This window comes from Lontra canadensis, unplaced genomic scaffold (genome assembly GCF_010015895.1).
Source record: "Lontra canadensis isolate GAN:19392208 unplaced genomic scaffold, GSC_riverotter_1.0 scaffold2, whole genome shotgun sequence".
Classification (NCBI taxonomy): domain Eukaryota; kingdom Metazoa; phylum Chordata; class Mammalia; order Carnivora; family Mustelidae; genus Lontra; species Lontra canadensis.
The window spans coordinates 7,581,433-7,712,513 of NW_022630996.1; the positions used below are offsets into that span (position 1 = coordinate 7,581,433).

General features: G+C 39.2%; 3 protein-coding genes, 2 non-coding genes and 1 pseudogene across 9 annotated transcripts; 1 reads left to right on the forward strand and 5 right to left on the reverse strand.

Moving 5' to 3' along the window:
- Positions 1-5,055: 5,055 nt before the first annotated feature.
- Positions 5,056-9,494, reverse strand: FMC1 (formation of mitochondrial complex V assembly factor 1 homolog). The gene is made up of 2 exons (XM_032868118.1): positions 9,294-9,494; positions 5,056-5,554 (listed from the first exon to the last, which is right to left on the reverse strand). Exons 1-2 carry the CDS (start codon positions 9,429-9,431, stop codon positions 5,351-5,353), a joined length of 342 nt encoding a protein of 113 aa, XP_032724009.1. The 5' UTR covers positions 9,432-9,494; the 3' UTR covers positions 5,056-5,350.
- A 555-nt stretch (positions 9,495-10,049) lies between these two features.
- TRNAR-CCU lies at positions 10,050-10,122 on the reverse strand. The gene has a single exon. It is a non-coding gene; the product is annotated as a tRNA-Arg (tRNA).
- A 6,703-nt stretch (positions 10,123-16,825) lies between these two features.
- Positions 16,826-111,835, reverse strand: UBN2 (ubinuclein 2). 5 transcript variants are annotated; one of them, XM_032868140.1, is made up of 17 exons: positions 111,044-111,834; positions 105,506-105,595; positions 78,591-78,692; positions 74,447-74,584; positions 73,494-73,597; positions 70,764-71,253; positions 65,388-65,458; positions 60,260-60,389; positions 57,015-57,133; positions 56,178-56,291; positions 55,420-55,563; positions 54,616-54,666; positions 52,403-52,445; positions 47,284-48,834; positions 40,842-41,073; positions 40,322-40,411; positions 35,663-37,742 (listed from the first exon to the last, which is right to left on the reverse strand). In XM_032868140.1, the coding sequence occupies exons 1-17, from the start codon at positions 111,512-111,514 to the stop codon at positions 37,693-37,695; spliced, it is 3,990 nt and encodes a 1,329-aa protein (XP_032724031.1). In that variant the 5' UTR covers positions 111,515-111,834; the 3' UTR covers positions 35,663-37,692. The 5 variants fall into 5 exon arrangements, with proteins under 5 accessions (XP_032724049.1, XP_032724031.1, XP_032724022.1 ...); XM_032868131.1 differs by having other exon boundaries at positions 105,506-105,598; XM_032868150.1 differs by lacking the exon at positions 55,420-55,563 and having other exon boundaries at positions 105,506-105,598.
- Positions 69,083-69,199, reverse strand: LOC116879011 (annotated as a pseudogene).
- LOC116873923 (NADH dehydrogenase [ubiquinone] 1 beta subcomplex subunit 3-like) lies at positions 72,865-73,200 on the forward strand. The gene is given in 2 exon segments (XM_032868182.1): positions 72,865-72,976; positions 72,979-73,200. Coding segments are annotated over 2 exon segments (285 nt in total). The 3' UTR covers positions 73,152-73,200.
- On the reverse strand, positions 89,258-89,312 carry LOC116878884. The gene has a single exon (XR_004384906.1). It is a non-coding gene; the product is annotated as a U7 small nuclear RNA (small nuclear RNA).
- Positions 111,836-131,081: the final 19,246 nt, after the last annotated feature.

Below are 131,081 nucleotides of genomic sequence, written 5' to 3' on the forward strand. Positions count from 1 at the left end.
TTTTTATTTTTCTGATAGGTAACTGTAGACCTTACTAGTCAAGGACCACTCTAATACAGGTTCAAGGCCTCAATTCCTCTTGACCGCCAAAATGACAAAAAAATCGGCCAAGAATCTGGCAAGGACTTTTTTACTGACAGTTCATCTTTGAGGGTGAACGTCAGGGTTCTAGATTCAAGTGGATGTGGATTTTTTAGAGTGCCTACCTTGGTGGGCCCTAGACTTTGTGTTAACCCTAAAAACCCACCAAAAGTGTAGCTCAGTTTCAATACAAAGCTATTACCTACACAACTGGCAAGTGCCCTGAAGCCAAATTTGTGCCTTTATGTGCTACATTTACAAGGGACAAGCAAGTGGTTCAGGGAAGAGGAACAAGAGATAAGAGGTCTGGACTAGAGTATTAGAGAGATTCAGGGGATTCTTAGGAAGTAGAATCTAATTAATTCAGTGATTATTTAACTGAGGGTATGAAGAAGTAAGCAGTCAAGAATGACCCTGTTTTCTGCTTTGAACGACTGAGTACAGGTGTCAGTACCAGAGGAGATTTATAGGGGAAGATGATGAGGTTCCATTTTGGATGCTTTGAATTTGAGATGCCTTTGAATCATCTAAGTGGTGTTGTCTTTGAAGCAGCTGGACATAGAGGGCTAGAGGAGGGCTTGGACTGGAGTTAGCCTGTTCATGATAATTGAAGCCTGGGAAGTAGAGGTGATTTCACCCAGGGAAAGCATATCAAGTGTGAGGTAACAACCTAGACTTGAACCTGAAGAATGCAAATATATTAGGGACATGCAGGAGAGTAAACTGAAGACAGATGGCTAGAGCAAGAGAAGAAAACAAGAATGTGATGTCATCAAAGCCAAGAAAAAAGAATGGTCAGTAGTGTCAAATGCTTCCTAGAGGGGCACCCAATTGGCTCAGTAAATGAAGCATTGAACACTTGAGCTCGATATCATGAGTTCAAGACCCACATAGGGGTAGAGTTTAGTAAAAAACAAAAACAAAAAATCCTTCCTAGAGATCAAGCAAGGTAAGGAATGATCCACTGAGTTTAGTGACCTGAAGGTCATTTGTAACCTTGCAAAGCAGTTCAGGTAGAGTGGAGGGGCAGAAACCAGACTACAGTGGACTGAGGATGATTGGGCAGTGAAAAATGCAGAAAATGATGCAACACGGATTATTAATCTCAAAATTAGTAGGTTGAGCAAAAGAAGCCTACTCCAGAGTACATACTATGGAGTGCATTTGGATGAAATTCCTAAGCAGGCCAAACTAATTTATGCTGACAGCAACAGGTCAGTGGTTACCTGAGACCAGGGGTGGAGAAGGGGAATTGACTACAGAGGGGCACAGGGCAACTTTTGGGTCTGATGGAAATGTTCTATAGTTTTAATGGGGTTATTACACAGACGTATGCACTTGTCATTATTCACTGACCTGCACATTTAAAATGGGTATATTTATTATATAAATTAAACATCACTACAGACTATATTTCATGTTTTAAAATGTAGAAAATGAGGGGTGCCTCGCTGGCTCAGTCAGAGAAACATGTGACTCTTGATCTTGGGGTTGTGAGTTCAAGCCCCATGTTGAGTGAAGAGATTACTTAAATAAAAAACTTTAAAAAAACATGAAAATGTAGAAAATGAGTATAATTCATTAAATGACTCAATTTGTGAAGAGGTAGTAGCTGTAAAGGCATTTGTGTAAAAAGTTTTAGTGTTTTTATTTATTTTTAAGATTATTTATTTTGGGAGAGAGTGGGGGAGAGGCAGAGGGACAGAATCCTTAAACAAACTCCCTGCTGAGCATGGAACCCAGTGTGGGGGCTCCATCTCATGATTCATGAGATTGTGACCTGAGCTGAGTCAGACACTTAACCAATTGAGCCACACAAGCGTCTTTATCTTTTTATATAAAAGATTTATTCCAGAGGGGCACCTGGGTGGCCTGGTGGATTAAGCATCTGCCTTCAGCTCAGGTCATGATCCTGGAGCCCCAGGACTGAGCCCAAAGTTGGGTGCTGTGCTCAGCAGGGAGTCTGCTGCTTCCTCTCCCTCTCTCAAATAAATAAATAAAATATTTTTAAAAGGGGGCGGGCACCTGGGTGGCTCAGTGGGTTAAACCTCTGCCTTCAGCTCAGGTCATGATTTCAGGATCCTGGGATTGAGCCCCACATCGGGCTCTCTGCTCAGCAGGGAGCCTACTTCCCCCTCTCTCTCTGCCTGCCTCTCTGCCTACTTGTGATCTCTCTCTCTGTTAAATAAATAAAATATTTTTTTAAAAAGGAGGCGGGGATTTATTCCAGAGAGAGAGAACACGGTGGGGAGAGGCAGAGGTGAAGGAGAGAGAAACTCAGACTCTGCTCTGAGCATGAGGGACTGAGGAGCCCCATAATTGATTGTTTTTATATGGAAAAGCCTTGAGCCAGTTATTTTTTTTTTTAAAGATTTTATTTACTTATTTGACAGAGATCACAAGTAGGCAGAGAGGCAGGCAGAGAGAGAGGGGGAGGCAGGCTCCCTGCTGAGCGGAGAGCCCGACGTGGGGCTCGAGATCATGACCGAAGTCGAAGGCAGAGACTTAACCCACTGAGCCACCCACATGCCCTGCCTTGAGCCTGTTTAAATGCTACTATAATTAAGCAAGAGGAAGTAGCTGAAATCAAAGGAAAGAGGGTAAAAGAGACAGCAAATGAAGGAATATGATAAAGCATGTACCACATCAAAAACTATAGCAGGGGCGCCTGGGTAGCTCAGTTGATTGGGCATCCGACTTTTGGTTTCAGCTCAGGTTATGGTCTCAGGTGCCTGTCAGGCTCCGCTGGGTGTGAAGCCTGTTTGAGAGTCTCTCTCTCCCTCCTCCCCTCTCCCCTCTCGTTCACATGTGTTCTCTAAAATTGATTAAAAAAAAAAAAAAAAAAAACTATAGTAGGTTAATACAGTGCCAAAACCTCAGTTCTCAGAACTTCCCAGTATAGAAAGTTTATCTTTAATAGTTTATGTTCCAAAATCATTTCCTTCTATTTCTTTTTTTTTTTAATTAATTTATTTATTTGACAGAGACTGCAAGAGAAGGAATACAAGCAGGGGGAGTAGGAGAAGGAGAAGCAGGCTTCCTGCTGAGCAGGGAGCCTGATGTGGGGTTTGATCCCAGGGCCCAGGGATCATGACCTGAGCCAAAGGCAGATGCTTAATGACTGAGCCACCCAGGTGCCCCCATCATTTCCTTGTATTTCTAAAACTGAGTTCAGCTAATTCTTTTTGGTAAGTTCATAAGAGGCACAGGTTTGAATATATATGAATAAAAATGGTTTGAGCAAATTATTTAAACTATAAAAACAAAACAAAAAAACCCATCTATAATCCAGAAGGCAGATGGCAATAGGATTTAAGAGTTCATGATAAAAGAATGAGTAAGATAAATAACTGAGGTAAAATGATTAAAATAGTAAGATTTTCTTATTTATGTATTTATTACAACCACCTTGTTGGCATTCCCATTTTATAGAAGCTCATGTCAACTAACCTGCCCAAGATAATATAGCTGGGAAATTATAAAAGTGGATTAAAACCTAGGTCTCTTGTTACTTCAGACCCATGATATCTTATGCCAGTTAGGCTATTTTGCCTCAAATCTTTATTGTATCTACAATATTGTAACAATAAAGGAAATCTGGGGCACCTGGGTGGCTCAGTGGGTTAAAGCCTCTGCCTTCAGCTCAGGTCATGATCTCAGGGTCCTGGGGTTGAGCCCTGCATCGGGCTTTCTGCTTGGCAGGGAGCCTGCTTCCCTTCCTCTCTCTCTGCCTGCCTCTCTGCCTACCTGTGATCTCTGTCTGTCAAATAAATAAATAAAATCTTTAAAAAAATAAAAATAAATAAAGGAAATCAAAGCATCAACCTACTCTAATCCTCTTGCTTTCTTCATTTTACCAAAGTAAAACATCTTCAGATAATATTATACTCATGCCCATGAAATAAAGCAAGGGAAAAAATGTTAAGTATTTCTATCTTTTTGATCCATTAATTGAATAAATGCTTGTTTGACCTCTTAATACTGCTGTTTTCGTGTTAATCTCGTATGGTGTTTTGAACTGCTTTATGAATAGATCCATTCAGATTGGATGCCTCCGTGTGAGTAGTACTCACTGAGCCGTGTATTCAAAATACTGAATAATGCTATGTGTACAGTCACTGTGGAAGGTGCTTTGGAGACCACAGTGATGAATGAGACATGATCCTTACTCTTTAGCAGCCTGCAGTCCAGGGAAAAAGAAGTCATAAGACATGCCTATGAGAAACTGACATGGACCACGAAGCGGGCACAAAGACTGCTGCTGATTCACAGAAAGAGTAATTTCTGTTTGAGGATGTTAGAAGCCAAGAGAAAATTGAGGAGAACAGTTTAATAGTTCAGCCAAAAGATTATCAGTGCTTGAACTAGGAGAGAGGCAATGAGGACTGGTTGGGGAAAGGATAGTAGAACACTGCAGAAGCAGAAATTGCTGATTAGATATGGAGAGGAAGGAGACAGGAATACAGAATGAAGTCAGCATCTACTTGGTCAGTCAAGGGCATGGTGGAGCCTTTCACACTGACAGACAATTCAAGAGGAAGAGCAGTTTCACAGATTAGAAGGCAGAAGTCAGTACGCTCATTCCATCTCCCTCTCTGTAGATTTCCTCCCTGCGGCCTGAGTGGTGGCCATCTTCCTATACTGACAAGGGTCGATTCTGTCACCCTGTGAAGGTAATAGTCCCCAAATGTGCTAGCCGCTGGAGGCTTCACAACTTGTTGACTGTAATTCAGCCCACATTTTTCTATACCCCTTCATTAACTCCCTGCAGTAACCCAATCTGTTACTCCTTTCTGTCAGGACCTTAAACATATATTTGTGTATTTTTAGATAAAATGTATATATGTATGTATGCATGTACGTATGTATATAATTGTATGCTCGTATATAGGAAATATCTGGAAAGATACACACCAAACTGTTAGCAACAGTTTCTACCTGGTAATGGGGATGCAACAGGGTAGGGACAAGGGATAAGAAAAAAGACACCTTTTATTTTATATTCTGTACCATTTGAGTTACTTAAAACAGTAAGTTTGTATACTTTGAAAATAAAAATAATAGTTTTAAAAGTAGATCAGAAGCATCAATCAGCCTAATACAAGAAGTTCAGTAAATTCGCTGAAAGGATGAAACCTCCCTAAGAAACACTCGGTCAACAAAATTACAGAGAAAAACCCTAAACTTAAACAAAAATTTAATGATAAATACATATTGAAAGATGATTAAATTCTTGAATGATGGCAGCATCCAAGGACTCTCTCCATTCTCATGGCTCCCAGCCCTTCCCTCCAGGCTGCTGGGGTAACTTGAGACCCACTAAGCCAGCGGACTCCTCCACTGAGCGCTCACCCTTGCCATGAAACTCCTGATGAAGGGCCACGTGTTCTCGAATGCTGCGTAGGAGGCAGAGATAGGTGGCGGCTTGGAAATGAAGCTCATGTTGGGCTCTGCACAGCTTCTCGCTGGTAACCTAGAAAGTAGCAAGGTCACAGACTTTATTAGCAGCCCAGCCAAGATACATGGCCACAAAGATTTCATAAGCATTCTCTAGAGTGAAAGTAAATGCAGAGAGGAAATATAAACATGTGTATGTGTATACTAATTACATATGTAGAGACACCCTGTAGTTGATTGAGAAAGCTGACCTCCAATTAATTGAAGAGGAATTTTACAAGGAATATCACTGAAGAGTTTGAGCGTCCTCAGATTTTAATACCCAAAAAAAGTTATTTCAACTCCCTTGTCTTGCAAATGTTTTACAAATAAGGAAACTAAAGCCCACAGAGACTTCAATGGTTGGCTACTGGCAGAGATGGGGAACTATAATCATTAATGTCACCTAAGGAATAAAATATAGAACTTCCTCCCCTTCAAATGAAAGTCTGCTTTTTATATTTCTGACTTTGGTTAATGTGGTATAGGTCTTTCATTTCACTGAAAAGTAAAACCATTTTGTATGGAAATAATAGCTTTGTCCTCAACAGTAACAAAACGAAGGTTTTATATATAAAAGTAATATGCATATATTTGTATTACTTATTTTTTTTTAAGATTTTATTTATTTGATAGAGATCACAAGTAGGGAGAGAGACAGAGAGAGAGAGAGAGGAGGAAGCAGGCTCCCCACCGAGCAGAGAGCCCAACGTGGGGCTCGATCCCAGGACCCTGGAATCATGACCCAAGCTGAAGGCAGAGGCTTTAACCCACTAACCCACCCAGGCGCCACTTAATTATACTTTCTATATACTTATCCATCTGCCAAATCCAGATTCTGATGACCGTAAGTAGCTGGAAACTATATCCTTTCAGAAGTCCCCAATGACTCCAAACCTTGTTTTCTCTTCTTCCTAATTAATCTCGATTTAGTACACTGGCCTTTACTTGACTAGTTTTGTGTTCTGAGGTTGTGAGCAGAGGGCAGAAAAGGTGAAACAGATGTGTGCATGGCTTCAAGTGACTTGAGGCCTGTGTATATCGAACTGCAGATTAATCTCTGGGCACCAGTACCTATGCAAACCCCTTTCTTTCACGTTTCTTTATTTGAATATGTAGGGTTAGAATCTGAAAATTAGAAAGTGTGGTTTAAGATCTGAAGAGCCCACACAAAAATGTGCAGATCACATATGTGAAAATGGCACTCAAACTGCTCGAAAAAAGAATTCATCTTTAATCATTCAACTTTTTATAATTAAAAATTTATGAGCAACCAACACCAGTGTCAAACATTAACAAATGGTAATATCCATGTCTATTATATAAGCCCAACTGACAGGATTTGAAACAGCAATTCTGCACTAGTGTAGGAGAATACGGATCTTGACTCAGCTGAACTTGAATCATGAGTGAGGAGAGAAGGGTCAACAATATAAACAGAAAGTGGGATGACTAGGGGGCTTAGTGGGTTGAGTGTCTGCCTTCAGCTCAGGTCATGATCCCAGGGTCCTTGGATTGAGTCCTGCATCGGACTCCCTGCTCTGAGGGGAGTCTTCTTCTCTCTCTCAAAAATTTTTAAAAATCTTAAAAAAAAAAAAAAAAAAAAAAGTATACACAGTAAGTGACTAAAAAGGACCAAAAAAGACCAAATGAAAAAGAAAACTCAGGGCGCCTACGTGGCTCAGTCCGGTAAGCATCCGACTCTTGGTTTCAGCTCAGGTCATGATCTCAGAGTCCTGGAAGAGAGTGCTGCTCTGTGCGGAGGCCGCTTGAGATCTCTCTCCCTCTCCTGCTTGTCCCATCTCGCTCTCTCTCCAATAAATAAATCTTTAAAAAAAAAAGTAAAAGAAAACTGTATTTTCTCTAAGGAGAAAGCAGAGGTTCTTCCCTAAATGAACCCCTTCAGTTTAAGAAAGGATAAAGAAAATGGGCATAGATGGTTATTGAGTTAGCTCTGAGCGGGCAGAAACAGAAAGCATTCCCCATAGCCTCATATGCATTGCACAGAATGGTGTTTCTGGAATTTGTAGCATGAATTTCAAATGTATTTCCAAGGAATTTGAGAGCCATTACCAAGTCTCTCTCAAGGGCACTAATGTTGCCTCCAGAAAGTACAACTATAATCATGTCACCTTAAAAATCTTAGAATGATGGTGCCTGGGTGGCTCAGTCAGTTAAACATCCACTTCAGCTCAGGTCATGATCCCAGGGTCCTGGGATCAAGTCCTGAATCCGGATCCCTGCTCAGTGAGGAGTCTGCTTCTCTCTCTCATCTCTCTCTCCTTCTGCCCCGCAACCCCACCCTTAACTTTCCTCCTGAAATCCCACTTCTTCTTTATAGGAGGACCTCCTATTGTTTATTAAGTGCTTTGCTGTAAGGCTCCTCAGTTGGACTGCAAGCTTTGTCTTAAAAGACAGGATTCATGTGCATCTTATTCATAATTTTAGGCAAGTTCCTAAAGTCCCTACCATTTGGGCCTTTTAAAAATTTCTGAATTTTAGAGGTGACTGGGTGGCTCAGTGAGCTAGGCATTAGACTCGGTTTTTCAGCTCAGGTCATGGCATCGGGGTCCTGGGATCAAGCCCCGTGGCAGCTCCACACTTAGCGTGGAGTCTGCTTGAGACTCTTGCTCTCTCCCTCTTCCTCTGCCACTTGCCCACTCTCTCTCTCTAATAAATCTTAAGAAAAAGGAAATTTTTGAATTTTAGCCCCATGTGGGCATAGAGTTTACCCAAATAAATATATGCATATTTTTAATTTAAAAATTAAAAAAAAATTGAATTTTAGTTCTAAAACATTGCACTCTAACTTCCATGGCTCAAAGATTGAGCGAGATGCTGGTTCTCCTTTTTCCCCACATTGTTCAAATGACAGTAAGCTACCTACCCTACAGCCCAAAGTGATTCTCTAACCTATTATTTCAGAGATTCCTTTCAACTTCCTTCGAAGCCTGATCTGAAAATCCACAGGCAACAATTAAACGTAAGAACCCTATCTGTGAACGGAGGTTCTAGCTGTTCCTATGCATGTACCCTCACTGGTCAGTGTCCCTGACCCTCAGTTGTCCCACCTGAAAAATAAAACCGCTTCCACCTGCTCTTGCCTAAGGGGAATATGGAGTGTGGGATTCACAAAGGAATTTCCCAAGGATGGCTTCCCATATGTTCAAATTTATCTGCTATGTAAGGAAAAAATGTATCCGGTCAGATAATCACGTTAATGTTGGGACAGCACAATCTCATGACAGGTTTCTAGTTCAGCTCTACAAGGCACCATTTCCTTAAATGGGGTATGGGATACAACACAGTGTCTGCCAAGTTAATATTTCTCATCTTATTACACTTCTCTTTTCTGCATCAAAAACTGGTTTTCAGAGTAACTACTAGAGGATGGGCGAGGAGAATGGTGGGTAAACGCTGTAGCTAGTAACCCTACACTCTCCAAGTACATCTCTTCTTTTCCCCCATCTCTTCGACTTCACTGATCTTTCTCCTCCGCACCTGCAGAAGACCAGCCAATAAAATCCTCGGGATGTCTCCATCCCCCAGCGACTTTCCTGTCCGGCTGGTCCTTGGTTAGTTCCTGGGAGACCGGGGCCTAGGGCCTGGATTTATTTGGCCAGAACGCGGGCTGGGTGGGAGGGTCCCCAGTGCTCCCAACCCCTGCCCATATTCCCCACCCACTCCCACCCCCAACCTCACTCCCACCCCCAACCTCACTCCCACCCCCAGTGGAAGGGACGCTGGACTCAGGAACCCGACTCAGGCTTCCGTACCCGATGTGCACGGAAAGCTTTCACGAGGTACCGATAGGCCGCGGTGTCGCGATAGGGTCGGCCCGTGGCCTCGTTCATGTAGCGCAATTCCCGTAGAAGACCTCGTAAAGTGCGCGCCGGGGACCCCAAGGCCGCCATTTTCCCGTCCTCGGAGCGCGGTGCCCAATGGCGCCCTACGCCCCCTCTAACTTCCTTCCCCCCAGCTCAGCCGCTAAATGGTACAATCGGACGCAGACTACTGGGTCCCCCCATCGAACGCAGAGTAGTGGAATATCTCACTTCCCTTCTCTGCGGGGCCTTACTAATCAAACACCGAGCGGAACCCTAAGGAGTTAAGGGAGAAGCAAACGAAAGCCGAGTTTAACTGACTCACCGGGTCCGTAAGAAAAAGTGAGAAAGGCTGGGCTAGGGGAAAGGTTCTTCGCTGACTACGTCATTTAAAACGTCATTAGCTGACCGCTGAGTCTCGAGAATAAGTGCGCCTGGTGGGAGTGGGTGTTGATTTGAAACAGAACACGAAAGATACGTTTTGGTACCTAGAGGGGATAGCAGAATTCAAAGTACTGACTTCCCAGAAATCTTACGGCACTATACGACTCAGAAGAAGGAAATGGGAGTATTCTTATTCTCTCAAACTGTAGCCCATCACCTAGGAAAACTACACATATCCTTCCCATTTTTAAGAAAATTAAGTTAGCATATTTCGGTGTAGTTCTCTAAAAACGGCAAAAGTCATGCTGAGGACGAAAAGCTAACCACCCCAGATGGGACTCGAACCCACAATCCCTGGCTTAGGAGGCCAATGCCTTATCCATTAGGCCACTGGGGCTTCTGTAAATGAGTCGCTCCAGCAACGTATTCAATTCTTTTTTCCTCTTTGGTACGTCATCGTCATCTAGGTCGCCTTTTAACCTATCCTAAGACACCACACCTAGTACCAACATGAGGGGTGAGGCATGCTGGGAGTTGTAGTTCAGCGAACAAATGCCCGCGTTCCAGCTCCAAAGGTTTTACCCTCAAAACAGCACCGCTGCGCCGGACGGAGAACGGGCGCGCGCACGGTTTTGCGTCCGCGTTTGCCTGCCCTGTATCCCTGCGCCTGCGCAAAAGTGGGCAAGCGATGTCGCGGAGCAGAGCGCGCTGGGTACACTGGTCGAACCTCGGAGACTCGCCCTCTGAGCTTCTCCCGCGTCGGATTTTTACCGGAAACAGGCGGCCCCTTCCGGTGTTTCGGCCTTCCGGATTTAGCTTGCCCCCAACCCGCCGTTAGGTGGCGTCCGCATCGGTCACTTTCTGTTTCCGGTTGAAGCGCTGAGGCCATTTCCGCAAAGCCATTGGCGAGTAGGGGACGAGTGTGTTACGTTTTGAGTTGCCGGGTGGAAGATAAACGTGGGACAGCGGGGATTTATTAATTCACTGGAAATTGGTTAATCAAATAATTAGAACCTCTTTTTCTGGCTCTGGTCCTAATTGTGCAGCTTGGACAAGTCACCTCTCATTGTCAACAACCTTAACTCTCGCAGTGGCTCCCTCTTGCCCCTGAAACTTTTGGACCTTTGCCTGTGTCGTAACCGTCATCTCTCCTCGTTTCCTCACACCCCTTGCGCCTGGTGTCCCAGCTTCTCTCGCCTTCTGCATTCCTGTTACTCCCTCCGCCTGAGGTTTAACCATTTTGTGTTAACATTCCTATTTATCTTCTGGGTTTCCAGTTTTCCTCGACAAGTCTAGGTCAGGAACTGCTCTAGGCCTTTGTGGGTAATACGGTAAAGTTAAAACCTCCTCTGAGCTCCTGGAGGTTCTCTAGATTACGAGTTAATCGTACCTTTTACAAATAGGATACCTGTGTCTCCGCTCCGTCGTCTTCCGCGTGAGCCAGGAAGCAACTGCTCAGATTCCTGAAGTCCCACTTTTTTTTTCCTTCCTTTTCCAAGATTTTATTCATTCATTTGAGAGAGAGAGAGCGGAGGGATCGGGCAGAGGAAGAGGGAGAAGCAGGCTCCCCGCTGAGCAGGAAGCCTGATTGCAGGGGTTGATTCCAGGCCCCTGAGATAATGACGAGCCAAAAGCAGACGCTCAACCCACTAAGCCACCCAGGCGACCATGAATTCCCACTTTTAACAGCTCCCTCCTCTTGGGTCCCTGTCAGGGTTCACCAGACTTAGCTGTGGCCAATTTCGAGGCAACAGTTCATAATCCGGCTAGAATCCTGACACAGTATGAACATTAGAGGAGACCAGACTAGAATGACTTAATATGAATGAACTAGGGTTTGGGGAGAATGTTATCAGTTATTCTTTTCTTAATATTGTTAACTAGAAAACCACAGGCTGAAAATGGCCTCACTTAGATTAAGGCCCCAAGTCAGTACACCAAGAATTAACACCTAACCTGACTGCAGTTAGAAACCCTCAAGAAATTGAACCTATGGGGCATCTGGGTGGCTCAATGGGTTAAGCCTCTGCCTTTGGCTCAGGTCATGATCTCAGGGTCTTTGGATGGAGCCCCACATCAGGCTCCCTGCTCAGCGGGAATCCTGCTTCCCCTCTCTCTCTCTGCCTAGCTCTCTGCCTACTTGTGATCTCTATTAAATAAATTAAAAAAAAAAAAAAAAAAGAAAGAAAAGGAATTGAACCTATAACCAGTCAGTATGGAAATTTACTGGTCAGCACTAGGAAATCGATAGACTCCTTCCGTTACCCTCAGGAAGGCAGCATTGCTTAAAACAATGGATTCTTAGCTAATAATTCCCTTTTTGTAACTATTTCTATCTTTAAAAAGCCTTTTGTTTTCTGTAGCCCTTTGGAGCGCCCCTTTATTTGCTGGATGGGATGCTACCTGTTTTATGACTTGACTAATAAAGCCAATTAGATCTTTCAAATTTAGTCAGCTGAATATTTGTTATTTAACTATAAATTTGTTTAACCAGCTTTCTAAGATATAGCAAATTTAAGCCAGCTCTGAGGAAGTGGGAGAATTTATTGGAAATAGGCCTTCTATAACTTTATATGTTGTGGTACAGAGTAATTACTAATTCTGAATTCCTTTTTACTAAATGGCCAAAAGACTTTTTTCTTCTGCTCTAAGCCATTCTTACACAAAGAGTAAATAATCATGAAATGTTAGCTATATGTAGCCACTAGCCTCCAGAGATGGGCTTCCAAGAGTCTTCTCTTTTTATACATAACTTGCTCCTGACATCAGTAGGTGAAGCTTGGGATGCCTGGGTGGCTCAGTGGGTTAAGTGTCTGCCTTCTGCTCAGGTCATGATCTTCTGGGACTGAGTCCTGCATTGGGCTCCCTGCTCTGCATTAGGCTCCCTGCAAGTCTTCTCCTTCTGGCTGCTGCTCACCCTACTTGTGTGCTCACATTCTCTCTCTGACAAATAAACAGATAAAATCTAAAAAAAAAAAAAATTTTTTTCACCAGTTTAAAAAAAGGTAAAGCTTATTTCCCATCCCACCCGCCCCTCCCCCTCTTGAATCTGAGCTGGCCTTCTGATTAGCTTTGACCAACAGAATACAGCAGAAGTGATATTCCAGGCCATCTATCCAAGACCAGGCCTTAAAACTAGCAACTTTCACTTCTGCGTCTTAGCTAGCTACCAGGCTGTGAGATCCCCAAGGCCTGTGGAGGAGTACTGAGATAGCACCAAGTGAGTTCTCCGCTGAGTTTTTTTGTTTTTGTTTTAGATTTTATTTATTTGAGAGAGAGAGAGAGAGAGAGCATGAGAAGGGGGAGGGTCAGAGAGAGAAGCATACTTCCTGCCGAGCAAGGAGCCTGATGTGGGACTGAATCCCGGGACTCCAGGATCATGACCTGAGCCAAAAGCAGTTGCTTAACTAACTGAGCCACCCAGACACCCCAAGAAAGGCATGTGTAAACCATCTTGAATGTCCTAATCCAGCGGCACTTGCAGAAGACCACAGTCTCTGCCAGATAGAGCAGAGAATTGCCCGGCTAAGCCCAGTTAACTCCAAGAATCATTAAAGGTGATAAGATGGCTGTTGTTTGGGAATGATTCCAATAAGTTTTGAAATTACTCTGCAACAACAAAACAGCAAATCAGTCTGATAAAGTTTGTGGGAACAATTTAGCCAAATTTCTCAGTTTTGCAGCTTTGGAAAGTTTTTAGGTTCCTAGTTGCAAGACTACAAACTCAAAACCCTACAGCAGAGACCAGGCGGGTAATACAAAAGTAAAACTGGCCAGGTGGGTTCCTACATCCTGCAAAGGAGCTAACTGCTTTTCAGCTCAATCTCTGTTGCAAAGTAGGAAAGTGTTGCCAGTGTTCCAGAGCCATTGACTTTTCAATAATTGTAAATCCAGCATTTTTATGAAATGCCCTAACTTTTAAATGTTACTGATCATGTTAAAAAAGTTTATCAAATAAAACCCTTCTGTTGGCCTTATATAACCTAGGATTGCAAGTGTGTGAGTGATGACGTCCCAGAGCACTTTACAGGTAATGTCTCACTTGACCTTCACCACAATCCTATGAAGTAGTATCTCATTTTACCCACTTACAAATGTGGGAACAATCTCAGAATAGTTTCATGGTTTAGTCAGCATGATCAACCGTCTGTGGAAAGCTGGAGTTTGGCTCCAGACAATCTAACACCAAAGCGTATTTTAAAAAATACATTTTTTAAGTTATAGCAGAAAATGGATTTTTATTAAAAAGATACAGGGTAGGGGCGCCTGGGTGGCTCAGTGGGTTAAGCCTCTGCTTTCAGCTCAGGTAATGATCTCAGGGTCCTGGGATCAAGCCCCGCATTGGGCTCTCTGGTCGGCGGGGAGCCTGCTTCCCTTCCTCTCTCTCTCTGCCTGTGTCTCTGCCTACTTGTGATCTCTGTCTGTCAAATAAATAAATAAAATCTTAAAAAAAAAAAAAAGATACAGGGTAATTTTCAGAATTTCCTGAAAAGGCCAGAGACCAGACTTAGAAGCCACACAGACAAAGATCTCACCCAGAATCCTGCTTCTGATCTGATCCAGTGAAAACAACTGCTAATAGCTTGCAAGTCAGACACAATGACAGTGGACAGGAGCTGGGTGCCAGGACACCAGAGCTGCTGCTCCGGGACAGTAGCTATAGCCTGTGGTTTCTGTGCTTTTACTTGGGCTACAAAAGATAACATCTTTACCTAATCACCACATTCTGGGTGAGGACTTCTCATTAGCATGGCCTGGATCCTATTCCTAGGTTTTGGTCAAGGGTGGTTGGGAAAGCAACTATTTGATCTCATGGTGAATTTTTATTAAGCATCTGCTATGAGTCAAGCACTCTTCTAGATGCTAGGGAAGCAAAAGCAAACAAAAGTGAAACTTCTATACTCGTGAAGTTTCCATTCAGAAAGACAGACAGTAATCAGATCAACATCAAATTTATCAACCGGTGGTGAGTGCTATGGAGAAAAGGAAAGCTCGGGGCAGCAGATAGCAACCTGCTGCTTCATATACGTTCAGGGATGTCCTTGCTGATTTGGTGACATTTGGGCAGAGACCCAGCTGATGGAAGGATCCAGTGTCTTGAGCTTGTGTGTGTGCAAATGTCAGGGTGGGAAAGTACCTGTACATTTAAGTAGAGAGACCCAGTCTCCATTCTCCCAACAATCACAAGATCACCATTCTGTCCTTCAAACTCCGTAAGGGAAGAGGAGGTGCTCTGGGACAAGTGTTCTATGCCCAGTGAAACTGTGGGAACAGACCCAGAGGATTCAGTCTTAACTCTGCAACTACAGCAGTTACTTGGCGACCTGGCCAGTCACATGGGAATCTGGGGGAGTTTTTGATGGGAAAGCGCCAGGACTAATGAAAGAGGGCATATCTAAGAGAATATACACGTGAAGGCACTGGTTCCATCCCTTGTGATACTCTAGATGTGTGTCTGAAAGCGGTGATTTCTCATTTTTTAATGAGGATAATTTTATTATTTACTCATTTAAACTCTACACCCAACATGGGGCTTGAGCTCACTGACTGAGCCAGCCAGATGCCCCCCTAAACTTTTTTGATTATGTGGCCAGTGGTAAAAATCTTGCATCTCCCCCATAAGTGTTTGTGTTTATTTTTAAACTATATACATGCACTACTGAGACATATAGTACATACATTAAAAATACACACAAAATAGAATTAAAAGGCTGTTTTTAAAAATGAAATACACAACATTTGGAAAATATTTTTATTTTATTTAGTAATGGTAAAAAAAATCCTACGTTCTCTCAGCAAAGAAAGAGTAGTGTTTATTTTATTGAAAACAATGTAATTCAGTACTTTTCAGTATTTTGAAAATGTTGGTTTAACACATCATTTTGGGCAACAGAATCACATAGTGATAAGTATTTCTAAAGACCAATTTTCAAATTTCTCTCTTCATCACATAAGTTTCTTAAAAAAAAAAAAAAAAGCAGTTAATGCCTCCTTTGTAACTTTAAAAAATGACTTCTAACTTAAGGGACCCATTCAGCATGTTCATTTCCTTCACAATACCAGCTACTAGACGCTGTGACCATCAGGGGTCCACCAGCAAGCGAGAGCCCGCTGCAGACCTTCCAAGCAAACAGGGCATTAAGAAGCTTAGGGCACGTTTAGAAGGACTGGACGAGTTTGGGGAAGTTGCCGCCAAGGTTCAGCAGGTCTAAGCAGTTACTAGGAGGTTGGGGCGGTCACCCAGGTCAGAAAAATGCAAGGTACCCCCACTGCTGATCAGATCTGCACCCAGTTACCAACATGAGGGCTCACAGATCACCTAGACCCTAGGGGAGAACTTGAAGTCTACCGTGACCTACCCATTTTGCTAGGTGCTCCCACCTACAAAAATCTCACCTGCATACACCGGCAGAAAGAAAATACATCCAGAACTTGAAGGCAAAGGAGTCTGGGAGGCGTCATTTCCATAATTCCGGTCCCTGGACCACGGAGAGTGAGAGCAGCACACACGGCTGCGGGGATGAATGCTGGCTGACAAAAGACTGTGGACCCCGCAGGAGCATCCCCCTGATCATCTCTCATCCTCATGGAAAAGGAAGGCAATTAAGAAACACTTGCCTCTCTTGTAAAAGAAAAATAGCAATTAAGTTTTCAGTTGTAAAACTCCTGGGAATACTTCCCAACAAGATAATCACTCAGTCTCTTGGCAGTTTATAGGATTTTCACGACTGCTTGGCATTACACAGTAATTTCTTCTGTTGAAAGATATTACTTTTCATCACGTTAACCTAATTAATCACCTCCTGTAGCCTATAAATTGCAGTACGTTGTAATAGAAGTAAATGGGACTATGAACAAGCAAGCCGACGTGCTAGATGCAGGTAGAAAGCAGCGATCTATTCCTCTCCCCACCGTGGCTGGCAAACCTCCTAGCTGAATTCCTCCTCGCCAGCATGAAATTGTGATGGTTCACGCAGCTATTCCAAGAGCTAACAGGACGATTAGCTGTTTTTCTTTGGTTTTAAGAAAATCCAGGCCGTATGACATTAAAATTCCAAACTTCACCCAGTAGAACTTCTCCCTGTTGTCGGCTGAGGCTGCCATGGGCCAAGAAGGGTGGAGGACACGGCCAGCTTCTCTGTCTCCCTGACCTGTTCTTTGCTCCTCAGACACGGCCTGTTTGTGGAACAAGCTAGACTTGTCAGGGGTCAAGAGAAAGCCACTTTATGCTCTCACGAGCTCCCCTACAAACCTGCTGTGATGCTTTGTTTTTTCCTTCTGCCTGGATGACATCTCCGGCTTTTCCAGTCTCTGCAAAGTAACAAACAGGTTGAAGAATTTCCAGCCTCCCCTCGTCATTTCAGAAATAGCCTCTCTTCCTGGGTACTGGCAAGTCTCACCCAGTCATCTATTAAAACTTCAAATGTCAGTTAATTTCCAACTTCTCCCCTTCCCCAGCATGGCCCATCTGAGGGAGGATGGGGGTCACGGTCAATGCCATTCTGATTTGTCACACACACTTCCTCTTTCCAGCGGCGGCTGTTCTGGGCCTGTTCTCCCTACTCAAGTGGCAGACCTGCCATCTGGTGCTAGTGTCCTCTGGGAGGAGATTTCCTCACACGTGCTTCCTCCTGAGTTCTCCAGACTCTGTCCATCCCCACGATCTCTCATCTGAAGTTCCTCTGTAGGCCACGCCTTCTCTAGTTACTCAGATTCCTACCCCAGGCTCCCCGCCACTGATGTCATCTCAAGCCTCCAGAGGTTCCCTTCAGCTGGATTCCTTCTTAAAATGAGCAAACCTCACTCCTTTCTTGAGAACTACATCAGGCCCACAGGAACTCAGGAGCTTTGGACGTGCAAGCCATTCCATTCTGAACCCAGGCTTGTCTTCTCAAGGAGCTGGCCACCCGACGGGTTGTCTTTAGGCTTTTAGGAGGGAGTCAGACACCAGTCCCTGTGTCCCTCAGACTCCACAGGATGTGTCAAGCTCTTCAAACGGTCCTCTTGAAGTGCCCCCTCATTTGGCATGAGGCAAAGAGGAAGCAGCCCCACTCTCTCCTGGTTGGGGAGACTTTAGGAAACATCCAGCATACTGACAAGGACGTCCACAGAAATCTTCTCACGTTCTCTTACATCTCCTGGGGTGGATTCCGAGCTAATCCTTCCCAGTAGTGAGCTAGTGCTTCCCAGGATCCATTCCACAGTCTCTTAGCACGGGCGGCATAGGTGACCTAGCTCCTCGTCTCTTTAGAATGTGGACAGACTTGGCGCCTACTGTTTTGTTCTCAGCCTTTGGGGTTTCTGGTGAAACTGACATAGAAAGAGTCCTATTTTAGTAAGTGAAGTTGCTATGGTCAACCCCTCCTCCTCATGGAACTCCTGTCCTTTCCTCAGGACCTGATGCACTGGGGGTGACAGACAACAGTCTGACTTATGAACTGGGCTGTGAATGCACAGTTAATAGAGAATTAAATACTAAAGAGCTATATAATTTTATATTAAATATTAATATGTACATTTGACATATTTACATATAAACTATTTTATACAAAATATTTATAGGATTTTGGTTTTGATATTATGAAAGATGAGATGTACAGAGAATTCTCTCAATATAAAACACCATAAGCGCTGGGTGAGATTTTAACAAATACACACACAAAAAAACCACTTTTTCAAAGCGTGACAGAGCTGACAGTAAAGGAGCCAGAATAGCCAGAGATGGCAAAGGAAGAGGAATAGGAGAGTGAGTATGAAGCAGCATTTGCCCTGAAGAGATCTATTGATTCCCTGGAGGCCTAGAGTCTGGATTTCAATTTGCCATAGGCCATCAGAAGCAAAGAAGGCCTCAGACTAGCATGGGAAAGGTCAGATCAAAAAGTCTTAAAAAGGGGCGCCTAGGTGGCTAAGTGGGTTAAAGCCTCTGCCTTCGGCTCAGGTCATGATCTCAGGGTCCTGGGATCAAGCCCCACATCGGGCTCTCTGCTCTGCGGGGAGTCTGCTTCCCTCTCTCTCTGCCAGCCTCTCTGACTACTTGTGATCTCTCTCTGTCAAATAAATAAATAAAATCTTAAAAAAAAAAAAGTCTTAAAAATTGGGGTACCTGGGTGGCTTAGCTGGTTAAGCGTTTGGCTCAGGTCATGATCCCAGGGTCCCGGGATGGAGTCCTGTGTGAGGCTCCCTGCTCAGTGGGGAGCCTGCCCCTCCCCATATCCCTCCCCCAACCCTTTCCCCTGACTCCTCCCTCTGCTTCTGCTCTCTCTCTCTAATAAATAAATAAAATATTTTTTAAAAAGAATTATTAAAAAACTCTTACAAAATGATGGAACCCCCCAAATTGACCTCATTGGTGGGAATGAAAAAAATATCCCTGATCTCACTAAGAAGAGACTTTTCTGTTTTGGGTTTTTTTTGTTTTTTTTTTTTAAGATTTTATTTTTTAAGTAATCTCTACACTCACCCAACATGGGGCTCAAACTCACAACCCTGAGACTGAGAGTCACATGCTCTACCGACTGAGTCAGGCAGGCACTCCGAGACCTTTCTGTCTTAATCTCAGCTCAGGGTGGGCTAGCAGGGTGGAGAACCTTCTGTAAGAGCTCCTAACCAAAAGCAATAACCGGCACATGCTTTAGTGGCTGAAATTCATCCTGTCTCTGAGGCCCTGAAATCCTTAAGCTAACGCTTAGTTTGGCGTGTTCCTCGGTTGGTAATGTTCCTAGGAGCCAGGAAAAAGCAAACTCAAATATTCTTTAGAGGGACATACTTTAAATCTAGGCCTCAAAGAATGCCCATAGCTGAAGTTAAAAAGTGCAGAGATATATAATAAAAGATCGCCGAACACAAAGATAAGCCACTGTGAACAGGTTAGCGGAAAACAATAACCACAAGACTGGACCCAAGTTTGGGTCAAGATCTGACTCTGGTGCTTGGGACTTGGTCCTGAGAAATGCCCTCTGAGGCTCCCAGCCTGGTTCTTAAAAGCACATGCTAGAGCCCCACCTTGGCCTCTGCCCTTAGTATACATTCCCAGCTAAGAAAGGTGTTTATAAATCCTGGAAAAAACCACCTCACAAGTGAAAATAATCAGATATTTGAGGAGTAGAGTCACACCAAAAGAGACAATAACTGGAACAAACTGTACTAGACAAACCAGAATGGAACAAATCAAGAATTTAAGATAAGCATAGTAAAGATCCTTCCTGAGATAGGAGGACAATAATGACAAATAAGCAGCTCTCGAGAACCAAATGGAAATACTGGGTATGATATAGTGAATAAACCTGATAGATTGGATAGAAACAAGAATGGCTGCATAGCTGAAAAATGAATAATGATTCAGATCAGCTCAAGGAATTTTCCCAGAAGGTACTGGAAAGAGATGGGGAATATAAAAGAATGTTGAAGAGACAATGATGTAAATATCTGTATGATATGTGTTCCAGAAAGAGAGAAAATAGATTTAGGAAAGAAAATATTTACAGAAATCATAAGAGCTTTCAAAAATTAAAGATAAAAAAAAGATTCTAATACATAGGTCTCATGGAGCACCAAACAGAATAAATATGGCAAAAATAAATTTTGACACATTATGGTGAAATTAAAGAACACCAAAGACAAAAACAAAATTCTAAAAGAAGGAGCAGATAGTCCACCAAAGAGTAAGAATTTGATTGACATTAGTTTTTCTAACAAACACTGGAGACAAAAAAGCAATCAAGTCATATTTTCTAAGTGTTGAAGGAAAATAACTTAGAATATTATATCCAGCTAAACTAGTCTATAAATGTAAGGAGGTAAAAATGGTAAGTTCAAACATGCAAGGCCTTAGAAAGGTTACAGCACAAAGACACAAAGTTTGGAAACTCTCCTTGAAGAAGTACTTTTATACTTAATATACTTAGCTATCTACTATAATTATACCAATATACTAAGTACTTAATAAGCACATGAAAATATACTCAACACCATGAGTCATTAGGGAAATGCATATCAAAAGGATGAGTATCACTTTATACCTACTACAATAGCTCTCATCAAAAAAATGGAAAATAACAAGTGTTGACAAGGACACAGAGAAATTTAAGCTCTTCTATATTGCTAGTAGAAATGCAAAATGTTTCAGCTACTGTGGGAAACAGTTTTGTGGTTCCTCAAAAAGTTAAACAGAGAGTTTCCATATGGCCCAGCAGTTCTACACCTAATCAGATATTATTAGTACATACATCTAAGAGAAGTGAAAACATACATCCGCACAAAAACTTGTACAGTAGTCCCCTTGACCCACAATTTCAGTTACCCATGGTCAGCCATGGTCTGGAAGCAGATGATCTCCCTTCCGACAGCGTCAGAAGGTGGGTGGTAGCCTAATGCTACATCATAATGCCTACGTCATTCACCTCCTTTCATCTCATCATGAGGCATTTTGTAGGCAAGGGTGAGTACAATACAAGAAGATATTTTGAGAGGAAGAGACCACATTCATGTAACTTCTATCACAGTATATTGTTATAATTGTTTTATTTTATTCATTATTATTGATAATCTCTTATTGTGCATAATTTATAAATTAACCTTTATCTTCGGTATGTATGTATAAGAACATAGTATATGTAGGGCTCAGTACTAAAAGTGGTTTCAGGAATCCACTGGGGGTCTTGGAACATATACCACTTGGATAAGGGGGAACTACGGTACAAAAATGTTTATAGCAGCATTATTCATCCTATCCAAAATGTGCAAATGGCCTAGGTGTCTATCAACTGATAAATGGATAAATAGAAATGTGATATATTCATACAATGGAATATTATTCAGAATATAGATACCTGGGATATAAAACAACAATAGGGCAAACACATCATAAAGAAAAATGAGAGACATTATATATTGGTGGAAAAAACAGTAGATCAAAAAGATATAACCATAATGAACATGGATGTACCCAATAAAATTAATGGTTTCCTGAAAAATTAGTAAGACTGAAGAAGACTGACTAAGACTGGCAAGACTGAAGAAGAAAAAGGGAGGGATGCTTATAAACAAAACCAAGAATGAAAGAGGAAAACAAGGATACATTAAAGATTATGAGAATAAAAAAATTATGAATACATTTCTAAGAAATTTTCTGGAGGTGTAGATAATGTTATTGGTCTCATAGGGAAAGCACCTGATATAATCCAACTCATACCTATGACCAACATTCCCAGAAAATTAGGAATAGGAATTTTTTAAGGACTCTTTAGGAATTTTTTTAGGGATTTTTAGGAATTTTTTAAAAAATATTTTATCTATTTATTTATTTATCAGAGAGGGAGAAAGAGAGAGAGCACAAGCAGGGGGAGGTGGCAGGCAGAGGGAGAAGCAGACTCCCCGCCAAGCAAGGAGCCCCATTTGGGACTTGATCCCAGGACCCTGGGATCATGACCTGGGCTGAAGGCAGACATTTAACCAGTTAAGCCACCCAGGCATCCCAGAATAGAACTTTAACTTCATAAAAACTATATACAAAAAAACTAGAATAAACACCACACTTAATGGAGAAAATAGAGATAAGGAACAAAGATGTCACTTTTTTTTTTTTTTAGATGTCGCTTTTACCACTACTCTTTAACACGGTATTAAAGGGCCAGTGTAATGATCTAAGATAAGACAAAAGTGAAAGAAGTGGGAGAGGAAATTATACTGTCCCCTCCCCCTAGCTTATCTATCTATGTATCTATGTATTTAAGCAATCTCTACACCCAATATGGGGCTTGAACTCACAACCCAGAAATCAAGAATTGTATGCTCTACTGACTGAGCCAGCCAAACACCCCCCTGTCATTTTTTGTAGATTATATGATCATCTCCATTGAAAAGCTAATAAAATAATCACGAGTTATTTGAATTAGAGAGTTTAGCAAAGTTGTTGAACACAAACTCAGCTTTCAGAAATCAGTAGCATTCCCTGATACTAGTGAACACTACTAGAGTGTATAATGGAGAATAGCGTGCCATTCATAAAAGCAATTGTAGAGTACCCGGAAATCAATGCATGAACAATACCTCTATAGATCAAACTTAAAACTATAAAGTTAATAGAAGAAAGTGTAAGAGGAGAACTTTGTGACCCAAGGGTAGGGAAGTATCTCCTAACAAACCCCTCGACACATTTATCTGTAGAAAAATGGATCAATTTGACCATTAAAAATAAAGATTTTCTGTTCAACATAGGATGTCATGGACAAAGTTAAAAGAGAGGTTATAGGTGAAAATATCAAACACATCTCAACCTGGTAAGAGATTAACATCTGCAACAAAAAGATAAAATGCAATTGAATGATAAGCAGAGATGAACAGGCACCTCGCAGAAGACTATCCGTAGCCAATAAGAAACTGGTGGCAATCTAGGTATCTACCACCGGAGAAACATTTCTGTAAACTGTGGTGGATATATAGTATGGAAAACCATGCACAGATAAGCAACACACAGGATGCCCACATAGCAACACGGACAAATCTAAGAAAAGTGAGAAAAGGAGGAAACAGCAAGATTTATAGCCCCAGACCATTTGTATGAATTAAAGGTGTACACACACAAAATAACACTATTTTAGAAGTATACATGGATGGCAAGGGGCATGTATCAAGTGGGCACCTATGAAATACGGGGGACTGGGGACTAAGGAAGGAAGGAGAAACTGAATCTTATATAATAAAGAGAGGGAATGAGTTTTTGTACTGACTGGTGATGACCATGTGCTATGACTTGAGGCCCCTGATTAATGCATTGCTTTGCATTTGAGGTACAATAAAGCAAAAATAAACTACATATAGCACATACATGTCATTTAGAGTGGGAGTGGCCATCTGGCTGCAAAGGGAGAGCCTGAAGTCGGACGGCTGTGTGTGGAATCTGACCCTTTGATTGTCCATGCGGAGACAGTGTTGATGACACGAACCACTGGGTAAAGCTTTCACCTACACCACGCTCACCTCTAGACTACTTAGTTACATGAACCAAAAGATGCCCTTTACTGTTTTATTTAACAGACTAGTTTTTAGAGAAGGTTCTCTTTGACACCTGTGATCAAAGAATTCTGATGTTTATCCACTTCTGTACTTTAAGTATTAAAAAAAGGAAATTTTTTTTTTTTAAACACTACGGCTTCACCTCTGTAGTTTTGGAAGTTAGGAGAACAAGAGGAAGCATGAGTTTAAAGAAATGAATTTAAGAAAAAAGGCAGGAGAGAGAGAGAATAACGTAGCCACCGTTAATTAGCTCGTATGTGCTAGGCACTATGCTAGGTGCTTTCCATATCTAGTCTCTAACTCAGGCACGCCCCCACCATTGGCTATCATCACTGTACATATAAGGAAACAGGCTAAAAGGAGCTAAGCATCTTGTCTAAATTAGGGCCACAACTTTATAGTAGGGACTTGGGAACCCATCTGTCTAATGTCAGCGTGTTCTCCTTCATGCTATGCCACCTATTAGAAAAAAGAGTGGGGGAAATGGTAGAGGGACAGACACAGGGACACAGAAGAGGTAATTATACAGACAGAAAAAACAAGCCACGTCAAGGCACACACCGATGGGTGAGAGCATCATTTTCGAGGTAAGGATCCTCATGACATACCGGGGCATACTGGCATCAGAGGGGCCCGTCCTTCGAAAAATCACATGATCTCACTTGCCATGTAATTCAACCCTCGGTGCACCCAGAACCAGCTTTTCTGCTTCGATTTTCAGTTTTCAAAACCCTTAAAAAAAAATGGTTTATCAAGTACTTCTCAAAGCTTTACTTGGATAAGAAGCAACGTCAAAGATCCCAGACACTGACTTTCACCTCTAGTACGTCAGGTCTTTATTACCTATACCAGGATGAACTTCTATATGCCTCCACAGATATCACAGTCAGCCTTGTGACGGTCATCTAAATGCTCATCAGTTAAAAACAGATACAATAAATAGTGATGACACCACAAGTTGGAATACTGTGAGCTGTCAAAAAGAATGACCCAGACCCCCATGTACTGATGTGGAATAACCTCCAAGATAACGGAAAAAAAAAAAAGTACATTTGCTAAATTTATGCTTAAGAGTCAGGTACGTATTTATACTTATAACTGCAAAAATTGGTAGCACTGGCTCCTCTGAGAAAAGGATATAGAACCATGACTAGGAAAGACATACTTTGTACTCACTATATGCCCATGTACTTGTTACTTTTTCTTTTCCTATCCCAAGTGCAAGGATAATCTTTTCCCACCCCCCAAAAATCTTTATTTTATTTTTTAAATTAAGTAGGCTCCATGTCCAATGTGGGGCTTGAACTCATGACCCTGAGATCAATGACCCAGAATTGCGTGCTCTACCGAGCCAGCCAGGTGCCCCCAAAACTCTTTATCTTAAATCAAGCAGTTCATTTTGTCTTCTCTCTAAAACAGATCCAATTTTGGGACCTAATAGGATCTGAGTAGAAGAAATACAGTCTTTTCTTTTCCCTTCTCCCAGTGATGACACAAGGAAGAGCCTCTTTCCCATCTCTCTCCCTTTCTTCAACCAAGGCTACCTGTTTGTTTCTTTAAAACAAACAAACAGAAAAAAAAAAAAAAACAACCTTTCTCATGCCATCCATGTTTGTTGAAAATACTTTGAGGTAAAAGGATGGAGAAAAAGCACTCATACCACCACTCTTTAAATTTTGGGAGTGTTAAGTTTTTCTATTTATTTTTCCTTGCCTATGTGCATTTACACATATAATGGCTCTTTCTTAATGCCTGGACATCTTTGCCATTTCTTATTTTTAAAATATTTTAATATATTTTTAATTTACTTAACCAATCCTAACATGGCCTTAGACTGTTTCAAACTTTTACATCATTGCACAGAATCTTTGTACAATCCATTTCTCCCTTAGAATCAACTTATAAAAGGAAAGGAACTCCACCGCCCGTTAATTTGGCCTTAGAGCTCCATCTGTAGTGGCTCTTGTGTGTGCATGTCCTAGACAACCACTCTCCCGTCCTAAAGCTCAGGTCTGACACCATTTCCTGCCCACGTGGACAGTGTCAAACATAGCTCCTGCTCCGTATATCTTTCTATACTCCCTTGAAAAACCCCACCTTCCAGACACTTGACCTTCATTCAACTCTAGAAGACTGGTTGCATTTTTCTACCTGATGACTTGCTGGCTCTCTAAAGGTTATTCTGAAATCCTTAACTCCTGGAGCTAGGTTATCTTCTTAGAAACTTTTCAAACCACAGAATATAATACATAATAAGGTAGAACTAGTTTGAATGGTAAGAGCTAAGGCTTCCTGGTGCGGATTCCTAGGTCACTATGCTAGGTGCTTTACAGGCCTTACATAATTTGTTAATTGGAGTTACATGAAAAAAATTCCGTGGTCAAATAAGCTTGGGGAAATTATAGATTTAAAAATATCTTGCTTATAGGGGCATCTGGGTGGCTTGGTTGTTTGACCTCAGCTCAGGTCTTGATCTCAGGGTCATGAGTTTAAGCCCTGTATCGGGCTCCATACTGGGCATGGAGCCTACATTAAAAAAAAAAAAAAAATCTTGCTTATAATAACACCTTTAATGTGTTAATACACATTTACAAGATGGTGATAACATAGTTGAGTGTAGTTAAATAACAATAATTATCTTTAGGGTTATTACTTCCCAAGAACTGGCTTTGGCAAGTCTGTCCTTAACATGTTTTTTAGTAAAAACAACTGCAGCTTATTCTCCTCCATGCACAAGGACCAACCCTTTTAAAAGTTCATGTTAAGGATAAAGCACCAAAAATACATGTAAGTAAAAGGAAAAAGAAAAAAAGCACTTATACAACCACTCTTTATGTATTTTGGAGTATATGTCCTTTTTCGGATTTTCTACGCGTATATACATACACAAATGACAAACTGTCCAATTTCTCCAACAAGTTCCTTTCTATCTCTTCATCCTTTCCCCACCCCTTCCCCAGAGTTCTAAGGTTGACTTCTTTTTCCACCCTTTATCTTACTTGTACTTTTTCTAGAAGTCTTCTACAAGTAAGGATTTAAATGATCGCTTCCTTTTCTTTGGTCTTTATTTTTTTAAAACTTCTAAAGTAATCTCTATACCTGTTGTGGGACTTGAACCCACTCCTCCAAGATTAAGAGTCACATGCTGTACCGACTGAGCCAGACAGCCAACCAACCCCATGGAAGATCACTTCTGCAGATAATTCTCACGTCTACATTTCAAACCTTGAGCCTGGTAGCATACACACACGCGCACACAAACACACACACGCACGCACATGCACATGCACGTACACACACGCCCTATAGCCTGAAGGAAGACCCTAGTGGGCCTGTGTTCTAGGACTTCCAGCCTGGCTTCTACTAATCCCAGTGCACACCTCATACCAGACCAGTCTCTTTCCTGCTTCTTCCTGACTCTGCACAGGACATTCCTTTTTCCTTCTTCATAGCCAAATCCCAGTATCCTGAGACCCGGCTCAAGTGCCATCCAACTGACAAAGTCTTCCCAGCTCTCTCCAGTCCTGTTTCTCCCCTGCTCTGAACTCGTATGTCAGGCAGCAATGGACCACACCTTTGTGACAAATTTTGAACTGTAATCTTTTAACTCGTCATGAGATAGCAAAGTGTTTGTTAATACACTGACGTGGGGACCCTGCCCTTTACTTCTGTTTCTGATAGTGCCCGGCACAGTACAATACAGACAACCGATCCTCAAACACTACTGATAGAATGAGGTATTAAAACCCAAGTTAGCCAAATAATACAACGGACACGAGAATAATATGTACATTCCTCTTTATTTAATACAACACATAACACATACAAAAAGAAAAAAAACACTCATGTAAAAGGTCCTGTCACAGAAGGATAGACAGGAAACATCTACACTGAATCAAATAAGGCTCCTGCTTTAAAACAGGGGTTTGCTAGCTATACCTGGAATATGAGCAAGGCTGTTGCAAAAAAACAAAAAGAAAAGAAAAAAAAAGAAAAAAAATTCCCTGCACTGAAGGGGTATATCCATAGGGCTAATTTACTAAATTCACAGATCCATATTTAGGAATGTTTAAGCCCTCTCACATATCCAAAATTCATCAGGGTTTTATGAAATGTGTGGTTATTTTTTTGGTTAAAAAAATTTACCTGTCCTTCTTTCTGCTTAGAAAACAGTGACAAGAGCTCTCTAAAAACTAGAGACCACCAAACCACCCAGAGTTTGGAAAGCTTTACCATTCAAGTTCAAAGGGTGTGCAGAACAGAGAATGCAAAGGCAAGATGGCAGTGGGAAGAATTTAACTTCTCAGTCATGTCCTGGCAGCCCGTATTCAATCCACCGTGGGAAAAGACAAAATGGAAATACCTAGGCTCAGTGCAGGGGTCAGTAGCAGCAGTTTGTCCATATTCCTGCTCTAAGTAGAGCCGGAAATTAAACAAGCACCAGTTCGTCTCAAAAGAGCCTTATACAAACACACACACATACATACCCACACCCATTCACATGTCCTCACCACCCCCTTTTATTTAAATTTATTATTATTTTTTTTTTACTAAAATAATACAAAAAAGGGAGACGGGTATATTTACAAAAATCCATGGCTGGTACAGTACATAATTTTTAAGACACACTAAATGCTACAATCTTTCAGGTCCTGAGATTATTACAAATATCAACTCAAAGCTGTGTTCAGGTCCAGTTTTAAAGGAGGAAAAAAAAAATCCCAAAATATTAAGTCACACACTTATTTAAAATACAGTATATCCCTTCAAGTTAGCAAAAACGCATCTCCCTATAAACAAATGCAAGACAGCAATGAGCGCCCTTCACCCAGAGGAGCTGCAATTCTCTAGGCTCCTTCCTTCAAGATCGGTTGTGGAACATGCTGGCATCTCTGTCAAGTGTGGAGGCGGCTAAAGAGGAAGATGTGTACCTGGAGGGAAGTTCCTCTAGAGAGTGAACGTTCACTGTATCGGTTAAGTCCTGTTTTTCCTTCTGTTACCAAACAAAAGTCTTTCCCTTATCAAAATTCATACCACAAGTGTTGGAAACATGTGCTTACCCAGACTAAAAATCAGAATCCTTATTCCCAGTCGGTTATAGCAAACAGATCTGCAGTCCCACAATAATTTTACAACTGCAAATAACTTTCTTGCTTGTAATAAAAGAGAGAGAACACCCATCACTTAGTTACCTCGGTAGACTCTGATTAGCATATTATTTGGGGCACAAAATTCTCACCAGCCAGAGATTTCTTTTCCTTTTCTTTTAAGCTTGACAATGTTTCGTGAGCAAAACACAAGGGCAAGCCCCAGATAACATACCTTTCTTAAGGACAATTTGAGATTTTTGATACTTTCTATAATTTTTTAATGACAGCCAACAAAAGGACAATACAAAGTTTGAATCTTTTCTGTGGCTGGATGTACATCAGAGGAAATTATTTGTAGGTTGGAAACCTGCCTCTGCTGGTGGAAAAGGCCCCTTGCTTATTGGAAGGTCTCAGATGGTATATGTAATTAATTATGTAGGCATAGCCAGGATTTTAAAAGTCGGCCAAAGATGGCCAACTTTCTAACTAACTATATAAAACAGCAATAGATTTTATCAGCTGAGAATAACTTCTTTGTCTTTTAGTGCCCCTAGCCAAAATCAGGGTAATCCTTGGTAGTTTGGCAAGTATGGGAAAGAAAAACTCTAATGTCCCAGTCCAGGGCACACGAACCTTGCGAACAGCACAGAATAGCAAAAAAAATGCGGAAAGGTTATGGCCACAAGAACAGAAAATACAAGATAGGTAAGGTCTGACAAATTAAAGGCAAGTTGTCACAGAAAAACATGCCGACTGGCTGGTCTTGGTTACTGCTGACTCTTAAATGTGCTTAGAGGGTAGATGGAGTTGTTAACTTCAAAAACAGAAGTATTTCCAAGTTATCTTGAGTAATAGTTATCTTTTTTGTATTTCAATTAGGTTTCCATTAGTGCTCTATTATAAAATATTTTAAAACTAGATTTAAGATAAAATAGAATTATATTATCATTAGCAAAATGGGAGCAAATAATGTACAGAGTTTTTTGAGGAACATAAAACTGGTTCTAGGAATTTATACGGCCCGTGTGATGCAGACCTTTGCAAAGCAGGTTTATTCCAGGGGAAGGATATGAAAATAAGCAAGGCAGAGTATTATGAGAAATAAGAGCCCTTAACAAAGGTCTGCATCTCATTTGAATAACCTTGAAAAATATCAAGAGGAAGCCATGAATTGTAGCAACCACAAGGTATAGTAGTAGAGAAAGCTAGTTTTTAATACAAGGGAGAAGAAAAAAAAAAAACAATTCCAGTCACCAATGAACTTGATGCCAAATCCTGGACATAGAGACCCTTTAATTAGACCACTGAGGTTTCTGAAAGTATCCTTGACCTGTTTGGGATACAGTTTGGAAAACTACTAATGGTTCACCATAAATGGCAATATGTAAGAAAGATTGAGAAGTTAAAGAATAACAGTACGAAGAAATTAAATAAAGATCACAAATAGCTACTTTCAAGCCAATGATACTTTGGGAGTATCTGAGAAAAATGTTAATTTTTCATTTCAAAGTTGTTCAAAGGCAGTCTGATGATAAACCTCCACTAAGTCCCTGTCCTAGTCTGTGCGAGGACAGGAACAGTGTCCTGGACTATGCCTGCAGTCTTTACTTCTGAATGCAGTGGAGACCCAGGAAAGACCGCCAGAGTGAGTGAGAAAAGAAGTGAAAGTCTAGTCTTTCCTCTTGGGACTCTTAGCAACTGGGTGATGAAATGGTTAACTTAAGAGCTCAAACTAGAGGTAAGAAGAAGGAAGAAAGGAATTCAACATTAAATATTCAAAGCCATTTTTAATTAGAGTCTGACCAACTGTTCAGCTCTACAAACCTGAACACTGTGCCACAGAATCTAGAACTTTCTCAGAACTGAACCCTGGGATGATTTCATCTTAACAACCCAAAGACATTCCATGATTCTCACTACAGTTTTGCACCAGTAAAAGGATCTGTACTTAAGTTTTTCATTATCAAGTTCACATTTCAGGATAGATGAACACACAAAATATCTGTCTTATGCTTCTGTTAATTTTCTCTAGAGGAACAAACACACATTCAACAAAACCCTTATGCCTTATTTCTTTGGGTAGAAGTCATTTAACAGTTGTATTTGAAGAATGGAAAAGAGGGAAAATGTGGAAAATAAAGAGTATGTTTATCTGCATAGTTGATATTTAGAGGTTACTAACTAAGGCGTTATCTTGAAAAAAAGCAATAAAAAGCCAAAAGGTGATTTTTAAGACAAAAACATCCTATCACTAGATTAAATGGGCCTTGGCCCGTTGTGGGAATTAACACAGATGCTTTGTCTGCTTGGGCCTGGGGCTTTCTCTTGACTCACTTGAGCTGGGTAATTTGTTCCTCATCCTCTACATTCTCTTTCCTGACCCTGAATATGTGCTGTAATTTAAATCTACACACACTCTATAATAATTTTTGCTTAGCATTTAGCCCTAACTACAAACACAGCATCCATTTTTTCCTGTTGCTGTTGTCTGAAACGATAAAGGAAAATTCTAAGTATCACTATCTAACATGCCAGGATGAGAGGGGGATAAAATGATCTTCATTTCTTCTTCAGAGATGGGCAAAACGTGCTTCCTTCTGTCCCTTCCCACCTCACATCCCAGCTAAGAAGTGAATCCTGCCTCCTCTCTCCCATTTTCCTACAACCTGAGCAGTGGATGGCTCTGACTCTTTAAGGGGTGGAAGAAGCCGGAGTTACACAAAGGTAGACCGGTTAGTGTCTACCCAGCTGTGTGTAGTGCTTGCCCCGACGGCACAAAGTTGGATAGACCTGTAGTGACAGGATTAGTACACAGTCTCTGATGTACAAGGACGAGGAGACGCCCATTCATTCCTCGAAGGTTAAAAGCTTGGCTGTCCATCACCAGACAAGTGACATAAGGAAATTAAATTGAGAAGATGGAAAAGTGAGGCAGCTAAAACTTGCAGGATCATTTGTCAACTCCAATAACCAATCATCCAAACTTTACCTAGCTGTAGCTCCACAACCTTGGCAAAAATCACACGTGTATTAACATCATAAAAGGCTAAAAAAAAAAAAAACAACCCTACTTATAATTAAGAAACTTAGTGTTACTCCCCCGAACCCTTGTTAACCTGAAACTAACCATTTTAATCCCACCACAAATATGTTTAAATAATATGCATCTAAAGTAGAATTCCAGTGATTTTTTTTAAACTTAAAAATCATATGGTACTTTTATACCCATCACAGGGAAACATTTTTTAGCCTCTGTGGAAAGATGGTAATACTTTTTTAATTACATAGGACATTTTAGAAAAACTCAAAGTATTTTTGAAATAGTAAAGTCTCTGATATCCCTGGGAGGTAGGTGAATATTATTATACCCAATTTTCTAATGGGTAATCTGAGGCACGAAGGTTAAATGATCTTCCCCCTGTTAAATACAGTGATTCCAGAGTAGCGCGTCTGAGCTGAGGCTGCCTGATAGTGCTCCCGCTATCCGCTGACTACCAGGAGCCGCTGCTTCCTGTCAATCACCAGTCTCCTCTTCCCAATTAAAATGTCTTTAAAAGGGGGCACTTATTAGATATATTTGTACTGGTCTCTGAGGATTGGTTCAGCTTAGTCTCCCTTTGTGTGTCATATCTGTTTTCAACAAGGAACAGATGAGTCTCAGATACTGAAGATTACGCTATTGCGCTCCAGGGAGAACTCTAACCAGCCGTAAAATCAGATGAAGCCAAATGTAATTATCTGGCAAATGAAAAGAAAACCGAAGATCTCTCAAGAATGCTGTAGTTAGGTGAGTGTTTACGTGAGTATCTGAAGTCTAAGTTTATTAACCTTTTCACAGATATGCAGCTCTACGAATTCTTTGAGAATCATTTTCCAGAAGAAAATACGATGCACGTTGCATGTGGACAAAGCTGGTAACTTCCTTCAAAACGTACTCAGATAGAACACCGAGCTCCTAACTCTGGCTCCCCACGTCTTTACGCCACAGCGCACCTGTATCAACCTGACCCTCTAAAGACTCTTGTTATTCCAATGCTTTCTCCAGGATTACTCATGCCAAGTCCGAAGGGCAGAGAGCAGTGGGTTACATCCAGGAATAGTCAATGAGTCCACTAAATTTACTTAAATTGAAATAAATGACTTATTCTATTTATGTATTTTTGTTAATGTCTACAAACAGATATTCAAAGGGGGAAGATAGCAACTTGTGTAAAGACAATTTCCCAATCTACCCATTTTAATTGACTAAAAGCAATGGAATAAACAAGCCAGAAGTTTTGCAAACATCGAAAGGGCTGTGTTTGGAAAGGATGCAATGGTACAGCAGCTACTAGTTATATATATATATATATTACATATGTATACATATATATACACATATATATGTATTATGTATCTTACACATATATCCTTATACATATAAAGAAAAGGAAGAATATTACAGCATGACATGACGTTGGCAAGTTTGAGATTCTTCCTCCTGAAACCCCTGACTTATAAGCCTGTACTTAGGATATCTGAGAACACTTTTAAGAGGGGGAAAAAGAAAGAAAAAAAGGCACTTAACAAAGACAAAGGCCTGAATTGAGCATGTTTTAGAGGAGTAATATAAGCATTTTACCAGAGCTAAGAAATGATTTACAGAGAGTTAAACTTTTCCCCTTCAATTTTATAAAATAAAATTGCATAACATGTTTGTAATCGGTCATTTACCCACTACTGCATTTCTGTTTCATTATTACAAAAGCAAAAAAAACAAAACAAAACAATCATACATGCACAATAGAAAGTACAAGTGCCCCTTGTGAGAACATATGGTCAGCAGAAACTACAGTGCTGAAGCACAAGGGAAAGTTCTCAAGTTTGGCCTGATTATAGATTTTTCTCACTCTGCTATTTCTAATTTAAAACAAAGAGAAACAAAACAGCAACAAACAAAAAAAGAAGCCAACACAAATTCAAAACCTACATGATAATAAAAAGAATTCGGGACCAGTGTGCTTTTATGGTACACTCCTAAAATAAAGTATCCTAACTCTATGTATGGGTCAAGTTATATGACAAAACCTCCTAGAGATAAAGAACTGTAAATCAGATTATAATCGACCAATACAGGCAAAGTTCATTATACAAGTGTAGCAGCAAATATGATAGACAACTGGAGTTCTAGGAGACTGTCCCAAGGGACAGAGAGTTCTCACAATCAATGGCAGTTTGAATAACAGTAGAGTTTCCATCTCAGAAACTGTCTTGAACCAAGTAGAGGCAGGAAGGGGTGTGGTAAGGGCAACCGGAGAAGAAAGACTAGAGGGGCCTGCCCTTTCCAACCCTGGGTAGTAAACAATTTAGATCTGCTTTGGGAAGGGAAGAAAAAAAAAAAAAAAAAATCCTGGGTTAAAAATCTTTTCCAGTAAGTTGTTTTCAACAGGTGTCAAACCCACAGTATCCAAACAAGTATGTGCCCGGTTCTTCCTCCTACCTTGGTGATGCAAGAAACCCTACTCAACTTCTGTGATATTAAAAAAAACGTAATTTGGGCTAACAACATCCATCAAAGGGGTGGCAGGCATAAAAGAATGTATGAACACGAGCCTCTGATTTCCTCAGAATATCAGGATTCTGCGACTTCAGATTAACTTCACTTCTTTTTCCCAAACGTTTTTCTTCAGGCTGACCTCAAACCCCTGATTTCTTTTACCCTCCGATCTCAGAAGCATATGAGAAAGAATTATCATTGAGTTATAGTGGAATTATTGCTTGCATTGATTCTGGAGGCTCTGAATGAGCTTGACACTTTGCTCCCAAACAGTCTCCAAACCGAGGCTCAGCACGGCTGTCTCTGAAGACAACTCTGCTGACCGTTATTGCTTGTGAATACTGAGGATTAACTTGTATGTACAGTAACAGCTTATACATCAGTGAAGGCAATTTTAATACAAGACAGTTGAAAACGAACAGCTTAATTTTCCTGAATCAAGAGTCCCGCCGAGCGGGACATAATTAGGTGTGCTGATTATTTTTGCATTGGGATGTTGCTAATGCTCTGCGGAAATACACATTGCTCTATACCCTTTCTGATTACTCACCATTTTAAAAAATAACATAATTTGACTTTTAAGTGCAAAAATACAGTATGAGTCACAAGTCTCTGGGCTAAAAAATAACCAATTTATATGTCTGTATTTAGTAAGAAAAACTGTAAAGACGGGTGCCCGTAAAGTATGGACACCATTTTCAATGTTATGATCTAGAAAAGAAATAGTTCTGTATTTACAGGTAGGAGCTCTCTGATCATACTTATCTATTTAGAAATAAAAGGATGCTTGTTTCATCTGAACAACACAAAAGGGTAGACTTGATTGAAATGGACGTAAGTTAGCAAAAATGTGGTATGGGGCTGAGGGTGGGATCTGGCAGCAGTCCTCACGGAATCAAGACTGAAGAGAATAGAATCTCATCTCCCTGTATATGGACTTCTCGGAGCCAAGGGTCTCCAGATATTTTTACTGGTTAGTTACAAAATAATACTTGGGGGAAGAATTGATAATCCTGTTCTTCTCTAACGGAGACAAAAGAATCATCAGGGATCTTCACGTGGCATGATTCAGAACTGATGGATTTCAGAAACTGAAATTATTCCCTGACTTAAACTAGTGATGCATTTTTACGTAGAAATAAATTTATGTATACACACAGATGAACACGTGCACAACTATCAGCAGGAAGAGAGATTAATATGCACTCAGACTCGTGGTTCGGGAAGTGAGACCAAGGTCAGCTTCCCAAAGGCAAACTCCTATACAGTATTAGCAAAGACTTTTTTTTTTTTTCCCCCCAAATTAGATAAGAGCAACAGGTATACTACACTGGAATAACTCAAGAATTGGGTAAGCTTCCCTAATTAAATAAACCAAACAATCTTTAATCAAACATATTCAATTCAAGTCAAACCTCTAGGCAACATCGCAACATCCTTTGGAAGCATCCTCTGGGGTGGACAAAACATTCTTATTTGTTCTACTGGTAAACTAAATTCTTAGAGGCAAGTAATTGTAGCAATGATTCCTCTGAAACAGTCCTCTGCCTTACTGTAACATTTTGGAAATAAAGTTTTCAGTTACTTATTAACTTTTTGCTATGAAACAAGCCAATGTGACTCTGAAGTCAAAATACAGGTACCACAGATCTGAAAGACCCGTGGTGACTCATCCAGTCCTGTAGACTATTTGGGACCTTTGCTTAAAAAGGAAAAAAGGGCCACATTAATACACTTTTTTAAATAAATTTAAAGGTATAGGGTGACTTGTAATGAAAACATGCAAATCTTGCTACTACCAATCTGATGCCGTTTTTTAGGCGAGTCTGTTATAAACAGATCAAGCTTACACCAATCTTGGGTATGGTTTAAAAACATTCAGAAGTCTAAATAGGGAGAAAAAAAGAGTGATAGAGATTGATAGAGACAAGACCGATGATGACGAAAAAAAATCAAGTGTATCCAAAAAGAACCATAAATTTCTCCCTTAACATCCTTTGTTGAATATGTATTTGCATAAGGAAGCGATAATAACTAAGCAGTCTTACTACTGTCTGCAGGTTTACTAACGTATCAATATTCTCAGTAAATATTAATAAAGCTTTAAGATCCCAAATGCTCCAAATCCATTTCACTACACTGGATACAGGGAGTAAAAATACATTGTGATTGTTATAAAAAATAATCCCTTGTACACATGATCTAATGTAATTCCTCCCTTTAAAATACTATCTTAAAAATTCCAAAAATATAATATATGCCATTTGAATGACCAATGAAGAGGCATGTGCAGTACACACTTACACCTGTCTATATCACCTGAAGTACCACTAGCTAAAAGACCAGGAGAAGTCGTGAACTGAGGGGAAGCTGGGGAAATCTACAGTTCAGAGCGGTAGGCCTGCAAGGGCTAAGAGCACCAAAGTCGCAGCCCTACGTCAAAGATCCCCATTTCTGAAGAGAAAAATGTGAACAAAGCCACATTTTAACATCAAGAATGGAAATAAGAATTAACCAGTCAATACCAGATGCACAAATCACCTGAAGAAGAGTTAAGTACCTGCTTCTGAATGGAAGACGAAATTGACCCTTTTACAAAAAGGGGGCATCTAAGTTTCGTCTGTTAAGAGCAACAGGCTCAATTTCTTGACTTTTAAAAATCTTGATGATTTAATAATATATATCACTGTGCTAAAATAACTTTCCTGAAGCCTCTTTAGTCCACTGATTTACACGGGGAGTTGCTACACACTGGAGAAGATTCAAGTTTGTTCAGGATTGTGTGAGGGTATGATATTTACTCAGCTACTGTCTGTATCAGACACAGGGTCATAAAATTAGTGTGGCAATTTGCTGCATAGTCCACTCAAATAGACATGATTGTTACTCCTGACAAACTGGCCTAATTCCAGATATATTGCCTTTTATTATGCAATTATGTCTACAAGTGTTCAGATCCAACCCCCAGGATGGATGGAGTATACCCAAATCCTCAGATTCCTTCTTCCTTCCCCCCCCAGGGAAAAAATCAAATTTGTACCTCTGTGGGTTTGACAACTGAGTCTCTTTCAAGTCAGTTAATATGATAACTTTGTCTTTCTTTAGAGGAGACCAAAGGTCACTAACTTTGCACGAACGCATTTCTTCCTCCTGCACCTGGCTTTACTCAAGTAACGTTCTCTTTCCTTTTTTCCTCCTCACCACAGTGCTTGGGACGAGAGAATGTAAACATCGACAGAACAGCAGCCCTATGACCACATGAGGACTTTCCCATCAGGTAGATTCCATCAGCCAGCTGAATGTCTCATCTCCATTGCTTCCTGGGAAGTCACTGAGATTTCCGTGGTAATTTAGTGTCCCCTTTACTTTGGCCTCCATCTGAGAAAAGAGGTGTTTAATTGGCATGGGTTGGCATGTTATAAAAAAAAAAAAAAGATAAAACAAAGAGAACAATTAACTTTTAATCTGCATGTGAAGGACATTGCTAAAAAGATAGCCTTTAATATCTTACATGGTACAGCATTAGATTGAGAAACATAACATAAAGGAGATAAATTAACTCAACAAAAATGATCCTCTTATCTCAAGTGACTGTGGTTTAGTTGGTTTTCAGCTGAAATACTATTTTCAACAAGTAGTTATAATCGACCTCAGAGCCGATTGTGACAAATGCTGTGAGGATTATAAAGGAATATAAAAGACATAATCATCATGTTTAAGGAACCTACCACATCTTTCAATTCCTTTAGAAGACAAGGTCAATTCCATTTTTCTGTGAGTGAAATTAAATTTCTTGCCATGACACAGCATTTGATAATGAATTCCCAATTATTTACATAAATGAATGCAACACACTGCAAAAATCCAGCTGAGCTTTTGTTTTGGTCCTAACTGGGCCAGAGTTGTAAGTGATAAGGAAAGTCTGCTCCTGCGAACAATGGTTTCTAGGTTTACATATGGCTTTTTAACTTTTGTTGGGAAGATGTTGGTTATTCTTTTTAAACTGGGCGAGAGTAGGATGCAGTAAGCTTGAGAGCTAACAGAACGTTTAAAAAAAAAAAAAAAAAGTCCTGCTTTAGCAAGGACAATGAAGCCTCCCTCTTCTAGGCCTGAGAGAAAAAGTCAGGGGAAGGCATGAATGGCTGAAGCACACAGGTGAGAAAGAATAAAATTACTGTACTGTAAGATCTGTCCTAACGCTGGAGGAGACCATGAAAGTCACATTGCTAGGTTCATTCATGTGATATCTAAATTACTCCCGTAAAACATAAAACAAAAAACTGCCTCTATTGAAGAAAAGCTAGATCAATGAGACAGGATAATTGTTTCAAAAGCTGTATAAACAGAACACTATTAAAATAATTTTGGTGACATCTAAGGAATTGGCTTTTCCATTTATAATGAGATATTATGTGCTTGTGTTTGTAGAGACAATAATTTTGACCTGACGTATAAAATTAAATTCCTAAAATGGCAAGGAAGGACTATGCTCAAAGAGGTATTGGTAAATTAGCAAAATAAAATATTCATATTAAGTGAACTGTGAGATTCTTTAGACCAAGGTTTGGCCCAAGGCCCAGATGTGGCCCACCACTGCTTTCTAGTTTTACTGGAACCCAGCCACACTTATGTTGGTGTTTTTGTCTATGTTTTTGTCTGCGGCTGTTTTTGCACTACAATGGCACAGTCAAGCAGTTGTGATAGAAACTACGTGACCTGAAAAGCTGAAAATATTTACTATTTAGGCCTTTTTACAAGAAGTTCATATGCTATATAAAAAGACTATATAAAAGTTATAGTCATTCTTTCAAGGGCTGAGTCTGGGGCAGCTTACCACTTAGTCTTTTACAGAATTAATTATAACCCGCTGCCTTGAGATTGCCACACAGCTCCCACTTCTGCATGTGGTCAACCGTAAACTTGTTCAAAGATCATTTTAAATGCAGTGGCCAAAAAGAATAGTGAGGTCCCAGTTAACCCCCAAAGCTGAACAGTTATTTCTGTTCAAAAGATCCTGAAAATGGTCTTCAAGAATAGTATCAACAGGGTGCCTGGGTGGCTCAGTGGGTTAAGCCGCTGCCTTCGGCTCAGGTCATGATCTCAGGGTCCTGGGATCGAGTCCCGCATCGGGCTCTCTGCTCAACAGGGAGCCTGCTTCCCTTCCTCTCTCTCTGCCTGCCTCTCTGCCTACTTGTGATCTCTGTCTGTCAAATAAATAAATAAAATCTTTAAAAAAAAAAAAAAAAAAGAATAGTATCAACAGTCCACCGAGGTCAACTGCTGGTGAAAGCAAGAACCTTGAGGCCAATATGTGATGTCCAGCATCTACTCCCTAATCTCAGATTTCACACGGATCTAGCTGGCCGGCAAGTATCTAATGCATACAGTTTGGATCGTATAGACTGAATCACTGCTAAAAGGCAGAAAAGTTGAATGGTTAACAATACAGCCCGTCAAGTCAGACTGCCTGGATTTGAATTTCAGCTCACTTCCTAGGATTATCATCTTGGGCAAGCTGCTTACCTCGAATACAGTTTCCTGATCTATAAAACTAGGGATTGTCATTAGCTTACTCATAGGCCTGTTAGAAGCTTAAATTAGCTAATACATTAAGTAGTCACAGGACCACCTGGCACTTAGTAAACCTTCGATACATATGAATTATTACAATCACTGGACATGACTTTTGTACACTGTTTAAGGAATCCTCCTCTTTGTCCTCATTTCAATATAGCAAACACATGTCTTCAAAAGGTTTTTTTTTTTCACATGTAACAAAAGGTCTCATACCTATTTCCTTTTTCTTATAAGGAGTTTGTTGTTAATAAGGATTTAGTCATATGAAAATCTGTTTTTTCCAACCTTTGTCATCTCATTTAGTTTTCAGAAAAGGTTTATAATCCAATTTATAAATCTATATACATATTAAAAGATGAAAAAACCGGTGGCTTTCTTACCATTGAATGTTTGCTGTAAATGTGTAGGCAGAGGTGAGTGGGAAAGTGTTGCTGCATGCTGAGCTCCTGGCTGTAAACCCTTTAGTAAATCTAAGAGAAAAACAGGCCTGTCAGTAATCTTCAACCTAAGATTTGAGCCCTCTTAGATCAAAAATAAAAATATTTAATTTATCTAATGTACGACATAGCCCCTGACTTCAGAGTCCTTCTTAAACTAGAGCACATACACTGAAAAATTTATATGTATAAAAATATGTGTATGCAAATAACCCAGCAACTACAACTCCCTTTTATTAGTTTCATTAAGACAGAAATGTGGTATAGATGGTTCCTTTAAGAACTGTAAATAAAATCTGATTCCAGTAATTTGACTTACATATAAATGAAATAAGTTGCATTTCTTAAAAAAATTCTATAATCTTCACTAACTCCACAGGGACTACTCTCAATGAGAATAAATTCATGAGGTTTCCTGCTCTGTCAAACTAGGTAGCCCAGTAACTAAAAGAGCCCCACTTACTCTGAGTTAGGCTATGGTGGAAAGCGGCTGAGGTAGATCCCGAGGTGGTTGTCACTCCAGCTGTGTCCGTTCCAAAGCCAAGTAGCTCCAAGGGAAACTGGAAGGGCATGGTCACTGGAACAAGGCCACCCAGCATCCCAAAAGGAGTCACATTTTGATTTGTTACAGACAAAGGTGATGTCATGAGAGTCAGAGGTGAGGCATTAGCCAATAATGATGCTCCTGCTGTGGACTGCAGAAACCAGGGGTCAAAATACATAAGAAATCAAATCTTTAACCTGAATTGATTTATTTTATTTAATATCCTTATGGGCGCAAGACTGTGTCCTATATCTAACAGAAACGTTAGGAGACAGAAAATGAAGACTGAGGTGAAAAATACATTTCTAAGAGCCACCCACATTGGTTTAGGAATGAATTCTCTACTCGGCTCTTCATTGCCAGTTTAAACTCTTTATTTTAAAGCCTGTATTACCACTCATTCATTCATACCTCACCTCAGACTTCCACTTTTCTACTTTTGCTCCTAAGCCCTCCATCTGAACCACAGGTCATTAATTCCATAACAATTTCAATTTGGTCTTTGAAAATGCTCGGTAATTTCACTGTTTGTTTTACCATCTTTCCTGATACAACTCATGTGGTTAGTGTTCTAGATGAGGACCCTCTCAGAGCCTGTAACACAATACCCCCTGCTTTCATCATAACACCTTAAGAAATGAGGCCATCTAGATGTTCTTCCTCTTCCTTTATTAGCTCTAACTGCCTCTCCTCCAAAACTAACCATCTGACGTATGCCACGAATCCTCCTATGCCGAATTTTCTGGTACAAATATCTAGTTTTATATCTTTCTCCAAGTTTCCTCTGCCTTGTCATATACAGAGACCTCATCTTTTTTTTTTATCTTTAAACAACCACAGTTACTCCTGGCTGTTCCTCACCCCCTAGAAACAACCTTATTTGTATTTCTTTTGTTAATCAAATTTACTAAATGATACCCTCCATTCCCCACATTACCTAGTTTCTCCTTAACCCCTGAAAGCTGGTTTCCATGTCATTACTTTTCTGAACCTAAAGAATCCTTACAGTAAAAGGTGTTTTAACACTCCTCTATCTGGGCTTTGATGCCATGTGTAAGAAAAGTACATTTAAATCAGAAATACGCTAACATTAACTAACTTTCCCTAAGAAATTACTTACGTACACTTCCTTAAGCTAATTTAATTCTTTGAACAATTTTCTCTTCAGCAATAATCTTTTCCCATTTTGGCTTTCTTTTCTACATGTACTTATCAACTAACATTACAATAAAATTGTCTCAGTATCAGATATTATCTATGATAGTTTGTGCAACTGTGACTTTTCTTTTGTAGTCTTATTTTACCAATTCTAAGTTTCCCTGGCCGAAATTTTTAGTTCTAAATTCCGTCAAGAATACTGAATTCTTCGAATTTTAGTCAGTAAATCGATGTTAACTATCATCAGGTTTATTTTGTGTGCTCACTCCTCATTAGTAAACATTACTAGTAAAGCGCTGATCATTTTATTTCTTAAGTTAATATAGGAGAAAAAATTTACGTGATCTTCCCATACATATATGCCACAGCATATACATTTCTTATACCTAACAGTCCATGCCACTGCTAAACAAAAAATGAAGAACACCTTCCAGAAGGCTTTAAATCTGGTTTCGCTACTCTTTCTCCAATAGCATTCCCTTCCTTTATTTTCTTTGTTAGCCCTCAAATTTACATCCTCATCTCGGTTTCAATTCTGTAAATCTAAAAGCTCAGGGAGGAATGGCACTTGGCTATGGAACACTCATCAACAACTGAACTCAGCAGCTCCTGTAATCATGTGACCCCCACCTTATAGCTCAACTGCTATCATTAGTAGTCTCGTTCTTTCTGGACACCCGGGCTTAAAACCTTAGTTTTTAGACATCATAAAAAAATGGACAAGATGAATTTACTGTCAACATACCCATTCTTTTTCTTTTTTTTTTAACCACCACTTCCTCCAACACTTAAGTACAAATCTTCATCACTTTATGCTTGGACTTGGCCACTTTTCTATTTTCTAGTCTTTCCCTTACTGGGCCAACCATGATATACAAAATGGATTCACTGGAAAGAATTACTAAATTAGAAATAAGGACACTTTGAAGCAACTTAGATGGAAGGGATTCTGCATCAATTTAAGAATTAAAACTTTTAAAAATCATAATTCTCTTGTAATCTCAGGATAATATGAAGCACACACTCCAAGACCATGTGCCCCAAGTGGAGGCCCCTACAATGGAACACTAAGTACTGCTAAGAAGGAGAACTCAAGCTTTTCTGGAGAAGGCTAAGCGAAGTATTAAAATAGCTGGAAAAGGGGCGCCTGGGTGGCTCAGTGGGTTAAGCCGCTGCCTTCGGCTCAGGTCATGATCTCGGAGTCCTGGGATCGAGCCCCGCATCGGGCTCTCTGCTCAGCAGGGAGCCTGCTTCCTCCTCTCTCTCTGCCTGCCTCTCTGTCTGCTTGTGATCTCTCTATCAAATAAATAAATAAAATCTTAAAAAAAAAAAAAAAAATAGCTGGAAAATATAAATTAGGGCAACTTTCCAAATTAAGTGAGCGATCAAAAATGATGTCATGCCATAACTGTGTAACAGTTTGTATTTTCAAAAAACTTCCATGTCCACTTTTGTTTATAAAACCAAAATGAAACATCAGGCTATCTAAATATTACATAGCGTTCATAAATTTCTCTCTCCCTATAAGATGGAGACCTTTCAAAAGTTGGGTATCCTACTGTTGATATCATCCAGAAGCCTAGAGGAGAAGCTGTCAACCAAAACAGGCAAACAGTTCAGGATAATGCTCCATAATCAAAAATACTTCCATGACCTACATATTTCATTTCCAGGGGAAAATAATGAAGGAAAACCATGCTCTTCCTGTGGTGGGCATTCTACATATCTATGCATAGATGTATGTGTTTGTGTATATATATATAGAGAGAGAGAATTTTTAAAAAACCACCTCCCCATTCTCTACAAAAACCAGGGAGATATTTTGAAATATAAATCAAAGAAGACCCTCCAATGGCTTCCCACTGCACACAGATTAAAACCCCAAGTTTTTATCGTGGCCTGCAAGGTCCTTCATCACATGGTTGTGGTTGATCTCAGACCTCATCACTATCCATCTCTCCCTAGTCCAGCCATGCATACCTACATGTCAGGCTCTTTCTATTTCCATGTTTTCACACCTACCACCTCTCTAGCCTGGACTGTTTGTTCCCTCCTATCTCCAAATGACTAGCCTGTTTATTCAATTCTCAGCTCAAATGTTATCACCTGAAAGAGGCTGTGCCCAACTCCCTTACCTATGTTAGCAGCAATCACACTCTACCATATTATTAAAGTTTTAATTTTTCATAACACTTAACATTTTTAAAGAAAAGTTGTTTTTATCTTTCTACCTAGAATATATGCTCCCTGACAGAAGAGACCTTGAGTATGGTGTTTACTCTAGCTCCCCAGCACCTAGAAGAGTGCCTGGCACATAGTAAATACCTCAGAAACATTTGCTTAAGGAGTGAATTATTTTGGGAATTATAAAGTGGCAAAGACAGGATTCACAGAACATCAGTTAAGTTGAAGGGCAAGAAAGAAGAGGAAAGCCTTGAGCAGGAAGTTAATAAATACAAAGCAGGGAAAGGTAATAATCTGAACCCAGAAAGATTTTAACTTCTGTTAAACCTGTCCTTTTCATTCTGCAAATGAACAGATAGCTGAAGATATCTTTCAGACAGGTGCTGAATGTTTTACCGGCACAGACAGGGAATCTTCTTTTAGTGTTAGAGTTTTAGAGAGACGCGATCTAGAGACCAAGAGGTTTCAATGAGAGGCTATGTTAAAAAAACAAAAACAACAACAACAAAAAAACAAACCACAGGTTCTCCCAAAGTTACAAAAAACCTTATTCAATTACTGATCTTTTCTTCAGTCAAACCAGTAAGAACAAAAAGGATCAGATCTGAAGGCAGGATCAATAAGACCTTCAAAGCATAAAGTCATTTCGGAAAGGATGAAAACCAGAAGGAAGTAGTTAACTTTTTGGAAATACAAATTTTGCCATATAGGTTCCCTGCTGACAAATGAATTGGTATGCTAAGCATCTAGGTTCTCCTGGGGTAGATGATCAAATACAAGAAGGACTGGCAGGAAGGGGAAGGGTGAGGGGTGGCAGCAGGGTGGGGACAGAACTCAGAGACTCTGGAGATGACAAAGGATAAAGATTTAACATTAAATTCAAAGTGAAGGGGGGGGATTTTTTTTTTTTTTCTTGAGGAAAAAAGCCAAAAACTTAAAATAAGAAAGCAAATGAAACCATAGTTTATGATTTAGCTCAACAGAGACAATATTTTACATAGTCATGGCTTTAACCGAAAGTTGTAGTTTTATTCTTTATTCTTTTAGGAGAATGGCAAAGGTATAAAAACAGCTAAAAGCTTTATCATGACAAGAAGAGATAATAGTAAAATGAATAAATTGTCTTCCATTCATTCTTAATATTTAAAAACACAGAAAAAGCTATGAGAATTAGAAGTAACTGATGCTGGGAAGGAGGACCCATGTGGCAGGAAATGTTTTAATTCTGAATTTCTGTTATAATTCTCTCCTTTACTCAAACTGAGGATTAACGTTAAACATGGTCAACATTTTAATAAAGGTAATACAAAGAGGAATGTGAACTAACTTCCAGACGTTAGTTATAACTTAAATTTTAACATACAATCCCTCATCAGTATTTTTTTTTTCATTTCATTTCTGATGAAAGTAAAATTACACAGATAAAACATCAGTGAGTCCTAGATTCCAACTAGTAAAGTATCAGTTAATTGAATTTTGTTTTATATTAGAGTTCTGGAATAAATGAATTCATTACTAAGCCTACCGTAATGGCAGAGTAATGATCTGGGTTTCATATGTTTATGAATACCAATGCTCAGTTTGTACTCAATAGCAGAAAACATCTATAAACACCAAGGTAAAAATTCTTTCATTAGATGTTCCTATTCCACATCAACAGGAAGCAGTAAAAAGAACACTTTCTAAGACAACGGAATTCCACAAATCAACAAAAGTCATGTTTTCAAAAAACACTTTGGAACCTAAGAACACATCATAAAATGTTATGTATTTTTTAAAAGCTTATTATGCAACAGCATATTATGTGAAACCCATTTTCTTGACAAGAATCCAAAAAAGTACCAGGAATGGGGGACTTTCTTTTTTGTGTATTTGCCTACCATGAGTATGTACTACTTTTTGGGATGGGGGACAGGGAAGAAGAATCTTTAAGAAATCAAACTGGTCACATGAAGGACAAATCTGACAAGTCTCAGGATACAGGGAGTGGCAGAAAGATGAAAACAATGGCAGAGAAGATGACATGGAAAGGAGGGAGACAAAATATGAAGGATAAAGAGTTCTCAACAAACCTAGGGCAAATGGATCAGAAATGATAATGAAATACATCACTGAACAAAATATTCTTGAGCTGAAAAAGCCACCAGCTATAAACTTATAGATTAAAATCTAGCCTAATTCGAGAATACTTGAAATTCAACAAAAAAGAGAAAACCTTACTAGCATTTCGGCAGGGAAAACACAAATAAGGGAACAAATATTGGAATGGCCTCAGACTTCCTATAATCCTCAATACTAAGCAAAGGTTAGTGGAACAGTATTTATACAACATAGGGAGGGAGACAGCTAATGAACCCAAGAAGTCTATATACTTAAGTGTGACAGTTAGGAATTATCAGGTATGCTAATGCTAAGGTAAAATAGGTATGTGTTAGCATTCTTGAAAAGACTCTGAGTGAGGCGCTCCCTCTGAGATAAACTTAAATTAAAATGGGGAAACGGTGGAATAAAAGGAATATTGATGGTAATTTGACATAAAGAATTATATATGAGTAACTGCAAAATTCATGCCAAATAAAGTTTATTTGAAGACAAATGGCTAAAGAAAAAAACCCCATAAATGTACAAATTTGATTAAATACAAAAATCAAAAAGTTGGCAGGGGAAAGGGGACTCGAGAGAGGAAGAAAGGAGACAAGTGAGGGTATGTTCAACTCGTAAGTTACTGCTTTGTTCTGGACTCTGACAACATATCACTTTAACTATGCATTATGTGTTTTTCAAAAATTGCGGAAGTACGTATGTGCTACTTTACCGGGAAAAAAAAAAAATCCACATCCCAACGAAAACCTCACCCACCAACTATCCCCAGTACTGTGATGTCAACATCAGGAAATTCCTTGGCCACAAGCTGTAATAAGCTATTAGGGACAACCCATAAGCACAGTTACTGAACAGAGTCACAGCAAAGATCACACAATCTTACGCTTCATCCCACGAACGTATGTAACATACATACCTGCACACTGGCTGTTACCACTGAAGACCCTGAGGCAGAGGATGGTCTGTGTGGAGTAGACAACGGTTTAGTAGCACCCTGCGTTCCACTTCCCGTTCCCCCAGAGAGACTAGTCCTATTCGCTCCACTTGAGTTTAGGCTGCTACCTCTGCTGGCAGGTACATTCACTGCGATGCCACCCAAGCTATTCTTCCCAACAGTTCCAGCGGACGAGGAGTTGGTGAGCTTTGAAGGGGCCTGGAGAGTTTTTGTGGCTGGAAGGCCCGAAGTGCGATTGGAGGGCAGCAAATTCAAGGTGGGCGACTGTCTGCTGAGGTTTATCCCACTGGGCTGTTTATGGACTGGGTTGTTACCGCTGGCGTGGCTACTCTGGGCTACGAGTGCATTTGGACTGGAAGAGCTTGGGGGTACAGGAGGCTTGGGAGTGGGGTTGGATTTCGAAATAAGTTTAGTTGATACTGAAGGCTTAGCTGACAGAGAGGGCTTGGGCGAGGCAGAAGGCTTAGGCGAGGGCAAGGGTTTAGGAGATGTGGCGGGTTTTGGAGATGCGGCAAGTTTGGGGGATGCAGCCATTGAGAAGGGAGATTTGAAACCCTGCGTGGACATCTGTGACACCATAGCCTTGGCTAAGTAGTTACTGGAGGTAGTGGTGCTGGGTACTGTCCTAGAAACCAGGGGATGGGACCCTTGAGAACCATTTCCAGGTGAGGGAGTAGATAAGGGAAGGCGGTACATAAGTGGCTTATCCGAAGTCTTAATAAGCGGGGATGAACAGGCAAGTTGGGGATTATTACTCAATTTCACCACTGGGTTGGTCTGTGATTTACTAATGGTTGCTTGTAATGGAGACACATAGTTTTGTTGGACAGCTGAATGCTGGTGCACCTTTGTTACTTGTGTTAACGAAGAAGCATCCTGGGCCTCGGGTGTTCCCAGAGCATGAGAGGAGGCAGCAACTTGGGCTTGGGAAGAAGAGGACACGTGGGTCTGTGAAGAGGAAGCAGCATGAATCTGACTCGACCTCTGTAGTCCTTGTTGAAGCAGCCTGGCTGGCAAAGGTTCCAAGGAAACTTTAGGGTTCTGAATCGAAGAACCAGCGATAAGGCCTGAAGAGATGCCAGTATGAGCTAAATCCTGGGGTTTCTTTGGTACTGGCCCTGTGTGACCGGCAATAAGACTGGATGAATGTGCAGTCTGAGGAGAATCTAGTTTTTTAGGAGCAGCCAGCGGCAACTTACTCATGATACTTGCTAATTTTTCTTCTCTCAGTCCTGGACGAGGTTTTGCAGTTGGCATGCTTATCCTTGAGCCAGCTGGAGGGCCTTTGTTCCCATTGTTGATAGCAGCTAAAGCTTCAGAAACAAGATCCAGTGCAGGTGGATGGAAAGAAAGGTCTTCATCTAGTGAGTCATCAAGGCAGATGGTCTCCTGGGCTGGTGTAGAGCTAGAGCCGGCAGAGGCCACTGCAGATATGCTAGAGCTCGCTGAGGGACCACCAACGGAAGCCGCCAAGGATGCAGGAGTTTTCTGGTCCTTTTTTGGACTATACTCCTAGCATAAACAGCATTACAGTGGAACAAATTAAATGATTAATAAACAACCGCTAAGTATAAGTCTTAAAAGGACAAAGAACTTCTCACAATGATTAAAACTCTACTGGAAATCTTTAGACTGAAAAAACCAAAACGGTTTTGAGGACAGAGCTCTTGACTGAACTGTCCTCAGAAGCCATAAGCATCTGATACATTGCACGGCCGCCATATCTTAGTGAGCTCTTCTAAGAAGACTTGAAACCAAGCCAAAGGAACGTCCATATATTACTTGCATATATTACTGGTGAAATCCTTCCTCACCCCAGCCCACGTGCATCAGATACTGATCCAAATCCATCTGTTCAGGGACTATTCTCTTTTTATTCTCCTTGTACCTAGGAGAAATTCTGCCTTTATCCTAAGACTTCCCTCTTAACGTAGTATGGTTTTTGCTGGGATACTGACCCACACTTTCTGTTCCTTGTATTTCTGCCTCTGTATGCCCTGTCCAACAGCCACCCATAGCCAGTACATAGAGAAAACGGTACATTCAAACTGGGACTCAATCCAAGCATACTTAAACTGTATCTTCTATTCACTATGGTCATTTTAATTTATTCAACATATATTTACTAAAGTATCTACTATGAGCAAGGCACTGTACACTAAGAAAACAAGGTTATGGGAATTAAAATTCTGAATACCTAAGAGAATTTTTTTTTTTTAATTAAGTTTCTTAAAATTCAAGGAAGAGAAAAGAGAATTAGAACCTAGTTTAAAATAGTCAAAGAGCAAAAGAATTAAAAAGTAACTGTTTCGGGGTGCCTGGGACTAATGTATTAGTTGGCTGGACTTCCAACTCTCGATTTCAGCTTAGGTTCCCATTTCAGAATCCTGAGATTAGGCCTGCATGGGCCCCCGAGCTCAGAGCAGAGCTCTCCCTCTCTGCACTTCCTTCCCTCGTCCTCTGTCTCTCTTCAAATAATAAATAAAATCTTTAAAAAAAAAAATTTGTTTCCCTTAAAAGGGAAATATAAATCTGACTCATGTCATTTTTAAGATTAAGAAGAAATACAACCATTACATAAAAAGCACTTCAAAGTTTCTTTGATTAGTTTCTTAAAAAGAAACCCAAGTAAACCTAAACACAAAGTCTTGAATTCCACATCAGTTTATACAACCACAGCACTTACCTTAACCATAGTGGGGAAAGAATGGAGAGGAAGTGTCTTTACCATCACTTCTAAGGTATTATAGTAAAGAAGCTGTTAAGAAGGCTGTTAAACTCTAACTTCCTCAGCAATTTTTCTAAGCTGCTATTTTAAAAGCCCTGACTGAAAACTCCACTACCTCTCAGAATTCTGTAGTATAACTGCATTAAGGTCAAAATTGTCTGTTAAGATGAATGGGTAATACATATGAGACACGTTTGCTTTGACATGCCATACATCCAAGTATGATTAGTGAAAATACCATTTTTATTTAGAAAGTACAGAAACTGAGGGTGGGGAATGTCCTGGAATAATAATGGTAACACTACCAATAGAAAACTGCTTTTTAAAGTAACTTTTAATTTTTTTTAAAGGATAAACTGGTTTCATTTTTATTTTCTTTCTATGTATCTATTTATTTATTTATTTTAAGTTCTAGACCCAATGTGGGGCTTGAACTCACAACCCTGAGATCAAGTATCATATGCTCTTCTGACTGAGCCAGCCAGGTGCCCCTAAATTAATTTTTTCTTCTAATGTTAAATCTACCCACTGAGTATTATGTAAATTTATACTAGCAGAGATAATTGTCCAGAGAGTATATAAATGAGTCTAAAAAGCAGGTTATCCCATTTAGAAAACGGTAATTAAATCTGAATAAACGAATGACTGTTTGGATGGCTCGAAGAAGGGCTGGCAAGGACAGAGATCCAGAAGAAGAGATAGGGGTTGTGTATCAGAAAGGAAGAGCTTTTTTCCTGGAAACTTTTGCTTTTCTCCTTCTTACTTTTCTGTATTTCCATTTTCTACTGTACTTCCTTATATTACCTTTGTAACTAAAATAGGTATTTGAGGGGTGGTAGGGCAAACACAAATCAGCAATATAGTTTTTCTATTTGGGGAAAAGGAAACAGTAATTTAATCACAAAGACACAAACAAAATAGGTAATTCCCCTACACCACCCTAGTCATTATTAGAATTCGGATAAACATATGCTTGAATAGATGTACTAAAATTTAACCAATACTTTATGGAGAGTATTAGAAGTGTACAAATAAAGTGTCAAAGCAAAGCATGAACTCAACACATGTGATGAAATACTGGCTCATTATTATTTGGATTAGAAGACAAATGAGGTAGGTAAGAAAAAAGACTATTTACTCTGTATTCAAAGAGCCTCTAATGCTAAAAGTTAAGAAGGCCACAGAGTAACGAATACTGACCTACTGGCCATAACCTCATAAGCCAAGAAACTCATCTATTCAAAGAGATGAAAGCTATGGGGAAAGTCTAAAACCTAAAGGCTGTTGGCTTTCTTTACAATTTTACTTTCACATGATTATAATTTTCACTTCTATAGATTATACATGATTCTTTTTCAACTCTGCTTTGTCTATTTGGTATTTTTTTTTTAATCCCTTCTTCTGCTTCTTTAAATATTAAACAAATTAAATTCCTTTATGTTCTAAACCTAATAAATCCATCACTTGCCCTTCTCAGGGATCTAATTCTGTCAGATGTTTCTGCTGGCTCTCACTCATAGCAACTTATTTCCTCATGTTTTCTGTGTTTTCATATTTTAAACTCATATTTGACATGGTATATATGTGGTAAGCCTTTGGGGCCTGGGATGAAACTGCATTATTCCAGAGAGAATTTGATTTGCCATTTGCCCTGCATTAATAACTAATCTAATACCTTTACATTCTTTTCAAAGCTTGAGGATTTCCCAGATCTTGTAGAAGCAGTATAAATTAAACTCCTAAACCAGGGAAAATTCTCAGGAAGGACTCCCTTCCCCTAATCTAGAACTCGGGCCAAGACACCCAAGTTTCTTAATCTTTCTGCTGGTGAATGGATTTTTTTTTTTTCAAGTCCTTCCTTTTACTAAAGATGTTATCCTTTGAAAGTCCCAGGTTTATGCAGAGTTTCAGTCTAATTCCTAACCTATGTAAGGCAAAGAAACCCCTATCTGCTGTGGTCTGAGAAGAAATTTAAAATAAACCATAAAGTGATGGATGAAAATCAGCAAATGCACCTAAAGGCAACCAAAGTTTCAGTGACAGAGTAACACTCTGGCAGCTTCTTCTCTGTTTCAGGCCTTAAGGATTTCTCTTACATTTCTGTAATCTCAACTATGCTTTTAAAGGATATTTGTTATATTTTATAGAACACTTCTAATTTATATTAGGTTAACTCTTAAAATTTAATTCTCTGAAATACAATGGTTCTAGGATTTTTACAAAGTTTAAAAACACTCTTCTTAAAAGTATGTAATCTATCCACCTGTGCCAAATACATATATTCTTTGCATTTTAAGAATGTATTTCAACACTCCCCAATTATGATTAATTAAGATCTGGTTCAATACTTACCTTCACTTTGGGTTTAGGTGCAGGAATCACCTTTTTCTTTGCCCTAAGACAAGAGATTTAAAAAAAAAAAAAAAGGCCATTTCAGTAGCAGTTAGGTCACCATTAGGAAATTATAACATAATCTTGTCATTACGTGGGTAAGTAACTTCTTATGCTATTTGGAAAACTCTATGAAGGAAGGAACTATATATAAGTGCTCAGTTTATATGTGAATATACAGTACCATTTCCTCCAATTTCAATCAACTGGAAGAAAGGCCACACCATTAGCAAAATACCAATTATAGACAAAGGTTTTTTAAAAAATTAAATGTAAATGCTCAAAATTAAAAACAAAAACAAAAACAAAAACCCTCAAGACAGGGTAACAAAGCTCCCTAAGGAAACTCACTTCAAACAACTTGCAAGAATTTGTGATTATTTATAGGAAAATAAAGCCTCAAGAAACTTTCAGTTCAAATTAAACCATAATTTGAGAACCACTCCAAGAAGTTGTAAATGAGATGTCATTTTAAAAATAAAACAAATCTTTGTTTTTAGAGAAAATTATTTTAATATACAAATTAAAATTTAAAAATGTCAAAATGACAGAAAAAAAGGCAAGAAAAATACTATGGAGACTTGAAACCTTTGGGAACCAGTGTGAAAAAGTTTGAAGACAAAAAAAAACCTTACAGTTCCATAATAAGAGAAAGTATTCAATGTCTGTTGAATTAAAGGGTTAACAAGCTAAAATACCTCACACTGAGTACTTCCATTTCACTAAGTTGAAAATGTCATCCATTAAATTAACAAATATCATGATAAAAATGGTCAATATACAACTTCATTAAGGCAACAGTAATTTTCAAAGTTTTTTTGATAAAGACTGCTGGGGCCCACATATCCCATTGATTTCCACTTTCTGATATTAAAACACGAGTTGGTCAGAGTAATAAAGCTACTTTAAAAAAAAATAAAAAAAAAACTGGGGAAGAGGATCTACGTAAACATCAGTTTTTAGGTTTAAAGGAATTAATTAGGATGCCTGGGTGGCTCAGTTGGTTGGACGACTGCCTTCAGCTCAGTTCATGATCCCGGAGTCCCAGGATCGAGTCCCGCATCGGGTTCCCAGCTCCGTGGGAGTCTGCTTCTCCCTCTGACCTTCTCCTCGCTCATGCTCTCTCTCACTGTCTCTCTCTCAAATAAATAAATAAAATCTTAAAAAAAAATAAAAAATAAAAAATAAATAAAGGAATTAATTATTTCTACCCTGAACTATAACACATGTGATTTTATAACAGTGGGGAAATTAAAGGCCAGAAATATTACTGACATGAATATATATGTATCCCCTGCCCCAGGATAACTAAACCACCAGCAATAAACAAGAATGGCAAGAACTGAAAGCCATAACCAACCCAATACAACCCTGACAGTATGCTAACGAAGTGTCCTTCCTAAGCCTTGTAAACATTTCCATTGTGATTGTATGCAAGGAGACGGAGAGTTCTGTAAGGTTACCCAGCTGTTAGCCAGACCTCTTAGAATACTGAAATACAGTGATCCATAAATTCTTAGTAAATTACTAATTTAATATTTTATTAATTATTACTATACTTCTATGCTACACAGAAATAGCCCTAAGTTGTAGGTAAAAATAAAATTCTTGAAGTCAACCGGTATTCACCCAAAAATATAACCACGAAAACCCCAGCTTTTTACTTCTCCCTCTTAGGTTAAGAGACCTTTCTTTAGTACTCACATCACTAAGGAAATACTCAGTTTTGAAGAGAAGGGAAGGAAATGAAGACTGGGTTAATTTTTGTGGAATGAAACACTCTGCAAGGCAAGGCAGGGTAGGTATGTATAGGAAAACCATCTTGGAATGCACAAGGCTATAGATTAGCTACATTAATGGTCACTAAGAGAGAAAGAAAAAGGACCAAAGAACTGGAGGGAGGAAGGCCCAGGGCCAAAGGAAACCATCAGAACCTTCCTGTTTACATGGCTCCTACCTAACAAATCTTGGGCCAGCACACATTCAGTTTTCTGGATAATAAATGTGTTCTCAGGTTTACACAAATAGTAAAAATGATTTTTTTTTTTAAAGGCAGTAGTAAAATGGGAGATTGTTCAAATGTACATTTAAGTACTATTTCACCAGCCCTTGTTTACTAAAGCGCATAAGGTGAGCAAAAATAAATGAAGAAATCTGGAGTCTGTTTTACTCACGGAGCAGAAGTAAGATGATTATGTACACTCCGGCTCTCCTTAAAAAGCATTCTGCAAAAGTTAAAAAGACATGATTATTTTTGTGTAACAGATCATGATAGCCACTTTCTCGTTTTAGTTACGTGGTTTTTCAGCAGTCTATTACTCGCTTATTTATCAAATGAAAGTTATAATGGCACAGAGTAAATTCAAAAATCTATTTTATGGGGAGTTTTATAGCACACTTATTTATTTAAATCTTTAACAGATTTTTTTTTTTAATTGAAGATGGAATGCTTTAAGATGACAGAGATAGCCACATCTATTAATTTCAACATTCTTAACTCTTAAAACTTTAAACTGGGCTACTCTTAACTTCTGAGATACCACTCCACATTGACTATTTTCAACAGAACCTAAGGTTGGGATTGCCTTTTCTATACTCTCCATTTTGTATTTAGTTCCTTATCTTCACAATACCCATGTGAAGTTCCCCTCCCAAAGTTCCTAACCATCTTCTCCTCCTCCCATTTCTCTATTAGCAAATTTAGGAGCAAGAAAGAAAAAGGAGTTGGCCAAAAAAATAAAAAATAAAAAAAAACAAATAACCACCCTTTATGTCTATCTCTGTATCTCCACATCCATGTGACTATTTTGTCTTTTAAGTGCTTGAAGTTTTCAAAGCAGAGGTCATCTGAGATGACTAGGTTCTTCGCAAAATGAATGTCATATATGTGTGTGTGGGTGTATATACGTATATATGTATCGTTAATAATAGCAATAATAAGAAAAGTAAAGTAAAATCTAGGATGTCATATTTCTTACCTTGCCTGCATCCAGCCCTTAGGCCACAATGGTTTCACCTCTGTCTCCATAAAGGATTTAAGATAATCCTCAGCGGACTGGCTTTTATTTGGCTCTAACTCATAGCATCCCAATTTGATCTCAACAAGGTTACATAACAAAGTTCTAAACAGATTAAAAATATATATTTATATATAAATCTGACTGAAAATTGTGGAAAATTAAGCTTGAAACAGATTTTTTTAAAAGCACATAAATCTGACAGCAATAATAAAGACTATTATCTCAAGAATTCAGATGACATGAAGATAAATGATTTCCAACACACATCACTCATCGCACTACAGCCAAATCCCCAATATGAAACAATTTCCTTTGATACCTTTCATCTAGGCACCAAAGATTGAAAGGGATAGTCCTGTAGCCAAACCCTCTACATGGGTACAGAAATACTGGTAAAAAAGATGACTGATTATACAAGTATATGGAGTACTTCACCTTCTGAAACCAGTATGACTTACTTAATTATTAGAAGATTAGCTTGTAAAAAGTAGGATATAAAAATAAAAGTGAGAGCACTCTAAGAATATTAGGATCAAATCAATCTTCCTTTGAATGAATATTTCCTACATACTAATCTTTGGTTGTTTCCAATCTATCTCTGTATCTCCACATCCATGTGACTATTACTCTTTCATTTACTATATATTCTTTTTATTAGAAACCTTAGTTCTGCATTATCTATTTGGTTAAAAGTGAAGGCTTTGGTTAAATTTTACCTGATGGTGTCATTCCAGTGGAATTTCTTTCTTGGTCCTATGACACGTTTCCCTGGTTTCTCATCATCATCTTCCTCGGATCCATTTTTTTCTCGTTCTTCATCTGTTTGCAACCTAAAAATGAAAAAGATTTTATGAAGCAGAGGTTTTTTTTTTTTTTTTTTAAGATTTTATTTATTTGTCAGAGAGAGAGAGAAAGAGTATAAGCAGGGGCAGCAGCAGGCAGAGTTTGGAAAAGCAGGCTCCACACAAAGTAAGTCCCGACTTGGGACTCACTCTCAGGACCCTGGGATCACCACCTGGGCTGAAGGCAGACACTTAACCAACTGAGCCACCCAGGTGTCCTGGGAGGCGGAGTTTTAGCCCAACAGTGCCAATGATATGCTCCAGAGACACTTGTTAAACTGCTTAAACTGAATGTTAACTCAAAAAGGAAAGTGAATAGGGAATCTACCTTATATGTAATACTTTGAAATGTGTTATAAGGTGGTTTGGTATATAAGATCTTCAAACTGTAACATAAGGCCATGAATACTTATATTTCAGTTCAGAAAATATTTGTGTCCAACTTCAGCCAAATTGGCTGATGTGTGAAATGTCTGACCAGTGCCAGCTCTTGCTTTGATCACACCCATACACTAAATCAAGAGACCTTTTGCTTTTAACACAAAAGCAACTGAATGGGGAGTGTTGTGTCATTTAGAAAACACTCAATTACACCACTTCAGTGGTACATGTGGATTTCTACTTGGTGGTAACATCTACATAAGACCAAACCTTCAGAGCTAAAAATATTTCTCAAATGCAAAAGCCGCTCCAAACAGAAGAGGTACATACTTGGCACACTTAGCTTGACTACGAGCTTGGCAGTCCTCCTGGTATTTGAATAGCTGTTCAGGCATCACGTTGCTAACAGCCAGTTTCAGTTTTTGCAGAGGTTCTCTTAAACGATCATCCTGAGGAGAAAGTATACTAAAAGTTTTTTAAAATTTACAAGAATTAAAGAAGATTCACAAAAGACATTGATTATGGATTTGAAATGAAAACCTATTTTTTTAATGTAAACATATTTAAATGTGGACGCTTCTCCTACCACACTGACTTTTCATAATGCACACTGGATATAAAATTAGGATGACCATACTTCCCAGACCGTCAACGAGAATCCCAGTTTTTGCTTGATACCCCAGCATAATTAAGTGTTCCTGACATTTTTTTCTTAAAATTTTTTTTATTTGAGTTTAGTTGACACACAATGTATTCCTTTACATTCTTAAAAATGCCCCAGCCAATAAATTATATGGACACTTTAAAATTAAATACAGATCAAAATCTATATTGTGCAGACTACTACTGGTTGATCACAATTATGAGGAGGAAGCAGTACCATAAGTGGAGATACCGCTTTGCAACACTGGAACATAGGATTCGGTCTGGGAGACTACAAACAGGATGCTGGCATCCTGTTCTTTCATTTTAAAATTGTTACTAAATATGACTTATGCTGCAAGCAAAAATGCAAGGTCAAGGCCAAAGAGAAAGAGGAAACTGGAAGACTCCTACTATTTTCATACATACCAATTAATAAATATAACAGCACATATGACACTGTCTGCTATAAAAATTCCATTAAAAGAAATGTGAAACATCCAGTATCATGGATCCTAGGTGATCACTTCTTAATTATGTAGCTGAGACTATCTCGAACAACCCAAATATCCATCAACAGTAACATGAATAAATTAATTAGGAAGTATTTATAGAATGGAACACCATACACACTGTACAGCAAATGTACTCCAAAAATGGAGTTCACCACATGTAAAGACACAGATAAATCTGACATGCATAATGTTCAGTGTAAAAAAGTCAGTCACAGAAGAAAAGTATGGAGACAGTATGACTCCATTTATACGAAGCTCAAAAATATATAAAATCAAACAATATAGTATTTAGGGAATAAAAGTACACATGCTAAAACCATATAAAGAAAAGCAAGGGCTAAGATAAATGTCTTCTTTTACAGCCAAGAGGGATATTAAATAACTTCAAATATCAAATCTGATATGTTCCTTAGAAAACATCTTATAATGTATAAAAAGTTGTTCTCCTGCCTCTAGATCTTTTTTTACTGGTACCCACTTCTGTCCTGTGAATGTATGGCAGTTAGCTCCAACTGCCAGTGTCTGAAGGAGCCAGGCACAGACACAAAAATCTGTGATCTCAAGTAAATTTCATTTATTTCTCTGCTTTAAACTGAGAAAGATTTCCCAATTCAAAATTTTTTTTTTTTTTTTTTAAAGAGAGAGCACACACACACGCATGCATGTGGGGAGTTGGGGAGGGGCAGAGGGAAAGGGAGAGAGAATCCTGACCAGGTTCCATGCCCAGCTCAGAGCCTGATGAAAGGCTTAATCTCAAAACACTGAGATCATGAAATGAGACAAAACCGAGTCAGGCTGTTTTACTAACAGTTGTATAATACTTATAATAAGCAGTTCTATGTCTCTCAGATCACATTACAAGTGGTCCAGGGCACCACATTCATTCCCCCATTAGAGCCATCGGGGGCCTTAGACAGCCATGTTGTGCTACGTGACTCCCAACCTCTGGCCGGAAAAGTTTTGGTTGACCCAAGATAATATAATCAGATTTTCTGACCCAAGAACTTGGATTGGGATGAGAGGGCTAAATCAGTCTGCTTTTCCGTAATATAAAACCTTGAGAATAAAGTAATCTTATTTTCAGGGGTACCTGGGTGGCTCTGTCAGTTAAGTTTCTCCCTTCAGCTCAGATCAGGATCCCATAGGTCCTGGGATCAAGCCCAGGGAGGCTGCTTCTCCCTCTCCCTCTCCTTCTGCCTGCTGTTCTGCCTATTTGTGCTATCTCTCTGTCAGATAAGTAAATAAAATCTTAAAAAAAAAAAAAAAAGGTAATCTTATTTTCAGATGACTTACAAGGATAAAAATGAGACATGGGGAGATGGGTAGAGAGAAATAAGAGTTAATCTAAATTATTAGTTCCCATCCCTTCCTGGCTGTATTTTTAATTCCATGAAATACCTTTATTAATAGAAAAAAATGTCATTTTTGGTCTTAAATTACATTTAAGTTCTTTTCCTTTACTTGCAAGTTATAAATATTTTTAAAATATATAATCAAATAAATCATTAAGGGAAGAGTAATCAGGGCAATGAAGATACTAAAAACCATTTTACATGAAGTGAAGAAGGGGACATAATACAAGCTTTCAAAAACATGAAAGCTGGGAAGGTGACAATTAGATTTATGAATAGACTCAAAGGTAGAATTAGGACCAATGGGGTGGAAAGCACCTGGATTTGTCTCAGTGCATGGAAGAATTTTCTGATATTACAATGAAGTATGTTTCTGACCACTGGAAGCATTCAAACTTAGACAATTACCTAGTGGGGTTGTAGGGGAGAACAATCTAGCAAAACATGGATGATTACACCAAAAAATCTCTAAGTTTACCCTGGGATTCTTTCCACTGGTTTGTGTAAAGTAGGTGTGAACATATTTGCATAGATCCAGCTCAGTAATGAAAAAACGGAGTTCTCAATCTGTCACATATTTCTTGAGGGCAAAACTGTATCAGCTGTGGAATTGAAGTTATTTTACCAGTCCAAGAATCTATGCCTTAGAAAACATTCTCATCTAGACTTATCAACTGTTAAAAAGTAAGTTTTTTCAAGAGATCCAATATGCGGGCGCCTGGGTGGCTCAGTGGGCTAAGCCGCTGCCTTCGGCTCAGGTCATGATCTCAGGGTCCTGGGATCGAGTCCCGCATCGGGCTCTCTGCTCAGCAGGGAGCCTGCTTCCCTCTGTCTGTCTCTCTCTCTGCCTGCCTCTCTGCCTACTTGTGATCTCTCTCTGTCAAATAAATAAATAAAATCTTAAAAAAAAAAAATCCAATATGCCTTTGACAACTCCTATAGTTATTCCATATGTACAATAAGACTATAAATATAAAGCACCTAATATACAAAAGCCCCCAAAAGAAACCAGTCTCTTTATAGGTTATAAAACCTCAGATATGGATATTATTATTCCTCGTCTTACCTGGACATTGAGATGTAACTTCTTTAGACGTTTTACCAGTGTTTCTTTATTGCATGGCACAAAAGCTTCAAGATGGGAGTAGACACCACTACGGATGACAGGGCCTAGTTCCTGTAGCTGTAACTCGATGCTGAACAAAAACAATGACAAATAAATAGTACAGAATTTCCTTCAGGCACTGACACAAGCAAGGAGGCAAAGGCAGTAACTCTTCTCTCGTTTTATCTTTCCATGATTTCCTAGACAGTATTTTTCAAGGAGAAAATATAGAAAGAATTTATACAACAATAAACTGGTGAATAATTTTTTGATGAACAGGGATAAAGCACAGGAACTCAATTAACCAAAAGCTCATTCCCTCAGATAGATATTCATATGCTCTCTCCCCCACTGCAATTGCTACGCTAGAGAGTTACATAGTTTTGATGAATTTAGAGTATTTTTTCCTTACAGGTGTTTAAAAAAAATTCAGATTCGGGAGAGGTGAAGCCCTTTGGGATACACATACAGACTGTTTTTCATCCATCTTTGTCTCCTCCATTATGCCTGCACTGCATAAGCTAGATATTTAGTAGTTTGTTCAATTTATTCCAATTCTTCATTTCCTGTTTCCATTTGTAAATTAGTTTTTTAGACCAAAAATAAATTGTTAAATGGGTATTTAATGTAATAGTTATTAAGAAATAGAGAAGAGTTTTAACGGCCACCATATTCTCAGCAGGACAAGTCTACTAATCAATAATTGAGGTTTCTACTAAAATGAAAGACACTGTATCTATCCGGCAGCTGCTATTGCAGGAAGGTAGGAACACATATTAATTTGAAGGCCAAGACCAAACTGGGGCTCTTGGCAAAAACTATGTCCAAATCATCACATTCTATTATAGGAGAAGGTGCAGATATATTTGATAAATAATTTTCACAAATATAAGATGAATCCAAAGAGTCAATTAACAGCATCTGGGGAAGGAAAGAAGCCCTCCCATATCAAGTATATCCATCACTTACAAGATACACTGCAATTTCAGAAACAACAAAATGCGGAGAACTATGCTCTTAGCACTGGCAATAAAAATTCTTGGTATTAGAGAAGTCAAACACATAGATGAATGGAAACATGTTTAGAATCTATAAGAACCAGAAGGTCAAATGCAGAGGATCATATGGGAAACAATCACTATGGTCATGAATTCTGTGTATAAACATTCGGTTTAAATAACATTAAGGGGGGATCTTTATTAAAAGTCTAGAGTCTGGGTAGGAGGCTTTCTAGGCTTGCCCCATTATTAAAGATTAATTAAGGCTGAAAATAAAATAGGAACTCCAAGTAATAAGAGATTCCAAGTAAGAACAGAGTGACTCAATACACACTTATAAAAATCGGTGGTTTCCAAAGAGAGGGGAAACAAAAACACAAAGATCTGACTCCCTGCTCCTATGCCAATACCAGGTAAAAATTAGAGAAACATATTATCCCTGAAGGTTACCAATAAATTGGTCTATCACAACTATATACAAATTCCTACCTGAGGGCAGTATATTTTTAGCACACATCCCTCACACATTTAATTTTTTTTTTCTCACTAAGAATTCCAATCTTCTAAGGTCTAAGAAGTACCTAAAACACATGGTAATGAAAAGTTTGAATTTCAGTAATTTTCACATTTCAAAAAAATAAAGGTTCCCCTAAAGCAACAAACTTTCCCTGAGCCTGTCTCCTTCTATCTACCAGGTTCTTTCACTTTTTTTTTTTTTTTTAAAGATTTTATTTATTGATTTGACAGAGAGAGATCACAAGTAGACAGAGAGGCAGGCAGAGAGAGAGAGAGAGAGAGAGGGAAGCAGGTTCCCCGCTGAGCGGAGAGCCCGACGCGGGGCTCGATCCCAGGACCCTGAGATCATGAACCGAGCCGAAGGCAGCGGCCCAACCCACTGAGCCACCCAGGCGCCCCGGTTCTTTCACTTCTTTAAGTGAAGTCTATCCCCAAAGCAGATATCCACGCATGGAAGTTATGACAGATGGGTCTCAAACCTCTGATAATAAATTATGAACACATGATTGCTACACGTTCTAAACAGATAAAAATATACTGGGATCATCTGCTGACAATGCATTAGAGGACAAACATTGGGTTTTGTGAGTAACCCACAAAGAGGTATGTGAAACCCACTTTTATATCTGTCTTTACAAGGCTCTCACTTGCCTCTGAAGAAGCCTCCAAGAAATGCAACATAGGAATCCTTAGCTCAAGCAATGGTCAACTTTATAAACAAGATTCTTCTGGCTCAGGAATACTTAGTCTTATCTGTATTTTCACACAGAATTCTAGAAACAGTCATTTCCCCATAGTTGATATATGACTATCTTCCTATCCTAGCAACCTTTTTTTTAAATTTTATTTATTTTTTTTAACCTATCAACCCTCTTTTTATTATTATTTTTTTAAGTAAGCTCTACACCCAATGTGGGGCCTGAACTCATGACACTGAGATCAAAAGTCACATGCTCTACCAACCGAGCCAACCAGGCACCCTTCTCCCTCTTTTTAAAAAACAGAATATAGGGGCTCCTGGGTGACTCAGTTGATTGTCTGCCTTCAGCTCAGGTCATGATCTCGGGATCCTGGGCTACAGCCCCACGTCAGGCTCCCTGCTCAGTGGGGAGTCTGCTTCTCCCTCTTCCTCTGTCCTCCTACCCCCAGTCATGCCTTGTCTCTCAAATAAATATACAAAGTCTTAAAAAGAAACCCAGAATATATATCTCATTCAATCAGTTTAAAAATACTAGCAAAAGAAAAGCCGACTAACTCCAAGTGAATTCTGGAACCTACTTAATTTCCTGAATTATTCCTCTAGTGTTCCATATATCTTACCAACACTGTCCACATAATAGAACCACTGAAAACCAGTAACTGAGGACTTAGGGAGCAGTAACCTAAATACAAAATCCAAAATAGTTCTTATTTTATAGCAAGAATTCAAAAGCCCGTTGATTGATAATACACAAGAGGGATGTGAATTCCTCCTGACCCTAAACAACTTTAGAGTATCTGTTGAACACAACTCAGGTTGGATTGGGATCACAGGCAAAGAGTATCAAGATTTTATTAGCAATGTATGCTTGAGATAAAGGAGGAAACAGGGAAAGAGATTAAGCTGGCAAGTTGTATATTTGCTGATCCAAGTCAAAATCAATTAAGCAAAAAGAGAAAGTGTTCCTATTCCAACAAATTCACCCCTTTCTGCCCAGCATAATGAAGCAGTGGTGAGGCAGAGCCAATATACCTGGATAATTTCATAAGAATTTACTTCCCAAAATAATTATGTACCGTGTGCTCTCAGTCTAGAGAAACAAGGGGTATTTGTTTAGGAAAGTAGAAACGGAGGCTAAGGGCATAAATAAGTGATTAAAATGGAAAACATTAAACTCTGAACACTACAGCTTTATAGTACTGGAGGCACACTCTGTGAAATGAAAAATAGATGGGCTCTAACAAAACTCGAGGATTTAAGAGAGACATAGGGAAGATTAAAGGAAGTCTGCTGGGGGCAGGGGGATGCCTGGCTGGCTCAGTTGGAAGAACATCCAACTCTTGATCTCAGGGTCATGAGTCCAAGCCTCACACTGGGCATGGAGCCTACTTTAAAATAAATAAAGTAAATTTTAAAATAAAAACAGTTTTTAGAGGGCAGGAGGGGCAACTGGCCAGCTCAGTCAGTAGAGCAGGTGACTCTTGATTTGAGGGTCATGAGTTCGACACTCGTGCTGGGTGTGGAGATTACTTAAAAAAAAAAAAAAAAAAAGAAGAAGAAGAAGGGAAAAAAGAAAGAAAGAAGCCTGTTAGTGGAATGCTGATAATCTGCTTATCTGAGATGTTATGTCCCAAGGATGGTCCTTTCTTTCTCTCAGGGGAGGAAAGTCAGTCCCTCTTACAAAAGAGTAAAATAAAAAAGCACTGTCTTAATCATAGGAAAAGGACCTGATCCAGTAAACTTAGGGCTCTCCTGGTAGAAAGAAAAAGCAGCCAGTCAGATTCCTGATTAGGGAATCTGGGACAGCTCTGGTGAGTAATGGTTATACTGTTTATTGAATCTGGGGTGTAAAAGGAGCTGGCGCAGGCAGGAAGCATTTGCCTCGCTTCCAGGCAGACAGAATCAATCTGAAAATCTCTGGCTAAAATAAAGAATAGGAATAAGAAATTCCTCTGTCACCAAACTAGTAGCATACTAGGTTATATGTTTCATGGGTCTGCAGGGGACCAAAAAGATTTTTTAAGTACTCTGAAGAAAGAGAGATTGTACTCAACTCAAACAATAATCAAAAGGGAGAGGGGAAAAAACAAACAAACAAAAAAGAAAATAGTTATCAAAGCAAACCAATTCATCATTCTTTGTGTCTTATGAGAAACTACCTCCAACATATATTTAAAAGACAGGACTCAACACACAGTATTGGAAACACTGCTTGTTTCTTTGTATATAATACTACCGAACCACCAAGAGCAGGCAAACATTATTTTCACGTGAGAGGAGTAAAATCTGCTGCTTTCTCCAGGATTGCTTTTTTTACCCAGTTCTGCTTGCAGCCAATTATACACTCCACTTCTAAACCTAATGGTCAAAACTTAAAAGCCAATAGGTTTACAAGGACAGCTTAGGGGACCACAATTTTAGAACCTGCAACTTCCTTAGCATCAAACACCAGGTAAGAGGAAAAACTGTCACTAATTTAAATACAATCTGTATCCTATTTCAGCCTTCAGCCTCCCCTTTCCATTCTCCCTTTTGTTTTCTCCACACTGCCTCTCTCCTACCTCACAACCAGAATTTCTTCATTAAACATACTTTCCATTTGGCTATAAAAATGTTTGTATGAATTCGTTTTGCTAGATGCCAATGGAATTATTCTTCTCAAGTCCGAATGAAAATAGAAGGAAAATTATACCAAATTTAATAAGAATACTCAGAGCTGTTCCAGAAAGACATTTTCATACAAAGTGACAAAAAAAATACATTTAAATCTAAAGTAATATTCAACCTGTAAAGCTGTAACCAACTGTATGTTTAAATGCATTCTTAAAGTATAAATAACTTTTAGGCTTTTTAATTAAAGAAGAGAATTACTTACTCCAGAAGAATATTATTCATATCCTGTGTAAAGAATTTTTTCCTTCCTTCTTCATCAAAAAGTTTGGCAGCCTAGAGAAACATAAGATTGTCAATATCACTTTTTTTTTTTTTTAAAGATTTTACTTATTTATTTGACAGAGAGAGTGTGCACATACAAGCAAGGGGAGTGGCAGGCAGAGGGAAAGCCAGAGACCGCTGTGGGGCTCGATCCCAACACCCTGAGATCATGACCTGAGCCAAAGGCAGACCTTTAAGGAACTGAGCCACCTAGGCGCCCTGCCAATCACTTTCAATAAACACACTGTTTCCATATTTATTTACTAAAGGATAAGCTTCTTGAGGGTGGGGCTACTGTGATTTACTTCACTTTGTATCCTCCATACCCAGCTTAGTACATGGCATGAATAGGAAATTAGAGTGTAACAAATTTAGCATATATGCCAATGTTTCCTATTACCTCTGTATTTAATTTTTCTTAATCCCAACTAAATTAACAAAATTATACATACAAGACTTCTTAGTGCTTCGGGGATCTTGTGTACTTGACCATCCACAGGTTTATTAATTATTGCTGTGATCTCCAGGATAACAACAAGCAGATGTCTCACTTTCTATTGAGTGTCTACAAAGTATCTACCTGATATTCTACATGTTATATTCATTACCATGTTTAAGCCTCATAACAGCCAATGACATTGGCATGACTGCCCCCACTTACAACCAAGGAAGCTAAATCTGTCAAAAGAGGTTACTTGACATGCCCCCAAATCACACTACTAGTAAGTGGTGGATCCGGGGCTCAGACACAAGCTTTCTGACTTCGATTGCACAACACCGTCACCCCGTACAAAGACACCTGGCTTCCTGCAGCCTGTTTAGGTTCCACCTAATTACTTATAACCAAAAAACGTAGGCAAGGTAATTATCAAGGGATAAGCAAAAATTAGTACAATGAGATTAATTTAATCGTTATGTTTGTCACCTCAACCAGGTGACCAGAAACCAAGTTATCAGCAAACCCCACCAGAAGGAAAATACACTGGGAAAATCACAAACGATGTAGCTGAGGTCCATGAGGTATAAAACACCAAGAAGCCTGATCTAATAATCTGAGCAAGCCATATGTTGACTCAGCCATCACACCAAGTTACTTGACTTTACATGCAATAAGTAGAAGAAAATTTCTAAGATGTGCTTCAGTACTTCTTAGCATGAAAACTGGGTATGTGTAGGGGTTGGAAATATATGAAAGGCACAGGGAAACTAAACTTCAAGAAAAATAATAAAAAGTCAAGAGGGTGAAGAGTGGAAGAATATTACAAAGTAAGAAAAGAGCCACAAGAAGCAATTCATTCTCACACAAACATAAGCATTTAAGCTAAGGATGACTTCTCACCTCCTAAAGAAAAAAATACCATTCTCATATTTCAAATAAAACATAAAGAGGAGTCATAGATACCAGTAAGTGAAATCAAACTTCTTACTGATGATTTCCTACCAAGGAGTCAGGGAGCACCTGTATTAACCCTGGCAGGGCTATTAAGAGAGAGAGAAAGAAATACGTTCTGGTATATAAGATATGACAAAGCTTTTACAAGACTATAACACACTCATTACTAATCAAATTTTGCTTAGTAAGTAAAAAATGAATGGCATATAACATAGCAGACAGAGTGCCTACAATGGAACTCCACAGTCCTGCCTTTAAATGCTGAACTTAAATCACGGCTCAGCCATTTAAAAATTATGTGGCCTTGGGCAAATCCCTTCACCTTTTGAACCTTAGTTTCCTCATCTCTTAAATGGAAGATCACTACCTACTTCACATGACTGTTGGAGGATGAGACTACACAGTAGGTAAAGCACACTAAACCCAATCAGGGTACTGTCCCCCGAATGGTAAATGCTATGTGAGACACAGAAACACCGCATTCAATACAGAGTACAGGTTTCTGCTAAATAAACAAGAGCTATTTTTTTTTTAAAAGACTGTATTTGTTCATTTGAGAGAGAGACAGAGAGAGCACAAGCAGGGGGAAAGGCAGAGAGAGAGGGAGAGGGAGAGGGAGTTGCAGGCTCCCCAATGAGTTGGAAGCCTGATATGGGACTTGATCCCAGGACCTGGAGATCATAACCTGAGCTGAAGGTAGAGGTTGAATCATCTGAGCCACCCAGGCACCCCAAAAGCTATTATTATTAATAATATCTTGCAAAATGTGGATCACATCACTAACACTTTTTAAAACCTGTAAGAAACTAAAGGTTTTAGAGATAGGCAACATGGGAAAGCAAGAAGCATATACTTTGGAGTTAGGTGAACCCTTGTGGCGAAAATTTGGCTCCACAACTTACTAGTTGCATAGACGTGATCAAGCTATTTAACTTACCTCAAGTTTCTTAACCACAAAAAGGAAATAATACTTATATTTCCTATGCAGAGTAGCTGAGAAGATTAAATAAAAACCTGCTTACTACCAAATCTACAGACTGTATACTTTTCAAAAAATAAGCACAGAAAATAGCAAAACAATGAAAACAAAAGAGATGAGTAACAAGATAAAAAAGAAAATGACAAAGATCAATTATATAATTATAACAACTGTAAAAAAATAAAATAATTTGTTAAAAGAGAAAGGACTCAGATGAGGCCAATAAAGAAATTAAACACTGTCTATAAGAAAAAGAGCTAAAATAAAATCAAAGAGGTTGAAGGTAAATGATGAGAAAAACTACCATGTAGAAAGAAAAAGAAAACAGTCTACAGTAAGTCAGACAAAACTAAATTCAAGGTAAAAAGCACTAACAGCACAAAAAGTCACCTTCAAATGATAATCATAAAGAAGATCTAGCCATCAAGAATTTTATGGGTCAAACAACACAGCATGGAAATGAAGCAAAAATGATGGTAAACACAATTTATAACCTAAGAAATACTGGCCATGAGATATTTTAACACACTTCTCTAAATTCCATACTAATGAAATGCAAGGGCCTATTTAGCCAGAGCAGCTCGGTCCTGACCCTGCCCCCACACCCTTCAGGGAACTTACTTAAAAACAAGTTCCGAAAACCAGTCCCAGGTAACAAAGCCCAAATACAAGCATGGGTCAGGCCAGGTGGAGGTATCCAGTCGGTGGGGTGCATACTGTCTCCCTAGCTACAAAGGAGTGTGGGCCCCGCCCTTTGGGTGCCCTTTGGGCGCCAACTCTGACCAAGGTCATAGGCTAGTTCAAATATCTACTATAGGGTAAACTGTAATTCAATTGGTCACTTATGTGTTACCTAGCAGGACTGTGCAGCTTTCTCTGTGTTTCAATCTCACTGGTCACCTATGCGTGGCCAGGCCCAACCACATGGCCTTTGCCCTTAAAAGCTAGTCTGCAAAGAAGAGAGAGGTAGCCTCTTTGCAAGAGATGGCCCTGGCCGGTCAGTTTGTTTCTCAGTGCTTGGCACGAAAAAAAGCTTTGCTTGACCTTCACTTTGTATCATTCTCGCTCCTTTGACCATGGACCCAACATGAAATACATTAAAATAAGTAAAAATACAGGTGAGCCAAAATTAAGTCACAACTTCAGAAGAAATGCTAAAGAATAAAAACTTTGGAAAAAAATAATAGAATTACTAAATAAAATCTGTAGGCCAGTTACTAGAAAAATTAGATAAATCTAATATTCTCATAATCAGGTATTTAAATTTCAGGAAAAGTTATGAAAAATAAATACAATATAAAGATGATTAGTAAATTTTAATTAGCAATAATCGTGCCTCGGATAAACCTCATTGGCTACGATACTGCCACTGCACAAAGCTAAGATGATTAGTAAATTGTAAAATGTGACTTAAGTTGGATTACTACAATCCCATGAGAAAGAAGCAAGCTGTATAGTCCATACATTACCATCCTATTAATTATTTTTTATAATACTATAACATTTGCAAATGAATGGATTAAAATCCAGAGAAATAAATGATTTAATAGTGGTTATTTCCGCTGGGAGTGGGGAATGTCAGATTATGGGCGATCTTTCCCTATGTATGAAAATACATTTAATACTGTGCAATTTAGGGGCACCTGGGTGGCTCAGTGGGTTGAGCCTCTGCTTTGAGCTCAGGTCATGATCTCAGGGTCCTGGGATCGAGTCCCGCATCGGGCTCTCTGCTCTGCGGGGAGTATGTTTCCTCCTCTTTCTCTCTCTGCCTGCCTCTCTGTCCACTTGTGATCTCTCTCTGTCAAATAAATAAAATCTTAAAAAAAAAAAAAATACTGTGCAATTTACTTTGGTAGTCAAGAAAAAAATGAGGACTAAAATATGGCATGGGTTCAAAAAAAGATGCTAAAGTAATCAAGAAGGGCCTTTTAAGCTAGGTTTGGCATGTTATTATTATTTTTAATATTTTATTTATTTGAGAGCAAGCAAGCGAGCATAAGCAGGGGGAGGGACAGAGGAAAAGGGAGAAGCAGATTCCCTGCTGAGCAGGAAGCCTGCTGTGAGGACTGATCCCAGGAACCTGAGCTGAAGGCAAACGGCTTAATCAACTGAGCCACCCAGGGCACCCACTGGCATGTTATTTTAAGTCAAAATACTATCTCCCTGAGATTAAATGAAGTGTGATGACACTTATCTGGATCTGCAGCTAGTTAAACAAAGATTATGAATCCAAGTCAATCTAGAGAGGCATCTAGTGTGACATGCTAAAGTTCAGCTCTCAAGTTTGGCCTAATGGGAACACAATGCATGCTTACTAAATGTGATTAGCTGGAAAAATCAATTAAAAAATAACTAGATGTTGATAGCTTGGACCAAGTTCAGGTATGCTTTTGTAATGTTACTATTTGCTCCTCCCTTCCCTCTATTGTCTTTATGTGACTTTTTTTTTTACAATAAAAATTGTAATTTATGAAAGCTATGCTGAAAAATATTTATAAGATAAGGGGCACCTGGGTGGCTCAGTCCTTTAAGTGTCCGACTCTTGATTTCAGCTCAGGTCATGATCCCAGGGTACTGGGATCAAGACCCACTTTAGGCTCTGTGGTCAGTGGGGAATCTGTTTGAGGATTCTCTCCCTCTTCCTCTGCTCCTTCCCCCTCACACTCACTTCTGCAAGCATCCTCTCACTCTTTCTAAAATAAATCTTTTAAAAAAATTTATAAGATGAAATAAAATAATAAAACAATCACCCATATATGTTGCTGTAACTATTCCTACTTCAAACCTAAGGCCTATGCATACAACCAATGCCTAAAAGGAAATACAGAAAATCATAAGTTGTTTATATGGGTGCTGGGATTCTGAGTTATTACTTTTGTCTTATAGAAAGCATTTATTATTAAGTTTATGTGGCAAATAAGAAACAAGGGAATTATTACACTTACTACACGGAGGTCGTCAATGCGTTTTTCAAGAAGAGCAGGTAGACCCTCTGGGAGTGTAGGCACCACCTTGGGCATAACCTGAGAGGCATAGGTTGGCTGGGTGGTGTTTCCATTCTCTCCCCCTGACTCGGAGAGGGGGCTACCATCAGAAGCAGCATCCAGTAATCTGTCAAAGTCGAAATCATCTAGCATCTCTAGGGCATTTTCAGCTTCCTGAAACAGTTCATGTTCGTTTGTGCCAACAAAAATAGGGAGGTCCGGATCAGCACTGTTCAGATTTAAGTCCGAGACGTCATTTCCCAATGCTACAGCAGTGGAGGGGGGTTTATTCAGAGAGGAGGTTGTTAAGTTCACTGGGACTTTGGGGTTAGGCTCCTTCTTTAATGCATCCTTCTCTTTCTGAAATTTTCGTATCATGGCAGCTAGAGAAAGAGAATCTTTATAACGTTTCTTCTTTTTTTCAGACTTGTGGGAATTTAGAGCCACAACTCTGTGAAGAAAAAGGTCATCCATTAGGCTATGTATAATTTTAAAGTTGAAAGCCCCATGTAAATAAGCAGGCATAGATCATCAAAACAATCATTTGATATATGGGAGAGCAAATTTCTTATTAAATTATCCTTTTATCACAGCATCTTTCTCATCATCTGGATGGACTGTCACTGAGGAAAGGTCGATAGGTAAATGGTCATCAGAGTGAAGAAAATGAATGGACTAAAGTTAACAGAAAGAAACAAAACAGAATGTAGCTCATATTTATTAGAGAATATGAAGTTAAACTTACTACTGTTTTTGGAATGTTCACATCCTTAAGCACTTCTATAAAGTGGTTGCCTAAGAAATAAACCAAGTAAAGAAATGCACTTTTGCTGAAAACAGAGTTGCCTTACAACCAGAGAAGCTCACACAAGTACAACTTCAAACTGATATTCCAGGTGGTTTGTGCTACAAGCTGCCAAAGAAATGCAAAATCTTTCTAGACCCTATTCTATCTGCTGCTACGTTCTGATCACTTTCACTTTCCATTCTGGGAACAGCCATGTGAGGCAATCATATACGTGTAATTTTCTGTGACAATGTTCTCCCTACAGAAACCATGGGGGAAAAGGTGGTTTCAGTTTAGTTACCACTCTCTCTAGAAATCTTTCCTACATTCTATGGCTTATATGCTTCTATACGCACTACAGAATCAAAAAGATGATTTGTACTTTCAAGGCAAGCCCACGTTTCATTAACTGTTACATACTCCAAATACATATACTTGAAATACAAATACAACAATACCTGGTATACAACAGGTATTTAATAAAGATTTGATGCATGAATAAGTTATGAATTTGAGAAAATGACAAATTCAATAAAAGGCATTATAGATTTTGTTCCCAAAGAAGTTTACTTGTAAATAATGACCTTTTAATATATTCACTAGTAATCTATATGTTTTTCCTTAATTACTTAATGACTCCAAGGTCACTAAAATCTCATGTTTACAGGAGGATAAATACCTCCCTACATCAATCTTTTGAATACTGATAGGCCAAAATGCAGATGCACCTCCCCTGGCAAAGAGGGGAAGAAAATCCAGCCTCTCATAGTTTCTGTCCTTTAGTTCTCCAAAAAAAGTCAGAGAGAAGCAAGAGCAAATGGTAATTTTATGAATGCATAGTATAAACATTTTATTCTTATGACTTAAGTCTTTTTAAGAAATTCTACTTGATGTTTAGAGATAATGTCATTACCTCAAATTATAAGCATGAAGAACTAAACAAATGCCTTTTTAAATAGTACAACAACTATAAATTGTTCACACAAAGACGACTGCCAATCCTCAATCCCCAGGCATCTAATCAGCTTAGTTTTAGCACAGAAAGTTCAAAACAACTGTTGAAGGCTTATACCATCTTTTCAAACTGATTCTTTTTGGTAAAAAGTCATAATGAGTAAAATACTTAATAAATGAATGTGTAAATCTGATCTAAAGCAATGTGAGTCTCTAAAATGATAAACTCTTATACTTATCAATAAATAAATATTAATTAATTAAAATTGAAGATGACAGATTGAATATTGAGTGTCGTGAGAGGTCTGACTGCTGTCAGACATGGCCCACAGACATGGGCAGGAACAAGGCCATAGCAAACTGGAACTTCCAGATTATAAACAATGGAAGACAGAAGGAAAACCATTAGAAACTGTCCAGGAGAAGCTGGCTGCACGGACCCATAGGGCCGCAATGAAGCTTGGAGATACACCCGTGCTTTTGCAAACAATGTTTCCTTTGTTGGTGCATTATTAAAAGAATTCAAATGGGGATTTGCTGCATTTGTGGTAGCTACAGGAGCTGAATATTACCTGGAGTCCAAGAATAAAGATAAGAAGCATCACTGAAGATAATACCTGGAAATATCTTAAAGGCTTCTTAAATCTCTTATAAAAATAAGATTTCTTCAATGTACTTGTCTGTGTGTTTCCCCTTAAAGAATACTAGTAAGATTTAGTAAAGAATACATTCGCAAAAAAACCCCCAAAACCTAAGAAGATAAAACTTTCTACTTACTAATACTTATACCAAATACATATAAATATTATTAAATATAAGTTAATAGTCATTGACATTTATAAATAGAGTATTAAATTAGACCCAGCAAAGCTGAATGAATTAATGCTAAATATATCTTTCTAAAAGGGCAGCTGGTCATCTATGACCCTATGATGTTTAATTTTACATACCCCAATTGTTTGGGTACTTTTTTCCTTGGCTTCTTCTCCTTTTCCCCTTCCTCTTTCCGCTTCCGCTTCTTCATTTCAATGTCATCTTCTTTTATTTTGGGAATCTTCAAATGATAGAAGAATGTATCAGTTATCTGAGTATCAATACTTTACTCTTTGATGGTATCAATATAGCATCCAGGGTAGTTTTCTCTCAAAGTTCAGTGTACATTAGGAGTGCTTGTAATAAATGCAGATTCTTGGGGTATATGAGCACTGCGTGGTTTTTAACAAACATTCTGGTCATTCTGGTACAAGTAAGTCCTTTGATCACACTTCAAGAAACACTTAACTAGGGGCGCCTGGGTGGCTAAGTGGGTTAAAGCCTCTGCCTTCGGCTCGGATCATGATCCCAGGGTCCTGGGATCGAGCCCCATATCGGGCTCTCTGCTCGGCAGGGAGCCTGCTTCCTCCTCTCTCTCTGCCTGCCTCTCTGCCTACTTGTGATCTCTGTCAAACAAATAAATAAAATCTTTAAAAACAAACAAAAAAATACTTAACTAAGGACACTCTTCATTTCCTATAACAATGTATACATTCCATACAATTAGCTTTATAAAATACATCTTAGAAAAGGTAATAGCTTTTCACCATTTCTTTTTTTATTTTTTTTGTTTTTGCTTTTCATCATTTCTATACCGAGTCTTAACTTACCCTAGAAACTTACTCTTACCCCCCAAACAGCAGATTATAAGACCACATATGGAGAGAGAAGTTTTAAAAGAATACAATTCTCCTATTATGTAAGTATCAATTTCCCCTTATCTACATAATTTTACCTTAAAGCATGTAAATAACTACAGATTCATTAAACAATGGTTAGCATTTTATTTTTCCTTATATTCACAAGTAAATAAAAAAGTACACCCTATTAACCGAACACTCATTACTACTGCAATGCTGGATAAACTTACTTTGGGTGGCTTGTGCTTCTGGTTGTCTGTAATATCTTCTTCTTCAGTATCTGAAGCTTGGCGAAACTGCAGTGTGCCAGTGTTGATGTAAAAGCCTCCATATTTTGTTGTTAGAGAAGCAGGAACTAACTCGTCATACTGTATTTAAAAAAAAAAAGGTCTCAGATACATCCTATTATTAATTCTATAAATGTATCAAAGAATCAAGCACTATGTCAGCACCTTCCTTAAATCCTAACTACAAAACTGAATACAATGAGGATGTTTGTGGAATAAATTAAGAAAAAGTTAGTATCTGAGATAAAAATGAGCCGGGATTACTCAGTATTTATAAATAATGGAAATTCTGGAATAACAACACAAATTCTATCATCTGCTGAGAAAAATGTAAAGATCACTACTACTATTCTTAATGATAAATGATTCTTTTTTTGTTTTATAAATCTTTATTTATATATATTTTTAAAATATTTTATTTATTTATTTGACAGAGAGAGAGATCACAAGTCGGCAGAGAGGCAGGCAGAGAGAGAGAGCGGGAAGCAGGCTCCCTGCTGAGCAGAGAGCCCAAGGCGGGGCTCGATCCCAAAACCCTGAGATCATGACCTGAACCGAAGGCAGAGGCTTAACCCACTGAGCCACCCAGGCACCCTACCTATGTATTTTTTAAGTGAGCTCTACACCCAAAATGGGCCTCAAACTCACATCCAGAGATTAAGGGTCACATGCTCTATCCACCAGCCGAGCCAGCGAGGCACCCCAAGAACAAATGATTGTGATGAGAAATTCAAACAAGTTAAAACAGATGATTAAACATTCAGGCAAAGAATAAATTTCATCTCCCAACATATCAGTATATAATTTTATTCATAAGAAGATTTTAAAGAATAACAAAGTTACTTCTTGTGTCTTAGCTCTAAGCTATTAGGTGGAATTTTTTAAAACAAAAACAGCATAGTATGTGTTTAAAAAAGGAGAAAACTAATTGCCCAGTTCATTAAGCATACATTGTGAAGAGCCAGGTACTTGGCTTGAGCAAGAGATGAAAATTACCTAAACTAGACTGAAGGTTTGACCTAAAATATCACTTAAGCTGATGTCCTCTAAGCTTGGATTTTAAAGTTTATCACTTCTCACCTGATGAAAATGGACAAAAGCAAACATTAAATGAAGGTCAATCTTCACCAAATAATGGAGTCCTAGATAAGTAGTTCCTTTTTTCTCAACCAGAAAAAAGGAACTACTTATCTAACAGAGCTACATACCTGCTACCTAAGGTCCCCAAAACTCTACTTACAGTCTCTTCATATTTTGTAATTTTAAGAAAGTCAGATTTTTAAGGAGAATCCTTTGCCATGGACAAGGAATATAGAGCATGTACTAGTTACTCTAAGAATCCTAAGGCTAAGTACAAAAATTTTGCTTTTAACTTGTATCCTTTTCAATTAAATAGTGAATAGAAAAAGAAAGAATTTCCAGTTTAATCACATTGAATCAAAGAGAAATGAAGCAGGGGGGAAAAAGGAATGAAGTGCTTTCTTGTTGCTTCATTTGATGGGCTACTATCAAGATCTATGGGTAAAACCTTCAGAAAGAGTCCAGTACTATCTGTAAGCAAACAAGTGATGTGAAGAGTAGAGAATTAAAAGTGAAATGACTCTGTAGTAATTATTTTCTGGAAATGAATAATTGCAACAAACACATCTGTACTTTTCGCTTACACTGCTTTATAATTTACAATGCTTCTTCATATAAATTATTTCACTTGGTCCTCCTGATACCTTTGAGGCAAAAAAAGACAAGTATTATTCCCATTTTATAAGTGAAAACCAAATTTAGAGGTTAAGAACCTTGCCAGAATAATTTTTTAAAGCTTAGAGTAGAGGCTCTGGCTGTATTTCAAACTATCCACTATATTAAAAGCAGCTTTTCTGACAGGAAACACATTCATCACTACATTAAAGGGCAACATGGTGTTGTCCATATCTGTATGCTGCAGTGTTTTACTAAGCTTCCCCTATCAGAACACTCTTCAGGAGAACAAGCTCTTTATGCATATTAATTTAGCCCTTTAAGTAGAATTTCATTAAGAGGCAATGGAATACTGAACTTGAAAATCAGAAGGCCTGGATTTAGATCCTTTGGCTATGAAAGGCAATTGTGACCCAGAGGAAATCATTTAACATCAATACTTTGGGGTTGTGTAACAGTGACAACATTACTTACTTCAGAAAGTTCTAGTTTAATTTAAAAGAAACAACCTAAATAAAAGTGTTATTCATACCTGGTATTATAATTTATTAAATAATAAAGAAAAACATTTTCTTTCAGTCTTTACAGAATCTGGCAATATCAGTGGGACTAAAAATAATCTTCAAAAACATTTATTTTCAGGTATTTATAGCAGTAAGTAGTGCATGATTCTGACAATTAATTAGAACCAGATTATTTTAACTCTCTATCAAATAATTACAAACAGTGAAAGCTTACTGGTAATACAATAAATGAAAAGAACAGAAAATCATTTGGTTGGATTATAATTGTCAGTCTGAATTATCTTAAAAAGAACCCAATAATCTGTTAAAGATAACAATACAAAATTATTTGGCAAGTCAATAAACAGGCTGTATTCTAATTCAATTTCCTCTTACAAAACAGGAAACTACCTCGTCCTCTAAATGTCAACAATTAATTCTAAAATTTTTAAACAACTTATACCTACTAACTTTGTCCTTATTTTTTTAAAGCAGTAGCTTTCAAATTTTCTTCACCACCACCCAAGAGGAAAATACACATCAAAACCCAGTGCATGCACACGCACATATACATATTAAAAAACTCACATAATCTACTATGATTTGCTATGATAGCTCCTATTCTAGTCTACTTCATTTTCATTAAAAATACTGGCCACACTCTCTATAAATTGATACATAATCCAATTATGGGTTGCAAAAGTCTGAAAAAACACTTTATTCAAATATTCCGACCAAAGCAGAGAAAATTGGGTAATGTTAAAAGATCTGCTTAGAAATCTTTAGAAACCTAGTCAAGTCTAGAATCTATTAATTTTGACTTGTGTTTCATATCAAGGTCAAGACTCTTAAAAACATTCCATCCTTCAACCTACAAAAAGGTTTGTCAACTTTTCTGGTAACAAGACTTCTCTACCCCAAAGAGCATTGTCAGTATTTTACTCCTATAGACCGGGCTATCTGGTATGGTGAACCTGTTTATGTCAGGATACTAAAATAACTCAGGAATATGATAGGGTACCCATGATGCCTCCTGCTGGAAGTTCTACCTATCACTTTCCTACCACTGAATGCCTTGTATTCATCTGTATAACCAAGCAGTGTAGTCACAGGAAAAAGAAATACTAATTTGTGGGTAGTATTATAATGCTTACCCTGGTATCACTTTCTGCATATTCTAAGAAATCACTGTACAATGCAGAGGATACCATAAGTCCAGGGTTTAGATTATTCTAGTGCATTGAGAAGAATGTAAGAACATATACCTTACCTACTCCCAAACACAGTACGTCTACTTTCACTTGCTCTGTGATCAATGGACTGCTACAGTCCCTAAATGCTTTCCTAAATTCCTCTTCATTTTGTAAGAGAAAGAGGACTCCAGGGGAAAAGCTGTAGGGCTTGATCAAAACAGACAGCAATAAAGGCTGGCATTCAATCATCACCAGTGCAGAAAGGGTTGGCAGCAGCAACAAAACCGAAATACATTTTAAAGATGTCTGCCAGATTAACTTCAACCTAGTAGCTCTAATCTTCAAGTTCACAAGGTTCTTATCTAAAAGTCATTTGAAAATACACCAGCCCAAGTTTGGGAATATCAATAAAAATTCAAAATGTAAATACCCTCGATCAATAAATCTCACTGCTAGAAATTTATCCTATACATATATTTGCACATTCTAATTAATCTTACATATTTACTCAAGTACACAAAGATAAACATGCACAGATGCTCAACTGTTTGTAAGCACATAAAAGTGGAAACAATTTAGATGTACATCAACAAAGGACTGGCGAGTAAAAACAAATACTGAACTATTTTGGTAACTTTATCCTTGACTTCTATCCCAAATAAACAATTGCTGCTATATTAAAGATACATTACTCACAGCCTCTGAGTTATCAATAAATGGATCTGTCTCATCATAGCCAAAGCCTATATCAATTAAATCTTGAAGCCGATCCTTCCGGTGTTTACGGGGTTTCCCACCCTGCAAAAAACAGATATGTCAGACTGATATCAGTATTCATGCTATTTCCATAAACTTAAAAAAATAACTGTCAGAAGAATTCCAAATAATTTCTATAGATAATCCCCCTCTCCAAGAGGTTGAATTTAATTCCCCCCCACACTCTGAATGTTAAATTGTGCTTAGGGACTTGCTCTCAAAAGAGTAGAGAATGAAAGGGAGGGGAAAAAGTAACTTTATAATGAAACACCTGGCCAACATGACCTTGGCCAGGTAATCAAGTGCAACAACATCATGATAAATCTTGTTGATAGCCATGTACCCTTGGTACGCTGCGATAAAAATGGCACCTTTGTGGTCTTCTCACAAAAGCCTACATGGCCAGGTAACCACGAGAAAATATCATACAAATTAACCATAAAAAAAAAAAACAACAGGCAGGGGCGCCTGGGTGGCTCAGTGGGTTAAAGCCTCTGCCTTTGGCTAAGGTCATGATCTCAAGGTCCTGGGATCGAGCCCCGCACCAGGCTCTCTGCTCAGCAGGGAGCCTGCTTCCTCCTCTCTGCCTCTCTGCCTACTTGTGATCTCTGTTTGTCAAATAAATAAATAAAATCTTAAAAAAAAAAAAAACACAGGCAAATTAAACTGAGGGACATTGCACAAATAACTGACCAGTATTCCTCAAAGCTTATAAGGATAATTAAAAACAAGGAGAAAGCTGATTAACTGTCACAGTCTAGGTGAATCCAAGGAGACATAAAAACTGAATGTGATACAGTATTCTGAAAGAGATTCAGTACCTAAAAAGGGCATTAGGGGTAAACCAGTAAAATCTAAATAAAACACGGGAGTTTAATTAATTGTAATATAACAATGTTGGTTTGTTAGCTGTAACAAATCTACTATACAAACCCAAGATATCATGGGAGAGAGTGCGTGAGAAATATATGGGAAGTCTCTGTATTATCTTTGTAACTCTTCTGTACAAACTACTCATAAATTTTTTTAAACTCCCAGAATTGTACACATTAAACATAAAAGAAAATGAAACATGAGTACATGTGTATACATGAGTATATATATACTCATGAAACATGAGTACATGGTATACGTGAATAAGATATGAAGTCTAGTTAACTGTATTGTGCCAATGTCAATTTCCTATTCTTGGTAACTACAGCTATGTAAGATATTGGGAGAAACTGGCTGATTGGTACAAGGGGACCTCTCTGTATTATATGCGCAACTTCACGTGAGTCTATAATCTCTTTAAATAAAAATATTTTAGGGGCGCTCGGCTGGCTTAGTCAGTAGAACATGTGACTTAATCTCACGGTCACGGGTTCCAGAGCCATACTGTGTGTAGATTACTTAAATAAATAAATGAAAACTAAAAAAAAATTTTTTTTAAAAAAGAAAAACAACAATTTAGGGTGCCTAGGTGGCTCGGTTGGTTACATGTCCAACTCCTGATCTTGGCTCAGGTGTTGATCTTACCATTGTGAGTTCAAACTCTCCACTGGGCTCCATGCTGGGCATGGAGCCTACTTAAAAAATAAATAAGGGCGAATGGGTGGCTCAGTTGTTTAAAGTGTTTGACTCTTGCTTTTGGCTCAGGTCGTGATCTCATGGATCATGGAACTGAGCCCTGTGACCGGCTGCATGGTCGGAGGGGAGTCTGACGATTCTCTCCCTCTGCGCTTGTCACCCCTACTCTTTCTTTCTCTCTTTCTCTCTCTCTCAAATAAATAAGCAAACCTTTAAATAAATAAATATATAAAATAAAGTAAAACAACAACAAAACAAAAAGAACCTGTTAGGGTACATTCCATTATTCATGTCCTATGTTTTTAAAAGATTTTATTTGAGAGATTGCAAGCAGGAAAGCACAAGCAGGGTGAGCAGCAAAGGGAGAGGGAGAAGCAGATTCCCCACTGAGTAGGGAGCCCCACACAGGACTTGATCCCAGGACCCTGGGATCACGACTTGAGCTGAAGGCAGACACTTAACCGACCGAGCCACCCAGGCGCCCCTATTCACGTCACAGTTTAAGAAGTCTTTACAATATTTACAAAGAACTCATTCTATCTTAGGTATAAATGTTACACGTAGGCTAAAAGTTATATATAAGCTTGTTATAAGTAGTGTAAGTGAGCAGGACTATTATTGTGGCACTACTAAAACAAGTGTTTAGTTCAATCTTTAAGACTTAATGTAGATATTCAAATATACTCACTTGAATTTAACTATACTTTCTAAGCATCTCCCTAACACCCCTTGACCTGACTTTTTTTTTTTTTTTTTAAAGCACAGGAGTGGGCCATGGGGAAGAAGATGCTCAGAAAGAGAGAAAACAGTAGTAAGCTGTAAGGATTCTGCCTATCAACATGTCACCACGGAACCAGAGTGAGTCCACCAGAAAGCATGGGATGAAAGATGTGAATCTCTTACTCAGTTTCAACTCTCCGTGTGTCTCTCTTCTAATGGTGAAAGATGGGTAAGTTGTGTGCAACACAGCCCTTAAATTAAAAACTGCTCTGGGCGCATGGATGGCTCAGTTGGTTAAGCGGCTGCCTTCAGCTCGGGTCATGATCCGGGGGTCCTGGGATCAAGCCCCACATCAGGCTCCCTGCTCAGAAGAGAGCCTTTTTCTCCTCCCTCTCTCTGCCTGCCGCTCTGCCTACTTGTGCTCTCTATCTCTCTTTCAAATAAATAAATCTTAAAAAAAAAAAAAAAAAGAAAGAAAGAAAAAGAACTGCTCTATCTTCTTTCCATGAAAAGAAATAATCTGCTCCAGTGTTTGATGGAAAAAATGGTTATGCTGGACCTGCTGAGAGATGTCGCCAACATGGTACCATCCCTTTCTCAATAATTTGTAAAAGTATTTCAGACTACATGTTACATTTGTGTTATATACAGATGTTAAAAAACCTAACCCCCATAAGCTATGACTTCATTGTATTCTTTCTGGGGGACAAAGCAACACTACATCATTACCACCAAGAAAGTCATTATGGTGTGAGATAAAGTAGTGGGTTCCCATATTTTTTATGTTACAAGTCAGGTACATTTCAAAAACAATTCTGAAGACCGACACAAGGTGACAACCCTTGTTTCATTTTGCTAAGTAGGGTCATTAAAGACATAAGCTCACAACAATAATCCTTCTTAAGAAATACTAGTTGGCAACCTTAAACATACAGACACATATGTAACATATATACATATACACACATATACACAGTATGTGTGTGCCTATACGCAACACACATAATAAATTATTCTTATTTTTCCCATTTGCCAGGTCTGCAAACTGGAACCCTTACAACTAGGTTATAGAACTACCGTTTGAATCAGAAGTCAAAAAAACAAAACAAAAAACCTTCCAACAAAACCCCAAATCAGAAGTCAGGGGACAGAAGAGGTATTTCTAGGATAGGAGTTATTCTGTTGAGAAAAGTCACATATAAGCAATTAAGTACATGAGGGACTGTTTCACCTAAAAACCAGAGAGTGAGCTCTAAAAAGAATATAAAAACCCAAAGATGCATAAAAACTAATACAAAAATATCTTAGCACATGAAAAAATACAAAAACAAATGAAGAATACTAGCTCTGCCACACAGTAAATATATTTAAAGTTATGGGAGTTAGCAACATGAAAAAAGCCATATGTGATAAACCCACAGCTAACATCATCCTCAACAGGAAGAACTGAGAGCTTTTCCCCCATAATCAGAAACAAGACAAGGAAATTCACACTCACCATTTTTATTCAACATAGTACTGGAAGTCCTAGCCATAGCAGTTAAGACAAGAAAAAGGAATAAAAGGCATCCAAACTGGTAAGGAAGATGTAAAACTTTCACTATTGTAGATGACATGATACTAACTATAGGGAACTCTGAAGAAGGGGTGCCTGGGTGGCTCAGTGGGTTAAGCCTCTGCCTTCGGCTGGGGTCATGATCTCAGGGTCCTGGGGTCAAGCCCCGCATCAGGCTCTCTGCTCAGCGGGGAGCATGCTTCTCCCTCTCTTTCCGCCTGCCTCTCTGCCTACTTGTGATCCCTCTCTCTGTCAAATAAATAAATAAAATCTTAAAAAAAAAAAAGAAAAGAAAAAGAAAACCCTGAAGACTACCAAAAAACTATTAGAACTGATAAACAAATTCAGTCAGATCTCAGGAAATAAAATCAATTTAAAGAAATCTATTGCATTTCCTTTTTTTTGTTTCTTTGTAAAAAAAAGATTTATTTATTTATTTGTGATAGAGAGTGAGTGAGAAAGAGGGCACAACTGGGGGGAGGGGCAGAGGGAGAGAATCTTCAAGCAGACTCCCCACTGAGCAAAGAGTCTGACAGGTGGCTTGATTTCATGCCCCATGAAATCAACTGAAGCTGAAACCAAGAGTTGGACACTAAACCAAGTAAGCCACCCAGGCACCCCAATTCATTGCATTTCTATACACTAAAAATGAAGCAGCATGAAGAGAAATTAAGAGAACAGTCTCATTTACAATTGCACCAATAATAATAAAATACCAGAGAATAAACTTAACCAAGAAAGTGAAAGACCTGTACTCTGAAAACTATGAAACACTGATGAAAGAAATTGAAGATGACACAAATGGAAAGATAAACAATGGACTGGAAGAACAAATACTGTTAGAAGGTCGATACTACCCAAAACAATCTACAGATTTAATGTAAACCCTATCAAAACACCAACAGCATTTTTCACAGAGCTAGAACAAATAATTCTAAAATTTGTACGGAAGCCCAAAAGACCCCAAAGCAAACTTGAAAAAGAAAAAACTTGAAAAACTTGAAAAAGAAAAACAAAGCTGGTGGTATCACAGTCCCAGATCTCAAGTTATGTTACAAAGCTGTAGTGATCAAGACAGTATGGTACTGGCACAAAAACAGACACATAGATCAATGGAACATGATAGAAAGTTCAGGAAAAAACCCCATTGTTATAAGGTCAATCTTCAACAAAGGAGGCAAGAATATACAGTGGGAAACAGTCTCTTCAACAAACAGTGCTGGGAAACTCGACAGCAATATGCAAAAGAATGAAACTGGACCAATTTCTTATACCACACACAAACACTCAAAATGTTTGATTAAAGACCTTAGTGTTGAGATCTGAAACCATAAACATCTTAGACGAGAGCACAGGTAATAATCTCTCTGACATCAGCCACTGCAGCATTTTTCTAGATGTGGCAAGAAAAACAAAAGCAAAAACAAACTATCGGGATTACAACCAAATGGAAAGCTTCTGCACGGCCAAGAAAACAACCAACAAAACCAAAAGACAACCTACTGAGTGGGAGAAGATATTTGCAAATGCCATACCCAGTAAGGGGTTACTATCCAAAATGTATGAAGAACTCATATACCTGACACCAAAAAAACAAATAATCCAATTTAAAAATGGGCGTAAGACATGAACAGACATTTCTCCAATGAAGACATAGGGATGGCCAACAGACATGTGAAAAGATGCTCAACATCATGTATCTTCAGAGAAATGCAAATCAAAACCACAATGAGGTATAACTCACACCTGTCAGAATGGCTAAAATAAAAAACACAAGAAACAACAAGTGTCGGCAAGGGTGTGGAGAAAAATGAACCCTTGTGCGCTGCTGGTAGGAATCCAAACTGGTACAGCCGCTCTGGAAAACAGTAGGGAGGATCCTCAAAATATTAATAATAGGATTACCATTTGATGCAGTAATTCCACTACTGGGTATTTATCTGAAGAACATGAAAACTGTAATTCAAAAAGATATATGCACCCCTATGTTTGCTGCAGCATTATTTATAATAGCCAAATTATGGAAGCAGCCCAAGGGTCCATCAGTAGATGAATGGATAAAGATGTAGTATATACGTACGTGTACACACACACACACACACACACACACACAGAGGGATATTATTCTCCCATAAAAAAGCATGAAATCTTGCCATTTGTAACAACATGGATGGATCTAGAGAGCAAAATGTTAAGTGAAATAAGTCAGAGAAAGACAAAAACCATATGATTTCACATGTATGTGAACTTAAGAAACAACAGAAATGAACAAAGGGGGGAAAAAAAGAGAGACAAACCAAAAAATAGACTTTTAACTATAGAGAACAAACAGATGGTTACCAGAGGAGAGTTGGGAGGGGTGTGAAATAGGTGAAGGGGGTTAAGAGTATACTTATTTTGATGAGCACTGAACAGTATACAGAATTATTGAATTATTATATTGTATACCTGAAACTAATATAACACTATATAGTTAACTATACTGGAATTAAAATTTAAAAATTAAATTAAAAATAAGTTATGGGAGTTAAAATCATTATACCAAGAATATAAGGATAAACATAGATGCACAACAATGTTCAGAAACTTACCCTAGTATGGAAGAATTTAACATGAGAAAGGCAACATTACAACTCAGTGGAGAGTAATTAATAGATCAAATAAATGTGGAATTAAAGATACTTATATCATCTAACAAATCACAAACTTTTTAAATTCTGGTAAAATGGAGAAGAAACAGGGCTGCTCAAGTACTGCTAGTAACATTATACCAGAAACTCTTCTGGAAAGCAATCTGAAAGGATCTGCCAAGAATTCTGCCATACTCTCACATGTTCTTCTTTTGCTTCTTTATTTTCCAAACTTCCTATGAAGTACTAATGTCATAATGGAAATATACTAAAATAATTTTTAAAACCTTTTACCTTATTTGACCTGATTAATTCTATGTAAGCTTATTTTGAACCACTACTTAGATCCAAGGATATTTGTTAAGAACTAATGCTACAGAAAGTCGTATGTTGGGGTGCTTGGCTGGCTTAGCCAGAAGAGTATGTGGCTCTTGATCTTGGACCACGAGTTCGAGCATCACGCTGGGTAGAGAGATTACTTAAATAACTAAAATTAAAAGAAAAAGAGTATTATATTAAATATCAGAAAGTATTTAAATTTAAGATAAAAAGATGTAAGGAAGTAAACTGTAAGACTCTTAACGAAGGGGAACAAACTGCAGGTTGATGGAGGGAGGTGGGTAGGAGGCGGGCTAAAGGGTGATGGGCATTAAGGAGGGAACTGGTGATGAGCACTGGGTGTTGTATGTAAATGATGAATTACTACATTCTACTACTGAAATCAATATTACTCTATATGTTAACTAATGAGAATTCAAATTTGAAAAATAAAAATAAAATATAGTATATCAATAGAAAAAAGAATTGAAATTTAAGTATGAAATTCCCATCCTGAAGAAACTTAAAACAAGACAACCTACTCAACAAATTAACTAAGTGCCTACCAAGTGCCATTCTTCATGGATTTTATAGTATTACAGACAGGAGAAAGATTAAACAAATAATTACAGTAATGATAAATAGTAGAAAGGAAAATATAGCTAGTACTAGATCTTTTTAACAGAGGACTTAACCAAGGCTTTCCTGAGATGCTGATGCCCAGATAAAGATGAACGGAAGTAATCACTTGCGGAAGCCACTGAATGGATTAGAACAGCAAAGTAACCTGACAAGATCTGCGCTTGACAAAATCACTCCCGCTGTTGTGGTGGGGAATGAACACAGACAGGAAGGAAATCAGTAAGGCAGGGAAAAGATTCAAGAGATTTGCAAGAGAAGTCCTAAGTTACTGGGGGGTTAAAAGTATATTTAAGTACCAGTGATGATGATGATGATGATGATGATGATGCCGCCAGCTACTACTCACCGAGTGCTAACTTTGCATTAGCACCTTTTTTTTAAAGATTTATTTATTTATTTGAGAGAGAGAGAGAGAGAGAGAGAGAGGGCAAGAAAGAATGCGGGGAGAGGGAGAAGGAGGCTCCCTGCTGAGCCAGGAGCCCAACCTGGGGCTTGATCCCAGGACTCTGTGATCATGATCTGAGCTGAAGGCAAATGCTTAACCAACTGAGCCACCTAAGCGCCCCGCATTAGCACCTATTCTAAGTGTAACTACCTATTATTTCATATTTGGCAAATGGGAAAAGCTAAAGCTTGGAAAGGGCAAATAACCCAAGACCATAGGGAAAGTAACTGAGCCAATCTTCAAGCTCATGACTATCTGACTTCAAAGTGTCATTCTACTAAAAGTTCTACAAAAGAAGGGTGCTTGGGTGGTTCAGTCGGTTGAGTGTCGGACTCTTGATTTTGACTCAAGTCATCATCTCAGGGTGGTGGGATCGATCAAGCATCAAGCAGGGGGCTCTGCAGTCAACGGGGAGTCTGCTTGAGATTCTCCCTCTGTTCCTCACCCCCACTTGCACTTGTTCTCTCTAAATAAATCTTTTTTTTTTTTTTTAAGTTCTATAAGAGAAATTATAGCATCCCTGGGGTCATTCTCCCACTTGGAGACACCTGAACTCAATACCAAAAACTGAAACTGGTGTCCCCACTATCAGTCACCTCCCAATTAGCTTCTCCCACTTGACATTCCCACTTTATTCATCCTATTTTTCTGCCTTACAACTCCACTATTAGCTAAAATTTAAAAAGACTGATGATACCAAATGTTAACAAGGATGTGGAGCTAATAAGCTCTCCTACATGGCTGGTGCATAATGGAAATAGCCATTCTGGAAAACAGTTTGGCAGTTTCTTAAAACTTAAACATACACTTCCCATATGACCTAACAATTCCACTCTTATTATTTAGTCAAGAAAAATGACAACATATGTTCACACAAGACCTGTATGCTTATATTCGGAGCACCTTTATTCATAGCACCCAAGAACTAGAAACAACCCAATACCCATCATCCAGTGAACGGATAAACTGTGCCACATCCATTTAAAAGGATTACTACGCAGCAATACAAGGGAAGGAACTGCTGGTAACATGCAACACAAGGCTGAATTCATGCTAAGTGTAAGGGGCCAGGCACAAAAGACTTTAAGATTCACATTTTTAGAAAACTCTGGAAACGGCAAAACGAAAACAAAAAACCTATACAGACAATGAAGGAGATCTAAGATTGCCAGGGACCAGGGCTAGAGGGAGAGAACTATTTGTAGAGAAGTAAAAGGGAACTTTACGGGAAGATGAAATCGTACTACATGTTTGTAGTAGTGGTTATACGACTGTCATTTGTCAAAATCCATAAAACTATACAATTAAAATGAATTAATTGTATGTACTTAAATTATCTTCCATAGTTCTGATTTTTAGAACCCCTCAAAATGAATTCTACTTCAACTCTCTCCCCACAAACCTTTGTTCACGTAAACATTCACATCTATAATTTCCTTTCCTTTCCATCTGTCATTGCTATGTCAGCCATTGTTTTTCACTTAAATGCAATGAATGCCTTAATCAGCCTCTCTTCCTTCATTTATCCTAACTTATCCTGCATAATATAATCATAAAATACCAGTTCCTCAAAATGCTCAAAATGTTTCAGAAGCATCTCAGCTACTAGAAAATAAATCCAAAACACTTAATATGGCATTAATTAAATGCCTTCTACATACTGATTTAAACTACCTTTCCAACTTTTTCTTACAATTTTCCAACTTGAACACTTTGATCCATTCAATCTCTCTGTCCATTCTCCTAAACACACTTAAGCTTATCTTTCCTCTGCCTTCCCCTTACTGTGAATAATTTCTTACTCCTCTTTGAATTCTCCCACCTTTCCTAGCTAGTAAGTTTTAAACTTTTTCTCCTTGATGCTTTCTACTTAAAATCAAAATGATCTTTTTCTGCTCTCCTAACATATTTTTTTTCTAGGCATAGCTAGCTGCCTGTAAGACTTACCTAGGGAAAACTAAAATGCAAACAGGTTCTGTCGGAATGGGCACCATCACACATATGCAGAAGTATAAATAACTGAATGCATAACTAGAGAGATTCAGGAACACTTAAGTCTAGTCAAGGTGATCAGCAGTTACCACTGGAAAGTGTAGCTGTTATTAACAGTTATGAGTCCATAATCTAGCATATGCAATAAAATCGCTAATTAAGTAAATGTGAATCAATGATAGTAAACAAAATGACTAAAGTTTCACTTAATAGTAACAGTATTAATCTCAATAATAATTCTTTCAAAAAAGGATCTTACAGGTCTAAGATCTTTACCAAGCATCCTATCAATTATAGCATCATAACAATAATGAAGGTATAAATTACATATACTATGACACATGCATTCAATGTTAATAGCCATTTAAAAATAAGGTGGAAGCGGAATATTCAATAATACAGAAGGCAACAAAAGCAGATTACCAAATGCTATGTACAGTTAGCCTAGACACAGAAAAGATAATATTCAATAAGCATTTGACAGTGTCCAACTTAACTGGTAATTGTGGAGATGATATTAAAATAATAAGATCTTGCTTTTTTAATTCTCAAACAGAAGGATCTCATTTATGAGAAACACAACACAGCAATATATGCCTATAGATGTATACAAAATGCTCAATGAATTCTAACAAGCAGATCACCATGGTTATTACCAATAGGGAAGGGGATGTAATTGGAGGCAGTGGTAAAGGAAGATGTTGGCTTAATATGTATTATTTGGATTTTTTTCCCCTTTGGTTCAGGAACTGGAAACCTCCTGGACAAACTGTAAAAGAGCTGTAACACTTTGAATTCATTTTTAATAACAGGAATGTATCCATGTATTACTGGGACGTTTAAAAATAATTTTTTTAAATTCAAGAGAGCACATCTGTAAGCATACAATCATTTTTAAAAACCCTGAAAGGATACACATCCAACCATTAACAGTGGTTAACGGCTGGCAGTGGGATTACAAATGATTAGGTGATTTTTATTTTCTTCTATTTATCTGTATTTATATATTCTTCTACAGTGAACAAAATCTTTGAAATATGTAAATCCTTACATAAATCTATCTCTAAGAAAATAAACTCCAACAGTGATTATTATCTCTGAGGACACAACTGGTTAGCTGGGAGTCAGGAACAGGAGGGAGATTTACTTCACATCATATTCCCTCTGTACCTTTTGAGTTGTTGTTAAGTACATGTATTACCTATTCAAGGATTTTATTTTCTTAGGTCTGGATCACCAAATGTTCAATAATACCATCTGGGTTTTCACTCCCAAATAGGTTCTGCTTCCTAGACCCATGTTGGGGATTTACAAGTCCCTACTCCAAATTAGGTTCTGCTTCCTAGTCCAATGGTGGGGAAAGACGTTTGGACAAGCTGTACTTGACACACTCATTCCTGAGTAGTTCGTTCTTAATTTCCTCCCCAAGAGCCAGGGTTACATAGCCTTTCCTCTACCTATCAATGGCTTTCTGCCAAAGCATTTACTGTCTGTCAGGCACATTACAGTCCCTTCCTTCATCACAGAGGCCAGAAGAGTAGAGTTTTCTGGCCTCAATTTACTTCTCTTCATCTCCTGGCTTTCTTGGAAACACTTCTCCCTTGGCTTGCTCTTTCTGCCACACCTCCTCTTTTCTATTCTCCACCCTCTAGCTCCCCAATTATGCTCAAGTCCAGTGATATGCAAATGGTATGAACTAGAACCAGACGCTAGAGAGTTACCCTGAAGACTATTCACAAATACTAAAATTTCACCTAAAGGAACTCAAGATAGACTGGAAAAGGATCGTATTATAGTGTCCTCCCCACTAGGCCTGTTTTGAACTGGTCTCTTTCCCAGCAGCCTTAGCAAGGAGACTGCCTGCAGCAGAATCAGTCTTATTTGATAAATTCCCTGGACCATTGCAGTTGTTGATGTTCCATAGTTTACATGATAAATGCCTCTGATAAAAACACAAAGCTTATTTTCCAAATTAAAAAAGAAAACCTTGAGTTTTGCTACACCTAAAACAAAGAACCCCCTTTAAATCTATTCCCCTAGGGTACTGGTTTACTATGACTCAAAAGAAAATGACTTACTGACTCATTAGTACCTGTTTAACCTGATAATCGGTGTTTCAAGCCAATGCTGCCTGATTGCACTATAACACTAAGCTGGAAAACAAACAAGGGGCACCTGAGTGGTTCAATCAGGTGGACATCCGACTCTTGGTTTTGGCTCAGGTCATGATTTCATGGGTTGTTAGACTGAGCCCCCATCGCCCCGTGCTCACTGGAGTCCACTTGAATATTCTTTCCTTCTCCCCACCTACTGCTCTCTCTCTCTCTCTCTCTTTAAAATAAATAAATAAATCTAGAAAGGAAGAAAAGAGAGAAGGAGAGAAAGAAAAACAAGATGTTCCTAGTACAGGACACCCCCTCCCCCAGCAGATGCCTCTAGGTAATAAGAAACCTAACTAATAAGCAATGTTCATTGATCACCTATGGAAGACAGGGGAAACATGATACTGAATGCTAAGACTCCAATCCTGTAACTGAGAAGAAAACATCTCCTGGTGATCAAGATTCCTTATTTGTCCCAGCCCAGTCACAACCTTATCCTCCACTTCTGTTGATTTCCTTAACCTACGGATGGAAAAGAGGACAAATTTAAGTCAGTGAAAAGAGAGCCAAGAGCTGACTTAACAGCACAGATAAAGAATAAACAGATTTCTTTAATCACCTCTTAGGATATAGGGCCTTCCTTCCAAATACTCTAAAACTGCTGATTCTCTATTGTTCCTAATGGATTTAAGGAAGTTGAAGAGAGTTTGTTCAACTCAAAGAGGGCAAGGAACTGAAAGGGCATGTCATGGCAAGCGATTACAAGTGGTAACTGCAAAAGAGAAAGCTATTACTTAAGAATTTTTCCCTGTGCTGTATTTAAGAACCCCCAACCTCAGTTTGTTTGAAAAGGTCATGATGTTTTTGCTGAATGTGTAGTATCACACTATATATAGTAATGTAGTTGCCCTATAAAAGCTAAGTACACTGGTACTTGTGCTTCATAAGTAGAATTTACTTTGTGGTGGTGTTAACAAGTATTTATCCAACCTGTTTTACTCAAAGTCCTACCATGTTGATCTTTATGGACCAGACCTAATGTAAGGCCAAAACATACAGAGGAAAACCAGCCAAGGAAGTTCCCAAGGAAGCACTAACCCCTCACCAACTGTAGATGATCATCTAATATGAGTAACCAGAGAATTCTTAAACCTCCCAGGAAGAGCGCGTAAATGTTTTCTCACATCCACTTGTGCCAGTCTCATATTTGAGGACACTTTTTAAACGACCCAGAATTATTTCAAGTATAAAAGCATATTTCCTTTCCACTGAATTGAGTAGTATTTACTTTGAAGAAGTCACTCATTGGAAATTATCAGTTATTCCAAATATTGCTATTTTCTTATTGCAATATTATTTACAGTGAACAAATTATGGAAGAAACCCAAGTGTCCATCAGTAGATGAATGAATAAAGATGATGTGGTGTATGTGTACACACACACACACACACACACACACTGGAATATTACTTAGCCATAAAAAAAGAATGAAATCTTGCCATTTGGGACAACATGGATGGATCTAGAGGACATAATGCTAAAGTCAGCTAGAGAAAGACAAATACTGTATGATTTCACTCATATGTGGAATTTAAGTAACAAAAGAAATGAACAAAGGAAAAAAGAGGCAAACCAAGAGATTCTTAACCATAAAAGAACAAACTAATAATTACCAGAGCAGAGGTGGGGGTGTAGGGAGGATGGGTGAAACAGGTGAAGGAGATTAAGAGCACACTTATCAAAATGAGCACCCAGTAAAGTACAGAATTGTCGAATCACTTTTTGTGCATCTGAAACTAACATAACACTGTCTGTTAATTATACTGGAAATAAAATAAAATTAAAAGATATCGCCATTCTTTAAAACATATCAGGACAAAACCAATTTTAAAAGCCGTACAACAAGAAAATCAACTTTTATAAATATACTTTGTTTCTGATTTAAAACAGTATTAACTCCATTTGAATTGTTTTATTTAGAAGACTGCTCAGAATTACTTTATACTATCAAATATACCAGAATTACTTTATACTATCAAATATACCTTTAACCCTCACTTTTAAAATAAATATGAAGCTATTAGGGCTCTAAGAGTTTAAAATCACATAGAATTAAGCATTAAATGTGGTATTCAAAGTCTATATGGTAAAGTAAGTGAATTTTAAAGTCATAATATGATTTCAGAAATGCTAATAAATGCTTGGCAGAACACATGCCTTCCTATACCATAGGTCATTCAGATTCAAATAGTCTTAGCTGAGCCACGGCTAGGCACCAGATATGATGCTAAGCACTTTCATTGAGATTACTGAATTTAAATCCAATTCCAGAATAGCATGATGTTTCAAGATGGCTGGGGTAACACTGAGAAAAATCAGTAAAAAAAAAATCTTCCATCCACCACAGGTTACCCTATGCCTAGGAGGCTGAGAACAAGTGTGAACAGTTTTTTTGAGCTCTGGTATATACGGCCTCAGAAAAAAGGGTACACAACCTAGAAATCACTTAAAAACTGAGCTGGAAATTCAGGATATCCAGGAAAGTAGGATATTTAGCCTAAACACTTGGGAGTCCTAAAATTGCCAATGAGGAAAAGAACACAAGCTTCTATAAACTGTATCCTGCTTCCTTCCTACAGTAACCAACAAGAAAAATATGGAGCCTATGGAGAAGTGTCCAAAGTTGGACTTAGTTCTGTAATAAGATTTATGTACCAAAACCAATTTAGTATATTCTAGGTAAAATTAAGTACCAAATAGTTACATTGCTCTTTTCCCAAGAAAAAATGTAGCAACTGATGGTGAACATGCACTGTCACATTACCTGAACAGTAACATAAGAGGAAACAAGACACAGGCAATAAAAAAAGTACAGGATAGAGGGGAGAGAAAAAAAAAAAACAAAAACGTTCGATACAGGGTGCTATTTTTAATAATTTCTATTACTGCATTTCAAGTACCAGGACTGTCTCAATCCTTCTCCCCCATGCAACTACTGCAAGAGAAAGGACATGTCCTAAGCTCCACGGTTCTCCTTCCTTCTCTGGCAAGTGGAGGCTGTTCAACTTCACACACCTCCTCTCCAGCACAAGCAATGGCTACACGTACTCGAGACCACAAGAAGCCCATAAAATGGCCTCCGAGCCCTCCAAAAAACCACTCAATTCATTGCTAACATCACTTATAGACTCAGGCTCCCCTCTGTGCACCATATCTTTCCCCTATCTGGAAACCCCCAATGGAGTTTAACTTGCTCAGTTCTCTGAAACTTCCTGCAAATGCATTCTCCTCCAATGGAAATGGCATACCCTCCCACTTGTACCAACCACTCTGCTCACAGAAGACAACGGCACAGGGAGGAGTCAAGATGGCGGAGAAGTAGCAGGCTGAGACTACATCAGGTAGCAGGAGATCAGCTAGATAGCTTATCAATCCATTGCAAACACCTACAAATCCAACGGGAGATCAAAGAGAAGAAGAACAGCAATTCTAGAAACAGAAAGTCGAACACTTTCTCAAAGGTAGGACCAGCAGAAAAGTGAATCCAAAGCGACGGGAAGATAGACCATGGGGTGAGGGACCAGCTCCCGGCAAATGCTGGAGCAATGGAGCACAAAATCGGGACCTTTAACAGTCTGCTCCACTGAGGGACGTAGCTCCAGAGGCTAAACCAGGGTGAAGCCCACACGGGGCCAGTGTGGCCCTAGCTCCTGCAGGGTCACAGAAGGATTGGGGGTGTCTGAGTGTCGCAGAGCTCGCAGGTATTAGAGTGGGGAAGCCGGCTACAGAGACGGAGCCGAGGAGTGAGCTCTCAGCTCGGGGTTACCTTGAACCGGTTGCAGGCTCGGTGAGCTCGGAGCGCGGCCGGAGGCCAGGGAGATGGGAGTGATTGCGCTCTTTTCTCTGAGGGCGCACTGAGGAGTGGAGCCCCAAGCTCTCGGCTCCTCCAGGCTGGAGACTGGGAGGCCGCCATCTTCATTCCCGTCCTCAGGACTCTACGGAAAGCGCTCAGGGGACAAAAGCTCCCAAAAGCGAACCCGAGCGGATTACTCAGCCCGGTCCCTGGTAAGGGCGGTGCAATTCCGCTTTGGGCAAGACACTTGAGAATCACTACAACAGGCCCCTCCCCCAGAAGATCAACAAGAAATCCAGCCAAGACAAAGTTCACCTACCAAGGAGAGCAGCAGAATTCCAGTGGAGGAGAAGGCAAAGCACGGAACTCATGGCTTTCTCCCCATGATTCTTTAGTCTTGCGGTTAATTTAAATTTTTTTTAATTTTTATTTCTTCTGCTTAAAATTTTTTTAACTTTTACCCTTTTCTTTTTTAACATTTTTTTAACCAGTTTATCTAATATATATATATATTTTTTTCTTCTTTTTTATATTTTTTCTTTATCTGTTTTCTTTTTTTAATTTTTTTTTTTCCCTGAACTTCTTTTTATCCCCTTTCTCCCTCCGACGATTTGGGGTCTCTTCTGATTTGGTTAAAGTGCATTTTCCTGGGGTCTTTGCCACCCTGTCAGTATTTTTTTTTTTTAAGATTTTATTTATTTATTTGACAGACAGAGATCACAAGCAGGCAGAGAGGCAGGCAGAGAGAGAGGAGGAAGTAGGCTCCCCGCTGCTAAGCAGAGAGCCCGATGCGGGGCTTGATCCCAGGACCCTGGGATCATGACCTGAGCTGAAGGCAGAGGCTTTAACCCACTGAGCCACCCAGGCGCCCCCCCCCTTTCAGTATTTTATTTGCTCCTTCATATACTCTTATCTGGACAAAATGACAAGGCGGAAAAACTCGCCACAAAAAAAAGAACAAGAGGCAGTACCGAAGGCTAGGGACCTAATCAATAGAGACACTGGTAATATGTCAGATATAGAGTTCAGAATGACGATTCTCAAGGTTCTAGCCAGGCTCGAAAAAGGCATGGAAGATATTAGAGAAACCCTCTCAGGAGAGGTAAAAGCCCTTTCTGGAGAAATAAACGAACTAAAATCTAATCAAGTTGAAATCAAAAAAGCTATTAATGAGGTGCAATCAAGAATGGAGGCTCTCACTGCTAGGATAAATGAGGCAGAAGAAAGAATTAGCGATACAGAAGACCAAATGACAGAGACTAAAGAAGCTGAGCAAAAGAGGGACAAACAGCTACTGGACCAAGAGGGGAGAATTCGAGAGATAAGTGACACCATAAGATGAATCAACATTAGAATAATTGGGATTCCAGAAGAAGAAGAAAGAGACAGGGGAGCAGAAGGTATATTGGAGAGAATTATTGGAGAGAATTTCCCCAGTATGGCAAAGGGAACAAGCATGAAAATCCAGGAGGTGCAGAGAACCCCCCTCAAAATCAACAAGAATAGGTCCACACCCTGTCACCTAATAGTATAATTTACAAGTCTTAGCGACAAAGAGAAAATCCTGAAAGCAGCCCGGGAAACAAGTCTGGAACATACAATGGTAAAAATATTAGATTGGCAGCGGACTTATCCACAGAGACCTGGCAGGCCAGAAAAAACTGGCATGATATATTAAGAGCACTAGACGAGAAAAACATGCAGCCAAGAATACTATATCCAGCTAGGCTATCACTGAAAATAGAAGGAGAGATAAAAAGCTTCCAGGACAAACAAAAACTGCAAACACCAAACCAGCTCTACAGGAAATATTGAAAGGGGTCCTCTAAGCAGAGAGAGAGACTAAAAGTAGTAAATCAGAAAGGAACAGAGACAATATACAGTAACAGTCACCTTACAGGCAATACAATGGCACTAAATTCATATCTCTCAATAGTTACCCTGAATGTTAATGGGCTAAATGCTCCAATCAAAAGACAGAGTATCAGAATGGATAAAAAAACAAAACCCATCAATATGTGCCTACAAGAAACTCATTTTAGACCCAAAGATACCTCCAGATTTAAAGTGAGGGGATGGAAAACAATTTACCATGCTAATGGACATCAGAAGAAAGCTGGGGTGGCAATCCTTATATCAGATCAATTAGATTTTTAAGCCAAAGACTATAATAAGAGATGAGGAAGGACACTATATCATACTCAAAGGATCTGTCCAACAAGAAGTTCTAACAATTTTAAATATCTATGCCTCTAACGTGGGAGCAGCCAACTATATAAACCAATTAATAACAAAATCAAAGAAACACATCGACAATAATACAATAATAGTAGGGGATTTTAATATTTCCCTCACTGAAATGGACAGATCATCCAAGCAAAAGATCAACAAGGAAATAAAGGCCTTAAATGACACAATGGGCCAGATGGACACAGATATATTCAGAACATTTCATCCCAAAGCAACAGAATACACATTCTTCTCTAGTGCACATGGAACATTCTCCAGAATAGATCACATCCTGGGTCATAAATCAGGTCTCAACCAGTATCAAAAGATTGGAATCATTCCCTACATATTTTCAGACCACAATGCTCTGAAGCTAGAACTAATCACAAGAGGAAATTTGGAAAAAACACAAATACATGGAAACTAAACAGCACCCTTCTAAAGAATGAATGGGTCAACCAGGAAATTAAAGAAGAATTGAAAAAATTCATGGAAACAAATGATAATGAAAACACAACAGTTCAAAATCTGTGAGTCACAGCAAAGGCAGTCCTGAGAGGAAAATATATAGCGGTACAAGCCTTTCTCAAGAAACAAGAAAGGTCTCAGGTACACAACCTAACCCTACACCTAAAGGAGCTGGAGAAAGAACAAGAAAGAAAGCCTAAACCCAGCAGGAGAAGAGAAATCATAAAGATCAGAGCAGAAATCAATGAAATAGAAACCAAAAAAAAACAAAACAATAGAACAAATCAACGAAACTAGGAGTTGGTTCTTTGAAAGAATTAATAAGATTGATAAACCCCTGGCCAGATTTATCAAAAAGAAAAGAGAAAGGACCGAAATAAATAAAATCATGAATGAAAGAGGAGAGACCACAACTAACACCAAAGAAATACAAACAATTATAAGAACATACTATGAGCAACTCTACGCAAACAAATCTGACAGTCTGGAAGAAATGGATGCATTCCTAGACATATAAACTACCACAACTGAACCAGGAAGAAATAGAAAACCTGAACAGACCCATAACCAGTAAGGAGATTGAAACAGTCATCAAAAATCTCCAAACAAACAAAAGCCCAGGGCCATATGGCTTCCCAGGGGAATTCTACCGAACGTTTAAAGAAGAACTAATTCCTATTCTCCTGAAACTGTTCCAAAAAATAGATGGAAGGAAAACTTCCAAACTCATTTTATGAGGCCAGCATCACCTTGATCCCAAAACCAGACAAGGATCCCACCACGAAAGAGAACTACAGACCAATATCCCTTGATGAACACAGATGCGAAAATTCTCACCAAAATACTAGCCGATAGGATTCAACAGTATATTAAAAGGATTATTCACCATGACCAAGTGGGATTTATTCCAGGGCTGCAAGGTTGGTTCAACATCCGCAAATCAATCAATGTGATACAACACATTAATAAAAGAAAGAACAAGAACCACATGATACTCTCAATAGATGCTGAAAAAGCATTTGACAAAGTACAGCATCCCTTCCTGATCAAAACTCTTCAAAGTGTAGGGATAGAGGGCACATACCACAATATTATCAAAGCCATCTATGAAAAACCCACCGCAAATATCATTCTCAATGGAGAAAAACTGAAAGCTTTTCCACTATGGTCAGGAACACGGCTGGGATGTCCATTATCACCACTGCTATTCAACATAGTACTAGAAGTCTTAGCCTCAGCAATCAGACAACAAAAGGAAATTAAAGGCATCGAAATTGGCAAAGAAGAAGTCAAACTATCACTCTTTGCAGATGATACGATACTATATGTGGAAAACCCAAAGACTCCACTCCAAAACTGCTAGAACTTGTACAGGAATTCAGTAAAGTGTCAGGATAGAAAATCAATGCACAGAAATCAGCTGCATTTCTACAGACCAACAAAGAGACTGAAGAAAGAAATTAAGGAGTCGATCCCATTTACAATTGCACCCAAAACTATAAGATACCTAGGAATAAACCTAACCAAAGAGGCTAAGAATCTATACTCAGAAAACTATAAAGTACTCATGAAAGAAATAGAGGAAGACACAAAGAAATGGAAAAATGTTCCATGCTCCTGGATTGGAAGAACAAATATTGTGAAGATGTCTATGCTACCTAAAGCAATCTATACATTCAATGCAATCCCTATCAAAATCCCACCCATTTTTTTCAAAGAAATGGAACAAATAACCCTAAAATTTATATGGAACCAGAAAAGACCTCGAATAGCCAAAGGAATATTGAAAAAGAAAGCCAAAGTTGGTGGCATCACAATTCCGGACTTCAAGCTCTATTACAAAGCTGTCATCATCAAGACAGCATGGTACTGGCACAAAAACAGACACATAGATCAATGGAACAGAATAGAGAGCCCAGAAATAGACCCTCAACTCTATGGTCAACTAATCTTCGACAAAGCAGGAAAGAATGTCCAATGGAAAAAAGACAGCCTCTTCAAGAAATGGTGTTGGGAAAATTGGATGGCCACATGCAGAAAAATGAAATTGGACCATTTCTTTACACCACACATAAAAATAGACTCAAAATGGATGAAGGACCTCAATGTGAGAAAGGAATCCATCAAAATCCTTGAGGAGAACACAGGCAGCAACCTCTTCGACCTCAGCCACAGCAACTTCTTCCTAGGAACATCGCCAAAGGCAACAGAAGCAAGGGCAAAAATGAACTATTGGGATTTCATCAAGATCAAAAGCTTGGGCACAGCAAAGGAAACAGTTAACAAAACCAAAAGACAACTGACAGAATGGGAGAAGATATTTGCAAACGACATATCAGATAAAGGGCTAGTGTCCAATATCTATAAAGAACTTAGCAAACTCAACACCCAAAGAACAAATAATCCAATCAAGAAATGCACAGAAGACACGAACAGACATTTCTGCAAAGATGACATTCAGATGGCCAACAGACACATAAAAAAGTGCTCCACATCCACTCGGCATCAGGGAAATACACAAATCAAAACCACAATGACATACTACCTCACACCAGTCAGAATGGCTAAAATTAACAAGTCAGGAAATGACAGATGCTGGCGAGGATGCGGAGAAAGGGGAACCCTCCTACACTGTTGGTGGGAATGCAAGCTGGTGCAACCACTCTGGAAAACAGCATGGAGGTTCCTCAAAAAGTTGAAAATAGAACTACCCTATGACCCAGCAATTGCACTACTGGGTATTTACCCTAAAGATACAAACGTAGTGATCCAAAGGGGCACATGCACCCGAATGTTTATAGCAGCAATGTCTACAATAGCCAAACTATGGAAAGAACCTAGGTGTCCATCAACAGACGAATGGATAAAGAAGATGTGGTATATATACAGACAATGGAATACTATGCAGCCATCAAAAGAAATGAAATCTTGCCATTTGCGACGATGTGGATGGAACTAGAGGGTATCATGCTTAGTGAAGTAAGTCAATCGGAGAAAGACAACTATCATATGATCTCCCTGATATGAGGAAGTGGAGATGCAACGTGGGGGGTTAGGGGAGGTAGGAGAAGAATAAATGAAAGAGGATGGGATCGGGAGGGAGACAAACCATAAGTGACTCTTAATCTCACAAAACAAACTGAGGGTTGCTGGGGGGAGGGGGATGGGGTTATGGACATTGGGGAGGGTATGTGCTATGGTGAGTGTTATGAAGTGTGTAAACCTGGCAATTCACAGACCTGTACCCCTGGGGATAAAAATACATTACATGTTTATAAAAAAATAAATAAATAAATAAATAAAGATTAATTAAAAAAAAAGAAGAAGAGAATGGCACAGATGGACTGATGAGTTAAATAAGAAAAAAAATAGTGAAGCAAGTATACCAATGTCTCCAGCTAGACCTTGAGAGCTGGATGTGGCCCCCTAGAAGCCAACATTTCAAAGTAAGAAAAGAAAGAAGAAAATCCATATTTCAGCCTTCTTTTGAGAAATGTAAAGATCTGGCAACCCTAAGCCTGGTCCCTGAGAAGTGACAAAGGTTGGAACTGAGCAGTGGCTGTCTCCTAGTTCAAATAATCCCCCACCTTTACTGTTCAACTGGCCTGCTTCACTGGTGGTTTGGTGGGCATCTTGGGGTCATCTGACTTTGCTACTCCTGAACTGGAGAACACTAAAGGAACTATTAGACAGTAAAGTATAGTCAATAAAGATCGTCAGTGATTATTTACGAGTGATCTTTTGTGAGAGCCTAGCACTGGACAAAGTGTACTCTACCACATCACTTTTGGCCCAACGAGTTTCTTAAAGGATTCCAAATAATTTATTGCGGTCTTTAAGAAGACCCTAATAATTAAGCAGAACCTGTAAGTAGTGATTGAAGGACTAAAAAAAAGGGCCATTTGGAACAGAATGCCTGAACTAAACTAAAAGATCAAAATTAATGGGGTGGTCAATTAATAGAGGTTAAAAAAATCCCATACATGTTTATGTTAAAAAGAATTTATGAGGGGCGCCTGGGTGGCTCAGTGGGTTAAAGCCTCTGCCTTCGGCTCAGGTCATGAGCCCAGGGTCCTGGGATCGAGCCCCGCATCGGGCTCTCTGCTTGGCGGGGAGCCTGCTTCTCACTCTCTCTCTGCCTGCCTCTCTGCCTACTTGTGATCTCCGTCAGTCGAATAAATAAATAAAATCTTAAAAAAAAAAAAAAGAATTTATGACATGTATAGAATACAAGCAGTTCTCCACAAGAGTAATATGTTTAAATAAACAGTATTTCCTATTTAGATAACACTTTAAATATTTCCGACATTAAAAATCTATTTTTTCATCTGATGTTGACAAAACCCCTGTGCTATAAGTATAAAGTTGGCCTAGCAGATAGTGTTCTCCCCTCAGATACCAAGCATAAAAAAGCCAAGAGCCTGTACTAAGGTCACCCAGCTAGTTAATATGGCAAAGACAGGATTAGAATCCAGCTATGTTAACTCATAATCCTGTGCTCCTTCCACTACAATACATTGTTGCTGCCTCTTATCCACTGGATATCCTACAAAGGGTAGAAAAACTATTCCAGGGATTACAGAGAAATGTGGTTCCACAGGAGACTGAAGAATCCATTCAACGATTCTGCACCAAGTCTCCAAAATTCCTTCAAATGTCAAGACTCAACTGGCCCTTCTACACACTTTCAAATCCCCAGAGTCTTTCAATTCCACAGACAACTGCTTGGTACTACATTTGTGAGTCATATGTATGTCTCATTTTCCCAATAATTTGGAAAGTTCCAAGAGAAAGCGACTATCATGCCCCTTTGTATGTCCAACGTAAATGCTCAAACACTTTTTTTATACACAAAACTTAACCAAAAACTGCACCTCTTGTTCCAAGAAACAATGACTTAGATGCAACCTTAAGTGATTTTCAGAAATAATGACAAGGACATCTAAATTATAATATGAAGGAAACAAAAGCAAGAGGAAAAGGTGGCTAGTTTTATGTTTTATAAGCCTCCAAGAATGAAGTCCTCTTTTTATCACTACCAAAAAAAAAAAATTTCTAAGGGAAATGTAACACTGGTGCGTTAACATTTTGCAAGATTTTACATGCAATATTTAAAAGTCTATTTACTGGGACGCCTGGGTGGCTCAGTTGGTTAAGCCACTGCCTTCGGCTCAGGTCATGATCCTGGGGTCCTGGGATCGAGTCCCGCATCGGGCTCCTTGCTCGGCAGGGAGCCTGCTTCCTCCTCTCTCTCTGCCTGCCTCTCTGCCTGCTTGTGTGTACTCTCTCTCTCTGACAAATAAATAAAATCTTTAAAAAAAAAAAAAAAGTCTATTTACTTAAAATATAAATATGCATATAATATATGCATAAGTATAAATAAATATATAGAACACCAAAAAACCCTTAGTTGTTTAGGAGTTGTCTTTTGTGACACCCCAGAGCCTAGAGCTAGATGAAGCATCATCTCCCAGTCACTTTTAGCTGGATGGCTTTCTTACAAAGGTCCAAATCATTTGTTATATATAATGCCTATAATTGTTATAATATACATACTTAATGCCTATAATACTCATGGCATATAAAGACTTCATCACATAGGACATTTAAAATCTCTGCTTAGAATGGAAATAAGAGAGTAGCCAAAATAAAAATCTACAGAAGAATTACAGCCCATTAATTTAAATTATAACAAGAACAACATCTTATCCCTACACAATGACAGTGCCTGGAGATATCCCAGTTATTTGGAGCTCCATTTTACACATCAACCAACTTCTTTAGAACATTGGTTTTTCCATGCCAAGAATGATTCCAAGGCTCCCCAAGATGATAATGCTAACTCTGAGGCAGTACATCACATACTGAATCACATTACTTACAGGATCATATGATAGGAATTTTCCCATTTGCAGAGGGCAATCCTAATCCTTATTTTTATTTTTTTTTTAATTATTTTTTTTTTTACAGAGAGAGATCACAAGTAGGCAGAGAGGCGGCAGAGAGAGAGAGAGGGAAGCAGGCTCCCCGCTGAACAGAGAGCCTGATACGAGGCTCGATCCCAGGACCCTGAGATCATGACCTGAGCCGAAGGCAGAGGCCTTAACCCACTGAGCCACCCAGGCGCCCCCTAATCCTTAGTTTTAAAACCTATAGAAAAATAAGCACTCTGATGCACTCCAGGGAGGGAATGGAAACTGGTGACTTAGGAACTGGTAACTTGGCAAAATATACCCAAACTAAATAAACTAAATAAACGCATAAATCTTTTGACCTAAAAATTCCACTTCTAGGAATCTGTCCAAGAGATAAACTTGTAAATATGTGAAATGCTATGCTACTAAGTAATTTACTGTAGCACTACTTCTAAGAGCAAATTTTTAGAAACTTGGATCATCTGGGGACTGGTTAAATAAACTGTGGTATGTCCGTATTATAGAATACCATGAAGCCCTAAAGAGAGAGAGAGAGATAAAAAAGCTCTCTTTGTATTGATGTGAAAAAATCTCCAAGTTAGAGTAACAGAAAAAAAGCAAAGAGCAGAACTGCATCTTCTGTAATGTGTAAAGAGATATGGGGGTGGGGCTCATACATGTATACACAGAGATATACATAAACATTTCTAAAAGGACCCCCAAAACATTACATGCCTCTAGGAAGTGAGATTATGTGGGTGAACAACAGAATGAAAGATTTTTCGCTCTGTAATTTTTGAGTTCTCAACCATGTAAATATATTGCCTGGTTAAAACATTAAATTTAACCAATGTATTTATTAACTTATATAAAAAAGCTATAGGGGTGCCTGGCTGGCTCAGTCAATAGAACATGGGACTCTTCGTCTTGGGCTCATAAATTCAAACTCCACGCTGGGTGTACAGATTACTTAAAAACAAGTATCTTAAAAAAGAAAAAGCCGGGCGGGGCACCTGGGTGGCTCAGTGGGTTAAAGCCTCTGCCTTCGGCTCGGGTCATGATCTCAGGGTCCTGGGATCGAGCCCCATATCAGGCTCTCTGCTCGGCGGGGAGTCTCCTTCCCTCTCTCTCTCTGCCTGCCTCTCTGCCTACTTGTGATCTCTCTCTCTCTGTCAAATAAATAAATAAAGTCTTTAAAAAAAAAGAAAAAGAAAAAGAAAAAGCCATAGTACGTTAGGATTTATAACTTGAAAACATTTTATTGTAATTAAACACTACAATTTAAGTAACAACTTTTGCTACTCTTTCCATCAAAACACCCACCAGTCAATCCCTAAAATTTTTATATAGTCACAGAATATAAAGGCAGAAGGAGACTTGAAACATCTTCAAAAAAAGAAAACCGGGGCTCAAAAAGGTTAAATAACTTTACCAAAGAACAATTTGTAGATGGCAAGTATGGCCTACAACCTGACCTACATTCCAAAGTATTCTCATACATTTCCCCGACCCCAAACAGTTCATTAGCACAAGGAGCCAACACCTATCAACCAAGATCCCAGCTGCATGGAGAGGATAACAAGAATGACAGGGCTAGTGTGAGCTGACTTCCTATCTCTGTGAGATACTTCCCAATGCTCAGACAGGAACCAGAGGGGTCTTTCTTTTCATGAGTTATATTTTAGTAAAGTGCCATGGAGTAAAGCCATAGGATAAAGATGGGGAGGGAGGGAGCTTTCCTATAAACTCGATTATGCTAGAAAATGTGAGAAAAATGTTAAGCAAATAATTAGAATTCACTTTTGTATTAAAACAAGTATCAATCTACTTATGGCATAGGGTATAAAATGTACATGAATGTTTAAGGTAAACAAGATACTTTCAAAGAAATTTCATGCTGCTGCTGATTGATTCCGATCCCAGAATGTGTATGCTAGAAATATACATGTTCATTTTCTTAAACTCAAAAGAGGCAGGAAGGCTTAAGAAATACTACACCAAAGGAATTAAAGCAGCCTTCTCAATGGCAGAAAAGGCAAAGGATTAGAGGTAGACAGACCTGGCTATGCAGCCTGGTTCTTGTCACTGTGTGACCTTGAGCTCAGAGCCTCAGTTTCTTCGCTTGTAAAATGTGGCCAATATTACTTACTATGTAGTTTTAGGAAGGAAGGATGGAAGATAACATATGTTAAGCAATCTTCCTGGGCTCTAGAAGGGGTATAATAAATGACAGTTACTATTACAGACACCACAAACCTATCAAAATCTTTGTCTAACCATTTATTTGGGTTCAATTTATGAGAACAAAATAAGGTGGGCAATGGATATTATAAGCCTTCCCAACCAGTCACCAAGAGGGGGAAAAAAAAAAGTCAATAAGGTAAAATTATCTAAACAAAGAATATATTATACTCACATATTTCATTTCAAACTTCTTAGCCAACATTTCCACTTCTTGCCTCTCTTGATGCTCATCATTAAATGGGTCTTCTGTGTGAATGGGCTTCTTCTGATTCAAAGTAAATAGGAAAAGAAATGTAAGTATTAATATTACTTTAACCAGAGTTGAATGCATCCTTAAATTTAATAATTAGAGTCAAATTTTCCAAATATTAACAAATAAGTTAGTGGGCGCCTGGGTGGCTCAGTGGGTTAAAGCCTCTGCTTTCGGCTCAGGTCATGATCTCAGGGTCCTGGGATAGAGCCCCGCATCAGGATCTGCACTCAGCGGGGAGCCTGCTTCCCCCTCTCTCTGCCTGCCTCTCTGCCTACCTGTGATCTCTCTCTGTCAAATAAATAAATAAAATCTTAAAAAAAAAAACAAACACCAAATAAGTTAGACACATTAAAAGTAACTAGAAAGAAATGGTTCGTAGCAAAAATACTTGCAGTTTCAATGGATTCTTACACACTCTCAAGTTTTTCGTTGGTTCATAACTCAACAAATCAAATCGTCTCCTCCTACAAAATGATCTATGGTCACCCCATCCAAAATAAAAAGGCCAAAAATTCCCCAAGAAAAATTGGGTAAAAATGAAAATCCCACTTATAACTCTGGTTTGAGATCTTCCCCCTCAGAATAACTGCTTTGGTCAGGCAATGCTTCTCAAAGGCTCTCCAGGTTATTAACCGACATCAACCCTGAGCCCTCTGCCCTCGCTACCACGAGGGTATCTGCAGCTGCTACAGCCTTCTGCTGAGGCCCAGCGTCAACCCCTCAGTCTACATCACCCCCTTTCTGTCCGTCAGTATTCCTTCAGGGAGTACATACTTCCCTTAAACAAAGCTAGAAAACTGAAAGCTGCAAATAGATTACACTCCCGAGGCGTCCTTCTAGAAGGGGAGAATGAAAGTTTATCCTAATACCTGGTTTTAAAAAACCACACACGGGCGCCTGGGTGGCTCAGTGGGTTAATCCTCTGCCTTCAGCTCAGGTCATGATCCCAGGGTCCTGGGATCGAGCCCCGCATCGGGCTCTCTGCTCAGCGGGAAGCCTGCTTCCTCCTCTCTCTCTGCCTGCCTACTTGTGATCTCTCTGTCAAATAAATAAATAAAATCTTTAAAAAAAAAAAAAAAAAACCACACACACAGCTAGGATCCCACATTTGCCATCTATTTACTAAAACAAACAAAAAGGTAAATCACAACCTTTATTCAAGTTTACTATTTTAGCAGACACCTTTCATACACACACAGGTTTTCAATACAAAAAAGGGAAAACAAGGAGCTGCATATGAATAAAAATGCTACTTGTATCTAATTATGGACAGCTGACTAGAAAGTTAATCTTGGCTAGGTGTTTTTATGAAATAGCATCTTCAAGTAATTAAAAATAAAGAATATTAAAACTGAAATACTGGATAAAGGTTTGGCTGAACCTGAAGAAAAAAAGTGCAGAGGGGACAAAGATCTGCACACTTTGGAACTGATACACTTCATCCTGGATATGAAAGCTGAGATACGATTAGTCTAAAAATATGACAGAAAAATATGAACAGAACGAATACAAAACAATTCATCGGACCTAAAGTATTAGAATAAAGGGATACCTTTTTTTTTTTGAAGATTTTATTTATTTATTTGAGAGAGAGAGAGCATGAGAATGAGCATGAGCGGGGGAAGGTCAGAGGGAGAAGCAGAGCCCCTGCTGAGCAGGGAGCCCGATGCAGGACTCAAGACTCCTCCTGGGACTCCAGGATCATGACCTGAGCTGAAAGCAGTTGCTCAACCAACTGAGCCACCGAGGTCACCCTAAAGGGATATTCTTAAAGCTTAAAAAAATTAATCTTAGAATCAATGTTTTAAATTAACTATTGTAATAAGTAATGTATTTACAAAATCCTTTATCCCAGTCGGAGTTACCAGTGGAATAAATATATATGACATGAAAGGAATAAATAAATCAGGGGGAAGAGACCGATAATGAAATAAATACTAGGCATGTTCAAGAGATAGCCTTAAGACTAAAGGACAGTGTGCAACCACCATGCCTTGACATTATCAACTGTTGCTTCATGTCACTGTGAAGTCCAAATACAAGGTCTTATTACTGAGCTGTCCCATTTTATATGTGAAGTGTAAACACACAGACATATATTTTTTAATAACAATTACCTTAAATGCCATTATAACATTCTGTATAGACTTTATAGAGGAATCAAGAGTAAATCTCTTACTCTTGACAGTCTATAAAAACAGAGTTAAGAAAAATGACTCACTTTTCTCTCACAGTTAAGAAATAAACCCCTACCCACAATCAAGGCTCTAAGTGAGCTTTATGTTTTCCATGTGAAAAGATAATCTACAAATCAGCAAATATCAAAATTGCCAACTACCCATAGGCAATAACATTATCATAATTTTGTCCTTTGATATTAACTCATTAATACCATCTTTAGATCCTTCAGATGTTATCAAAAATATGCAGTATGACAAGCAATGGAATAGCACCGAATTCTCGAACAGTATAACTACATTGACGCTATAATCACTTATTCTTTTTATAGGAAATGCTCAATTAATCACATTCACAAGTGGATGTTCTGGTTAACTGATTCTCTGATTTACTACGAGTCAAACAAAAATTATTTGCATATCAATTACTGCCAGAACTTATTACTAAACTGTGCTATTTCTCTTTAGCCAGAAATGGTGAACAAATTAATCTTTGAGGAAAGAGATGATGGCAGTGCCCCAGTCATCATCTTGAACTACATCAGAGCTTAGTAGCTTAGAGAGAGAACAAGGTTAAAAGTTTAGCTAACCTGTGTCCTTACAACCTGACAAGAAGGGGTTTTGTTCTTGCCAGCATACTTAGTTAACTGTGCTTTTCCTCATTAAAAAATAATAATAATAAGAGTATACAAAAAATTCTGATTGCATTCAGTTAACCTGGGTTTTACTACTCATATTTATGAAGGGGGGTGATTTAAATGCACCCCAATATAGGTGGTATTCACATGTGACAGATTTATACCTATACCTATCAACTAAAATCTTAATTCAGTGACAGATGGCTATTTCAAAATTCAGAATCTTTTTTCTTTCATTTTATACCATCTCCTTCTCTCCCCTTTCTACTCAAACTCTGTAACAAGTTGTTCAATTACAACAACTCAAAGTTTAGACTATTTTGAAAATATTATAACATCCTTAAAAATAACTAGACTCTCCTTGAGGGGAAGAAAAAGCAAATTTGGGAACTGCCACTCAGCAGATCAATTCTGGTGATCTCATTTAGCTTTTTGTTGGTTTCTACTACTAGGATTTCCTTTCATGGAAATATGACAACTTTATTTAGAGAAATATTTTCTACAATTCTTCATGTAATAAATATGTTCATTGGGAGTAATCATTAGTAAATCTGGCAATACTCGGTCGCAAAGATGCATTGTATAAACAATGGGGTTTTTTTGTTCAGAATACAAGTGATATATAGCTGAATATACAAGAAAATTCGACCAAAATACCTCTAAGTTGATAGTATAAACAGAAAAATGAAACTGAATTATTCATCTTTCTCCTATTATATGAAACTAGTAGTTCTGATATTATCAGATTAGCAAGAAAGGGTGTCAAATTTAACTTTTTTGTCATAATTAAGAGGTACATATCTATTATTAATCACGGCATGAATATCATAGCATTAAGGGGATAACAGAAATCTCTGTATTTCTACTATAACTCTAATTTTAGTTCATTTTGGCAGGATCCTCCAAATTTAAACTATACAATTTTAAGAAATTTTGTTTTACTAAGAATTGGTACTGGTACAGAAAGAAGTACTAATAAAATTACGTACAAGCACTTTGTGCCTTAGCCTCCTCATCTGTAAAGTGGGGATAATGGTTCCAATCTCAAGAAGCACTGCTGAACTAAATTACATAAGCCATACACCTTACTTAGAACTGTGTCTAGCACACACATAGGAAGAATTCAGTAAATGTTGGCTACCATAATGTACTTTTACCCAAATATGATGCTTTTCATCTGTAATTTATAAAGAAAGTTAGGGAGTAAAACTGCAAACCCACTTGGATTAGATCAAATACAATTTGAAAAATGCTCCAATCTAGTATTTTCAAAATGCTTTTGGGAAAAAAAATAACATCACATTTATAAATAGTAGTGGCACTAAAGTGAATCTGAAGGACAAAATGTTTGTGAAAATGGCCAAAATGATCTCTACCCTTAACAATTCATTGTGGTTGCAAACATTTAGTGGTGATTTGGCCAGACAGCAGTATTTGTAAATAATGATCAAAAGATTAATTGGCCTTAAAATAAACAAAATCCAGTGACGTTGTTTAATATGATTATTTTTAAACTTAATAATCATCCAAGTACAATGATAGTTGAGAATGAAAACAAAACAAATGACTTCTGGAGTCCATTAGACCTGTGCTAGAGCAAAACCTAAGGAACCATAATCTCTAAACAACAGAGGAAACTGTTCTCTTATTACTGTTACTTTATCATTTCCCTCTCTAGTTTACTTCTAAAGATCACCAAAACCTACAATAAAAATTACAATTACTAACAAACCTCTCTCCTATCACTGTTGTTCACCGGTTCCACCAAAGGCATACCTATGTATTTTCAACCAGTTCCTAAAAATTCGAAGCTGTGTTTCATCGGTTTCCAAAAATTACAATGGCTAGTGCAACATCCTCCAACCTAGACCTATAAACTAATGGTATACACTCAAATAAGAGAGTATGACAGCAGGCGCCAAATAAAACAGGAGACACCTTCCCATTCAATTACAATAAAAACAAACTCTAGAGAAAACAAAGCTAAGTAGGTGTACCAATACCAAGGTGAGAGAGAAAAATAAGTAACCAAATAACTAATCTGCTTCTTCTTCATTCCTAGAGTGGAATCCTTAGTCTGAAAATTTTTTGATTATTTTCAAATACACTTCTAAATTAAGAGAAATACCCCACGCTCACAAGCACATCTCAGCGCCAAGCATAACAAATAGTGATGAAGAGGAGGATATGGAGGGGGTTACACTATCTCCCTGCTTCGGATGGGGGGCGTGTCCCCCAAGGTTTTCTCTTCCTTTCTACTGGAACGACTGCTGGAGCTCCACAAGGAAAAACCAGCCACGTAACTTGCGAGCCCCCAAATTCTGTGCGGGGAGCAGAAAGGCGTAAATTCTGAGGTCTCGAAAGGTGCAGAGGAAAACCGGCTCCGAGCGGCATCTGGAGCGGGAGCACGAGGCGGGGGGGCGGGGGGTGTAGAGCCGGGTGGGAGCCTTGGCCAACCCAGGGGAGCAGGGGAAAAGCAGCACCAACCACTGGTCCACCCGTCCGGCCCCTGCCCCCTCCAGCCCACCCTCCCAGGAGACCCGAGACGCGCAAAGCGGGCGTCGGAAGGTGCGAACCACTGGGAGAAGCGGATGCGTCCTGAGGCTCCCAGGGTCTGGGGGGTGAGGGACAATCTTCTGTACCCGTTGTTCTCCGCACAGCAGCAGCTCCGGGTAACTGAACTCCACGCAGCTCTCGTCGGTGGGATCCTTGAGCACTAGCTCCAGGCGCACTGTCTCCCTCGGCGGCCTCTGCTGCGGCTCGGCCCGGGAAGCCGACTCTCGTGGCGGGGGCGGCTGCAAGTGCAGCTGAGGGAGCGGCGGCGGCGGCGGCTCGGGCCGCGGGGGCTCCCGCTGCAGCGACATGGGCGGCTCGGCGCGGCTGACCTCGCGCTGGGGGAGCGGCTTCTCCCGCGGCGGGGGCTGCACGTCCGACCGGGGGGCAGCCTCCCGCGGGGCCGGCTGCTCCACCCGGGCCGGTTCGCGGTACGGCTGCGGCTCCAGCCGGGGGGGCTCGCGAGGGTATTCGGGCTCGCGTTCGGCCCCCGGGTAGTCGGCCTCGCGCCGCCTCACCGGTGACAGGCTAATAAACGCTACTCTGCGTGGCTCCGCCATCCCCACTGTTCTGGCCCTCTGCCTTCGCTCGAGCCGGCGCTCGGTTCTACGCCGAGTTGTCTGCCTGCCCGCCCTTCCTTTTGCTTTCCGTCGCTTTTCTTCCCTCCACCGCCCTCAGTCGTCTCTGCCGACGCCACCGTGAGTGCGGACCGTGCCCCCTTCCCCGCCACTATGTTCTGATGGGCTCCACCGCCATCGCCAGGGTCGCCGCAGCCGCCATGTTGGATCCCCCACATAAATAGAAGCAGGCCGCTGAGCGGGCGCATGCGCAGACAGGAGACGCTCGCGTCCACCGTCGTGGCTGTGGCTCAGTTTTCCTCTTTTCCTCTCAACAGTCTGGAGTCCAGACAGGTCAGCGGAAGTGACGTTGTGGCAGGGCCAGTTTCCTTGGAAACGGAGACGCCGTCTGAGCCCTTCCTAAAAGGGAGGGGTCTGGGGTTTCCCGAGCTTCCCACTAGCACCCGGAAACCCGCGACGCATGTGGGGCTCAGCTAGGAGCGAGCGTCTGGATGTGCCTGGGACTGACCTAATCATGGCGCTGGATCCCGTTCCCGGCACACGCCTCCCGCCCTCGGCTCTAGAGAATCGGGGTTGTCAAGCCGGTTATTCGAGGCGGATACGGAGAAAGGGGTGACGGACGCGAGGACCAGCCGCGGTGCCTGCCCGCCCAGCGCCCCGCAGCCTGTGAAGTGTCGGGGAAAGAAAGGAAATGGCTACTGCAGGCGGACTCGCCCTGCGGCTTCTTTCCGCAGAGCGCCCCACTGACTCCCACAGGCCTCCCTTTCCTAGACCGGCTCCTGTTCTTCTCGCCCGGCCGCGGTGGGGACGGTGTGTGGCACGGTCGTAAAATGCTCAATACCGTTTTGAAGTTGGGTGATTGAACGAGTACAGTAAATGATTAGTTCTGGCCTCGTCCATAAACTGTCGAAATTAACAGAAAACGTCTCAGGAGGATTTGGTGGTACTTTAGGGAACATACTCTCTGAAAGTAGAATGCTCCACGACCCATTTCGGGCTGGAGGGGAGCCTTGTCGGGGGAAGCCTTGTAGGCACACCTGTGGTAAACTAATTGGAATTCAGATTTAAAAGGACCGGAGTTATTGCCCATTTTAATTCATTAAATAGCAAGCAAATTCGAGGGCCCGCCCTCTGCATCCTGAAGAGAACTCATGCCTTCTGCTGATTTCATTAACCGGATTAACAACGTTTAACACCTACTGAGGACTATTTGATTAGGTCAGTATGACGTCATAGACAAATTCTCAAAATTTTTTACTGTTACTTTTACTAATTGTATGAAGATACTGATGGGATGGATGTCTCCAAAGGTCCCTCCCAGCTCTAAATTGCTATCATTTTTCCTTGGCGCGCCGTTTTATCTCCCTTATCTTCTCTGCAGTTGCTCCCATTTTGCTTCTGCGCTAGTGGTCTCATTTCTAGGTTGTTTTAGCAGCATTTAAGTAAACTTTCTGTCCCCATTCTCTTCCTGCCAGTCTTGCAGTGGGACTATATTAATGCTTCTAAAACACGTTTTTTTTTGTTTTTGTTTTAAGATTTTGTTTGAGAGGGAGGGAGACAGCGAGAGAATTTGAAGCAAACTGCACTGAGCACAGAGCTGGGGTGGGGGCGTGAAGCGGCGAGCTCAATCCCACAGCCCTGAGATCACGACCTGAGCGGAAATCAGGAGTAGAACACTTAACTGACTGAGCCACCCAGGTGTCCCTAAAACATTTTTTATCATGTCAGTATTAGTCCTAGCTGCAACTTACCTACAAAGTAAATTCTATACTTCATATAGAATGCATAGTCAGTATCATCCACAGTTTAGCTCAGACAGCAAAGAGGTGGTCTGTGGGCCAGATCCTTCTGCAAGTGTGTTACTCTTCCAAAGTCCTCTTCTAACTTCTAAAGCATTGAGTGTTTTTCCGACTTTTGACCACAACTCACAGTGAGAAATAGATTCTACACTGAAACCCGGGATACACACACATACATGTCTTGAAATACAAGCTATACAAACGAACTGTGTAAAATAAAGTAAGAACAAAATTAATACAATATAAAGGTAGTTTATAATACAATTTGGAAACCAATCTTAATATAAGTGGTACAGAAGCAAATTAGTAAAGATTTTATTTAAAGCCATGGAAGTCTCTGCCTGTTCGTAGGTTTACTCCAGTCTAGAATGCATGAGGATGATGCCGCATGTACTTCTGGTCTACTATTAAGCCTGATCTTTTTTTATTTTTAAAATGGGTCAAATTGAACATCCTAGTTCACATAGGCATTGTGGATAGTAACATGAATCCACTTTCTTCTTAGCAGTAATATCTTTAATCTTAATCCAACATAATGATAAATTTCATGTATGGCAATCATTTTTCTGTGTAAATGAGGTCCTAAGCCACAACAATTTATTCTCTTCATAGAACATCAACTTTAATTCAATTACTTAAGGTTTTGAAAACCAAATGAATCTTACTGTTATTTTCTTTTTTTTTATTATTTTATTTTTTATAAACATATATTTTTTTTTCCCCAGGGGTACAGGTCTGTGAATCTCCAGGTTTACACACTTCACAGCACTCACCATAGCACATACCCTACCCAATGTCCATAACCCCACCCCCCCCTCTCCCAACCCCCTCCCCCCAGCAACCCTCAGTTTGTTTTGTGAGATTAAGAGTCACTTATGGTTTGTCTCCCTTTACTGTTATTTTCATTTAATATTTCAAATTATCTTCTGTTTTTAGTAGTTTTCAATAATTCTTTTGTATCTCTACAATTTCCTGACCATATTTGTTGTCCCAGCACTTGCAATTCTATTACAAATTTTATAAAGGTTTTTGTGCATTATATTATTATCCATTAATATAATGGATAACATGTTTTATCCATTATAAGCTGTACAAAGGTTTTTTATTGACTTAAGTGCTGTTGTCTTATTGTGAATATGTTTTTCTCCATACAGAAAATAACTCCTTTATAAAATTGGCTTGCTACACATATCTGGTGTAAAAGTATTAGACAACTCGCAGTATTAGTACTCCCATCAAGTTGGACTGTAACTGCATGATAATCATTGATTCTTCTCAGTGTTCTGTGATAATTGAGTTGATACTATGCTATTGCCAGGAATCATAGCTTTGAATTTATCAGCCTCTTTGCCACCAAAAACATATGCACCAACATATTGGAGGAAGCAGTTTCTTAGCACTTAGTGCGAACCATTTTTCTTCTGCCACAACTAAACATAAAGATTGTCTTTTTCATTAATAATTGTGAAGCAACTGAGAAATTGTGCCAATAACTTTATGCCTTTTTCCTTAAGAACTTATTTTAGGGACTTACATGTTATATTTTCACATGTCCCCTAATTTTGAAGATATTCATCTTTCCTTTGCCAGAAATGCATTATCTTTTTCTCCTTTGAAATGTAAAGCCTAATATCTGATTATTAAAGGAAGATTTTTTTTTCTCAGTCTTTTCACTGCACTTCCAAATCTAGCAGCTACACCTGAACACAGTTCCTGTATTTTTCACTTTATTATTTCTTTTCCTTCTAATAATAAAGCAACTTCTTTGGAACAATTTACACTGATTTGGTTAATAAATAGAACACACACACACACAAACACACACACCATATGTTTAGTGCATACATACATCATAAATGATGACACGCCTTTCCCCCAAACATACCTTAAGTCCTTCATTGGAACTCAGTTGAAAAGTCTGGATTTTTCTATCAGCAATAAAGTTCCCCTGTATATAATTTCATAAATCACAAGTAGTTGTGAGAAATAAAATTAGACTGTACAATGTTATCTGTCCAAAAATTTCACCCAGAAATTCCAATAAGATACCTGCTCGTATATCAGCTCTCCCTCCTGAACTTGAGCCTTGAATAAGGATTAGTGAGGTGCCCTGATACTTTCAACCCAATTAAATTCTGTTGTAGCCTATTTCATTTTTTAAAAAATGCTGCTTAGACCTTTAAAATTGATTTCAGCTTCTCACTGGTTGCAATCACCGGTTTGAAATGGATAGCCACCTTAGCAGTTAGAGACTGAATAGGTGAGGAAAAATTAATTGTTGCTTTGGGGACTTTTTAGGGGTACAGCATGTCTATCTATGCTGTACCTTGGGAATTTGGGAAATCCTAAATACTCTTGTTCAATAGTAAGGGCCTTTGAGGAGGATGCAAAGAGGTCAAAGTCAACTCCTCTTGAGTGCAAAGTCAGAATATCTTTGTCTTAAATCTTAGATTTTTTTTAAGATTTTATTTATTTACTTATTTGTCAGAGAGAGAGAGCACAGGCAGGCAGAGTGGCAGCAGAGGCAGAGGGAGAAGCAGGCTCCCTGCTGAGCAAGGAGCCTGATGTGGGACTCAATCCCAGGACGATGGGATCATGACCTGAGCTGAAGGCAGCCACTTAACCAACTGAGCCACCGAGGCATCCCTTAAATCTTAGATTATCAAAGATATCTAAGATATTCACATTATTTAACTATAATTCTATAAGATCAGGCATTTTGTTTTTCTTACATAAAATATACAACAAATATAAAATTCCTGTGAGATCAAGCTGCTCATACCCTTTTCATGAAAAATTACTATCCACAACATCTTCAGCACAACAATTTTATAATTTTACAGACTCTCAAATCTTGTGCTGAAGATTAATGTTCAACCCAGGGTATGGCACCTGTGGAGACATATAATTATAGAAAAGGTAAAAACCAACCCCACTGTTTAGTGCTTCTCCTTTAGTGTTATATCCTAGAGACAGAACAGCAGGACTGTCCCCAGATTCTTGTTTCCCATCTTCCTTAAAATGAATGTGGTAAGATGGTTGCCTTTTGGAGTTAACAATTGGAGAACGCTTAATTGGCAATAGCAGTGAAAACATAGAAAGGTAAAATGGACCACAGTTCAATGTTATGTTAATCTTTCTTATGTTAGTCTTGTCAGAGGAAGACACATTTGAGTCAAGACCAGAATATTTTGGGAAGATCCAAAGGAAGAATATAACAGAGAAAGAAAAGCAAGTGCAAAGTTTGTGAAGGGAACAAACTTGGTGAGTTAGAAGAAAGGTCAGAGTGAATGGGGGGACAGATAGAAGAGACAAATCTGAGAGGGAGATAGGAGTCAGCTTACATGCAATGTTGTAACCAGTTGGGATTTTATTATACTTGAAACCAGAGCCATTGGAAAATTTTAAGTAGAAGAGTAATATGATCTTAGAAAATGGCTTGTCAACTATCTGTTGAATGTTACCAAGTCTAGTATGATGAGGACAGGGAGATGATTCCCGCACTTGGCAAAACGGGGATTATTGGTAACCTTGAGTTTGGTTTGGTTTGGTTTTCAATTCAGGCAAAGAAGATTGAATTACTCATACTTGGTTTGTGGCCCATTGTCATCATTGATGACTCTTCTCTCTCTCTCTCTCCCCTGCCCCTCTCTGAAATTTCACCTTATTATCATTCCTTATCTCCAATGACAGAAATTATAAAGTTTCACTTTTTGTTTCTATGTGACTTTGTAAATATGTGGTTTTATATGCATATATTTTTAATAGTAAATTTATTATTATACATCTCATTCTGTTTCTTTTTCACTCAATGCCGTATTTTTAAGATCCACCCATGTTTGCTATGTGTAGTAATATATATATATATATAATATATAACTTTTTAAAAATTTATTTGAGAGAGAGAGCAGGGGGGAGGGCAGAGGGATCTCAGAGTATCTCAAGCAAACTCCCTGTTAAGCTCAGAGCTTAACTCGAGGGGCTCAATCTCCTGACCCCGAGATCATGAACTGAGCTGAAATCAAGAGTTGGTCACTCAACCAACTGAGCCATCCAGGTGCCCCACTGGTTTACAACTTTAGAGTACTAATCTATAGTAGCACGTTTTCCTATTCTCTCAGTGATGAACACTCATAATACCTCTTGCTCCCCCACCCCCTACCCCACAGTGCAACTATGAACACACTCATACCCCCTTTTGGATCTGTGTGAAAATGCCTGGGAGATATATGCTCAGGTGAGAACCACTGAGTCCTAGGACACACATACACATGAAGGGACTGCTTTCTAGAATGGCTGCATGAATACATGTGACTTCCTATGTTATATCAGCCCACTACTCCACACCCACCATCAAATCCAGTTTAATTTTTGCCAGTCATTATTTTTTTAAATTGTATTTATTTACTTGAGAAAAAGTGAGAGAGCACGAGCGGGTTGAGGGATAAAGGGAGAAGCAGGCTCCTCACTGAGCAGGGAGCCTGATGCAGGACTGGATCCTGGGACTCCTGGACTCCGGGATCATGACCTGAGCCGAAGGCAGATGCCCAACTGACTGAGCCACCCAGGTGCCCCAAACAGTCATTATTATTCTGATTTGCATCCCTCTCATGACCAAGGGAGTTGAGCATTGCTTCATATAGCTGTTTTTTAAGTTTCTTGTAAATTACCTCTTTGTAATCATTTTCCACTTGTGCATTTTCCATTTCCTGTGTCTTGAATGTACAATAATTTCAAATCAGTAAGGAAAGAAGAGTTTAAGGCGACTGGGTAGCCATCCACAGAAGAAGATAATTGCACCTCACACCTTACGAAAGGATACATTTCTAGTGAATCAAAGTCTTAAATGTAAAAAATGAAATCCTAAACACTTTAAGAAGAAATCTGCTGAGACTGAAAAAAATAATCTCATGCTAGGGAAAGTCCAAGAACGATTGATAATTTCAACTATTTAAAATAAATTGCTGCAGGACAGAAAAACAGCACTAGTCAAAAACAAATGACAAAATGGAAACAATTTTGCAACATATTTCACCAAGGGTGGATTTCCCTAATCTATAAAGAACGCCTACAGATCAAGGGGAAACAACAATAATATCCTAATAGAAAAGTGGAGAAAGATATGAACAGTTAGCTCACAGGAAAGGAAATTCAAGCAGCCGTTCAGCAAATGTAATGTGCTCAACCTGACTCAACTGCTTAATCCAAGAATATGTGTCTTTTGAATTTGATAATTGCCCTCCATGGGAAGTATCAATGTATATTCTGCCAGCAATGTATGAGGATTTTTTGTTTTTTTTTTTTTAAAGATATTTTGAGGGCACAAACATGAGTGGATGGGGAGGGGTAACTGGGAGGAAGGGAGGAAGAGCAGAGGGAGAAGGAGAAGCAGAATCCCCAGTGAGCAAGGAGCTGACATGGGGCTTGATCCCGGGACTCCAGGATTATGACCCGAGCCAAAGGTAATCGACTGAGCCACAAAGGCGCCCCTGTATGAGGGTGCCTATTTCCCAGTACCCTTGGCAATATATTATGTTATCAGACTTTTTGATCTTTGTTTGCCAAGCTGATATATTTATTTTTATTCAAAGATTTTATTTATTTATTTGACAGAGAGAGATCACAAGTAGGCAGAGAGGCAGGCAGAGAGAGAGGAGGAAACAGCCTCCCTGCTGAGCAGAGAGCCCAATGTGGGGCTCGATCCCAGGACGCTGGGATCATGACCTGAGTCTTTAAGGCAGAGGCTCTAACCCACTGAACCACCCAGGTGACCCTAAGCTGATATATTTATTTGATTTTGGCATACATTTTCCTTATGATGAGTTAAGCCATACAATGGAATTCTTTAAAAAATCTCATTACTAAGATCTACTCTTAACTGAGAAAAGCAATATGCAAAACAACCTTCAGTGTACTACCATTTGTGTAAAAAGAAGAACATTGTGTTAAAAGGAAGAAATAATTAATTATTTATATATACATAATATATCCCTGGGTGTATATTCACAAAACTAAAAAGCGATAGGAGGAGAGACGCTGTATAGCCAGTTTTAGAAACAGAAGAGGTTTACAGAAGCTGAAGACAGTCTGTGTGTGCCTGTTTGGATTTGAAGCCACCTCTGGTAACTAAAAATTTGCATCCTTTTTTAAAATAAGAAATTCTTAACATACAGGAAAATGTATACAACTTGATCAACTTTTCTTTTTGTATACAGCCCTTTGCCCTAGTACTCACTGAAGAGTCCTAAGATTTCCTTCACCCCAGAAAGGTACTTCATGTCCCTTGCCATTCAGTATCCTCCAGAAGTAACTCCCATTCTGATTTCTACCCGCCATAGATTACTTTTTTCTGTCTTTGAACATTATGCAGAATGACATGATACATCCTCCTATATATTATGACCGGCTTCTTTCAATCAACATAATGATTTTTAAATTCACCCATGTTATTGCATATTATCAATAGTTTACTCTTTTTTCTTGTTGTCAGGTGTTCAGTTAAGAATATACCACAACCTGTTTATCCAGTGAATGTATTGATGAACTTTCTGTATACTCAGCTTTTATGCTTATAAAGTATAATCATTTTCTTTTTCCAATTTTAAGGGAAGTGTCATGGAATTTATGTTGCAAGCTTCCCTTGGGCAGAATCGGTTTTGTTGCAAATTGTGCTTTAAATAATGAAATACTGAACTAATAGCAGATGGAGTCCTGAACATATTCACGAGCTCGTAACCACGAGGCTGGGCTGTGGAAATTTCACACTGCAGAAGCAGGAAAACCATACGATTCTGCGTGAAAGTCAGATACTTGAGTTGGAAAAGACTTTGGGTGTTATTTGGCATAGCTGGGCAAATGCTTTTTTAAAGTTTTTCCCCAAATTTACAAATGGTACACGAACATCCAAAGAAAGGAGAAATCAAGAAGGTCTGGAATAGTTAGGAAAATTTTATGGCAGGAACAGGGACTTACTTCTTAAGGATGATGAGGATGTGGATACATAGGACAAGGGAAGGCATGACTATAGCCTTCAAGACGGACTATAATGACCTGGGAGGATGGAACGAACTGTCTTGCCCCAACAAGCTTAAAAGCAGGGCATTGGGGATCAGACCTGAATAATAAGAGAACTTTCATTTTAAAGTATCATGAAAGAAGTCACCTAGGTGAGCTGAATACACAGAGAAGTTTGTAAAGCAAATGGGAGAATATCTCCTAGAACCTACAGGAAGGAATACAATCAGGCCCCAAGAAGCTGGAGCCATGATGCTAGTTCCAGGGACTAGAAAAGCTGCATGGACTCCTGGGTAATATTCTGTCTCCTTTCTGCTTCCCTCTCAGATCTGTTCACTCTGCCTTCCTCTCTCTGTGACTAGCTCTCCTGGCTCCCCAAGTTACCTGATTAAAAATATGGCCTCGTTATACTTCCCCCAGTTTTGTTGTTGTTGTTGTTGTTGTTTGAGAGACCAACCCAGACTAAGACAGGAAAGTTTTCCACTCAATTCCAAAATTGTAGAGAGGATTCTCTGACTGGCCTAGTTTGGGTCAGGTGCCCACCCCCAGATCAATCAACTGTGAAGAAGATGAGGTTACCAGGAACTCGCCATGAGGTAGCTGGAGATGGAGATGGGAGACAGGACACTGTTCTGAGAAAGGGTAAGGAGCCTGTCAGGAGTCCACTTGATGTCCATGTCATGAGGCAGCAGACCAAAACTGTGGATGATGCTTTGTGGTAAAAATCACCATGAATCATAGTGATGGCTTCCTAGAGAAAAAAAATGTGTCACGTATAACAAAAGTAATTCCAGAAATGACAAAAATCCAGACACTTCCATTGCCATAGAAGAAACCAAGAACATCCCCAAAGAACTAACCCTCACTTCAAAAACACAAACAGCCTAGGACCACCTGGTTTCCCAGGGAAATTCTACCATGCGTTTATAGAGCAACAGGTTTGCTGTTACTTAAAGTGGTACAATGTACAAAACAGGAGAAAAGCTTCCTGCTCCTTCTCAGGACTGGAGCAAAACTGATTCCACATCTAGCAAAGACCCAATCCACAAAAGAAAAAAAACACTAACAACCTAAGCAGGGATACTGTTTTCCATCTCTCAGGATGACACATTTGAAACAGAATGGATAATACCAAACTGCACTTCTGTGGAACGGGGAGATGATCACTTTCACTCAGTGCTAGCGGAGATCAGAGTCCCAATAACGTCCGCGGATGGCAATTCAGCAACGTCTGTCAGAAAATACTAGTATACACTGTCTTCAACCTCGTGTTTACACTTCTGTGAGTTTATCCAAGACCTGTAATATTTTGTATGTATGTGGTTCACCACCCCCAACCCTCACTTTGATTCATTAGATAAACATAAATCTTTTTTTTTTCCATCCAACCAACTCCTTTACTTATTAGTGGTAGCCATTTTTCTAGTTTTAAATTAGTTAATTTCAGAGTTGACTAGTTTTTTCTTGTGGAGTCCTTAAGCTTACTTCAATGTTGCTTCTTCCTTTTCTTCTTCTTTTTTTAAGATTTTATTTATTTATTTGACAGACAGAGATCACAAGTAGGCAGAGAGAGTGGGGGGAAGCAGGCTCCCCGCCGGGCAGAGAGCCCGATGTGGGGCTCAATCCCAGGGACCCTGGGACCCCAAACCAAGCCTAAGGCAGAGGCTCTTTAACCCACTGAGCCACCCAGATGCCCCCCCCCCCCCATTTTAAAAGATTTTATTTATTTGACACAGAGAAAGAGAGCACAAGCAGGGGGAGCGGCAGGCAGAGGGGGGAGAAACAGGCTCTCCAATGAGCAGGGAGCCAAATATGAGTCTCCATCCCAGCACCCTGAGATCATGACCTGAGCCAAAACCAAGAGTCTGATGCTAAAATGGCTGAGCCACCCAGGTGCCCCTACTCCTTGATAAGATGCTTAAGTCATCTTATTTTTTTTTCTGTTTATATTTATTTTTTAATTTTTTTTCTGTTTATTAATAATAAGGATTCAAGACCTTTACCTGTCCTCTGAGCTTTATCTCTAATGAAAACAATCTGGATAGTCTCTTTCACCCCAAAATGAAGAGAGGGTTTTTGTCTAGGTTTTTAATTTGCTATTTGGGTTTTTTTTTTTCCCCAGTTGGTTGGTTGAATTGTTTTTTCTTTTCCTTTTTGATGTTTAGGTGGCAGGGTTCTTAGTTCTGTGGGTAACTTCTACTCAAGACATTGTGATTTGAAACCTCTGCATTGGTTCTATTCTCGAGACACGTGTTTACTAACTCCGTGACTTTGGTGCAAGCAACTTCAGCATTCCATGCCGTAGTTTGTAAAATGGAAACGATGATAACATACTTTTTAAAGTTCTTGAAATTACATGAGTTAATATATGTGACGTGACTTGATGGGTAACTGGAACATGGTAAGCCCTTACATAACTGATGGATGTTATTTGATTTGTGGCCTAATTTATAGTCAGCTTCACTGAATGTTCTAGGGTTCCCTGAAGTGGGAAGTGGTTCTGTTTTCAAGGCATGAGCTATATTAACAATATTCTTTATTAGTTGTGACACTTAAGTTACCTATATGCTTTTTTTTATTTTACTTTTTAAGATTTTATTTATTTGACAGACAGAGATCACAAGTGGGCAGAGAGGCGGGCAGAGAGAGAGGAAGGGAAGCAGGCTCCCCGCTGAGCAGAGATCATAACCTGAGCGGAAGACAGAGGCTTTGACCCACCGAGCCACCTAGGTGCCCCACCTATATGCTTTTATTCACATTTTTTTCCTTTTCAACTGCTGTGAAATGGAATCTTTTACAACAACTGTCCTTGTAGCTTTTATCATTTTTGTTTGTTTAAAGGTTGATTGATTTAAGCGAGCGAGCGAGCGAGTGAGAGAGAGAGAGAGAGAGAGCGTGTGCGTGAACAGGTGGAAGGGGAGAGGAGGAGGGAGACAAACAGACTCCCTGCGGAGTGGGGAGTCAGCTCTGGGGCTCAGATGAGGACCCTGAGATCATGACCCAAGCCGAAACCAAGAATCAGAGGCTTAACTGACTTAAGTCACCCAGAAGCCCCTTATTTTTTTTTGGATACTATTTCTTTCGTTGCATATTCGTAACTGTTATATCTTCATTGAGAATGGACCTTTTGTCATTCAAAGTGTATTTGTGTGTTTCTTTGACTTGCTTAATGATTTTGACCTGGATTCAACCCTGTTTAGTTGTGACACCTGCTCTCTTTTATTTGCATTTGCCCAATTATGCTATTGCCCATCTTTTTGTTATCAACGTTTATGTGTAAACAGCAGCATTAGGTTTTGCTTTGTGATCTAATCTGCCAGTCGTTTTCCTGTAATAGGTGAGGGCAGTCCATTAACATTTTCCACAAGAGAGGTATGTTTGAGCATAGATCTGACACATTATTTTCTATCATGCTTTCTCCTTTAAGCCTCTTTAAAAATCCCCCTTAAAGTGATCTGTTTGCTTTGTTTAGTGTATGTTACTTCTGATAATTTGGAAGGTTTGTATTTCTATTCTAATAAGATCATTTTATAATATGCTTAATCCTCAATTTCTTTTTGACATTGTCTCTAATTCCATACTATAACCAAGGACGAAATTTAGTATTTTCTCTCTCCCTTTTTAAAGATTTTATTTATTTGACAGAGACACAGAGAGTGAGGGAACACAGCAGGGGAGTCGGAGAGGAAGAAGCAGGCTTCTCGTCAACCAGGGAGCCTGATGTGGGACTCAATCCCAGGACCCTGGGATCACAGCCTGAGCCAAAAGCAGATGCTTAACGACTGAGCCACCCAGGCACCCCTACTCTCTCCCTTTTTAAGTAATCACCACATCCAACATGGAGTTCAAGATCAAGAGTCACATGCACTAACTGCTGAGCCAGCCAGGTACCCCAGTATTTTCTCTTTGTTCCACTTTATGTTTATTTTAATTTTATTTTTTTTTAAAGACTTGATTTATTTGAGAGAGAGTGAAAGCCAGAGAGATCACAGAGAGAGAGGGAGAAGCAGACTTCCCCACTGAGCAGGGAGCCTGACGGGGGGCTCGATCCCAGGACTCTAGGATCATAGCCTGAGCCAAAGGCAGACGCTTAACTGACTGAGCCACCCAGGCGCCCCTATACTTTGGTTGGTTTGGAATTGTAAAGTACACTTACGTAACATTTGATCTATTCCCTTTAATGATGCCTTAAAGATGAAATATCAGTGAATTACCACTACTTTCTACCTTTCTGTCAGAGTGAAGTATTTGGTTACAGCTTTTAAGTACATTTCACCAATTTTCTGGTGATATTTTTTGTTTACCACTTGACTTCCTTTCTTCCTTTTCTTTTGTGTTTTCTGTAGACCCTTAGCAGTGTTGTCCATTCATTTGTTTGAATTACTCATCTTTTTTCTTTTTAACAATTTTTTAAAGGATTTTATTTATTTCAGACAGAGAGATAGAGAGCATGAACGGGGGGAGAGACAACGGGAGAAGCAGATGCCCCACTGAGCCAGGAGCCTGATGCGGGGCTCCAACCCAGGACCCTGGGACCATACATAACCTGAGCTGCAGGCAGATGCTTAACTACTGAGCCATCCAGGTGCCCAAGGAGTTACTGGTCTTTGAAGAAGATGCGTTTTCCTGGACCCACTGTTTTGGTGAATATGTATGTATATTCGGGGACCCCAAGGCTATGTGTCCGTCTGGCAGGTATTAAGCACATAACTCGGAGGCTTGGATTTACTCTTCTCCTTCATGACCAGCTGTGGCTCAGTTCTCAATGATGTCTTCTCAGCTACACGGTAAAGTGTTTCCTGCAAATATGGCTCATCTCTGCGATTCTTTGGTTTGCTTGACTTCCCCAGCTTGTTAGATCTAAATTATAGCCTTTTTTTCCTTTTATCTTTGTGCAATGAGATATGAAGCCAGCTTTTCCTCACACCCGCCCCCACCCCTCCCCATACATGGTCACTTTCTATCCCCTCTCCTCCTAAAACTGTTGGATCTATTTTTTGGTTGGATCGGTGTTCAGTGCTTATAGTTTTATGACCTATAAATGCTTTATACAGCTGACCCATGAAGTCGGTTATGATTACTTTTCCTTCCCTGCATATTTGAATAATGATTGTCTCATTTGCTTTGTTTTCTATGGAGCTTATCTCCAAACTCTCTTCTCACTATGGTAATAAATGAGGTATTCTTTTTTTTTTTTTTTAAAGACTTTATTTATTCATTTGAGAGAGAGACTGACAGAGCATACAAGCAGGGGGAGAAGCAGAGGGAGAGAGAGAAACAAGCTCCCTGCTGAGCCAGCGGCGGGGGGTGGGGGGGTGGGTCTGATGTGGGGCTCGATCCCAGGACCTGGAGATTACGACTTGAGCTGAAGGTGGACACCCAACCATCTGAGCCACCCAGGCGCCCCTAATCCTGAATGAGTCTTTCTTAGAGCCTCTGACCTGCTCCAGTCTGTACTGGTTGATCTCTGAGACTGTTGCCCAGCATCTTGAAGTATGTCCCCGTCGTTATCCTGGGCATTCCCTTCACCAGCTCTTAACCTGGAGTCCTCACTTCTTACACTCTGTGTCTTCTTGTTTCCTTGGTTTTGTTTGTTTGTTTTTTTTCCCCCCATGTGCTTGGTCTAGCACATAATTCAGGAGATAATTTTATGTCTGAAAAGAATGTCTGAAAAGAAATTTGTTCTGCTACATATTTGAATGACAATTTCTAGTTGGAAATAATTTTCCCTCTGAATTCTTAAGGCACTGCAGCTTTGTTTCATAGCTTTCAGAGCTGCTGCTGAGAAGTCCAATGCCATTTATCGATTAGATTTTTTTTTTTAATCGATTGGAGTTTTGACTGTTCGCAACTTGTCTCCACCTCCCCCTGCCCCAGCTTTAGTTCTCTTTGTCGTCAGTGTTCCTTTAGTTTTCCTTTTTATTTCCTCTGCCACCCTGGACAGATGCCCAGGTCAAATCCCAGTCTCCGAATAGTGTTTGTGACCTTAGAGAGTGAGCATAAACTTAAATCTGGGTTTCTTTATTAAAAATAACTTTATTGTACAACACCAAATCATTTATCTATCTATCTGGTGCTTGTTACATGACTGTATACATTTGCTAAAACTCATAGAACTGTTAGGAGTTCATATATACATGTATATTTCACGATTTCTCCAATCCTTTCCTCCAAAGGACCTATGGCCATTTACTCAGATGACAGGACACTAAGGAATACCCAGCTCTTTTGAGGACTCTGAGATACAGGGTCCTAGAATGTGCCATGACCCCACTGTTGGAGGGGAGGTCCCAGGTAATAAATACAGTCCTGGCCAAAGCCCCCCCCCACCCCGTGGGTCCACTGGTCCCCAGATCCATCTAGTGGTCATTTTCCCTTCATTTAATGTATAATTAGGATCCACACACTTGATAATTAGAGAAACTCCAGTAATCATCTTGTGGTAGTAGTCATTTAAGGCACTGTGGGGTGTGAAGTATTTTTTGTATCAAATTAGGAGGCGATCCATCATACTTACTAGGTAATGACACTGTGGTAGAGGGGAGAGAATGCAGTATAGGCCACGTGACTAGACAAAGCATTCATTACCACCATCCCAACTCACAGGAAAACAAAGGTCCAAAAAAATCACAATGGAATAGCTTCACAAGAATAAATGAGAACGAGGCTTCAACCAAAGTCCGGTTCTGAGTAGTTCCTTTGTTAAACAAGCAAGGAAAGCCTTTTACTAATGGCGAGTTAATTAAATTCTGTTGGCTTGCAGCAGCTGATGAAAGTATTCAAAGAAAATAAATTAGCCTTTGGCAAGAACAGTTGTTCAAAGAGCCGGGGATATTGGGAGTAACATTGATACTTGAAAAACGAGGCGAATGATTCAGGTGGTTTCCTGGGCTCTTCGCTCTGAAGTCTTTGTCTGCTTCTTCAGCTAGCCAGTCACTCCACCTTTGTTCTGGAAAACTAGTATTTGAATGGCATAGATTTTTACATAACTTTACTTTTTCACTGTGATCGCAAAAAACCCATAACATAAAACTTGGCATCTTAATCATATTTTTAAAAAATTTTATTTATTTATTTTACAGAGAGAGAGAGAGAGAGAGAGATCACAAGTAGGCAGAGAGGCAGGCAGAGAGAGAGGGGGAAGCAGGCTCCCCGCTGAGCAAAGAGCCCGATGCAGGGCTCGATCCCAGGACCCTGAGATCATGACCTGAGCCGAAGGCAAAGGCTTAACCCACTGAGCCACCCAGGTGCCCCTCTTAATCATATTTTAATCAGTCTTCATATTGTTGTGAAACAGATTTCTAGAACTTCTGCATCTTGGAGGACTCAAACTATACCCATTAAACCACTGCTCTTTTCCTTTTCTCTTCAGTCCCTGGGGAGCACCATTCTACTTTTTGCTTCTGTGAATTTGACACTTTATTTTTTTTTTAAGATTTTATTTATTCATTTGACACAGAGAGAGATCACAAGTAGGCAGAGAGGCAGGCAGAGAGAGAGGAGGAAGCAGGCTCCCCGCTGAGCAGAGAGCCCGATGCCGGGCTCGATCTCAGGACCCTGGGATCATGAACCGAGCCGGAGGCAAAGGCTTTAACCCACTGAGCCACCCAGGTGCCCTGATTTTGATACTTTAGGTACTTCATGTCATTGGGCATATACAGTGTGGCAGCTCAGTCATGTCCCAACAATTTGTCTTCTTAAATGTTCCACTGCAGGAAGTTTCACTTGAGGCTCATAAGGCAATATTCTGGAGCAGAGCTCAACAAACCTTTTCTGAAAAGGCCCAGATCATAAATATTTTAGGCATTGCAGGCCAAGAGGCAAAGTTGAGAATATTATGTAGCTATTTACATGACAAGAGAGAAAACAAATATCCCTAAATTTCTTTATTGAATCCCCTCAGTAAATGTATAAACTACACTATCCCATCATTCCACTGCTCCTACAGTACCTTGCAATTATTCTTTAGGTCACTGTTACCCACATTTTCACCCCAACACACCCTTGTAATTTCTTCTTCTTCGAGTAGGCGCCACACCCAACATGGGGCTTGAACTCACAACCCTGAGATCAAGAGTTACATGTTCTACCAACTGAGCCAGCCAGGCACTCCAACTTGTAATTTTAAAAACGTGAATAACATGTCTCAGCTCTGCCATATTAATAACTACTCCTTGGTGAAAAAAATAGCAAAGGAGAGTATAATTATATGTTTCTAGAGGAAATAAAAAAGAGAAGGGCAAGTGTAATTATTTAATTGTACATAGTAGGAATGACCCGTACATTTCAGGAAGCAGTAGGACTCCCTTGAAATTTTTGTGAAGCATGTAGTCATGTCTCAGAGTGCAGAAACCCTAATTAGAATCCCATAAACAATCAAGAGATCACTGAGAATCCAACTTTTTCTTCCCAATAGAGAGTTCGTTCATATAGGTGGACCATGAGCTTTTTATGTGGTTATATTTCACTCTTTGCTTTAGTTGGTTGTAACCCTAAAGGTGAATTTCTGGCCCATCTCTAGTGATTCTGGTATGTCCTTTTGTGTATGAACTTTACTCTTGGCTTCTTTTACTCTCAAATGCCTTCTATTTATACTTTGTAGCATGTATTTTGGTAATTTATCACAAATCTTTTCTGTAACACAGTGAGATGTAAGTAACTGACCAAATAAATACATGAATACATGAATGGATATACAAAAACTATGATGAATAAAATTAGATGTAGCCATAGTTTAGGCACAGTTTAGGTTCACCCAGCAGTGTACTCACTTCATATATGGTCTGTATGTCGCTCTGAGATGGGCAGCCCGAGTAGGGGCCCTGCTACATCTGCTTCTTTCCCCCACTTTGCCCCAACCACCAAGGTGGTCCCTCCTAGTTGTATATGGCATCCAGATTTTATTTCAAGGAAGGGTTTTGTTGCAACAAAAAGCATCAATCAGGTCGTACACTACACACTCAATACACACGCATCAACTGGTCGTACTCGTCCAGTGACAGTGTGGGGTCTCCACTCTTCGCTTAGTCCTGCAGCCCAGGGTTCAGGATCCAGGCACGGTAGTAGGTCTCTATGGTTGCTTCTCTGACGGCATCTCTAAAGAGGCAGAACGCTGCTTGAACACTATCATCAGATACCTACAAACCTCAGAAGTATTTTAGAGGGTGAAGAAGCAGAGATGACCATTTCTCTAAATCAAAATGAGAGAATCCTAAATAGAGGAAGTAGGGGATCACGAACTCATTTTACCACTAGAAAGTAGATAGAAATACTGTGATCCGGTAATGCCCGCTTGCTCTCCCCTAAGTGCGCCAAGCCTTAGCGCCAAGCCTTAGAGGAAGAGAGCGGGTCCTTGGGCTGCCATGTGCTTGGATGTATGTCGCACACACTGTGCGCGTGCTGGAAGCCGGGACATCTTGCTAGCTGCAGTGTTTCAGGATCCATTCTGATTGCTGCTCCCCAGTGAGGCAGGAGGTGTCGATTTATAAGGGACACAAACATTCCATTGCCGCCGCCTTCTTTTTTTTTTTAAGATTTTATTTATTTATTTTAGAGAGAGCGAGCACGAGTGAACAGCAGAGGAAGAGGGACACACTCCGCACTGAGCACAGAGCTTGATGTGGGGCTCAACCCCACAACCCCAAGATTATGACCTGAGCCGAAATCAAGAGTTGGATGCTTAACGGACTGGCCCGCCCAGGCGCCCCAAACCACTGCCTTTTTTTCTCTCAAAGCTTTGTTCCTATTGCCAACAACAATCACACACTATTGTGTTTAGTTGCATATAGTCCAGTTGGACTGAGTTCCTTAAGGGTCAGGACTTGCATTATCTATCTTTGCATTCCTGACTCCCAGGATATGCTTGGCACACAATAAAACAATAATTAGATGAGTCAGAATTACACGAGGTCAGGTCTCACCAGTCCTTTGCTCTACCAGCTACAGTATGCTTAATTATTCAGTGACCAAGTATCAGTGAGCTTCCTTGTGCGAGGTGTCGTACCATGCACTGGCTATAGCACTTTTGAAATGAGCTATGACTCTGCAGAGAGCCAAACCTAATATGATCCAGCAGGAACCACAGCCTTAGTGGAAAGCTTCTTAAAAAACCCTACTTTCATCTCTCATAAGGAGTACCTGTGGAGCCCCAGACTTTATTTTTTTTTCCTCCACTCTGGGGTCAAGAAAGGGGAGAAGGCACATGACATACCCAGGACCTGCATTCAACAGGTTCAACACACTCAACAGGATCCCGTAATAAGACCAAATAATAAACTTTAATTTGAGTATATTAAGTACAATATAATAATTCTTTTAAAGTACAAAAATAATTAAAAATGTTTTTCCATTTGCAAGTCATCTTTGTTACCAACTATAAATAGTACATGGACGTCTTGAACTGTACACATGACGCTACATTCCTCAGCCTCACCCTCTCTCTCCCCGGTCATCACATATCAGAATAAAACCGCCGCGCAACACGGCTCTGCAATCTTGAGACTCTGCCGACATGTTTCAGGAGTAGCTATCCTTACTACAGAATTGGATGGTATCCCTCTTAAACTAGTCCTTATGCTTTTTTGGCTCACTCTATAGATTAAATACTTTCTAAAAATCAGTTTAAAATTCCAGGAATTGCTATGTTTGGAGTATCTGCTTTTCTCAAAAGACCGGGAAATGGCTGGGAGATGCTAGAGTGTTAAATTCAACAAAAGCTCATTTAAAAGTAAATCACC

What these genes read in the sequence shown, in the direction of transcription:
- UBN2 (XM_032868131.1), bottom strand. Translation starts at nt 111,514, where the DNA reads ATGGCGGAGCCACGCAGAGTAGCGTTTATTAGCCTGTCACCGGTGAGG. An exon ending in TTATTGATAACTCAGAGGCT is followed by an intron (nt 74,585 to 78,590) that starts GTGAGTAATGTA and finishes TTTTAAATACAG; the next exon opens with TATGACGAGTTAGTTCCTGC. An exon ending in AAAGTACCCAAACAATTGGG is followed by an intron (nt 71,254 to 73,493) that starts GTATGTAAAATT and finishes TTTTCTTCACAG; the next exon opens with AGTTGTGGCTCTAAATTCCC.
- FMC1 (XM_032868118.1), bottom strand. Translation starts at nt 9,431, where the DNA reads ATGGCGGCCTTGGGGTCCCCGGCGCGCACTTTACGAGGTCTTCTACGG. An exon ending in AAGCTTTCCGTGCACATCGG is followed by an intron (nt 5,555 to 9,293) that starts GTACGGAAGCCT and finishes GCTACTTTCTAG; the next exon opens with GTTACCAGCGAGAAGCTGTG.